At 39.3% G+C, this 121,896-nt stretch overlaps 4 protein-coding genes and 4 long non-coding RNA genes across 14 annotated transcripts in view; 6 read left to right on the plus strand and 2 right to left on the minus strand.

Moving 5' to 3' along the window:
• Nucleotides 1–3,514, plus strand: part of LOC129349338 (uncharacterized) — a 5,526-nt gene extending 2,012 nt beyond the window's left edge. Inside the window, exons 2-3 of the long non-coding RNA XR_008602320.1 lie at nucleotides 1,920–2,068; nucleotides 3,015–3,514. This is a non-coding gene — a long non-coding RNA (uncharacterized LOC129349338). The remainder of the gene's footprint in view (nucleotides 1–1,919; nucleotides 2,069–3,014) is intronic.
• Nucleotides 3,515–10,374: 6,860 nt separating this feature from the next.
• LOC129349248 (uncharacterized) lies at nucleotides 10,375–12,775 on the minus strand. Its single transcript, XR_008602172.1, has 2 exons — nucleotides 12,170–12,775; nucleotides 10,375–10,779 (listed from the first exon to the last, which is right to left on the minus strand). It is a non-coding gene; the product is annotated as an uncharacterized LOC129349248 (long non-coding RNA).
• Nucleotides 12,776–21,857: 9,082 nt separating this feature from the next.
• capn12 (calpain 12) lies at nucleotides 21,858–38,738 on the plus strand. Its single transcript, XM_055012277.1, has 23 exons — nucleotides 21,858–21,996; nucleotides 22,061–22,281; nucleotides 23,861–23,930; nucleotides 24,588–24,706; nucleotides 29,661–29,794; nucleotides 29,934–30,105; nucleotides 30,187–30,270; nucleotides 31,787–31,872; nucleotides 31,965–32,042; nucleotides 32,125–32,294; nucleotides 32,370–32,614; nucleotides 32,706–32,717; nucleotides 32,834–32,913; nucleotides 33,441–33,563; nucleotides 34,956–34,992; nucleotides 35,098–35,169; nucleotides 35,262–35,307; nucleotides 35,615–35,676; nucleotides 35,951–36,019; nucleotides 36,095–36,173; nucleotides 36,252–36,368; nucleotides 38,204–38,256; nucleotides 38,353–38,738. Exons 1-23 carry the CDS (start codon nucleotides 21,858–21,860, stop codon nucleotides 38,377–38,379), a joined length of 2,295 nt encoding a protein of 764 aa, XP_054868252.1. The 3' UTR covers nucleotides 38,380–38,738.
• Nucleotides 38,739–45,042: 6,304 nt separating this feature from the next.
• LOC129349313 (uncharacterized) lies at nucleotides 45,043–52,756 on the minus strand. 2 transcript variants are annotated; one of them, XR_008602282.1, is made up of 2 exons: nucleotides 52,095–52,756; nucleotides 45,043–45,661 (listed from the first exon to the last, which is right to left on the minus strand). It is a non-coding gene; the product is annotated as an uncharacterized LOC129349313 (long non-coding RNA). The 2 variants fall into 2 exon arrangements; XR_008602281.1 differs by lacking the exon at nucleotides 52,095–52,756 and adding an exon at nucleotides 50,452–51,623.
• Nucleotides 52,757–54,137: 1,381 nt separating this feature from the next.
• Nucleotides 54,138–63,417, plus strand: fosb (FBJ murine osteosarcoma viral oncogene homolog B). Of its 5 annotated transcripts, none has more exons than XM_023289356.3 (6): nucleotides 54,138–54,404; nucleotides 54,605–54,792; nucleotides 57,072–57,455; nucleotides 57,882–57,989; nucleotides 58,421–58,765; nucleotides 58,923–63,395. In XM_023289356.3, the coding sequence occupies exons 1-6, from the start codon at nucleotides 54,341–54,343 to the stop codon at nucleotides 58,986–58,988; spliced, it is 1,155 nt and encodes a 384-aa protein (XP_023145124.1). In that variant the 5' UTR covers nucleotides 54,138–54,340; the 3' UTR covers nucleotides 58,989–63,395. The 5 variants fall into 5 exon arrangements, with proteins under 5 accessions (XP_023145124.1, XP_023145125.1, XP_035812765.1 ...); XM_023289357.3 differs by having other exon boundaries at nucleotides 59,828–63,395; XM_035956872.2 differs by having other exon boundaries at nucleotides 54,554–54,792; nucleotides 58,421–63,417.
• Nucleotides 63,418–65,293: 1,876 nt separating this feature from the next.
• On the plus strand, nucleotides 65,294–74,570 carry c7h19orf47 (chromosome 7 C19orf47 homolog). 2 transcript variants are annotated; one of them, XM_055012547.1, is made up of 8 exons: nucleotides 65,294–65,347; nucleotides 67,311–67,398; nucleotides 67,527–67,641; nucleotides 68,123–68,204; nucleotides 70,699–70,824; nucleotides 70,945–71,019; nucleotides 72,439–72,512; nucleotides 72,595–74,570. In XM_055012547.1, the coding sequence occupies exons 1-8, from the start codon at nucleotides 65,329–65,331 to the stop codon at nucleotides 73,174–73,176; spliced, it is 1,161 nt and encodes a 386-aa protein (XP_054868522.1). In that variant the 5' UTR covers nucleotides 65,294–65,328; the 3' UTR covers nucleotides 73,177–74,570. The 2 variants fall into 2 exon arrangements, with proteins under 2 accessions (XP_054868522.1, XP_023145129.2); XM_023289361.3 differs by having other exon boundaries at nucleotides 65,296–65,347; nucleotides 70,945–71,094.
• A 1,971-nt stretch (nucleotides 74,571–76,541) lies between these two features.
• On the plus strand, nucleotides 76,542–113,419 carry ttc9b (tetratricopeptide repeat domain 9B). Its single transcript, XM_055012218.1, has 3 exons — nucleotides 76,542–77,281; nucleotides 107,138–107,320; nucleotides 108,716–113,419. The coding sequence occupies exons 1-3, from the start codon at nucleotides 76,813–76,815 to the stop codon at nucleotides 108,808–108,810; spliced, it is 747 nt and encodes a 248-aa protein (XP_054868193.1). The 5' UTR covers nucleotides 76,542–76,812; the 3' UTR covers nucleotides 108,811–113,419.
• Nucleotides 113,420–115,512: 2,093 nt separating this feature from the next.
• On the plus strand, nucleotides 115,513–121,486 carry LOC129349308 (uncharacterized). Its single transcript, XR_008602272.1, has 4 exons — nucleotides 115,513–116,344; nucleotides 117,232–117,332; nucleotides 118,939–119,062; nucleotides 119,500–121,486. It is a non-coding gene; the product is annotated as an uncharacterized LOC129349308 (long non-coding RNA).
• Nucleotides 121,487–121,896: the final 410 nt, after the last annotated feature.

The raw sequence follows: 121,896 nt of genomic DNA on the forward strand, positions 1-121,896 counted from the left end.
TGTAACATTTAGAAAACCTAAATGTGATTAAAACAGTAAGGTTAAGGTTCTGTGTTGTCAGTAGTCCTGAATATCTGCTGAGCAATTAAATGTTCATCAGTGATTCATCTTTAGTGTTAAACTTTTACTTTGCACCTATGTTTTTTAAAAATGTAGGTCGTTTTAAGGTAAGACATTAAAGGATGGTTTTCTTAGGTAAATGAATTTAAGGTTTAATTGACAAATCTTTCAGTCAATGTTGTGTTTCTTTCAATTTGAAATATCTCGAGTTAATTAATACAGCTCAGTCAGTTACATTTTATATTATTAAGAATTCTTATTCAGTTTAACACTAGATGACGTATCAGTTCATTGAGAATTTCAGAGCCATTTTTTTCTTTTCAATTATCTGAATTTAAAGTGATATTATTAAAATATAATTGCAATGAAACAGCAGCAACATAAGAAACGACCAAATATACAAAGGAAGTGCAGCTATTTTAATATTAAAAAAAAGATCAGTTAGAGCATGGTTAAAGTGCAGCTAAAGTTAAGTTAGCGAAACTACGTATAAGCAACGTTTCCTTTTACTTCCAGAAAAATAAAATCCTCATATTTGCTATTTATTAAAAAATCACTAAAAGCAACACTTCCACCAAGTTTGTTTTAGTTTGTTGGTATTTATCGGTGGAGCAGCAGCACATTTTCCACAGACAGTTATACTGTCTGTTGTCTTGTTTTAATCAGTTTTCAGTTCAGTAATTCAGTCCATCGGCTGATTGGACCAACAGACACTGAAGGACTCCGACAGCTGGTCGGTAATAAATGATAATTTACTGATTGGTGCCGGTTTAAATGAACTTTATGTTCAACCTCAGAGTCAGATATAATGTGAGCAGTGAACTCCAGGAGTTGGTGGAGTTTTATTGTGTGTGTTGACCAGAAGAAGAGAGTTAGCATCCAGTGAATATTAGCTTTAATGTGAATTAGCATTGCTAACCGAGCTAGCTGACCAGTCCTGATTAGCAGCTAAATGTAGCATCAAGCTAACGATGTTTGTGTTGTTTCCTGTCAACAGCTGAAGTGTGTTGTGTTCCTGTAATGTGGTTCATTAACTTCATAAAACTGTGGCTGGTTGACGTTAATTTAACGTTCAGGAAACTTAAATGTGATTAAAACAGTAACGTTAATGTTCTAGTTGTCAGTAATCAGCTTTAATTTAACACTAAAACAGACTCTGATAGTTTTAAATGACATCAGTTTCATTAATTTGTTGAAAATTGTCTCATTTGTTGTTGTGATGTTGCTGATTCATTAAAACCAGATGATCCGTGTTGAAGATACGTTTAGTTCTAGTATCAGAAGTACAAGAAGGAAAATGGAAGTTTAGTTCTGCTACGTCAAAGATTTCAGGAATAAAATAGCTAAATGAGTCTTTATGCCTCAAACTTTGTTTGACAATAATGAAATAATCACAGATAATAAAAATATAAATAGCAGAGAAAACTTGAGAGAATAATTTCCTGAAAAGTCTGTAAAGGAAAAGCAGCTTTTTATCCTGAAAGATCAGAATCAGCTGCAACATCTGCATCTGACAGCATCAAGTCAACCAGAAAGAAAAGAAAAAGAAAATGACTTCTTTCTGATCACATCTGTTCCGCTGCTCACAGGCTGCTGCTGCTCACATTCTTCACATTTATTGTCCACTTTTAAAAGTTCAGCAGACAGGTGCTCTGCTTTGGAGTGTGATGATGTCGTCAGTGATGTGGAGAGTGAAGTTCCCATTTCAGCCACAGCGTGCTTCAGAGTTGGACTTGATGTTTGAAATACTGACCGACAGCTCAGATTTAACTGTCTGTAGTTCCGTTTTGATGGATGTTAAACTTTCACTCAAAGCCTCCAGGAGCTGGGTCTTTAAAATAACCACCGTCTCATTACAGAGTGAAAGTAGCAGTTCCTCCTGAAGGTCAGAGATTGCAGCATCTGAGGGCCTCTTCAAAAGAAGACGTAGTTGATGAAGGCGTTCTGGAGCAGGACCAGAAAGACCACGACCAAGCAGCCTTGAGATCTTAGACAGCGTCTCCCTGAGGTGGGTGTCAACAGTGTTCATGGTCAGGTCTGTGGTAATCCTGTCAAAAAACAAAACAGAAAAAAATCTAGATTATAAATCAACATGTAACCAAAGCACTCTGTGTATAACGCCATAGTATAGTATGTAGTTCAGAAAATGTCAAAGTATAGTATACTTTTCAAGAATAACATAGTATGGCCTGTAGTTCATAGTATAGCATGTCGGCAAATAAAAACCCCATAGATTATTCTGTGGTTCAAAAAGCGCAAAATGATAGGATGTTGCCTAAAATGGTCATGAATGATGTGTGGTTCAAAAAATGTCATAGTGCAGTATATTGTCAAAATAGTATGTAATTCAAGAAAACATCAGAGTATAATATGTCATCTAAAAAATGCCAGAGAATAATATTTCATTGCACAAGTAAAAGTATAGTAATTTGTAAAACTGTTCAAATTCTTATATGCTGCTAAAAAAACAACAAAAAACTAAAACAAAAAAATAGTAATATGTCAATTAAAAATGCCTATAGTATAGCACGTCGTTCAACAAACGTCATAGTATAGCATGTCGCTCTAAAAACGTCATAGTATAGCCTTTAGTCCACAAAACGTTGTCATGTCCCGGCTGTCTGAAGTAGGTGAGGAGCAACACAAAAACAGTTCAAACACTGGTTTCCAGAGGGTTAGACGAGTATTTATTTGAAAGAGTGAATTTACAACAACACAACATGTGAGGGGGTTAAAAGCAAATGGGTGTTGGTAAAATAAAAACAAATAAACAGAACTAAAGTGAACTTCATGTTGACATTGATGGGCATTCCAACCAGGAGCAAAGTAAAAGATAATCAATACAAAAAAAACCTCTTCCTGTTCACCTCTTAAAACCCAAAAACACACCGCAGTAGCACCCTAAACTAAAAGTACCAATGGGTTTCCTGTTTTCCTTTCTAAACAATTCAAAGGTCCCTCTCTATCTCCCTACACATCCACCAACCACTGGAACACATCTCCAAAGTTCTACTGGGCCAGCTCAGCTTCCCCTCAGAAGAAGTGCTGCCACCTGCCAGATGAAGGAGCCTTTTGAGAGGCAGCTGGCATCGTGATTGGACTGTACTTTGGTCTGTTCCAATCCAGCTTCAGCTCCAGAGACGGCAGGCGGGACGAGTCAACGGAGGCCGGGTGGACGAAGGCATGCAGCTGAGTACAATCCAGAAAACAACAGAGGAGGAGTGCAGGGGTCCAGGGCCAAAACAGAGTAGCATCGTATGTCTCTTAGAAAACATCATAGTATAGCCTTTGCTATGAAAAAACGCTATCATATACATCGTGTATTGTACAAATAACAAGTCAAAGGAAAGAGACATACATTGTAGAATTGTAGTAATTGTGGGCTGACTGATTTACTGATTATCAGTATTTTATTTTTTACTGATTTATGGTAATAAATACATTTTAAAATGGTGCTACTTTGGCTCTGAACCTTTATCTACCTGTGGTCGCTCTGTCTTCTGGAGTGATTTGATAGGTTATACGTCACGAATAAAACTCCTTTAACTTAACATCTGTAAACAAAACAAAAACGTATCAGCAAAGTTTTCTGTTAGAGTTTGTGTTCTTGTAAGTTTAACTCCAAGATTTTAAATACTTTCATTTACTGCAAATGAATATCTACTCCAAATGTCTCACTAATAATCATTATCAGCCTTAAAAACCCACAAAACACCCCTCTATACTCGACCACACTTAGTACAGTCTGGTTCCCCCTTCTATAAATCTGCTTGGAATCTTCCACTTCCTGTTTGTCAAAGTGGCCTTCTACCTGGACAGGTTTTGTTGGAGCATATGCAACAAACATTTTGGGTAACTGCACTTTAATATGGATGGATGACACTGAATTAGAGTCTGTTTTAATGAGACTGAGTTAAGATGTGTAGCTCTGTCATTAAATAGGAAATTATTTCTCAGAATTCACAGAGAAAAGTTTGAAATGTTTGCTAGGTTAGCGTCCCACATGTTCTTTGGCTCAGCTAAAGCTAACTCTCTCCAACTTCTGGATCTCTTGAGTTGCTTGTTGTTAAAATATGTAGAGATTAAACTTCAGTGTCATTCATTGATGTTAAAGTGCAGTTTTTCAAATGTTTGTTGCACATGCTCCCGACCAAACCAGTCCAGGTGGAAGATGATGTGAAGAGAAAGCTCCAGAGGATGAATATCACACATTTACGTTGGAAATAAATGTCCTTTAATTAGACATTGTCATGCAAAAGTTGGATTTCCCTTCAATGATGTTCAAATCTTTGAGTGTTTTGTTGATGTTGGTTTCTAAATGTTTTCTGAAACTCGGCCCCAAAGATTAAAACCTTTTACAGCTCACAAGCTGCAACAATTCACACATTATCAACTATCTTTCTGACTAAACTAAGATAAAAAGCGAAAAACTGCCTGATTCCTGCATCATGAATGTAAATCTTTTTGGTTTTTATGACAGTAAACTGAATATATTTGGGTTTGACATTTTATAAACCAAAACAAGAAATGAATTACTGGAGAAAACAATCAACAGATTAATGGACAAAGAAAATGTGTTTTCCAACATATTACATACACATAAGATACATACAAATTTAATTCAATTTTATTTATATTATGCCAATTACAGGTCAAATTGTCTCAAGATGCTTTATTTTTATATCTTTTTGTCATATTTAAAATATGACAAAGTAAGAAATTTAAACTTCTTGACTAATCCAATTTATCATTTGGTTTTTAATAGACTAATCGACAACTAAAATAACTTTCTCCACTAAAACTAATAAACATGAGGTCAAATAGAAGGAAGAGTTTTAAATACTGCAGTCCCACGATGACAAGAATAAAGTTTGTCAACAAAAACTAAATCTGCTGGTGGATTCCATTAAAGTCCTAATAAATGATAATAAAGTGTGATACTAAAGGTTTGTGATGCTAAAAATGTCAAAGTAAAGATATGAAGTTGAACATCTGGATGGAGGTTGATAAAAGTTGACCTCCCTTCATTTCTCTGGAGCGACTCCATGGATTTTATGGATGGTGGTTAAAGACCTGCTCTTCTAGTCGTCTTCCTTCTAGTCGCTGTAAAAAGTCAGTCCATCCTGACCGACATCAACATCTCTTCATGACAACTTGTTCTGCCTCCGACCTCGTGGAAACTCCAGAAACTGGGGAAAACCCATCGAGACTCGAAGAACTCGTGGAGACTCGAAGAACTCGTCGGGCGGGGGAAGGTGTGGTGGTCAGTGGGGGGAGGTGGGGGAGTAGAGGGGGGAGGCCGCCACCCACCTCCCCGCCTACTCTCCGCCCTGACTCCACCCAGACTCCGCCTTGGCTCCGCCCATGTGGTCTCTTCAGCAACTACGATGCCAAAGGGACGACGAAATTATTTCTTTTCATCTGATCTGTAGCTCAGTGAGTTAAGGATTTGCCTATGGAGCTGCAGGTCGCTGGTTCAAGACCAGACACTTCTTAAGTTTTCTCAAAATTCTGACAAAGACAAAGAAAGAAAAAGGCCGGTGGTGGGTCTTGAACCTGCGACCTTCCGCTTGGTAGTCTTCTTCTTATCCTCCTGAGCTACTCGCTCAGATACTAATTCTTCTTTTTTTTGCGCATTTATCATCTATTTTTGGTCGTTTTCGAGTTTTTTTTTTTACTCGTGTCTCGACTCGACCGATTTTCTCAGGAGGTTGGACTTCAGCCTTTGTGCTGGAGGGTGGAACCCTCAGTTCCAAGACTTTCCAAAGCCTCCACACCTCCCGAGTCCTCAGGACCTGAGCATTCACACAGTCTGAGGGCTGAAATTTTCTAAGTCCCACAGTAGTTCTCTGTTAGTTTGAACCTTCAGACAGTCCAAGGACTGATATCTTCTAAGTTCCTGAGTAGTTCTCTGTTAGTTTGAACCTTTAGACAGTCTGAGGACTGAATTCTTCTAAGTCCCACAGTAGTTCTCTGTTGGTTTGAACCTTCAGACAGTCTGAGGACTGAAATCTTACAAGTTCTTGAGCAGTTCTCTGTTAGTTTGAACCTTCAGACAGTCTGAGGACTGAAGTTTTAAAAGTTTCTCAGTACTTCTCTGTTAGTTTGAATTTTGTGGTTAACAGAAGCCTTAAAACTTGTGACCATGAGTCTTGATTTCACATTTAGACCATCCAAGTTCTTCTCAGACCTTCACCTGTGGGTTCTTTAGAAATCCTCAACAAACTTTGATTCTCTTCACTGAACAGTAAAGTTTGTGGAGATCAGAAGGTAACATTAGTTTGATCGATGCCTTCAACTACTAGTAGATTTTATATGGAAAGCAGTTTTCTGAAATGAGTTCTTAGTAAATCTGTCCACAATCAAACCAAGAACATAGAAAGAGGAAATGTTTGAAGAAACAACTTGATGTTTTCATTTCAGACTAGAAAACGCTTTAAGACCTTTATCTGTTATTGCTCTTTTTGATCGTTTTATTGTCTCTTCTGTTTAATTTGATCTTCTATAGTCTAACTGGTGTCTTTTCAAATGTTTTGTCTTTAGTTTGATTCTTCTGAAACGTTTAGTTTTGCTCTTTTCTCACCTTTTATTCTTTTCTAATGTCTGATTTGATTTTGAAATGTTTTGTCTTTTTAATGTTTAATTGTTTTTTCAAATGTTTTATCAGCTTGTTTGAATATTTTTTTTCTTTCCCAATATTTAATTTTTCGATTAAATCTTGAAGGTTTTTCTTTTTAAATGTTTTACCACCTTTAAATGTTTTTCTTTTTAAATGCTTCATTGTATTTTCTGTTGAATTCCTATTTGAAGTTTTATTGTCTTTAAGATGTAATTTTCTACACTTAATTTTTTAATTAAATGTTTTGTCTTTTTAAAGGTTTAATACTCTAATTAAATGTTTTGTATTTTTTAAATGTTTAATATTCTTCTTGTTTAATTGTATTTTTTTCAATGTTTAATTATCAAAAATATTTTATCTGTAATTTTTAATATTTGTATTTAAAATTTTTTTATTTCATAATGACATGTATCTTGTTTATCTAATTCAATATTTTTTCTGTTTAATATAGTTACACATTAAATACAATTAAATGATATTAAACAGACAAAATATTGAATTAGATAATTAAACAAGATACATGTCATGATGAAATTAACCAAAATTTTTAAAATACAAATATTAAAAATTACAGATAAAATATTTTCGATAATTAAACATTTAAAAAAATACTTTTTCATAATAAAACTTTTTACAAGTTTTATTGTATTAAATGTTTTGTCCTTTGATTTGATTGCTTTTTGTTCTGTAATTTATTTCTTTAATCTTCTTTTTCTGTCAAGATTTTAACCCTAATCTTAAAAATGAAATAAATCCTTAAATCACAATGAAAATTATTCTGTTGTCACAATCATGAGTTAGTCAATTATTCAGTTTATCAATTCAGCTTTATTTGTTTAGCACCTTTCACACAGATGACAAAACTAAACAAGCAAAGAGAAAAAACTGATTAAAACTCAAAAACATTAAAAAAAAAAAAAAAGATTTAACATGGTAATAAAATGTGTTGTGTCCAGGGGATGGGGGGAGTTTATTGAAGTCTACTTGGGCTCACATGGGAAATCATTTAAAATATAAACTTGATATTCAGTCTAAGGAAACTGGAAACTGCAGAGTGACAGAAGAACCAACAATATCTCCTGTTTTCTCCTTTAATGAGTCGACTCTTCTTGTGCTTTCAGACCAAAGAACTACAGACTCTTCACAACCTGCTCAAACTCTTGGTACAGGACCTCACCACACGGGTCAAGAAGGTTTCCTTCTCATTTCTACTCTGAAGCTCACCTTCTCCTGCTCAAACTGCTGACAAATGTTTCTGCTGCTCTAAAGTCTGGTCTCCAGAACTTCCTAAAAACTCTCAAAGTCTCTTCTGCTGCAGGTTGCTTTGTAGAACTGTTCCAGAAAACCTCACTAAACCACATGGAGGGGCCTCAAGATAGTCGTCCAAATGAAACCGTACAAAAACCAAACTAGCACAACCCAAATGCTAAAGTCTCCTGCAGCCTACCAGAGAACCTCTGAGAACAGAGAATCAGGACAGGAACTCTTACCTTCTGGACAACCAACGTTGGTTCTTAAACAAGAATACAGAACGTGTCTGACCAATAACCTCTAAAGACTCACTACAGCCAAAATAAAGACAACTCAGCTGTACCAAATCCACTAATCACTGCACATGTTAGTACCATGTGCTAACTGTGGCTAAAGAACCACATTTACCAAGACAGCTATCCAGTACAAAGCCCTAAAACACACCAAGAAACACATTAAAGATGATTTTACTGCTGGAAGCTGCAAGCAAACGCCTAAAGAACAAACTAAAGCAATGGACCCAAACCCGGTTCAACGGTGAAGAGAAGCAGAGGAAATGTTTGTCTGCAGCTAAATAAAGCAGGAAGACGCTGAGCTGCTCAGGTGTTCCTGATAACACCAAGCAGCCACCTGGACAGCCAATAGGAACACAGCTTACTGGAAGTCCAGAGGGCTGGGTTAGTCAAGGAAATTTAGTTTAAAGTTGAAGCAGAAAGTTAACAAAGAAAGTTGAAAACCACCTTCTGATACCTGAAATCTCTGAGTTTTCACACAAAGAACACCTGAACATGTCAAACTGGTTCCATAGTAGAACCATCATTGTAAAAACGTCATAGTATGGTGTGTTGCTCAAAAAACATTATGACCCGGCTGTCTAGGGTCGCTGATGAGCAACACAAAAACAGGACAAATGCTGGTTTCCAAGGGGTTAGGAGGATATTTATTTGAAAGAGTAAGTTTACAACAACACATGTGAGCAGAAAAATCACAAAGTCTGTCTTTAGTTCAGCTGAAAATATTAGTTTTTGTCTTTTTTATTGACCAAACTTTTCAGGAAGTAGATGAAGAATAATTAAAGCTCTCATGTAGAAGTCCAACTTATTTTGGATCCTTGTGGAGAGTTTAATCTTAGAGTTTGTAAAGCTGTTGAGTTTTTAGAGTCACATGGATTATTTTGACATTTAATAACAGAGTCCTGAAATAAAATTACAGTTGTGGATTTCTGTTGTTTAGTCTGGACTGAACAAATAACAGCAGCATAAATCTCAAATGTCATTATGAGGAGTCTGGATTGAGGTTTCTCACTTGATAATGATCAAAATATGAAATTTAGGTTGGTTTAAAGGAATATTCCACCTTAAATCTTTGAATGTTGACCTAAAAGGTTGGTTTCAGGAAGTATTCCACCTACAAGGTCCTCACGCATCCACCTTAAAGGAACATTCCACCAAAAATCCTTGGACATGCACCTAAAATGTTGGTTTAACCCAGTATTCCATCCAAAATCCTCAAAGAGACCTGAGGGCTGGTTAAAAGGAATATTCCACCTAAAACCTCAAATATAGACCCGAAAGGGTGGTTTACAAAAAATCCTTCAATGTAGACCAAAAAATCTTGGTGTAAAGGAGTATTCCACCTTAAATGTAGACCTAAAGGATGTTTTGGAGTAATATTCTACTCTAAAATCTTCTAATGTAGACCTAAAAGGTTTATCTGATGGTATATTCTACCCAACATCCTGGAACATTTACCTAAAAGGTTGGTTTAATGGTATATTCCCACAAGAACCCTTGAACACTGGGCTTAATGGTATATTCCACCCAAAATACTTGTACATGTACCAAGAAGTCAGTGTAAAGGAAATGTAGACCTAAAAGGATTGTTTAAAGGAATATTTAAACGATTATTTTCATTATTTAATAATCTGTTACCAGTCAAAACCTTGACAAACTTATTTTCATCAGTTTTTTTTAGTGGAAGTCACAATAAAGGAGCTCTTGGTTTTTACCAGCGTTACTGAGTCCAAAGCTGCCGTTTCAACACAGAACATTCACATGCATCCACAAACCTCTCAGCACTCAAACACCCACAGACAGGTGGCCGGCTGGACCGAGGCTCGGCGGCGTCCTCAGACCCACGAGTCGGGGAGTCGCTGAACTTGTTGGTCCGGTTTGAAGGCCTCCATGTGGTCCAGTAGAAGTCCACGTAGTCGGTGTTGGCTTTGAACCGCAGCGACTGGCCGCCATCAGGTGGACCGGCTCGTCCTCGTAGGACTCCTCCTGTAGCCTTGAGGGAACCACAGGAACATTCAGTAGCTGTTGGAGTTCTTCCTGTCAGGTTTGTGGTAGAACGGCTCTGAAGTATCTTGTACTTGTCTTATCTGGAACAATCTAACAGCCTAAACTGTTAACAGCAGTGTAAAGAAGCAAACACACAGGCATAGATTAGGACTCAAACTAGATTTATTTTAAAAAACAAATCAACTTAGAGACATTTGTTCACACATGTGGCTGAATAGGAGGCCGTCCAATCAGATTTGAGGTCTTCACTCTGTAGGTTGTTTGTTTGGTAAGACTCTTGGACCTCCATCAGCTGACGTGGATGTTTGATCGTCTTCCTCTCTAGTGCCAGATGATTCATCCATGAATTCAGCAGCTACAGACTGAAATGAAGCTCATGCTGCAGTTATTGAATTCCTGTTCCAGATCAAATGTTCAGAGCTCACCTTGAATGCAGCCGTCTGCTGTCTGATAGTTTTTCTCATTGTAGTCTTCAATAAAGTCTTTTTCCTCATGTCAGGATGTGGTGAGACTCTTTCTCAGTCGCTGCAGACGTCCCTCATTGTGCATCTCCAGAGAAGAAACAGAAAAACTGGTCACTGCTTCAGCATCAAACACTCTCCAGCATTGAGAGTGTTTTAGGAATTCATTCATTGTGTTGTGAACTTTGAAGGAGCAGAAACTTTACAGCTGCCAAAGATATGAGCTCCAATTCTGGATGTTTTAGGAAATGAAGTTCATCAAATGAACACTTGAGTTTTGCTGATAACTCATTAAATTACTGAAGAAATCTAACATAAAAACCTGTAAACTCTCAGGCAGCTTTTGTTAAAGTTTGTCTATAATTCTACCATCATGTTCTGGAACCAGGACTCTGCAGAAGTTCCTTCAATCAGATACTTGTGTGTTTCTATTTAAGGCCTCAGGTTTGAACATACAGCAGAGGATTAGAAAGGAGTGATTTTAATATTTAAATCAGTCCAGTAAATGTTTGGAGTAAAAATGATTAAAATTCTGATTTAGATAGATTTGTGTCAAATAATATTGTAGAGCCTCACTTAAATATATCCAAATGAGTTCAGTGTATTTACATTTTATAAAATATTTGATTTCTTAATCTCAATACTGTAGGGTCTGACCCTAAATATTATAATAATGATGTAAAGTTAAATAAATACTATTGTAGTGCAGAGTCAAACTTTAATCAGCTAAATTTACATAATAAATATCACTGTACAATCTTAACCTGAAAATTTATATTATTGAGGTAAATTTCCATAAATCATGATATTCTAGAGTCTTAACTGGAATATTTCTAACATGAATCTTTTTGTATTGTGCTGATAAACAACAAGAACCTGACTTTCAGATAATATTTATTGTCTGTGATTGTGAGACTAAAATCCTCCACATTCTGGAACTTTCCACACAGCAGCTGTAGGAATAAATAAAAATAAAATCTTTTCATTTCCACATTATGCACATTTATTTATTCTTAATATCTCAGACTGAATGGTATCTGGCAGTAAAAACAAACTCATCTGCTGGACTGAATTTCCCAAAATGGAAACATGGACAGAATTTAACAATCATATATCCATGGCAACGCTGAAGTTTCTGCTTCTTACCAAAGTTCACAACACAAGTAAAGATTTTAATGTAAATGGCTGCTAGTATAATTAGATAATATAAACATACAGACGCTGGGTGTGCAGATGAGGAACGTGCAGCAGCCTCGCTCTGGGCATAGGCGCACGCGCACCACACGCACCATGCACACGCACACGCACACGCACACACACACACAGATTTACTTTCACTTTCTCACTTGCTTGTATGCCTGAGGCTGACGCTAAAACTTAAACGGCTAACTTTTACAGTTTGATGATCACACAGTAAAGACTTTTAAAGGCTAAATCAACATTGCATTTTCTCTCTTACCAAGAAACAAATCTCTTACCTGTTTTTTTTTTTTTTTTACCAAATAAGCAGGTGTGGAGCGAGGCTTGTTGTTGCCTGGCTCACTCGCTCCGCTCATGCTCCGCTCTCTGAGTGCCGGGGGTCCTTCTAAGGGAAAAGCGGTCGCGGCAGCTGCCCGCACGGGTGCCTGATCACAAATCGGCTTTTTATTTGTAAATATCGGCCGATGGCCGATATTGAAAAAAGTCCATATATCGGCCCAAAATATCGGCCGGCCGATATATCGGTCTACCTCTAAATATAATCTTTACTGAACCAGCCCTGGAATTAATAAAAACCTGTATATGGATATGATTTTCTCTGATGGGACCACTAAAACTGCATACAACAAAGTAAATCTCTTCTGCACTGCACACATACTACACTTTTGTATAACTCTGGATGTCAGAGTAAAGGCAGACAGATCCACCGATCAGCCACAACATTCTGACCACTGACAGCTGAAGAGAACAACATCCATCATCTTGTTCTAATGCAACGTTCTGCTGGGAAACCTTGACATTCATGTGGATGTTTGACATGTACCACCACCTAAACACTGCAGGACAAACAACCCCCTAGTCTCCATGGCAACAGCAGTCCTTGATGCCAGCTTCCTGCCACCCTCAGCAGGACAAATTAAACTGCTCAGGAGTGGTCTGAGGAACACGACAGAACTAAGCTGTTCACCTGGGTTCCACACTCCCCACATCCTGATCTGATGGAGCATCTGTGGGATGGTCCAGGATCAGCCTGGTCTAGGTAGGACCCACCCTGCAACCCACAGGATCCACAGAATTCACAGGACATCCCCAGAGGTTCTGATGAACCACTGGGTCAGAGGAGTTTTAGCAGCATAAAGGGACCAACACAGTATTAGTCAGGTGGTCAGAATGTTCTACTGTTATATTGTCATGCTGATTATATGATCAGTAAATGTTACCATCAATTATAATGTCCACATTGATCAGGAAAAAACAAAACAAAACAACTATCTGTTCATTCAGAAACTGTGGGGTTAAACCTAAAAACACAGATCTCAACAGCAGTTTGTTTCAAAGCAGAACACCAGCCAGATTTCACTGAAGAAGCTTTCAGAGCAACAATTAAATGACAGTTTTGTTCTCATTAAGTTCAGAGTCAGCCAAAATAATGTATACACATCAGGAAAAGAAAAACTTTTATAAATATTTCATTTGTATAAGTACTTCTATACATATAGATACCTCTTTCTAAGTTTGATCAAATCACGATAACTCTGTGTCCTGTTGTACGATGTTTTCCCAACAGATGGCGCTACCCTCATAAATGGAGCATCAACAAGTGACGTCTACAACACAACAGAAACGTCTGGAAGCCAGTGGCCACCACTTTGAGCGCCTCTTGTAATTGTAGAGGCCAAAGATAACTTTTATTAATCTTGTGATGTCTGAATAAATTTGGTATTGAAATATTTATGCAAGTTTTTCTTTTCCTGATGTGTGTAAACATTATTTTGGCTGACTCTGTATAATGGGTTTCTGACAGGTCACCAGTCAACATCTTTTTATAAAAATGACAAACATACCTGCATTCTACAGGAGTGATTTTCCTCATGTGCAGGTAAAGATGTGTGAGGAGCTTAGAGATGACAGGAGCAGGAGTCATCCTCACTAATTCAGCTTCCACCAAGAAACAGAAAGCCCACAAACAAACACACTGATAGACTCTCAAACGTTCAACCTCAAAGCCTCAAAATATCTGTTTAGGAAGTGTTGTGTTTCTAAATTCTGCTGAAAGCATTGGCAGACATTCTCTTACAAGGTTGTGTAAAAAGCAGCCTGTCCTCTGAGCTACTGAGAAATCTTCCTGAACAAAGTTTCTACGTGTAAATCGGCTCAACAAAAACTAAAACCTCAGTCAGAGATAACAGGTATCACAAATTATAAACAACTTTCTTTGTTAACTCAGACTTTCTGCTTCAACCTCACATAAAAAGGGGAGTTTAACTCATCAGGTGACTGAAAATGAACGGCTTGTGCAGTTCCAGATCCAAAAGTAGGATGTTTCAACTCATGTTTTACTACAAATACATGCAATAATAAATAAATACAATGGCTGGTTGTTAGTTTATTCACTATTAAAGTCACTTTATATACTGGATTGAACTTGAGCAGTGGAAGAGAGAAGGAATTTAATGAAATTATGGAGATTCAGAGAGGTAATGTTGCGCAGTGTTAATTCAAACCAGCTTAATGCTAAACTTCAGTGCAGCTGAACGGGTTTCAGTTCACCTTAAAGTAAAATAACTTTTTAAAAAGCTAAAATACACAGCAGGGAAATACAGGCTGAGAAGGTCTTTCTAATAATGACGGACAGCTGCAGCAGCAACTAACACAGGTGTTCAGCGGTAAGTTAGCCACCTGTGTTAATTAGCCCGCTAGCTAACTTAGCCGCTTAGCTAGCTAACGCGTCCGGACCAACTGCTCAAACACGACAAAACACAACTCTTCACAAGTTGCTGACTTAACGCACAACAAAATAACGCTGCTGGTTAGAAGTATTTATCTTCTTACCGTGTTTTACTCCAAAAACAAGGTCAACAGCAGCCAGAGATGCTACCAGACGTGCCGACCATAGATACATATAGCAGACTCGACCCGCTAGCAAGCTGTCTTCTGTATGTCTATGGTCTGACCAATCACTGCTCTCTGGCTCTCAGTCAGTCTGACCAATCACTGCTCTCTGGTTCCGCCCTCTGAGAATCTTGTTGTCGTTTGACTCCACACTTCCTGATGACCACTTCCGGTCTCAGAAAATGAAAAAATGGACCTTTTTTCGTTTCTGTCTCTTACTGATTTTATTTTTTTGTTATTCTAAATATAAAATGAAAATCAAAGCATTTTTAAAATTTCGTATATCCCTTTTTGATCATGAAAAGGAAAAACGCCTTGTATTTCAATTTTAATTTTTGTATTTTAAAACGAAAATCAAACCATACAAGAACTGGACAGCCAGGAACTGGAAGAAGATTCTGTGGTCAGATGAGTCCAGTTTCCAGCTTTATCTTCCTTCTGCTAATGTGAGGGGATGCAGAAGACCAGGTGAAGCATTATCTCCACCGTGTACAGTACCTACTGTCAAACATGGTGGAGGGAATATCATAGTTTGGGGATGCATGAGTGCTGGTGTTGGTCATCTCACTGTCTGTGATGACACATTGAACTCTGCTCAGTATTGTGCCATTCTCCAAACCCACATGCTCCCTTCTGCACATGCTCTGTTCCGTCGAGGTCAACTGGATGTTTCAACCAGATGATGCTCCTTGAACACATCCAGGGCCAGAAGAGCTTGGCTGCAGGAACTCAGTATCCAGGTCTTAGAGTAACCAGCTCAATCCCTGGACATGAGCCCCACTGAAAATCTGTGGTGGATTATCAAAAGGTCTGTTTCAAAGCGTAAACCAAAGAATTTAGAAGAATTAAACGCAGTAATTCATGAAGAATAGGACAAGATTAGCCCTCAACAGTGTGAAAGGCTGGTGGGGAACATGCCAGCCAGGATTAGAGCTCCACTGTGTGCTAATGGCAGGACTACTAAATATTAATTTGATGGTTTATTTATTTTTTGTTCAGTTTTGAACACTTTCTCTGATATTTGATGACTCTGATACTGACAAAGTCGAGAACTGACATATTGAAATTGTCAAGAATTTTTTGTTAGTTTTTCTTGTAAATAAATGGGAAAAAATCATTAGTATTTGTTTGTGTCTGTCTAGTGCAGCCACACCTTTTGAAATACAAAAAAGTTTTTTTTTCCACAGATATTTCATGATAATATTTGTGATTTTGTAAAATTTTAAGGGTGTCTGAAAACTTTTTTCCACCGCTGTGAAATGTAAATACTCAACTCACGTAGCAATACCTGGTGCTTCTGGAAAGAATTCAAACGTTCCTTTGTAAGGAATAATAATGTAGCTCATTGTAACATGAGAGAAAATTACTATAAGTTCAGTACTTAGGATTATAACAGGAAAGCTTATTGAGAATATTAAATTACAGGATATGATATGAAGGGAGTTCAGAAAAATGCAATCAAGTTAAATCCATAACAAAAAAAAATTTCATATTCGGAAAATAATTCCGTTTCAAAATTATTTTAAGCATAAATTACATAGAAACAACCAAAAACTCTCTAGTCTACATCTGCCTCAGTACCAACAAGACTTTTACAGTATACAACAGAAGTGGTTATATGACTGTGGAGCTTCACTCAAATGTCTAATCATGAAAAACTGCATCACTTTTAAGTTGACCAGTAGGATGTTTGCTCTTTTGTGAAATTAATAACTAAATTCTTAGATTTACTATATTAAAAATACAGTAGGAGCTCAGTGCAACTGATGTCAGTATGCTTTTCATTACTGAGATTCATATATTTTATGCTTTAGTGCTTCGTATGTCACATTTATTTTTGATGACTCAGTCTTCTCGGCATGGAAGATGCCAAATTTCTGGAAAGAGGTTCTGTTTTTCTTCAGAGAAAAAGTGTTTTAGCTGCTGTTTGCTGGAGGGGTTGTGTTGCTCTACATTTCTCTTTAAAATGTCTCAAAGGTGTTTTACTGGAATCAAGTCAGGCAACATACTTGGCCAGTTCCAAGGCCAGTTTTCTTTATTTCTTTTCTCAGAAGCCCCTGTGTTATTTACAGAATGTGTTGTAGATTGTTGTCATGCTGGAATGTTCCTCGACTGTCGAGCTTCTGCGGACAGGATTTTGGTGTGTCCACATGGTGACATCTATAAATGTCATCTTCACAACACCTTTGCACTCATAAACTTCATGTCATCACACTCCCACCTCTGTGCTTCACTGTGAGGACCATGCATTCACTGTGGTAGTCCTGAGCAGGCTCTTACTTAACATACTGGTCATCATCTGAGCCCAGCAAATTTATCTTGGTGTCATCTGATCAAAAAAAGTACTCTCAGTGTCAGTCATGCTTATTTGCATGCTCTTTAGAAAAACTTCCATCTTGTAGTTTTTTTTAGGATTTTCTTTCCTTAGAGGTCGATGTTATGCAATATTCTTCACACTGTCTAAGTGGAGCCAGAAACTCTGAGCTGTTCTTATTCATAAACACCTGTCTGTTTTCAGAGCTTGATTGTGAAAGCACCACGTTGACCGTGGCATCAATTTAGGATGACAGCGTCTTCAGTTTTGATTAGTGGTTTGATGACTCATTCTATACTTCCCGATTAGTGCCGCAACTGTGTTTCCACTGAATTGTGTCTCACAGTCAGATTTTTTTGATACTCTGCCAGTTCTTTTTAGTGTGAAGCCATGATGCGGACATGATGATAGACAGCATATTTCTTACTGAGGGGCTACAGAAATTTAACATAACACAGTGCATTGAGCAATACCTGGAAACAAATGCATTTTTGCAGTGCTACATATGACAGACTCTGCCAGGATTCACACACTGAAACTGGAAAAAAGAATGGAAATGGCTATGCACGACCCAGTCCCACAAACAGTATGGTAGTACAAAAGCACCATGACAAAGTCTTCTCTGAGGCTTAATGACCTCTGGCCAGCACATAAGTGACAAATCAAATTATGCTATACTAAGGCAGCGTTCTACTTCTCCAGTGGCGTATAAAATTAGTTCATGTCCACAACAAATGTAAACAAAGAATTGGGCTTGGCTTTTTTCTGATACCAATCAATTGAAGATTGCAGTAATTAGCACCATTCCCTACTTTAGGATTGTGTTTGGGACATCCCTTATCAGTCATCCTTTTGAAACAATGGGCATTCTACTGTGTTTAAGGGTTGGAGGGTTTTGATCACATATTTCTAGTATGCATGCATGTGGGCATTTCTTGTCGGCATCACTTCTTCAGACACTTGAGAAAGTTCTTGTGTTCACAGGTCATTTTATAGCAATGTTCATGTATTTAGGTGGACTTGGCATCACAAGCGTATGCAGTTTAGTTTAAGTGATCACAGGTTTTCTAATTTATGAGTCAGTGTATACACTTTTGTTGTATTGAGTTTCTACTTTGGAGCCTGAATTTTTAGAATAGTGTTTCCAACGATTTTTTTGATTTTTCATAAGAGCAAATATTTTCCTTGTCAGCTTAGAAATAATGCAGCTATTGAGATATGAACCATTAGATATTTAGCTGATATTGCATAGGGGCCTATTCACTTTTGTTGTATACAGTATGAAAAATATAACAAACAAAACATTCAAATGACAAAAAATAAGTTAGAAAATGTATTCTTCTGACACCTTGCAGTGGGTGAAAGTACCCAGACAGACTCAGGAAGATTGAAAGCACCTTTAAATAGAGATAAATTAGATTTTTAAACAGGAAAAACGTGCAGAAGCAGAAGCGATCTCCATGATTTGTTTTTCTTCATATATTGTTGGTCTCCTCTGGTGATTTCTTTCAGTCTGAGTGAGTGATAATGAGGCTTGCTTCTCCATCTTCTGACCCGTTCATCGTGGTGTGATGGTGCAGCAGAAGATGGGCCGGGACAAAGCAGGTTAACCAGCGGGGACACTGACAGGGTTGGGGGGCTGCTGGAGCCGAGGTCGTGGGATCAGAGCAGGTCAGGGAGGTGTGGGAGTGTCTGACCTTTGTCACCGAGGCTTCCTATAATCCCGTCCTCAAAGACCGTACGGCCATAATGGAGAGCCAATGAATGGAGTTAAATGGTGACCATTAGGTGGATCTGTGTCGCTATTCTTCTTGTTTGTTTAGTCCCGGTCAGTCTCACGTCTTCGGCCTAATCAGGCGTGTGATGGAGGGACGGCCTGGAGTGAGCACCGCAGGACAACAGCTCATTGGAGATATCCACCTTAAACTTACTGAATGACACAACACAAGAGGGAGGACAGAGGGAGGACAGAGGGGGAGGAGGGGGACGGTAATTGGAAGTCCACTTCAGATTATTGGAGTCCAGACTGCAGCTCACAAGTGGTCGACACAGAAAGAGGCGAAAGTAGCCCCTCTGAAAACTGTTTACAATTCACCATATTGGCACCACAGCAAAAAAACACGTTTGAATAGTCTATCTGAGCAGTAACCTTCAAGGAACCTTCAGGGAGCCTTCAGGGAACAAAGACCTAAAGGTTTCCTGACGACAGTAACCTGAAGTTTGCTCTTTGCTGGGTATTAAACTGGTTTCTTGGTCAAGACAGTGTCAACAACTGAAGGGATGGCAATTTTCTGTAAAAAAAAAAAAAAAAAAAAAACAAACAAAAAAAACAAAGACATTTTGGGAAGAAGGTGAGGTTATTTTGTCACAATTTATTTTTATTAGGTGTCATAAAAGGCAATGTATAAAACTGCAAAAGAACCAATAATGGAAAACAATGAATAAAAGGTCTTTTATAAGAATTCATGGTGTGTTTCTTTACTTGATGGATCAGGATGCTGCTTTATAACAAAACACTTTATAACAAACACACTTATAAAGTGTATATAAACTGCAACTAAAGGCATTATTATTGGTTAATAATACTTTATTGATCAGTCATAAGCGTTTAACTTTTGTGTTGTCAGGTTGCAAAACATATTTTTTGGGTGAGCAGTTACATGAATAACAAATCTCACTTTCTAATAAGCTTTAAACAATAAGGTTATGTATTTAATTACTTTAAGTTTTTTGAGTTTTCAAAAAGATCCATTATAAGAGACCCAAACGGCAACAGTCTGAGGAGGTAAACAACTAAAAACAACAAGTGATATCATTCTGAATGAGGAAAGGGATTCTTTACAACCTGGCAACCAAGATATATTCCCATTACTGATCAATTAAACATTTATAAATCATTTATAAACAATACAATAGCCTTTAATGACACCTTATATAGCCTTTATGTAAAGATGCCATATTGGGAAAATAGCATAATGTAAGAGTAAATACAAGATACAGGGCGTGAAATCAAAATATATGGTATACTATTTAGCAAATAAAAATTTTCCTGAAGTGTTTGTCAGTTTTTCCACAACGTATAAATGCCGTTAATTCTATTTTTGCTCAACAGACAGCTCATCCTTTATGATGTATAATGTGCGTGTTCATCAACATTTTCATGCGAGACAGTGAAAAGAGCCTTTGGAGATCTTAGTGAATAAATTAATAGTCAACACAATTCACAGAGAGCCTCCCACACAGTAGACGTAGTGATCAGTGGTCTGGTTTATGTGGAGTAGAGCACCACCTAGTGCTGGTTTCAGAGAACTGCAGAGGTCTCCTCTGAGCGCCCTTTACAGCAGAACGGCTGAGAACATCTGTAAATGTGTCTGTAAACACAGGTGGAGGAGGTATTAAGGCTAAATAAAATAATAATAATAAAAAAATCAAAAAACACTGTGAAAGCAAAAGTCCTGCATTCAAAATGTTTCTGAAGAAAAAAAACTAAATAGGCATCAAAATATATTTAAATTACCTAAAGTAAATGTACTCATTATGCAGAATCTCAGAATCAAATGTATTATTTGATTAAAAAGAAATATTGATTCATGTGATTTAATGTGCTTATCACTTTATTGTTGCATCTATAGCTGTTCTTAATTAATTATTATTGTTGGGTACCTTAGTCTCTACAGTGTTAAAAATTCACATCACTTTTAAACAGTAATCTTTTGAACAATTTACAGTTTTTTGTTTTGTTGTTTTACATATTTTGCCTGTTTTTGTAAATTACAGATAACTCATAAAACTGCAGAAAAAGTATAAATTTATTTGTAAAATTTTTTTAAAAGGCAAAAACTGTAAATATTGTCTACATAAAAACACTGTATTTTCACACATAATAATCTGTTGTTTTACAGTGTTTGACTGTAAAATTACACTGTTTTTACTGTATTTAAATCAGCAGAAGATATTGTTATTTTACAGATTTTCCCTGTTTTGTCAAATTACAGATAATATAAAAAACAGCTATAGAACAACGTTGAGTATAAAAAAGAGAAACAAACAAGTAAGGAGGAAAAAAATGGGGTAAAACTTTACACAATGTCCACATCAAAAATCTGTAGTGTTACAAAAAGTAATTAGTTCATCATGCCATTTTATTGTATTTATTATCATTATATTATATTATTTTGCTTTTTTTGGTTGTTTTTTCTCCTAGATTCTGTTTCCCATTAAATAATAACATAGCATGATTTTTTAGTTGGTTTATACTTCATTTTAATAATCTGAATATACAGTCACTAGTAGGTAAAGCTTCAAAACCAATATAGTGAGTACACTTTTTGCTTCCGGAATATAGTGGAGTAGAAGCAGGAACCTTCAGTAAACTTTCAGTAAAGTACATTAAACTGTACTTTAAAGCAGTGCTTGAGTATATGTACTGAGCTACATTCCACCACTGAGCAGCTGTTTTCATGATTTTCTGTTTCTCTTCTCTTCACATACCACCAGTGCACACATCACATGAATACATTTCTACAGCTACAGGCAGTAACAGGTATTTTCCTGCTAATTTGGTTGTACGGGGATTAAATGGTGACGCCCTTTAATGGGTTTGCAATTTCCTGATTTCCTGATAGTTTTCTTGGAGGTTTCCTGCAAAGAACTGAACTTTAAAGAGCAAAAACTGCAAACAGCTGAAGCACTGTGGACGGTGTTGTTAGCGCTGATGGAGGCAGGGTGCTGTGATTTAAGTCTCTGGATGTTTCTGGATGATGGTGATGAAGGACGGTAAATTAGGAGGATCAAAGACGCACTTGGCACCGTGTCATTACTCCGACTCCAGCTCATCAGGGCCCCCGGCGCTCTGCATACCTTCCCGGGCTGGGAGGCGCTCCGGCGGGCCTCGGTCTGGTGGGTGTGAGCTTTAAGCTGCATATAAGAAACGGCTGCTGACATTCTGCAATATTCAGTTGAGCCTTTATTTCCTCTGGCAGCATGGCGACCAACAAGGGGGCTTCTCTGGGCTCCATCGAGAACCCGATCAAGTTCCAGGACCAGGACTTCGGCGCTCTGCTGCAGGAGTGTCTCCAGTCCGGACTTCTGTTCTCTGATCCGACCTTCGTGGCTGAGCAGAAGTCCATTGGTCTGCCTGAAGATCCGGATCCCAAGAAGGCGATCGAATGGAAGAGACCCAAGGTGCGTAAATGTAAAGTGCCAGCTGTTATCCAGATGTTTCAGGCTGGTTTTTGTTATCAGGGAGGTTAAGTCATCTACATAATAACTAAACTATGAAATTATAACTAGTAACCATGTTTATTTCAAAGAAAAATAGTTTGCAGGAACATTTTCTTGCTTACTTTTGTCCTAATCTTAACAGAGGATTAAAAAAAATAAAGTTGTGTGATTTTTTTTTTGGCACTTTTTGTTTCTTCATATAAACTGTCAGGAGTGTAGCTGGAAGTGTAGACAGATGTTACAATGCTGAAACCAGGTGTGGCTCAGGTATGAGAAACTTACTGAAGCATCTACCTGAGAAGAAGAAGAAAGTAATACAAATAACACTGAAAATAATAACAATAACAACTGCAATTACCAAAATTGCCTGAAAAAGAAAGCTATTTCTGAGGGTGAAAGGCACATTTTACACCACATATTTTAAATTTTATATCAAAAAATGCTGTAATACGATGTCAAACTGGTATAAAAACCTGTTGGCTTGATTCTAAATATAGAAAATACTGTGAATCATAGGCACAATAGGGCTGGAAGTAATGTTTTTTATTATTATTATAGATTCTGTGAGATGTAACAGCTATTCCCACATCTCATATTAGCATATTCAGATGTTTTGTTTTGTCCAACCAACTGTTCAGACTCCTCAAAATATGAGTTTACTATCATAAAACACCAGAAATCCTCATATTGTGTAAGCTAGAACCAGTGAATTTTGGCAAATTTGTGCAACAAACTGACTTAAATAGTTGCTTAAAACGATCTAAATTGTTGCAGCGTGCTTTAATGTTGAATTAATAAACTAACTGTTGAATCTTTAAACACAGAAGTCTCAATCAACTGCCTCATAGGAAGGAAGATTACAGGAAAAACCAAAACCCCTGCTGACTTTTTCTTCAAACATTCCTGCATGATGTCGACATCCCACTGTTATAGCCTCATGCTGTTCTCCTCTTCTTCACAAATCTCACAAGACATATTTCAAACCTAGTATCATGAGCTGGTATATTATGTTGTCAGAATGTCTAAATAATTTACTGTTCAACTACATGAACAAAAGCAGACAAATGTGGACAAGTCAGGACTCGGAATATAAATATAAATACATCAATTACAGTGAAACATGTAGGTGCAACGGGGCTATGGGTATTTTTGCAAATGTCCAAAAGCATAGAAACAAATGCTCCTCAGTTTATATTAGATCTAAATGTCCTGTTTGTTCCAACAGAAAGTTCAGATTCACTAAAATATGAATTTATGACATAGGACAATCACAAATCCTCATATTAGAGAAGGTAGACCCAGTGAATCTGGAGGTTTGTTGATCCAAACAGGCCTCAATGGTTACTCAAAATCCTCTATATTGTTTCAGAATACATTCACGTTGAATTGATCATCGAAAACATTCAAATAGAAAATTACAGCAAAAACGGACTTTTTCTTAAAGCATTCTTGCATGATGTGAAGACGCCACACTCAGCAGTCATCCCGCTATTATAACCTCTAACGCTCATGTTGTTCTCTTCTGCTTACATTCCTGCAGGAAATCAGTGAGAAGGCTGTGTTTGTGGAAGGAACCACAGGGACCACTGATATCTGTCAGGGCCAACTAGGTGAGCACATCAGAGAAAATTTCAAATCTGCTTCTCTCCCCTCCATGCTGCTCATCTGTCCTCCACTGAGTGGTGAAACTGGGCTACATCATGCTCTTAAATTGCCATTGCATGACATCTTTTTTTTTAAACACAGTAAAATGACTTCAGAACTTGTCTGAAAGGGCCAGACTTCAAACGCTCAACTGGAGGGAAAGAGGAGTGACACTCTGTAGTCCCCAAACCCCAGATTTACCGGGAGTCTTGACCCCACCAGCCCCTCTTTATTACCCCACAGACTGCTAGAATGTATATTGTTTGGTCTGTTTCCTATTTGTGGTTGAACTATGACTGTTTCCTGTGCAACAGTAAACTCCATCCCCTCTGGGATTTCTGGATTGAGGGTTTGTGTCACCAGTTGCGTGCAAATATGTCACTGGCACTGATCAGCACCTTGTTTCCATGTCTGAGCTTTGTGGTTTTTTAAACTGCATCCCAGGATGTGCTTTTAATGATTTACACAACAGTTACTGCAGCATCCTCAGAGAAACAACACAAAGCAGATGTTGGAGGAATGTGGTTTATGTGTATTTGTGTGTGTGAGAGAGAAACCTTTAATCCATAATCAATCATCTTTATTCCTCCACACCAGCTTCATGTGTGTCTTTTCTTTGCCAGGTAACTGTTGGCTGCTTGCGGCTCTGTCCTGTCTGACCATGCACCCTAAACTCTTTGTGAAGGTGGTGCCGCCCAACCAGAGTCTGACTGAACCATATGCAGGGATCTTCCATTTTATGGTAAGTATACAGTATTTTTCATTATTATATGTAAGTATAGAGTACCTCTGCACTCTTGCCAAAAAATAAAAAATGGTTATTATGATGTTTATTCTCATCTCTCGCACTAACTTTTCCTGGAAACGTTGATCGATATCCTTCAAAAAGCAAATATTTATGATGCCTGCATCAACGTTTTAACCATTTATCAAAACAACAATACATACGTATTTCATTTTGGCAGTGTAGCTCTATTTATTTGATGCTCCAGAGCAAATCTGAACAAGTTTGAGATGCACGGTCTTCTACCAGAGCCTAAATGATACACTTGAAAAACACATATACATATATGTGGGACTGAGGGTCTGAGGAAAAGTCCTCAGTGGCTGCAGGTTCAAAGGTGGGTAATTAATGGAAATATTTAGAAATTATTTTAAGTTCTGTAAATATTTGTGATGTTTTGTGAATCCAACCACCAGGCACCTCCTTGTTTTAGTTAATTGAGTGATTTTTTTTTTTACATGTTGCAAATAATCAGTCTTTTTAAACACAGCAACTACATTAACCAGAATGCAACATGACCACAGACAGTTTTTTAAGCTGCGATACACTGCAGTGACAAAAAAGTTCAGCCACATATTACAATGAATATGAAAAAAGTGCTACAACTAATAATATGTGAAATAGGGAAGATATGGTAATGATACATTTATGTTACAATTACATACATTAATAGTTACCTCAAACCTCCAATCCCCTCAAGAATTCATCCTTATATGTGTTAAAATTTATATTATTTATGTATCATTTCCTCTCTAATTCTTTCGCTGAACTCTCTCAATATTACCATAACTGAGGGCAGGTCACACAATCATCTGAGTTAAAGAACATTAACAATTAGAGAAATGTCAATTGTACTCAATTAAAAGCTAAAGTACAAGCTAAATAAACATTTTATATTCATTTTAGAAACATGGTGCAGTGATTACACACAATTCAGAGCTAGATTCAGGCATCCATGAGCCAACTCCCTTTTTTCTAACTCCATGTCCCCAGATTTTAAAAAATTTATCTCTATGCTTGTTGTCTTCATCCCCAAATCATCTGAGGACATTTATCAGACGTCACCCAGCTCTTTTTAGAAACACAAAGGTCTGTTGAAATGTGGAAATGATCTTTTTTTACTCAGATCTCATACAGCAAACCTGGGGTGGGGTAGTGTCTGAGGTATAAAGTATACAGTGTATACAGGGGGCGAGATCATGGTGATGCTTGAGTGAATTTTTCCCTTTGAGCACTCAGGTAAGTTAATCTGTTGATACTTCTTGAGAAAGGTCGTGGTAGATATCATTTGACATTAACTTTTCATGCCTGCCTGAAGCTCTGTGTACAGACATTAGACCTACACTTACATGAAGATTTACATCCCTGAATCGCACTTGTACCTGAGTGTACGAAAGAAATTCACATTTTTTTCTGATTTGGCTCTAGATTTCTTCACTTTTATGTCTGCTCATTTAGCTGCTGTGCCACAACTCTGGTATTTAATAAAAGCAAACAGAGCAGAGATCAGACAGACATCAGCTCATCCTGAGTCGACAAACAATAAAACCTCATTAGAAGCCTTGATCCTAATCTAAAGATTTCATCATTCACTGGCTCCAATCTGCTCTGATCAATAAGACATAATGTTCTTTGACATATTGTTATTGTAAAAGAAAACACAGACTAATCAGTGATTACTTTGCCCTGGAGCTTTGGACCTATAGAGACTGTTTTTGTGTCTCAGTGAGATATCAGTGTCACGTCCACTCATTTAGCTGCTGTTTTTTTTTAGCTCTGATGTTTGATGAAGGCAGCTGGATCAAACAGGTATCAACTCATCCTGGAGTCATCACTGCATGGTGGTCTCACAAGACAGAAGAGACAAACACGATCACCTCATTAGAAGCGTTGATCCTTATCTAGACAGTTCATTATTCACTGACTTCAACCAGCTCAGATCAATAAAATATTATCCTCTTAGAGATATTAATCTTGCAGAGGAAAGCAAAGACTTGTCAGTGATTATGTTGCCTTGAAGCTTTGGACCTTTAGAGGCTGTTTATGTGTCTCGGTGAGATATCAATGAGATATCTACTTTTCTAGCTGCTGTTTTTTTTAGTTCTGATGTTTGATGAAGGCATCAAACAGGTATCAACTCACCCTAGAGTCATCACTACATGGTGGTCTCTCAAAAAAGAAGAGACAAATCTTCATCACCTAATTAGAGTCGATCCTAATCTAGAGAGTTCATCATTTACTTGCTCTAACCAGCTTGGATCGATATAATATCATGTGTTAATCTCATGAAATAACAAAGCAAAACAAAGACCAGTCTGTGATTATTTTACCTCGGAGCTTTGGACTATTAGAGACTGTTAGGGAGAATATGTGGCGTGACTGAACAAGCAGGACGGAAGGACTGGAAACTCATTTTGCCCTGTCAGGGTGATTGGAGAGCCGTCCAGACATGCAGGCAGCTAGTGACTACCTCTGGGACAACACACACACACACACACACACACACACACACACATGGACCAGTGCAGGCCTGCTCTCATCTGCTGTTGTGTGCATACAGTTAGTAATATGGCACACGCCCCAAGTCATGACCATTATGTTTCATTTTCCACATCTGGACAGCTGCTTCACTCTGTTTTTTACTCTCTCTAAACATTTCTGTTTTGCTGATGCTCTTTTTGCTCCGATGTGCTTCAATATGTCACATGTGATTATGTGATATTGCATGGTTAATTAGGCGCAGTTTGTTTGCAGGCAATTTAAAGTGTCTTCCATAATTTACAGCATAAAAAGGCGTCAAGGCAAGTTAGGAAAGAAACAAGAGGGAATATAAAAACGCACACGTAAACAGGAGTTTGACAGAAAAATTAAAAAGCCGAAATTATCCTAGCATCTAACAAACCCTAGGGTGCAGTTACAGTTCATGAGGCCCTGATTTAATTTTACTTAAGATATGTGACAAGTGCTTTAGAGCTGAAACAATTAGTTCTCTGACAGCAAAATGTAGTTACAAATATTGTAATAACCCAATTAAAATTGCTAAACATTTTGTAGTGAACACAAAATCTCTTATACACATTCTTCTCATTTTTAAAAATAGAATTTAAAGACAAAGGCAGCAATCCATTTATCAATAGTCACTAATAAAAGTAATTTTTAGTCGTAGACTTGAAGTATGTGATGTGGTATTGTTGTCCATTCCCTTTCAATTCTATTACTGTGCTGTTATATCTCATCTAGAAGAATAATCTGTGCCAGGTTCCAAGCAGTCACAGATACAGATTGTTGAGATTTGATCAATTATTCCAGCCTCAGTACCACAGCACCTTACCTACCTGTCTAACATAAAACGTACAAAACAAGCAACGTTCAAACTTGGCTCCTTTTAATAATACATGAGCTCCCCTGAAAACATCATTTATGAAATTCAGGACGGAAGTCTCTAAAGTATTGATATTTTCGTCATGTGTTTCTATTTTTCTGTATCTTCATCATCATCATGGATCATGTGTAATCCGTGTGTTGCATATTATTGATGTATGATTCATGCACGAGGCTGGTTCATCACTATGTTGCTTTAATAAGGACGCTCACTGTTCTTTCCATCAACACGTCACCGTGCAACATCATAAACGTCACTGAGAGATTAGTCAAAAACAGACTTGTTGTTTGATACCAGCTGCTTTGAAACTTTACAGAAAGACAACCCGAACTCACCTTAGTATCGACAACAGGCAGCAGCAGCTAATTTTCACAGGTTCTCAGGGGTTTTTATAAATGCTGTATGGTAAATAATTCCTCTCCTGGCCACCAGATATAATTAATTTTCACTTCAGGTCTTTCCTACGATGTCTCGCTAAACTTTAAACGGCACTGAAATCATTTTACTGGTGAGAGGAAATCAAAAAGTGACTTTGAGGCATGTTGATGTATTATTTTGACAGGACAAAATAAGAGTTTTTTCACTGAGAATATGCACATGCAGACTTTTTGAACTGTTTACATGAGAGGCGTGTGGAGGGTTAGTTAGGTTGAACAAGATGTTCCTTTTCAATATTTTACGTTTAGTTTTGCAGTAACAAAATTATACACTGTTAAATTACTCTGAATGTACTATTTGCACTTAACATACTTAAATGAACAAATCCAAATTTGATCACTTAAGAAAACCTGTAGTATACATCTAATATGGATATTAAAAATATATAAATTTAAGAGAGAAAGAGAGAAGGACGTTGTTGAGGTGGTGTTTTAACCCGGTTTAACTGTCGACCCCTAAAACCTCCTACAGATTTAAAGATGTTACTTCCCCAACCAAAAGCAACACAGAATGCCTGGTATACATTATATTCCTTTATATTTACAATTAATCTCTCTTCCTTTGCACAAATAAAGACATTTCCACTATAAACTGACACAGTAACAGCATGAATTGGTGCCAAAGTTCGCCAGAATGTAGAAAATTACGTGTTTAACTTTCAACAATTTCTCCAAACACAGGAAAAAGCTCCCCTCTTAACACCAAACAGCAGGAAGACAAAGTCTGCAGCTAGCAGATGAACATAGTGAAGCATTTAGCAGCTAAAGAGGCCAACATTTCTCTCAGGAGACAGAACCAGCAAGAAACACTGGACTTGAATTCATCAGGTGGCCGGAAACACAACTAGGGATAAAAGCTAATGTCGCCTGGTTTGCTCACAGATGATCTGCTTGAATGGCCGTGTTGCATTCATAGCATTTATAGTTTCTTTCTGCTGACCATAAATGGCCACAAAAGCTGCTGTTGCAGGTTTTAAGAGAGACATTGGAGCCACGAAGTTCAGGTTCACTCCTCCTCGTTATGTTTCCCTCCTGACTCATCTCATCCCTCCTCTTTTCTCACCCTCCTCTGTCTCTCTCTCCCTCTGAGCAGTTCTGGCAGTATGGTGAGTGGGTGGAGGTGGTTGTGGATGACAGGCTGCCAGTACGCGAAGGCCGTCTGCTCTTCAGCTACTCTCACACTCGCAATGAGTTTTGGAGCGCCCTGGTGGAGAAGGCCTATGCCAAGTCAGTTGCCACTACCAGCATATGCTTCTGGGTTGTAATGTCTGAGATCACCCACTCTTTTCCTGTGTGTGTGTGATTGTCGCTGTAGTGATCTGACAAAACTGCACAGCCACCAGATATAAATTTGTCTCATGTGCAGGTTGGTTGGATCCTATGGGAGCCTGAAGGGGGGAAACATCTCAGAAGGGATGGAGGATTTCACTGGAGGCATTGCGTACTCGCTGAACGTCTCATCTCGGACCCCTCGAGTCCTGTGGAGGTGTCTGACGGCTGCTCTGTCCAGAGGAAGCCTGCTCAGCTGCTTCATCGAGGTACCTGCAGTAGAAACCTCGAGATGGTCACAGGTGGATGTTGATGTGTTTCCTCTTGAGCTTGTGTCTTTGTCTTGACAGGCCAGCAGCTACCGTGATATTAGTAAAGTGACAGGAGACGGGCTGATAAAGGGCCACGCTTACGCCATCACTGACACCGACAAGGCTGGTACCACTCAGAGACGACACTGTAGACTGAACCACTGACGTTATTTATTGCTGTCATCATCATCAATATGCTGTTTTGATGTGTTTGCTTCTCTTTTACTATAGCTTCGCTGTTTTAGTTTCTGCAATGATCAGTTTCTCACCAGACAACTGAGATCTAAAGCCAGTTTCACGTCATCCCACCTTATTTTAAGGAAACTAATCTAATCCTATTTTAGCTTTATTTGTATTTAATCTAAAAATGTATTATTTATTATAATTCCATTTAAACCCTCGTGTTGTAGTGCGGGTCAAAATTGACCCGGTTTAAAGTTTAAAATGTGGAAAAAAAATATTTTCACAGTGAAACTTCTGATGTCCACATTTTCAACATTTTGGGGAAAACTTTGAACATTTGTTGTTAAAAATGTTTCTTAAGAACGTTCACAAAAAAAATCAACTAAAATCCAGTGAATTTCGCTGGATTTTGGTTGATTTTTATATGAATGTTCTTAAAGAAAATATTAGATGTTTTACTGATATATATGGAATCACTTTAGATATTTTTAGGATTTTTTGGAAGATTTTTACTCCTTTTTTTGAAAATATTTACAAGAATTTTCTTGCCAAATTTGGGGGATTTTTTAAAAATAAAACTTTTAAGGGAAACTTTTAAGGAATTATTGAAATTTTCTTCCTGAAGGTTTTGCAAATTTTCTGAAATTCGGGGAATTTTTTTGCTAAATTTTAGAATTTTTTTCAGACAAGGAAACAATATTTTTTGGTGCCCGTAAATGAAGACAACAGGAGGGTTAAACTAAAAAAAATTGTATTTTATCTCTATATTGTTTTAACTTCTAATCTAATCTAATGTCTCCATATGTCATGTCATCAATTAATCACATATAAGTTTAATCTTATATGTGTTTGAATCTACTATAGTATCACTGAATTTAACATAATCTTAAATTGTTTCATTATTCTCTAATGTAATATAATGTAATGTAGTCTATTCTAATCTAATGTAATCTAATCTAATACAATGTCAGCCTCATCTCGTCTCATTTAATCTTAATATAATATATTTTAATCCAATATAGTGTCACTGAAATGTAACTTAATCTCAAAACATCTTATTTATTCTCCAATCTGATCTAAATATATCTATAAATCTAAATATTCTCATATTCCATTCACCGTTCAGTCACTGACAAAACACACTCTATTAGCTGCCATTCTGACGCATGTCATCAAAGATCTTCCTCAAGTTTGCTGATTTGTCAATATGAAGTGTAGATTTCAAAATTTTATTTTTGGTGCATTTTAAAGACTTTTCATTGAAGCTGTGACTGAAACTTTTCACTTCACCCTAAAAACAGCAGGTCTGCTTTCAAAGACATCTTCAGAATGAACCTTAGTCTAACTTTATGACATATTATCTCTCAGTATAATTAAAATGTGACATTACTGAGAACATTTTCTCTTCAAATAAGATTTTACAGCTGTTTTAGTGTCTTCTCTGTTTACATTTTAGGTGAAGAAAGCATCAGAGGAGATTTTGCTGCTGAGGCTGAGGAACCCCTGGGGTTTTGTTGAATATAAGGGACCCTGGAGTGACAAGTGAGTCCGATTCCTGTTTGTGCATGTTGTAGTCGAGAGACTAGAGAACGTCTACATACTGATGCTAAGTTTTTGTTTGTGACTGACTGCAGGGGTAAAGAGTGGGGGGAGGTGGACCAATCAGAGAAGGACAGGATCGAGCTGAAAAAAAAAGAAGATGGAGAGTTCTGGTATGAAGGAAATACGAAAACTGACACATTTGAGTAACCTCACAGTAATAAGAGCTCTGATGTACGTTGTCGTCTCTTTTAGGATCAGCGCCAATGACTTCAGCAGCCTCTTTGACATCGTGGAGCTCTGCAGTGTGAATCCTGACATTCACGAGGCGGAAAACACACCTGCTGCATCTACCTGGAACATCAGCGAACATGAGGGATCTTGGGTATCAGGCAGCTCCGCCGGTGGAAGCCGCAGATACAGAAGTATGTTTGTGACTTTTTATTTGTATCCATTCAAGCTCTTCTCTGTTGTCAAACTCTCTGCTGCTCTTTCCTCAGAATCGTTCTGGACAAATCCCCAGTTCGAGTTGGTCCTCAAAGAGGTGGACCAGGACAAGGAAGAGGATGAAGACGATGACGAGGAGGAGGATGACGATGAGGAGATGACCCCAGAGGAGAAGAAGCGAGCAGAGAAACAGAAGAAGAAAGCCAAGCAGTGCACCGTACTGGTGGAGGTTCTGCAGAAAAACCGCAGGCAGAGGGATAAGATTCACTTCCTCTACATCGCTTTCCACGTCTACAAGGTGAGAAAGGAGCTTGATATTTATTCAGTGTTTGTATCTCAGCACCTTTTGTTCTGTTTCTTAATCAACCCACGTCTTCTTCTCTTTCCAGGTTCCTCCTGAGGTGAGAATTTAACAACTATCAACTATCTAACATTATCCGCTTCTATCAATATCAGAACAATCTTATCATCTCTGAAGCCATTACAAATGTAGGAATTTTAATGTTTCCCCATACAGCTGAAGGGCGTTTGTCTGGACCGCAGCTTCTTTGTAAAAAATCGCCCCGTGGGTCGATCTGGGAAATACAAGGCTCAGAGGTAAAAGATGAACATGAGAAGAAATGTTTGCTTTCTTGTTTAAACCCCCAAAGTTCGGAGCTTATGTGTTTACTTGGTCCCTTAAGAGGCTGAACAGCAGATTGAAAACTTCCCCTTTACTGGGTTAACTGCACGCTTCTTCTCAATATTTCTGCCTCTAAGGAACTGATTTATATCCACACAAAATCAAGTTTTAGCCAAACAGTCCCACCAAATGCAAATCATGCTGCTACTTCAAACTATCTGAAGTCAGTTTGATGCAAAACTCACCTAAATCACTTACATCTGTTTCTGAGAAAGTTTATTTATCTGGAGAGAGTAAATATTTAAATTAAATCAAAAAAAGATCAAATAAATGATCTATCTGCATACAGAGGCAAAGCATAAAATATATTAAACAACAGTTATTGAACACATGAACATTAAAATCTATGCATTATATATAAAGCATGCCCGTGGACCAAGTGTTTTAGTTGCATTGCTGATAGCTTGTTGGTTGTAATCAATAAATATAACTTTGCCTACAGAGGTATATGGAGGAAACTACATCTGGACCCCGGTAACTACATCATCGTGGCGTCCTCCTATCGACCCAACCAACGTGGAGAGTTCTTTGTCCGCATTTTCTCCAAGACTGGAAACACCCTGGGGTAAGGTGGAAGAAATGCACCTTTAACATCTTAAAAGACCCCAAAACATGGGACAAAAATCCAAAAAATTCATCTTAACTTTACCATAATACATCCAACCTTATGTCAGAAGGAAGAAGAAACAGCTAGGGTGTCTCATCGTTTCATCTCTCGTCATCAGTCTTTAATTAAATCATGAACCCACATCATTTCCTGAACACTGCACACCTGAATCATCTGCAGTCACACTCAGCTGCACAGTCATAATCACTCACACTGCCCTGCACCTCTGCTCCCGCTGAGACTGTGTTCCCTGTGCTGTACTAATACGTAACTTTAAAAAAAAAAAAAAAATCAATTAACACAGACAATAAAATCATTTGGCACCTGTAAGGAACCAACAGTCCTCATTTTCCAGTGGGAAGAAAAAAGTTTGTTAATGCAAAGATCTGATATTGTGATTTTTGTTTTGTTTTTTCTACTTCTTTAGTGTGTTATAGCTTTTTTGTGAATGTAAAAGGTCTGCTAACTTATAAAGTACAAAGTCCAAGTCAAAAGGAATTATTTTCTCCCACATGAAACTCCTGCCTGGAGGCTAGTTTGTGCCCTCAAACAATTAAACACAGTCTGCCATTTTTTTGGAGCAACTAGAGCAGCTTATGCAAGGACCACATCCCCACACTCAGAGATGTGACAGTATGTACCCAGCCCTGCCTAACTTTACCAGCTGATCAGTCATTTGCTATCACTGAACTGGGCTTTTCTGCCCCTAGGTCTTATTCAGACAGGAGCTAAAACAGAGAGTTTCAGACAGAAGTGCTGCGGTTCTTTATGATATTAGAAAAATAATACATTCTTTGAGCATTAAACCATTTAATCATATTCTAGTTAAATCCAGGAAATAGAATTATTAATCCGTACATGTGGACAATATGGGCTCTTTAAAATAAATTATGAAGTATCTGTACTTATTATTCTCTGACTCGACATAGTGTCAGAGGCAAATAATTCATTTTTATTCCAAAACATGTCAGCTATGATGTCTTGTGAAAAACTCTGAATAATGGTAAAGCTGTGACTTGTCTTGTTGCACAAGTCACATTTTTGTTTGCACAAAGCAATATTTAGTGGACATACTAGCACATTTAACAACTTTCATTGCCTTTGGTGGCTCCATAACTTACCATGTGCATCTTAAATCATTTTTTAGCACATTTTTCTCGTAATACTTTCTCTCAAGCAGAAATTTGACTGCATAATGTTAATTGTAACAGTATTTTCACATCATAGTGCAGTGTTGTTTCTTCTTAAGTAGCATCTGAACACTTGTTTTTTTCGTCAGCATGTAAGTATTACTCCAAGTATTATTTTAGCAAGCAACACTGACAGTCTGGTGATGTCTGTGTGTTCTAGGAGTTCTGACTTCACCTGTTCTTCTGGTTTCCTTCCAGTGAGTTCACTCATTTTGTATATTTCCATCAAAACACCATCAGACAGCAGCTGGTCAAAAAGCTTTAAGATGTTAACATTTCTTTGCCATGTTTGTGTCTGTGAGGTTATGGCGGCTCCCATCACCCCAGAGGATCACGTGAGAGTTCAGAAGGCCTTCGATGAGGAGACTGGTCCAGTAAGAATCACTGCACTCATTCACTTTAACTCACCTAATAAAAAGTGTTTTGGGCCTTTTCAGTGAACTGATTTCTTCTGCATTGCTCGCAGGATGATCGGCTGAACGCCAAAGAGATCATGAAGCTCCTCAACTCAGGTGAGAGTATCAACTTTGTCACATATCTTCGCTACAAAAGCTGTCAGGTTGACCTGCAGCAACCAGTAATGGCCACTAGGTGGGAGCAAAGCAGCAACATGCTGCCTCATGTGTTGGAACAGTGGAGCATCAGAGGTCACCAGTCTAGACAGAGGCTCATAGCTGCAGTCACATGAAGCAAATTGAACTTGTTTAGTAATAAAAGTGACGACATTTGTCCTCAACTTCACCTTTCTTCAGCTAAATCAAATTTAAACCCTTATTTTCTTTCCCTGCACCAATCTGTGCCTTTGTTTCCTAATCACAGTTCTCGTCAAAGATTACCATCTGCCACTGGAGACGTGCAGACAGCTCATCTTTGCAGAGGATGTATCCTTTTGTCCTCATTATATTTGGTTCAGTTCAATCCTTGTGTGACATTTTTCTTAACGGTACAACTGCTGCTGCTGCTGCTAAAAAAGCGTGATTGACCTCTGCTAGCTTCACACTTCCTCAGGGCAGACGCTTGCTGACGAAGGGGTTTGAACTCGGCTCCTCCGGTTGAGTCATCTTGCCTTCCCCGCTGTCCACTTTCACTCTGCTTCCTCATAACTTAATCTCTCTGTCTTCTGTCCTGGTGAGATGTCCTTAACTCTGCCCACAGACCAAAGGGCGCTCCACTGTCGGTCGTGAACAAGCTGAAAGCCTGCTGTCGGCCCTGCGCAATCTGCAGGTACAGCAGCTCAGAGTGGTTGTGTTAAAGACATAGAAACGAGCTGTCGCATCATGTCGCTGCTTTCTTTTTCAGTCCGTCTTTTTCCAGTTCGATGAGGATTCTGCCGGAACCATGAGCCCCTTTGAACTCAGCACTGCGCTGCAAGCTGTTGGTATGAATGCACAAACGCACACAGATGGCGGCTGCTGTTTGGCTTCACACCTTCATTCACCCCTCTTCTGTTTCCCAGGAATGCAGTGCGATTACAAGGTAGTTCAGCTGCTGTCTGAGAGATTTGCCTCTGGAGAGTTTCACATGCCCTTCCACAGCTTTGTGTCCTGTGTCGCCCGGCTGCGCAAGCTTTTTGGTAGCACACAAACACACACACCATAAACATGTCAATCAGGGTATGTTACTGTAAGTTGTAATTACATCCACCCCCTATTTTGGTTATTATAATTTCAGTCCTCTACACCTTTGCAGCTACGCCACACATCCTCAAACACACAAAAAAAGAATGACTAAGAAAGTGGAGCTATTATTGTTGAGAAAATGTACTGCAAAGTGAGAAAACACAATGAAATGGTGACAGGCCAATGGTCAAGCTGCTAGGGTGCATACCATAAAGTGGAAAATGTGTGGCCTAAGCAAAGGAACCCTGGCTGGAGACCACCTGCTGCGCATCAACCTCTTGCTTTGTCTCTTTAATTTCCTGTCCTTTCCTTTCCCTTAAAATATTGCCAAAAACAAATCTTAAAAAAGAGACACATGATGATTACAAATATGTAAACACACTACAGACAGAAAAGCACGGTTAAAAGTTTGGACGAGTTTTCTCAACAAAAAAAAAAAGAAATTCTTAGAGACAACTTCTGAAACATCTACTACATTTGTATGAAAATGGTCTAAAGTTAAAAATCAGATTACTATTGTTATGGTTTGCAGGGAAAAAAGGTTACATTTAACCAAACTGTGCATAAAAGGTGTGTGAGCTGTTCAACTGGTGACAAATTGTCAACCATTAAGTTAATCCACTCCCTCATCAGGTGAGGCTTTAAAGGACAATGGCCAGTGGCTAGAAAAGACCATCCTAAAATGCATCTTCATTTAAATGGTGCAAAGCCCCAGACAAGACAAGAGACAGATGAGAACAGACAGTTTTAGGTCCATAGCCAGACACTTAAATGCCCGTGTTGTGTAAGAAATCGTTGCAGAAGCATGGTAGGTCCAACAATCCGCCACATGATGCTCTGGACGAATGTGTCCAAAAATCGTGTTCCCCAGAATGTCCACCAACTTCACCCAACTTGCCCAGGAAGAGTGAGACAACATCCCATAAAGCAGCATGGACAGCCTCATTAGCCTTAATGCAGATATGTGACTTGTCATTTCTGATCTCAGTATTATTTCCAGTGTAGTGCGTATTTGGTTGTTACATAATGTCCATTCTGCTGCAGAGATGCTGTGTATTTGAACAGCAAATACTTATTCCTCTATGGTTTGAAGAATAGCTAGAATTTAATAACATATTACATGCTGGATTTTTATTTTCATTCTATAAAAACAGACAAAACTACCAGCTACGACTGTGAAATGCTGCTTATATACTGTAATAGTAATATTAATGTCACATCAAAAGATTATTCTGAAACTATATATTGCCTCTATTTATTTGAACTTTATACAGTACACTCGGTGCAAAGTAAACATGTGTCTCTATAGTACCTCCTTTTTCTACTAATTTCTATACTGATTTATCTGCCTGTTTAGCTGAACATCTACATTTAAAATTTCAGTACATTTTTCTGATAATACACTTTTACTTTTGCTTGAATTGAACTCAATGCTGGACTTTTTTTCTAAATTGAGTATTACTTTGTTGAGTACGTCTTAAACCTCTAAATCCAGGAAACTGTTCTAAAAAAAAAAAAAGTAGTTTTCAGCTTGTTCTTGTAAAACAGTGCATCTGTTCCTCATTATATGATTATGGTATGCCAACTAGTATGCCACTGACCTTGACATTCTGCTTTTAAAGGATCTACGTGCGCACTGTTTGTTCACATAACAAGCTTCATGCGTATTTAGACTGTCACTAAATAATCTCAGGAGACTTGCCAGGATTTTTGTTTTGAAAATACAGAAGCCTACAGAAGCCTATTCAAAGATCCTGTTTGCATTCATCTCCTCCGCTCTTCTCCTCAGCTCTGTATGAATCAGAGACCAGTCAAGAGGTGAAAGACAGAGGGATCAATTCTGTGAGTATCGGCTAAATGTGCTCTGCTGCTTGGACCTGAACAGGTTTTTGACCTTCTGCTCTGTTCTCCCTCTGATCTCCTGTTGTTCCTCCACAGTGGCTGCTTCAGTTTGTGACCGTTTGAAGACGCTTCATGAGGAACGTCTCAGCATGAACTCAAATGATTCACAAAATACAGACATTGTTTAACTGTATTAGTTTAAAACTGCTCTTCCTTCATGTGCCATTGTTTTAGTCTAACCTCATACCACCGTTTTTCTTCTATCCTTTAATTGCTATAAAATACTATTATATTACTTCATACTGTAACAGAATCAGTTTCATAATTGCAGAGTGTAGCGGTGTCTTTATTACTTTTGTCTTTTCAAAGCATTACTCTGTTAACGAGAAACCTAAATGTAACCCCCTTTTTAATTCAGTTATGCTCTCAAGCTGCTCTTTAATGATGCTGTAATGATTAAAAAACGAGTTTGGGGTGAGAAAGTGTGTTTCTAAAAACTCAACTTGTACGAAATGGCACGCATAACTGCAATTACACAAGTGAAGTATAAATCACTGTAACCTCAACAGTTTACTCATCCGTGCACACATGAGCATGCCCTGGGAAATATCTGTGCACACACATGCGCTCGCTGACACACAAAAACACACATTTGGAGTGAGTGCTGCCTGCCCCACTGAGGGTGTGAGGAGATGTCTCAGCTACACGCACCATCTCTATTCTTATCGCACTGACGCCACGTACAGCGTCAACACACACTCGCCCCCTCCTCCACTACATTCCCTCACTCCCTCCCTCCATCCATCCATCCCTCACTCTTTCTCCCCCCTCCTGTTCTCTCTAGTAACTGTCTGAGTCTCACAATCTGCATCCTCCTCCTCCTCCCCGTTACATGCTGGCTGCCGTCTCCCTCCCGAACACACACAGGTGCTCGCATGCACACAAACACACACACACACACACACACATCCGCAAGCGAGCAAATGTCCTTTCTACACATGCAGCTATTAATAGCACCTTTGCTCACACACCACTTCCTGTTCATCGTTAGGTGAGTACACACAGGTTGCCCTCGGCAACCGTCCATCTACATTGTGATGGAGAGAGGAGGAGACAAAAGAAAAGGTAGAGGAGAGAGAGAGACAGCAAGGACCGTGGAGAGTGATTCTTATCGTTCCACTTCTTCACATTTACCTGCCTCATCATTTCATTTTTATTTCTCCAAATCTTGTGCTTCCTCTAATTTATGCGTCTGAGGCCTGGAGAAGGCTTGTAAAAGGAGCCATCTTTTGGCCTCACAGGACTCAGACAGATGTGCTCACTCTTCTAATGTCTGCTTCTGTTTTGGAAAAGTCTAAATTAAGAGTCTACAGCAATGAAAGAGCACAAATGAAACAGAAGACATTCTAGATGAGCAACTGAATGGCAAAATGGGTTGTCACTAAAATCCAAAATGACCTGCACAGCACGAATACTTTCCAAGTATGGTTTTAAAAATACTTCTTGGGCTCAGGGAAAGATTCCTTCTGTTAAACGAAACAAAGAAACACACATCACAGGTTCCAGGATCACAAAAATGTCATAATAGGGCTTAATTTTCCTCTTGCAAATGTTCTGGATGTGCTGATATATACATATATACTCTGTGAAGCTGCCTTTAGGCATCCATCCATCCATTATCTATACGCTGCTTAACCTCAGCATGTTTTTGGACTGTCGGAGGAAGCCGGAATACCTGGAGAAAACCCACGCATGCTCAGAGAGAACATGTAAACTCCATGCAGAAAGATCCCTGGCCGGGATGCAAACCAAGGATCTTCAAACAACCTTTAGGCATAGTGGTGCTAAATGCAATTGTCAACATGCTAACATGCTCACAAAGACAATGTGACGTGCTTGATGTTTAGCAGGTACTGTATGTTTACCTTGTTCACCATTTTAGCTTAGCACGCTAGCATGTGAACACTTGCTGATTAATAGTGAACATAAGGAATAGCTGATGCTGATGTTAAGCTTTAAACAGCCCACTAAAACTTCTGTAATTTACCCTGTAAGTTTCATCTTAACTCAACAAATGTCAACCTCAATGTGGCACTAGAGCAGTGGCGCTCAACTTATGACACCCGGTTCTGTTACTGTTAATTCTGATTTCCTCCATCTCCTTTCAGCACTCCTGCAGTCTCTTTTTAATCGATTAATTTTATCATTTTTGCTCCACGGGGGTATAGGTTCTCTTTTGATTGTTTTAGTTAAAAGTGGAGCTAGTGAGTCCAGCGTTGACTACAGTGTACTGTTAAAATTATCAACAATAAAATCACAGGGTACAGGTAAAATTTCAGCAGGAGTGCTCTGTAAAATCTCAACAAAATTTGCAGCCACTTCAGAAGTTAGGTAGCGTTTCCTCACTGTTCTCACTGGGCCTCCTGCTGGTTAAAACTGGTGATGTTAAAAAACACACGGTAATGCTCAGACACAGCCAGGTCAACAACAGAGGACACACCAATGGACAGGCCTTGGGTTAGAACCAGGTCCAGGGTGTGTCCTCTGTTGTCAGTCGGCTGTGTGACATGTTCCCATTCAATATTGTCCCCTGGCTGTTAGTCATGGTTCATTTAAAAATAAAGAATTTCAACGAAAGATGATTCACTGGCCTTTTAATGTTCATTCATTTCATCTGATGAACATTATTATTTGTTAACTGGCTTCTGGCCTGCAATTTTGCAAAAGTGATCCTCAGGGCAAAGCACTTTGAGTATTCCTGCAAGAGAATCAACAAAATCACTCTGACCCATCCTCTGGGCATCGTGAATGTTTGTACCAAGTTTCATAATATATTTTAGTAGTTGAGTCATTTTACTCACAACTACAAATGTCAACTTCATAGTGTTGTAAGAAGAAAAGTAACAAGATCGTCAGAGTCATTAGGATTCATCCTCTGAGGACCACGAATGTTGTAAAATACTACTTTATGGAGTGGTGGCCTGACCCACACTGCCACAGCTAAGCTAAAATAATTCAATACAATCCATTTCAATACATTCAAAGTGTCCACACTGAAATGAACGAGTTAAACGAAGATAACCTGTGTATCTGCACATATTAATATTGATAAACATCGTAAAATGGACGACTATAAAAGACAGATATTCAAATAAGGTCATTTTAAGAAGTAATTATGCCATGAGAGTCTGGTATATCCTGAAAACTTTATGTCCGTGTGAGTGAAAAATAGTCTTTGCAGTCTTCTGTCCAGCTTAGGAAAGAAAATATCCCTTTCTAGCATTTTATTTTAACCTACCAATTTAGCATTTATCAGCAAATTTTACACATTAACAAATTCTTTATTATCCTCTACAATTATGTACATTTCCAAGTATTTACTAAAGTAAAATACTAATATGTGTTTTACTACCCAGTCAATCGTGTTTGCAGCAGCATTGAGTTTACAGTCAACATTTTTACTGCTTATAAATCCTAAATGTGCAGATAATTCCCAAATCCTTTCTATAATTTGGAAGTATTTGCAGTTGGTTTGACAGATATTATGACTGATATCTGTAACAGTCTTCATAAATATTGCAGTACAACAGCACTAACTTCCTGAGAGCAGCAGTGTCTCACTCAGCCACCTTCAGATCAAAATAAAGAGAAGCAGTTTGCGGCTGATCTACCAGGATAAAACTGTAAATCTTATCCTCCCTCCCTCACACAGGGCATCCGTATCCTCTCTGTTGATTCTTCTTCTCTCGACAGCAGCTGTACTCTTCCTTCCACCTGCTCTCCTCCCTCCCCTCGTCCTCCCCTCCTCATCCTCCTCTCTCCCCCCCAGCTGTCCTGTGGGATGTGATGATGCTCTGACAGGCTTGGCGTCTGTTCTTGGAGGTGCTGGTATTTTTGTGCCACAGCGGCGGAGGCTGGCACAGGAATAGTGTCGAAGTTGTAGTGTATAGTGTGGGGGTGGGATCTGAGAAGGGGTTGGGATGGTTTGAGAACTGAGATTTTTAAGCCATTGTATAGACAGGAGGGAGACCAGGGAGGATTGCGTAAGTTGGCTCCCTGACTGCAAATTTAGCCTGGGCTCGCTCACGCATAAATTTGATGAGCAGTGCTATCTCAGTCGTCAGAGCCGTGGTATTTTAAGAAGTGAGTGTGTGTTGGCATGGGACGACGTAGGGTGTATTTATTTACAAGTCGTGAAGAGTGATGGGTGATAATTTGAGACGCAAAGAGCAGCATTTGCATCGACAATACGCACCTCTCCTCCTCACGCTGCTCTCTGTTCCTCATCCTGCCTGTTGTTGCTGTTTATTTATGGCAGATTGTTACAGACAGTGGTGCCCAGGTGTTTCACAGCCACTGACAGTGATGTAACATCTCACTGAACCTTCTTTGTTCATGGCAGCTTTGCTCCTTGTTCAAACTTGACACAAGTAAACTTGAGGCCATTAGACAGGAGCAAGAGATCTTTCAGGCTAAGTTTTAAGGGTTTTAAGCCCTTCTTTTTTCCACTCTGGTTCTTTTGTTTAGTCTATTTGCATGTGTAGGTGTTTGTTTGGAGAGTGTTTATACAGTACAGACATCTCCTTTTTCTCAAATTTAAATTCTGCGGCTCACTGTGTTCATAGAAATCCTCTTTATGTGAGGTAACAGGAGGACAAGGAGTGCTGTTGCAGAAAAGAGCTCACAGCAGGAAATTGAGAAACTGGTATCCAGTTGTTTAATAAGGTCAACATCTGTACAAATATCACCACAGTATAGCAGAAAGCAGCGGCTCTGTTCAGTAACAGGTTAACCTACCACTAAAATGTAATGACAAGGACGATTAAAAGCAAAATCAAATCAGAGTATTTCGGGGAATGATTTTGCTTTTGTTGAAATAACATCAACTTGTACATCTTCTCACGCCAGTGTTGTTATATCTGCATGCTTAATTGTTCTTAGGAAAACACTGCTTTAGTGGAAATTCACCTGCATGCACTTGGCTCCTGGCTATGTGATCAGTAGCTGTTTATAGAAATTTACGAACCTCAGTTTCAGCTACATCGCCTCCCACTGGTAACCCATAATCTCTTTTATAGGAGGCCAAAGTCGGGAGATTTCTGGAGAGTGCAAGACCAAGCGGCTGATTGATTCATTTTCAACCACTTTCTCCACTAGACTTGTGAAATCTAATACAATCCAATACAACAGTTCTGCCATGAATTCTACTTTTATAAAGCTTCTGCATTTACATGTATGTTTTTGGGATGGACAAAATATTGCAAACACTTTTAAACATCTAGTTTACCACCGCTATGACTTCAATAATAAACATTATAATTTTTGACAATGCCATCAAAAATTTAAAATGTAGACGTACTGTTAAAGCAGAATTTATTGCAGAGCCTGTTATAGTGGGTTGCATTAGATTTCATAGATGTATCTATTAAGGTAGCCAGTTACTGTACATTTTTGATTCTCTGACGACTGTGGATTTTGTTATGTAGGTTGGCTTAGTTATAAGATGATACAGAGCAGGGTAAATAGGTAGTATACACAAGGGTAAAACGCAACCTCTCCATCACTGTATGCATCTATTCAATTTGTCATTAATAAAAACTAGCGAAAAATAATAATAATAACATAATATTTAGCAGATTTGCGGTTAAACCAGGCTGGTCAGTGTAGATCTTACAGTCAGTTTTATACTAATTTGTGCACGTTGAACCAACATTGCATTAAACTCCACTGTGACTTAATACTCTGTAACAGAACAGGCAAAATACTGCTTTAAAAATGTACATCAAACATCATGTCTTTTTGGATATTTTGTTCACTCTTATGCTCTTTCTCACAGCGGTGTTTGGTCTTTTCAGCCTCTCTGACAGTTTCCAGCATGAAGATCACAGCCAGCGCTCTGGATTGAGCTCAGCAGTCACTTTAAACACATCAGTTTTCTTACAGCAAAACCTCTCAGACAGGAATGCTGTTGGAAACCTCAGCTGACTGTTGAAAAGACACTTTTGCACACATTTTGCAGCGAGCAGTGTTTATTTTGATCAGTGGAGTGCTTGGATGTGACGTGATAGGGGAAAAATGTAAACTGACTTTAAGGCATCCTCATTTATAGGTGTTTGATTGCACAAGATCACGCATGCAAAAAAATTCAGCTTAGTTAAAAAAAAAGAACCCACACAAAACAGCGCACATTGTTACGCTTGTATAATTATGTGATAACAGTGTATCTGATGCTAAAAGAAGAGGGAAGAATGTGCAACCCTAAACGCCAAGCTGCTTTCGTCAGCTGTTTATACCTGCGTTACTAAAATGCCCCGCAGCAAAAACACATTCGAGATTCTATTCATGACTCAAATACCATGTCACCAGTGTGTGTAATGCTCAGCTTGTTTGTATAATCATTGTACGCAAACGTGATTCTGAGCGCCTCACGAATTTACACAGTTTACATAAAAATAGTTGGCCGGTTGCACAGCTATGTCCAGAACAGGCCACATATGTCCACTGACTGGAGACCAAATATTCAGTATGTTGTTGTGCTTGGTGTGATTTTCAGTGAAAAAAAAACAAAAAGAAAAAGAAAAAAATGCTGATTGTGGCTTTTACAGTGAAAATATTCTCATTGATTTTGAAGTAGCCCTGGATGTTTGACTACAGATGGTGATATTAAGGGTCAAAAAGGGTTAAATGTTCATGTGTACATTTTAAATTAAGAGTTTGAATCATAGACTGTATAATAAAGAAACTATACAGTCTGTTGTTCGAATATGAACTTGCACAGTTTATGTAAAAAAAAAAAATGTAAAAAGCTGGCCGGTTGCACAGCTATGTCCACAAAAATCCTCATGTCCACTGATCTAAGATGAAATGGTCTATATGTTGTTGTGCTTGGTGTGATTTTCTGTGGAAAGAAATGCTGATTGTAGCTTTTTGGACACATAAAATTGTCAGTGATTTTGAAGAAAACCTGGATGCTGAATATAGACGGTGACAATACGAGTAAAAAAGGGCTAAATGTCCATGTATACATTTGTAATTAAGAATATGAATTTGAAGTTTTGAGGAAAAAGAAACAAATCCTAAGATAGATAGATAGATAGATAGATAGATAGATAGATAGATAGATAGATAGATAGATAGATAGATAGATAGATAGATAGATAGATAGATAGATAGATAGATAGATAGATAGATAGATAGATAGATAGATAGATAGATAGATCACCTGTTTGTCCTCAGATGACCTCTCTGCTGTGGTTAGTTTGGACAACATGCCATGACAGAAAAATGGGATTAAAGCGCAGCACAGCTGGTTGTCGAAGGAACGTGGCAGCCAAGTGAGTAAATCTGTTCGTGGGAAGGTGACATCAAAGGTTGCCAGCAACTGTGCGTTCAACTGGTGAGACTCCTGAAAATTGCAGAGCAGAGGGGTGAGTTAGGGGGACGCAGGGAGGGAGGGGATACAGTGAAGAGCGTGAGAGCAACAAGGAGAGGGTGAGGAACAGAGGGTGAGCAGTGTGTGGGCAGGGAAGGCCGGCGAGGTGAGGGTGATGACGGGGACACATGCAGGTTTGTGTCCTCCTGACGTGTGCAGTTTACACAGTCCTCTCTGCTGCCCCCATATCTTTTCTGTCTCACTTCACTGGATCCGACCCTCTATCATTCCCTCTTCCTCACCCACTCACTCCCTTTATTCCTACCTCTTACTGGTCCCTGAAAAAAAAAATAGGGCAGTCCTTATGTAAGGAATAGAGAAGAAGTGGGGAGGGGTGGAGGGCGACGGTGAGCAAGAGGGAAAAAAGGCTGAAACAAAGCTTCTAGATACAACCAAGCAAACACACAGAGAGAATGAGTAGGGGGAATAATGAGGGTGGCATCCGTGCTCCTTCTGCAGGTAGAGGACGTATTCAGATCTACATAAACACTGGCAGCAAGAGAAGACTGTGGAAAACCGAAGTCTTGGTTTCAAAATGATCAGTTAAAGAAAAGTTCTAAATCTAAACTCTAAATTACCACTCCACACAAATTCACTGTACTTTGTAAGCTTTTTATACCACACAGGTTTTGTGTGTCATGTGGGTTTACTAATGCTATAATTACTCTGCAGATTTTACATACAACACATTTGTTTCAGTATGTTCAACTCAAGGCTTTTACAAAGAAATGAGGCATAACTGTCCTAATACAATCTGCACATGAAACCCCAAGTTAGCCACTACAGCTGCCATGTGATGTTTTTGGACAGAACATACTTTAACATGTAAAAGAAGGTATATGCAATCAAACGAATGATAACTGATTAATTTAGCTGCCTCAGTTTTAGTGTTGTGGCATTGCGCTGCATGCTGGCTCTCTGTCACACAGTCATGGCTTACTGGGATACGTGAATACAACAGAGCCATCTGTAATGCTGGTATTAACGCCTGTGCTGACGAGTTAAAGAGTGTGCTGTGAGAAAGAAAGGCGACTAATATGCTTAAAACAGGAAATGTAGGAAGTTTTATGAATAAATGCTTAAAATTAAAACCCTAGTCAGTGCTTCAGCGCTGTGCCTAACGACGTACAGTGCTGAGGCACATACTGAGTTACTGTCCACCTCTGATCTCATCCTCATTCTCTCTCACCCTCTTGCTCTTGTCCCTCCCTCTCTCTGGCACTTTGCCTCTCTGACTGGCAGCGAGCCTGTTGAAAGTAGGCTAGGATTGACGCGCTGCTTGTGTCTGAGTCACAGAGAGCTGTGGAATACTGAAACCCACTGATTGCATTTAACTTTAGGCATCCGACTCCCATGCAGTGCATGATACAATAGAGCCATCCACTCTTCGTTCTGCACCTCAATGCTGACGTTTATGGCTGCACTTACAGCAGAAAACACATAAAAAAAGAAAGCCAATTGTTCTGACACTGTGAAGAATTGTGGCGATGGTTATTTAGAGATACACAGAAAAAGTAATGATCGCACCCACTACATATTATGGCAACACTGATATGAGATGGTCCCTCTTGTGTCTCACACCAATAGGTTGAGAATGATACTAAATAGATAGAACAATGAGGGGCAAAAAATGTAGCATATGATCCTGATTTACGGTACAATAACCTCTCCCTCTCACACAAAGCTGTCAGGCATCTTTTTAATTTGTGCTTCATCATCAAGTACTGTCAAGGGCCTATTTAAAGGAGGTCAGTTATGCCATGGTCAACCAAAGCCTTATTTAACACGGAGATAAACATAAATAACAGGCCTCTGATTCTGGGTAAAGATAACATGACGTGAGAAAAATTTTGCCTCAAAAGAGCCCGCAGCCGAGGCTATGACGCATGCACAGTTGAATGTTTTACCTTCTCCACATATCACTCTAAATTATTGCCGTGCGTGTGTGCTGTGTGGGTTCGTGTAAACACACAAGCTTGTTACTTAACAGGAGAGCCACAAGGATTACACCATATAAACACATGTACATTAACATAAACAGGACAAAAGGAGATATGTGCTGAAGACGGGAACGAGAAAAACTGGAAAGTCACAAGTGTAAATAATGTAACCGGCTCTTCACACTCACTGATGCTAAAGAGGTCATGGGAACGTTCCCACTGAGTCAACATGAGTCTTGTGTTCTAAACTGTCCATTGTGGGATCCTGCGGGATCATGAGGTCCCAAGGTGGTTGTTTTGTTGCATCTAGTGCTTGTATATCTAACTGTATCTGACTGTAACTTCAGCAGTAGGTAACACAAACTTCTACCAGTAAATGTGAGCTAAAACAAAAGCACACACAATTCAGACACAACCAGATTTGGTTTGAACAACACGAGAGCAAGAGAGAGTCAGGAGAAGGTGGAGGTTAACATCGCGGCGGTCTGCTTGTTATTTGGCTCTCACGAAAAAAGGACAGCCACTTCTCACCTCGCTTCCTGTCCTGTGGTACAACTGCAAAACACAGAGTCAACTGTAGGGCAGGTAATTTAAGGAAGTGCACTCTGGCCCTGATGACAGGGAGAGAACAGTACAATTCCAAAGAGCAGCTTTTCATTTAGAGCTCATAAAATGAAGAGGATCGAGGTTAGATGCAGTGCGTAGTATTCTTTCATACTATCACAGAATAAGTACACTGGCTATATTGTGAAAATTAATGTTTTACAGTTTTTTGCTGTATTTTTTTGATTTTACAGGTTTTCTCTGTTTTGTTAATTTACAGAAAAAAACTAATGATATTCTAAATAAATTATCATTTTTACAAATGGTAATTAGTTCTTTTATGATAATTAATTGGAAGATGACATTAATCTCTAGTGTATTTAAAACAGCAAAAATGTCATTATTTTGCAGATATCTGTCATCATTTGAAAGGAAACCTTAATCATATTAGGGATCAGAAAACGGGAAACCATTTTTCGGTTATTTTTTATGTTATGTTTACAGATTTTCCCTATTTTGTAAAAATTCGGATGATATCTATTAAAAAACAGAGACAAAAGTACGATTTTACATATGGACTGTAAAAAGACAGACCATATCAAAAACAAGTATGTTTACAAGTACTAACTTGTTCTTTTACAGTGTGCGGTGAGAAAATCACACAGTTTAACTGTATCTAAATCAATTAAAAATATAATTGTCTTGCAGATATTTGCCTTTACTTTCAACATTTTTAAAAGTTACAGTATTCCACTGCTTTTTAAACACATTTTTTTCTGGTAGTGTCCGGCTTTCCTTGTTTTTTATGTTTATTTTTTGGACAGTGTAGTATGCAAACCAAAAACAGTGGAAGGTACAAAATGACATGAACACTACAACACCATGAAATCCAATGCAACAACAAAGCCTGTGATCTCAAAAACTGCCATACGTTGCCATGTACTATGTTGGCACAGCTAAAAAGAAGAATGAATTATCATAATCCCCTCAATGTTAGTATTTATTGCTGGCATTAGCATCTGTGTTTGACTTTACTTAGCTCTGATTCCCTTAAATCCTTTCTATCCAGACTCATGTAATATATGTAGTGAAAACTTTGAAGTGTGTAATTTCACTGAGAAGCAAAAAAAAAAGAGTTAAATCCTTGTATGTTTGGCGAATAAAACTAATTCTGATAGAACACAAAATTGTTGCCATGACAGTAGACAATGCTTCACATATTAATGTTGCTATAGGGGGGAGGCTACAAATTCAAAAGATTCTATTCGTACAAAAGAATAGGAGAAGATCTATACAATCAGTGCAGTTTTAAGATTAGTGCCAACAATTCAATAATTACGCAAACGTGTAAAATAATGGCATGAATAGCATGAAAAGTGATTTTGCAGAACATTATGGCATCACAGTGACGTTTACTTTTGACCTTTTGGGCACAAAATGTCATCACTTCATCATTTTATCCTATCAGACATTTGAAATTATGAAATTTTGTCATAATTAAATCAAATCAATCATATTTATGTAGCATGTTTTCAAACGAGAATTGCTCTACATGTAAGTTGGACAAGAACAAGAATATGTGCAAAAAAGCAAATCAGAAAACTTGATAAAAACTTGCAAAATAAATTTGCAAAATGAAATAAAATAAAATGAAATAAAGACTATGATAGCAAGACAGAATATGCTTATTTCCATTTCTAAAATAAAATACTAAAATATTAAAACCACTAGGGGCAACCAGTTAGCATGTGAATTCTTGAGTTACAGCCAAAACTGTGTTTTTCGAGGTCATGGTGGCTTTAGAACACCAAATTCTAAGCAATTCATGCTTAAATCCAAGCAAATATTCATGCAAATTTTGAAGGGATTCCCTCAAGGCATAGTAGAGATATCACATTCACATTAACGGTCAACCTGAAAACATAATTTGGCAGTCTAATACAATCCAAATTCTAAAAACGGACAAAAGACAGACGCATGGTGCTTTGCAGAAATAAAAGACGGTGTCTCAAGTTCAAAAGTCTGTGGGTTGTAATAAGTGAAATATTATGAAATGCCATTGTCCACATTTTTAATTTCACCTCAGCTATTTCAGTTAATTCAGTATACACAAGCCATGTTTACATAGCTGCACAGGAAGGCCCTAAACTTTGCCAAGACAGAATTAGTGGATTTAGACGAGAATAGACGTATTATTAGACGGCTACAGAAGCAGACGTGAACCCCCACCTGACAGATCATGTCACAGTAAGCTTCAGAGAGTTTTAGCCAAAGTCTGACCTGAAAGACAAGTCATGCATATCTTCTTCATAAACAATCCTCGTCTCGGTCTCGTTTTTGTTTGCTCTGAGTGGCTGGAAGAGTGCAGAGCGAAGGCAGCAAAGACCGAAGGAAACTGTTGAGTGGCTGAGAGAAAAACTTTGGGATGAGGGCAGGAGACATTTTGGTTGGCTGCAGAGGAGGACTGATCAAATTTCTCTCTGTGAGGTGGGGAAAGCCTGTGAGAGTTATGCAATGTTGTTGGGACATGGAGCCAGAATGGGTGTAAACAACACCGCTCTCAAGTGGGATAGGCCTAATCGTTGCCTGGTAACAAATATTTTGGGCCAGACCATGCAAACACGGCCCGCCTTCCAAAAGGAAACAGGGGCTGGTCTCATGAGCAGAGTGCAAGTTAGTGGCTTCCCGAAAATACGCTAAGAGACAGGGGCAAGCAAAACACAGCACATCAGGGGCATCAGACAACACTGCTTCAATTTTTTTTAAACCGGGCTCGGCTGAAATCTAGACCACCACAAGTTGTAAACAAACAAACTCTGGCTGGACCAAATAGTTTGGAGAGAAGGACTGCAAGTTTGTTCTACATATAGAGACTTATGAAAAAAACTTTAACATGATATAAAACTGTTTTACATGATTAAACCTATTAATGTGGCACAAATTAATCTTAGAAGCTTTCAAATATAAACTGCAACCCAGACACTAGACTGTTGCTACTCTTTAAATGTTTTAATTATAATCTATATGTACCTTGAAAGAACTATTGGTGCCGAGTGGATTATCCTCAATTCACTTCTGCTTTATTCTTCAGAAGGTGGCATGAAAGGGTAATTACAGGCCACCTGTTTCCCCAAGATATCAGCCGCTTTGTCTAACTCTGAATTACTGCATTAAATGAAGATTGTGTGAAAACAGGGGTCTGTTTATCCTGTATTTCGCTTCTGTCCTACACATTTACAACACAGCGGTGTAGTTTACGGAGCGTATTAGCACTTCACAAGCTAAGACGCGGACACGGAACAAATATAAGCTTAGTAAACGCTAACTTTTCCCTAGAATGGGTAAAATTATCAGCCGCTAGTGGTTAAAAGTGGGTTAAAACACCAGCAACAGTCGCCGTAAGCTGCCATTCTTCCCTTGTGTAACCTACTTCTTCTTCTCTGCACAGGAAGAATCCGGAAGCCATATTGTGTATCTGCTGTCTGTCACTCAGCGCCGGTTGCCAAGGAAACCGGTTGCTAAGCGCCATAACAAAAAAGACCAAATTTATACGTCCTTGCGTCAGAGGCAACGGCGTATCCATGGCGACGGAACGCTACACACACATGCAGCAAACTCGTGGACAGCACATGGTGAATGGCGCTTGTTTTAGCACAAATACCTTCTTTTGACGTGGTAACGCTGGCTGTTGTTGTTGTTATTATTAGCATTGAGAGGGAAACATATCCCATATTTGTTTGTTTGTGTTATTTAACGGCATACGTGCTGAAATACAGGTATTAGTTTGAAAACATCGCCGTGATTTCGTGTTCTTACAGCGTCAAATCTCGCTATTGTCATTTCCTCTGCTTATTTTTCCCTGTGAATGTGGGCAGTCCGCCTGCGTTATCGCCTCAATAATTCCCCCATCATGAACAACTTACATCGACGGAGTTAGTCATCTCGGGGTTCAGCAGCACGGCACCGGTAACGGCAGCCCGGATGGGACACAGCGTCCTCCGTGGATCCTCGTCTCTGACGTGGTTGCAGCGCTGACTAATAACTTGTTATCCCCAACTCTTCCCTTTTTTCTGCTCACGCCTTTTCACACATCGGCTGTGGCTGTAGCCCTTTCTCAGCAGCATGCCCGCCCCGTGACATTGTTTGACATCACAGCCAAAAAAACGTAGGCCCTTGTATTTTAGGTTCATGATTTGCCACCCAAGTCCTCCCGCATGAAGCCTGTGGAGCAGAGCATCCCCCCCTCCAGCTCCAGCTCCAGCCAACCTCCCACCTGCCACATTCCCACTGGTGTCCGCATGTAGGCTATAATAATGAATCACTTTCTGCTCGTCCGGGTGATGTTTGTAATGACAGGCGCCGATTTCCGTCACTGCTGCCCACTGTCCATGTCAGAATTACACTGCTGTTTACCAATTAATGTTTTTTTTTGGAGGGGTGTGAATGAGGCTACTGTCGAGGCACAGTGCGTTCTCCTGCCTACACTCAAATCCATAACAGATTACTGTGTATACATTGTGAGGGTGTTGCTCGACTCGCAGTAAATCCATTATTTGGCATCGCACCTGACTTCAGGTTTTAGGGAGTGTCCAGGCGCACATGAAAAGGAGGCTTTCCTCTTCTTAGACGTTAAGCCCTCGAGCTCAGAGGAGTCCCGAGGGCGTGTCCTGAGAAACTTTTCAGCAGGATTTCCCTTGCTTGCTGACGGGATTCCGTCTCGACGTAACAAAGACCTTGGTGTTGCATAAATAGGACATTGTGTATCCTCCAGTGTTTTTCACGTTGCAATCTATATGGCATTTTGAATAAACACTGTAAATCATTTAAAATGAATCCAGCTTGAAAATGTAATACGTCTGAAAGATGTGAGTTAACTGCACTTTAGTTGATTCATTAAAGTCACCTTATGAGCTGTGAAAGTGTAAAACTAGCTGAGTTCAGTTCTTCTTCATTCAACACCAAGAAGTTACCGTCTAAGCTGTTGAAGCCACTTTATATCAGTCTGTATAAAGACAACCTGTACACTGCCAGTGGTTACAGTGGTCATAAATGTTCAGCCTGTGGGTGTGGAGACTACATTCAGTAACTAATTAACCTTTGTCGTGCTTAGATCGGTTTAGATTCTTATGCAAACAAACAATCTCACGTCAATTTAACATCTATTAAATATCAACTTTCCATGGTGTCTGTTTTCTAAAACTACCAATTCTGGGGAGTTTTAGTGCCTATGCTAGTCTTGTTTCTTGTGAATTTAATTTAATGAGTTGAGACAACTCCCATCTGTTCATTCATTCAACTCATCATTTCAAATCAAAATAGCTGAAGCTGTAAAAATGCATGTTTTAATTTGTAAAGTAGTCTGAAAATGTAATAAAAATTGACATTTTAAGTTTAAATAACTATTAAATAGCAAAATTCATACATTTACATTCAATAAACTAGAAAACGAGTGAATTTTAATTAATTCCTTTATGGTGTTTTATAGTGGCGTGTTTTCCACGTTATATGACATTTTGACTATAGGATATCTTTTATTAGCCTCACCTAAAAACATAATAGAGTATCTAAAATTATGATTAAGCATATGTCCTTGATTTCTAGAAATGCTCAACCTACATATCTTATAGGAACGAGAGGCTATAATGTCTTATCTGCCATGACCCAATGTTCCAATCTAGACAACCGCAGTCCTAAATAGATACTTTCCATATTTATCACACCGAAGTTTCTTAAAATTTCCTCTCCAAAATTGTCAGACGGTGAGAAATATCTCGTGCCTGCGATATTATACAAAAAAAGTCTATTATTATCCGTCGGCGAGGTAAGCTTCTGGTCCATTTCAGTGGGAGAGGGAATCCCTCAACGTCACCAAGGATACCAAACACAACAGCAAAGCACAAATATGGGCATGTACGTCAGCGGAACTCCGAGGCGGGACTTAGACGCTAGAATGCCTTGGTTATACTCGAGGAGGATGGATTCATTCATAAGACAAGATCTGCTACTGTGCACCGTAAGACAACGAACTCCCGTGAACGGACTTTATGGATGTATAATCGCACGTTTGACCGGGAGATCACTCCGAGGATTTAACGCTAAACGGGAGGACTTCTTCACAACTGGGACACTTTCCCCCCGTAAACGCGGGGAACTGGATTAAAGCTTCTTCATGCAACTTTTTTGGAAAGACACCAGGAGCATCTCACCAGGGAATAACAAAAAGCTCATCAAGGGTAAGACAGCACTGACCTTATGTGGCTGATGTGCAGTAAAGATGCGTTTAGGAGCAGGTCAGAAACATCTGGCCGCTGCTGCCGGTCAGAGATTGTCCCGCTTTCCTCGGCGTAGCCTGCCTGTAACTCCAGTCATTCTCTCCCAACAGTACCTCTCCTTTAGTAACCTTCTTGTGTGTGCCGCTGTCCCGCCGCTGCAGGTGACACCGCGCTCTCACCGGTAACTGCAGGTGTCGCGTTCCCTCTCGATCCCTGCGGGGAGATGTACCAAGGGTTCCCCGGCGACCCCGACAGCGGATCCCGTGGAAGCTCGTCTCCATCCATTGAGTCCCAGTACCTTTCCTCCGTGGACTCCTTCGGGAGCCCGCCGACCACCAGTGCTCCACAGGTAAGTCTGAGATAAAAACAGATAAAATAATGCATGCAGGCGATGTTAGATCCGGGATCTGCCAGTGATGTTACAGCTGTCATACATGCAACAGGTCTGACCGTACACAGCTGGAAGTGTGCTTACATTAAGTGAACGGAACATGTGCTTTTGCTTTTTAAAAACAATGTAAATTTACATTGTGTAGTCCTGGTATATTTTGTAGATCCTCATACAGAAATGTGTTTTTTAATACCGATTTTTCTAACACTAGCATTAGTAAATATAAAACATGTTTTGTATGCGGTTGCTGTGACCTCAAAGCATATGTACAGGGCATGCCGGGTTATGTCACGGCAAACAGGAAAATAATGATAGTGCCACTTTATAATGTACTAAATTAGCAGTTTTGTAGTCAGATCCTGTCACATCTGCACAGAGAAAAATAGCGAAAAACGTTGTAAATGCAGTGCAGCAGGCTTGTATTTGATTTTTACTGGAGCCTGATGACACGTAAACTCGGTTCGGTGTCAGACATCAACAGTGTGGCGGGCTTTCGGCGTGAATGTGCCGGTGCTCCGGTGCTACCGGTGGCCCGGCTTCGCAGCACGCCGCGCGGCGGATGACAAACGGCTGGAAGTCTCCTACGTCAGTGCCGAGGCCCCGCCCCCTCCCCGCTGCTCGCTTCTTCCACGCGCTCCGCTCTCCTCTCATAGGCCTCGCCGTGACGTAAATGCCTGTTCTATTTTGGAGCGCTACGTCGCGTTGCCAAGGGGAACACCGGGGGTGTGACGGGGGAGGAGGAAGGAGGAGGGGGGAGGCGCTCAGCGAGGGAGGTGATTGGTCGCTTTCAGAGCCGAATGTCCCAATGTCTTAACACGCTTTAAAATGAATATTAACGGCAGGCGATACTCCTCCTCGGGTCTAAAATAAACCCAAAAAAGAAGACAAGCGACAGATTTGAGTTTTCCATGTCTGCCCATGGCCCTATTTAAACTACTGACACAGAAAACGAAGCTGTGACACAGCAACAAATGCAGATTTAAAACCACCAAATTGTTTTTTTTTTTACCTCTTTGCTATTACACCTATAGATGTAATGTTTTCAGCACTATTTTCCACTTGTTTAGCCAAGTCAAGCCACCGTGATTTAAATCGGCTTCACAAACTACCCTGGCAAGGTTAAATATTAGATACTTTACTGATCCTCTGCATGAAATTAACATACAACATGAAACATTTATGGCACAGAAGTACTGAAGACTTGGAGCTGGGTAATAAAATGTTATATTTAATATACTGAATGTGCACTATAGCAAATTTGCAGTGTACAAAGATCTGGGAAAATCTATGATGTAAAAAAAAACAAAAAAAAAAACAGTGTACCAAAAACTTCTTGCATATCCAAAATGTCAATGCAACATAAAATGAACATGTCTATATAAAGACCCTACAGTGCATGAGTTTCCTTGAGTAATTTACATATTAAGGATTAAAACCCTACAGAAGATTACATCAAACATAACTGTGCCTGACAGCATAAAGTATTAAGGCTCAGACCCTAACACATCAATAAGGAGATAAACTTGTCTAATATAGAACTAAAAACAATTTCCCAGATTCCCTATGAGCAAGTTTATTGTTTAGTGTTAATTATTATTATTGGTAAGTTATCAAGTCTAATCTACTTATTTCAGAACTTTTTGTGACCTAGATGACACTTTACTTGAATTAAAATGAATTCTTATAGCTGAACTGTTATGTACATCAAATGAAAAAGTCTAACAATATTTTTCTTAGTTTAAAAAATATTAATGTATCTGTTGCATCATGTGATGTATCTGTAGAATTTCTAGCATTTTTAGAACAGAACTTTATGTAACGAGTGAAATCAATGGACCCTCGATGACACCCCTTGGTTACAGAGGTAAAGCTTACCCTACTGTAGCTGAAATAATCGCCATAATGAAGTATATTAGACAAATAATCCTTAGAGGTTCAGTAGAAAGCAGCTGGATTTAACTTTTTGGTTCTTTAGATGTTTCAGAGGTGTCCTCGGTTCAGCTCAAACACAGAAGCCTCTTGATCAGATCTTTAAGAACCAACAAGGGAAGATCAGTGGTTTTTTACTGAAGCTCTTAAGATTTTAATGGAAGATGAGAATCATCATCAAACATATATTAAACATGACAAAGCACTGATCCTAGCTTGTTTGTTCCTGTATTTCTGCATCTGTCTAAATTTGTCTACAACGGCTTTGCATGCTCTGTAAAACTTAACTGTTCATATCTCTGGCTCAGGAGTGTGCGTCAGCAGGCGCTGGCTTGAGCATTGTGGGCAGCGGGCCAGGGACCAGTGCTGGAGGTGAGATGCCCGGTTCATTCGTGCCCACCGTCACCGCCATAACCACCAGCCAGGACCTGCAGTGGATGGTACAGCCGACCCTCATCTCCTCCCAGGCCTCTGGACAGAGTGGCTCCACTGGCACCACGACCATGACCCAGCCGGTGTCACTGGTTGACCCATATGACATGCCAGGCCCCAGTTATTCTTCTGGGTCTGGGTTCACTCCTTCGAGTTCAGAAACTCCAGGGCCTGCACCAGGCCCCATCCGCCAGTCCAGAACCCGCAGCCGCCGTACACGAGACGAGTCTGTGAGTGACGATGGAGATGTTGGTGTGTTAGTAAGTTTGTGTGCTTGAACGGTATGCTTGTTGACCCTCGGATGTTACACATGCAGTGTAGGTATATTGTGTACATGGGAGCTAAAAGAGCAAACACGGGGTTTAGTAAAGGGAACTCCCTGTCTACTGTAGGACCTTCTCATACGCACAGAACCACATAACAAGGAAAGGCCATACCTGTGTAGGAGGACAGCACCAACAACTGACAGTACATTTATCCACTGTGACGCAACTGAGGCTTATTTAATGTAATTTAAAGAATTTATTTCCGACTGATAAAACATACTGCCAAATTTGCCCTTAAGTCAACCATAGCCCAACTGCCCTGTCCAGTGTGTCCATCACTGCTGCTTGGAGAAAATGACTACATTTTCAAGAACAAACACAAAACTTTTATCCTAATCCATTTCTGTTCACTCATCATAGCTAACACCTGAAGAGGAGGAAAAGAGGCGTGTTCGTCGAGAGAGAAACAAGCTGGCTGCTGCCAAATGCAGAAACCGCAGACGGGAACTCACAGACAGACTGCAGTCGGTGAGCTTGGTCCCGTTTTAGCTGCCAGAATGAATGATGATCACAATTACATACTTTATGTTACCTCCCATAGCATTGTGGAGTTAATAAATGTCTGCATGTGTGTGTAAGAGAGACGATTATGGTGATGGGGTGTTTAGCTGTGGTGAGGATGATTATAGTACTCGAGAGAGACTACTGTAGCTATGGTATTTATGGCCTAATTAAGGAGCTCTTCTATAAGGCACCTTACATATCAAAGTGCAGAGGAGGAGGCATTTCTGCTGGGATGGATACATCCACCTCCACAAACACTGAAAGTAGAAGTTTGGTATAGCTAACACTCCTATCCTCTCTCTTTCTGCTGCACACCTTCCTCCCTCTTCTATCCATTTCACCCACCTCTCTGTCCCCTTCCCCATGTTTCTTTCATTCTCTGTACCTGCCCACAGGAGACGGACATTCTGGAGGAGGAAAAGGCAGAGCTGGAGGCCGAGATCTCAGAGCTGCAGAAGGAGAAAGAGCGCCTGGAGTTTGTCCTGGTGGCCCACCAGCCAAACTGTAAGATCCCCTACCAGGACCAGCCTCAGCAGGCCTCAGGGCAGCTCCCTCCAGTGCAGGCCCAGCTCCCTCCCCAGACCTTACAACCTCCTGTCTCCATTGTGGGCTTGACTGTGAAGGAAGACTCTTTCTATCTGCCTCCTGCCTACACAGCCCACCCGGCCTCCACACAGTCCCAGCCTCCGGTTCAGCAGCAGCAAGTCCAGCCGCAGCCTCAGCCCGGATTAATGCAGGAGGTAGAGTTTTCTAGTTCTTTCTATGGCTCAAGTGAGCCAGCACCTGGTGGGCCATGCCTTATGGCCAGCGACAGTGGTGGTGGTGTTAACCATGACGATGTGGCCATTGGCAGCTACAACACCTCATACACATCTTCATTTGTGTTCACCTACCCAGAGGGAGCCTGCGGGGTCAGTGCCAACCAGCGGAACAGCAGTAGCGAGCAGTCATCTGATTCCCTGAACTCGCCTTCTCTGCTGGCGCTCTGACTGACCGACAGATACACGCCTTCACATATTAACACGCACACACATTATGCTCGCTGGAAGTAGAGCGTCAGACATGTACATGCACAGAGCCAATCAGTCTCACAGATTGAGATGAAAACCACCAATCGTCTGTATCTGATTGGGTTAAAGTTTACACATTAAGAAATGCATTCCAATTAAGAGCCATACAAATAGTTGCACATTAGATCTAACCTTTAACACAGAGCCTAAACATGAATCAATTCTTGTTTTGTATTTAACCACAATATTTGTAACTGGACACGTTAAGCGTTTAAAAGCCAAGTCCATGTTGCCAATCCTAAGTGCTCTGAATTAACAGATTAATTCACAATGAATTCTCACATTGTCATACTCTCATTGAGTAATACACAACACGCTCACTCCAACTAGCACAAGTGCCCCCACCTAGTTCCCTCTGTCGGTTGCCCCTCTTCCAGTGCTCTTGCTCTCATCCTTTTCCATCCTTCTCCCTTTTTCCTCTCGCTGATTGTATTTGTGCAAATCTGAACTAGGGACAAAGGACACGTTGTTCAGGGTCTTTTCTTGTGGGAGACAGACAGCTGTTGTCTCCTTCACCTCTAACTCTTCATCCGCTCGGCTTCCCTGTGCTTCTTCATTTGCTGCTTGGACTTGGCAAGTTGGGGATCTGAGTATCACCGCCTCCACTAAAACTTGTGCTTTCTTCTCTCGTTTTTTAAATTCTTCTGCCGTCTGCCTACCTGCCATGCGACCCATCTCTACCCATCTCTGTTTTCTCCTCTTCTGTCTCTATGTTTGTCCTTCTCTCTGAAGTCCTCGACCCCTGAGAGCCCGAAGACCCCCGAGAGCCCTTGGGACCTTGAGTGAAAGCCAGCCCAACTAACATGCCCCTTTGCACCCTGTCACACAAGGACATGGACGCATCACACGCAAACAGAAGAACCTTTACTTGGAGCGCACTGCTCAAATTCTTACAGTGAACAGCAGCTACATACGTTCAACACGCACATAGACGCAAAATCGATGAACACAAAATGCAAGATGGATGCCACTGTCTTCTGCTGAGCCATTTTTCATGTTGTTCACACAGTGAAGATTAGACATCTGTTGTGAGGCTGGTTAAAAGTGAGGATGGAGAGAATTAGCAGGAATTGAAGAAGGAATCGCAATGAACCAGGACAGACGCTGAGAGAGTCGGGATAAAGGATGACTCCCATCGTAACCATCGACTTTTGCAACAAAAAGTTGAAAAAAAAGGAAGAGCCAAATGTTAAAAACAAAGCAAAGAAAAAAAACTTATGCTCTTGCCAACTGTGTGGAAGGGTGACCTCAGTAAAAACACCTCCACACCAGAGAGCCTCATCACCCTCGGCCTACATGCGTACATTCACACCATCGCTTTCAAGTGTCTGAACTGAAGATACAGACATTTTGTTGCAGAGCACCAGCTCTGAGTCTTGCTCAGAATCAATCAGATGTGAACCGATGCCTTTATTCAGAGGAGAGACGTTTTTTTGTAGTGATTTAGACAACCTCTAAACATTTGGGCTCAGCGGTCTCTGTACCTCCCTTGTTCTCTCAGCGGAGAGGAAGTGGGGGTGCGTTTATTGTGAGTGCGTCCACTCTGAGGCACCTGGCCCGTTTCTTTCTTTCTTTATTGAGGTTAATGAGGCGAGTGAGCACAAAGCAAGACCTGCGAAACAAAAGGGGAGGTCATGTGGGCTGATGTTGTAAGTGAGCGTCCTTTCTTCGCCTGTGAATTTGTAAAATTTGTTTTCCCTGTATGTTTGGATGAAAACCGTTATATATTTTAATGTTTATGTTTGTTTGTGTGTTTCATTGTTTTGCATTGACCTCTGCTTTCTCTTGTACTGTTGCCGTTTCTTGTTTTTCTTTTTTGTTTTGTTTTAATCGGGAGATTTCCACATAACTGTTACTATTATTATTGCTTTGTAGCTATTGTTTCATTATTTTATTGTATTTTCATTTGGCAACTTCAGAGGCATGTTGTGCACTACAAAAAAATCTAATTATAAGTCTATATACATACATATATACAGGTAACATGTATATATAAGTGTATGTACCATGATTGTAAAGTATGAATGTCTGCAGATCTAAATGGGATATTTTTGTCAATGAAGAACAAGATAAAAAGTTAAAATGAATATTTTTCTAAAGGAACAACAAAAAAAAAACTATAATAAATTTAAAGTACTGCCCTGTCCTTTAACATGAAGCACGATGTCACTGCCTCTGTCAATGTGTATTTATGTTTTATAAACAATATAAGGCACTATCCAAGTTACATTAAATGTATGTTTATAATGATGATGTTTAGAAGGTTGTGGTAACACCTTTGTTTTGTTTGTTTTTTTCTCTGTGAGGTCTGTCCCAAAGCTACTGACACCTTTATGCCACTTATCCTTAAAACTAGTGTGATTGAATGTCCAGTATAACCTGTCCAGTACCATTCAATAACATTGATATTTACAGAAATATGTGTTTGAAGGATAACCACAGTTTTAGCCTTGATTGATTGAATTTATCATGTTATGGTGGTGAATCCATTCATGTATTCAAGGAAATATGTTGTCTAACTGACATTAAAAAAAAATCTTGTGATTGTATTTGCTGGATAAGAAGCTTTATTTTCAACAAATAAACATGTTTAATCAAAACGATGGCTAGATTAATGGCATAAATGTTTGTTCAAACGTGGCTCTTGGTGGTCAGAAAATGGGCAGACCTCATTTTTTTAAAATGTTGAATTTAAAAGGACTGTGTTTGTACAGATGTTGGAGATGCCTTTTGATTTCTCTCCAAATGCAAATGTGATGAGAATATGTTCTGGTGTCAGAATAAGCATAAAACATATTCAATAGTTCTCATGTATATAGGTTTTTGTGGTGCTACTTATATTACAATGATGAGGCAGTTTCACGTTGAATGGTCGAAGGTTACACATTGCCACTGCTGAGGCTCCAGACGAATGAAAACACTGCTGGTCTCATCAGGGTGTTTTATTCTATATGGAAGCCAATAACAGTAAATTTCCAGCAGCTGAAGCTCTGAGAGCTCAGTAATCACTCTGTGTTTTCACCGTGGTTTAATATCAATCCCCTGCTACATCTGTAAGTGTGATAAACAGATCTCAAAGGGCCCTTGTACTGTACCTGCACTCCACACTTACGCCCCTGATCACCACACAACACATTTCTCTCATCTAATTTCTTTGCTTTGGATTTAAATGAAATTGTAGAGTTTGCTTTATATATTTGTAAGGATACAATCACAAATGGGTTGCTAGGTGGAAAAGGTGACACAGAAGGTAAAGATGAAATACTCAGATACTAGTTATAAGACAGAGAATCTGCCTGCACCTACCTGTACTGTACAACAGCTATGATAGCGTAAACTGAACAAGAGCTTTCTTATTTTTCTATAATGAGGTGAATGTTGTTATGTATTTCTATTTTTCCACAATTCCCACATGCACTCTGATTTCATATTGTCCCTGCTATGAAATGCAATACTTATTATCCTCTTGGATGAACATAATGTAGCAAACCATGCAGTGATCAAACTGACTGCTACTATATGTCAAGTGTGATGATGTATTGCTTTAATTATCAACTTTTGTTACAGTATTAAACGTTATCCTTAATATTTGAAGTAACTTTTGATTTTGAGACAATCTTCATGAAGAAATGTATCTAAAAAAATAGATCTTATTTCATTTACTGAAGATGCATAGAAACTAGTAAGGCTCCTCCATTTCAGAAGGTCTTTTTTTTGGTTACAGTCCATTTCTTTCATCAACGTTTCATAATTTTTGACTCCTGTGTCTTTTTATGGGAGCAATGATCACCATTTTGCAACATTTGAAACACATGAGATACATGATAGATAGACAGACATGAACACTTACACAAATGAAAGGCCCAAAGAAATTAAATGAAAGATGTCATTTAGGGCACATGGATAGTTACATACTTTGCTAATGAAGGTGCTCTGATGTGAAATTCTCTATTTTTCAGTGAAAATAAGTTAATGTGACTGATTTGTTTTCTGCATATCAGTATAAAGTACTGTTTACTTATTTTTATAATTTCATACTCATTTGTTTCTAATCTTGAAGAGGACCAAAGTGTATGACATATCTACCATGTTGCTTTTGCAGTCCCTGCTCTCTGTTCTGTGTCCATATTTCAGCTTCTGGCCCTTTTTGCTGACCTATAAAGTTTACATGATCAAGGTTTTTCCTCACTTCCTAGACTGCAAAAGCTGGGTGAGCTGTCTCCTTTACTGATGGTTTGACCAATGCCATTTATTTCCAATTTGTGAAGAATTACATAAATAAACAGCATATTATAAGGTACATGCCTCTCGCTTTTAAATGAGTTGCTGACCTCTGCTCAAGTGTACTGAAAAGTGTTTCTGTATGTATATTTCTTTGAACTGCAATTATTGTACAAGTTATTTTCATTACTTTTGATGTGATGATTATTTCATGCGTTCCACAAATGTTTGAAAAAATGAAAATACCCATCAAAATTCTCCAGAGATCAAAGCAGCAATATCAAATATCTTGCTATGTTTTTGACTCTCCAAGCAATTTGTCAGTCAAATAAAACAGAGAAGTTAGTTAGAATCATACTGTATATGGCTTTTAAAAAAAAGTTGAATCATTTAAAGCTGTTCATGTTTTTTCAGTCAGATATGAAACTCAGTGTTTAATATGCCATGGTTTACTGTTTGACTGTTGCTTTGGATGCTGTTAAAAGCCCCGCACACCAAAATTTGGGCAAAGCAGAGCTAGAAAGAAAACAACACAGCAAGATATTTACAAACTAACAATATGCAAGAGAGAAATTTGACAAAAAGTAAAGGATGTGAGTTGTATAATAAATAAATTATAAAAAGATGCACATTTACAAAAAAGCTTGTTTTACATGTTTCCAGTGGCGTTGAGGTTTTTATAATATAGTACGATGTAAAGGTGGTCGTTGTGTTTACGTCCATGATTTAGTTTCACTTCCCTGTTTTGATTGAGTCTGCCAGCCATAGATATGAATAATCTATATATATGCTGCCAGCTACTTCAGCTCTCACCTGAAGCAAGCAGCTGTTTTTAGCATCAAGCTAACGGTAACAGGCAAAAACACAGAGGCATTTAGCAGCTAACTAGCCAGACCCACGAAACCGTAAATGCAGAGTGGACACTGGACTTACGTTCCGCAGGTGGTCAGAAACACGACCGAACATGGATACAGATGGAAATTTAAGTTGTAATAACTTTGAAATCCGCGGGTGCTGGAGAGAGTGAAGCGACGCTGAACTTAACTTCCGGTTCGTAGCATCTGATTCGGCAGGTTAAGGAAAAAGTTGCGGAAATTGTTGTTTTTTCCACATTTGAATGATGTGAAATCACGTTAGACACTCTGGGTAACCTCAACCCCGTCTGAAACCTACTGTCAAATGTGTGAAACTTTTATTCTGCATTTGTTCAATTTAAAAGAAGTGAGAATTCAGTTATTTGTCTGCATTCACGTCACATTAGACAAGGTCCAGATGTAAAACAACTAAATATAAAATGGGTCAAGTCTGGATTAGACGCCATGTAAAAAAAAAAATGTAGTCAACTATACAGAGTATTTGTAAAAATGCAAACTAAAGGAAAAACAGAAATATTATTTTTGCCTTTTTCCGCATCTGGACCACGAGACCAAGTCCAGATCTAAAAGCACAGGAAGATTGTCCCGTCTATATCAGGTGCTTTTAGACCTAGAATAGATTTAATGTGATCCAGATATTTTTTTTGAAGGCGCATCTCTTGACCCCATAGAAGGTTTTAGAAATCGCATACTGCGTTCTCAATAATCTTTAGCCCAAACATCAATCTAGTCCAAGTCAATTCTAGTACAGTATAATAAAGATTTTCCCAAATGTGACACAGCAAGGATTTACCTTTACGTCATAAAATGTCTGAAATGAATAAATAAATGTTATTTTTTGTTTTGTTTTGTTTAAAAAGACGAAACTTTGTTTAAGAAGCGCCTTGATTAAATTTCCTTCATTTTTCCCCCCTTAATTTCCGAATCAGAAGCTGAATTCATCATTTTTGTGTTCAGGTAGTTTTTTTGCTAGTCAGCGGTCTGCGTCGCTCTCTAGCGGCCGCAAATATAATTGTTTGGAGGTTTTTATTTATTTATTAATTTATTCGTTTTGCGTGCGTCTGCCGGACGTTGCGTCACGGGAGACGTCGTGACTTTTCCGGATGCGGCTGACGTCACCACACGTTTGTTGTAAACATGGCGTCCGTGACAACAGGTGAGAGCCGAAAGGCCCGGCTGGGCTACGGGAACCCTCGGCAATATTTCAAACATTTTGTCAGTTTTGCTTTAGCTACGACCACTGCCTCAATTTTATATTCTGTGTTGAATTTTTCCAGCCGTTTGCGTGGATAGCGGGAGCCTCAGTGGGCTGATAGCGCCTTTTAACTCACGGCTGAGACTGCCGCCAAGACAATGCTAACACAAAATGCTAACACTGACGGCTATGTTTTAGCTGCTTTTAGTGTGCCATTTCATCTTATGTGCTCAGAGCAGAAAAACAAACACAGTCGTTGGTTTTGTTTATGGCGTCAATGGGTTAAATTGGCGACGCTAGCGTTTGCCAGCTAGCATCGAATCTATATCAGATTTGAATCTCAGATTTCCACAGCATCTATCAGGTTATTATTTATGGCTCTGACTCGTTTATGTGTTAAATGGCAGTTTATCCGTTGTGTGAATCTCTGAGTTCAACAGAGCCATTGTTCTGGCAGCTGTTCTGGCAGCTCCCTTCACCCTGTATCTGTTACTGCAGCCACAAGACGGTTCATAATTGTTGTTATAAATATCCTCCAGCTGGCCGTGGTCAGCATGTGTTAGTCCTCACCATGCTGCTGTCTCCTCAGCTTTATGTCTCCCATTGGGGCTGTGTGTCAGGGCCTTCACCCACTGTAGTCTGTTATATAACTATCATCAACTGTGTAACTGAATATTGTTCACTTTTAAGATACAAAATGAAAGTTAATATTCTGACAAGTTCAGATAGAAGTGTTGAGTAGTAAATCAGAGCAAGTTAATTTATATCGAACATTTAAAACAACCTGATTCGACCAGAGTATTGCACACGTTAGCAACTTCAGCTTTTATTGCCATTCAGCAATGTACGTAGTCCACAGTTAAACGAAATGACGTTTCTCACATCCATTCACAGTGCAGAAATGAGGGTAATACTATAAAAAGTTAAGAATAAATATACGGTAAAAATAAATATAAGATAATTTCAAAAGACTAAACTAGATTAAGGGCTGCACAGTGGCGTAGTGGTTAGCACTTTCGCCTTGCAGCAAGAAGATCCCTGGTTCGCGTCCCGGCTTTCCCGGGATCTTTCTGCATGGAGTTTGCATGTTCTCCCTGTGCATGCGTGGGTTTTCTCCGGGTACTCTGGCTTCCTCCCACAGTCCAAAAATATGCTGAGGTTAATTGATTATTCTAAATTGCCCGTAGGTGTGAATGTGAGAGTGCTTGTTTGTATGTGGCCCTGCGACAGACTGGCGATCTGTCTAGGGTGTCCCCTGCCTTCGCCCGAGTCAGCTGGGATAGGCTCCAGCCCCCCCCGCGACCCTAGTGAGGATTAAGCGGTGTATAGATAATGGATGGATGGATGGATAAACTAGATTAAAACAAAACAAAACAAAAGCACAAGCATACATCAGACACAATCATACTGGCTACTGGGGTAATAATGAGTGAGATTAATGTGACTGCAGTTTTGGGTATGGAGGTGATGGGTGCAGGTCTATGAGTGCTGTAGCTGCAGGGTGTTCAACAGTCTGACTGTGGGAAGAAGCTGCTGCAGAACCTTGATGTGTGGGTTCTGATGCTACGCAGTCTCTTTCCTGATGGAAGGGCAACAAACAGGGCATGTGAGGGGTGGGAGGGGTCCTTCCTGATGGAGGTGGCCCTGCGTATGCTGCGTTCTTGGTAGACAATCAGGCCACAACAAGAATATGTGCAAAATGCACATCGACTGAAGACTCAAAACATGGGTTTATGGATCGTGATGGCCTTTGAGCACGTGACAAATAAAAACTCTTGAATCTCGAATCTTTTTCTGAAACTATAGACTAAACCACAAATAATCACCAAGTAAAGTAGTCATTAGTAGTGGCAGTATTTCCCATATTTTTTCAGTTTAATTGAAATTGTATTTCATTGAGTCTCTTTCATTTCTTTTTTTGAAGCCACCTCAGAGTGGATTCAGTTTTTTAAGGATGCAGGGATCCCAGCTGGCCTCGCTGTCACTTACGCAGTTTCCTTCGTGGATAATAGGTAACTTAAAACCTCTATTTCATAGGCCCAGTTTTGTACACTTATACATCATAAACACAGCTGCACTGTGATCATGTGTATTATGTCATCTCCCTCACATTTTGTTCTTGTTGTTTATGCCACTGTAGAATTCAGAAGAACATGCTGATGGACCTCAGTAAAGACATCATGATGGATCTCGGCATTACAGTCATTGGCGACATCATTGCCATTCTTAAACATGCCAAGCAGGTCTACAGGCAGGTGAGGCCAGTTATGTAATGTTTAAATTACAAATGAATCACTGTTAAGATTTTAATTTGAGCAAACAACAACATAAAGGTGTGCATATTTTAAATAGCTCTATCTCGCTGCGTGTACAATTTAGGATGGCTTACACTTCAAATTCCAGGTGTGGCTGTATTACAGGAGGTGGAGTGTATAATTACTGGATCAAAAACTATCCACAGCAGCCAATACAACAAATGTCCTCTTAAATAATTTGACACTTCTACAAGAATACTTGTGTCTCAACTGAAAGAATTCTTAGTTGTTCAGAATTCCAAGAGGGTCTTCCAGCAAATCAGCTAATTTAAAAAATAATGTGACTTAGATTCTATTGTTCCCAGTGAATTCAGCTACAGACAAAACTGTTTTAAATTTACTGTCGCCTTGGAAATGACCCTACTGTTTACTACAAATTTCACTTAACTCTTATTATTTGTTCCGATCGTCCCGTCTTCAGGACATGTGCAAAATGGCAACAGAAGCCATCTCCTCAGGACAGACCAGTGTTCAAGCTGAGCTCAGAAGAACTGCCAATACTCGTAAGTTACAATGCTTTCCTGGATAAAACATGCTATGGGCCATGATTAAAATAGTGTTTGCCTTTTATTTGGATTTAAAGTTTGGGATCACAGACACTGTTCAGTCTGGAGCAGAATTTTCTGAAGTAAAATGCTGTTTAAAGTATTTTTTCAAAACTTTTTACTTTTCCTTGATTTTTTTGTTTTTGTCTGTCCTTAAGTCACCCAATCAGCTAAATGGCTTTACTTGAGTGACACCACAGTGCGACCCTTTAATCAGCCCAGCCAGAAGCAATATGAATCACAAGTTGTATCATCATGTGATATGTCTGCGCTGATTATGCAGGCGAAACTGAACCACACTTGGCACCTGCCATGATTCAGAATTGCTGAAAGTGGATGCGGTTGTTGTTTGCGTGAAGATAATTTTCTGAATGGGCGACTTAATCATAATAAAAGTTGTTTTATTTGACTTGTGGAATCAAAAGCTTTACATAGACACAGAAACAGATTTATGTTTGCGGGTTCAAACTTGGGGATGGGTACACTAAAGTGACCTTTTTATCAATTTGTCTGGTCATATTGCTGTTACTTATGACTATTTTTTGTTGGTGCATATAATGATTAGATATACTGAACTTAAGCATTCTGACTCCCCAAGAAAACATTTGTACAGAAATCCTGCAGAATATTGTGCACATCAGGTGCTTGGTTATTAATATGAAATAAAATTATTAATTCAGTTTGAATACTGCATGGCATGAAAAAGGTCACAGAAAGCAGAGCAAAAAAATTGCAGAAATGATTGATGTCATAGCTTATGATGGTTTAGACTCCTGCTGTCTGTTCTCTCCAGATTTTACTTAAATACATAGTCTAACAGAGGCCAAAGCTGTACGCAATAAGACTTATGCTAGATACTTTTGTCATTGTACTGTCAGGGTGAATGGCATATCAGACGGTTATTGCTACCAGATAAGTAAATCAGCCTAAACTTATCTATTTATTTTTTTTTTACAAAGATGTTCTAGACTTGTCTCATGTTAGAGTAGTCTCAAATTTTCTCATTGATTAGTGTATTTCGTGTTCTCAATCTGCTTTCCAAATGACTTAAACTAGCGTTTCCCAACAAAATGTCGTGTCAAGCGTTTGCAGTGGTTTCTCTCTTACTTTAGTTTTTTTTTTTCAATCAATCAATCAATCAAAATTTATTTATAGAGCACTTTACAACACTCAAGGTGACCAAAGTGCTTTCTTGTAAAGATACATCTTCTTATATCTTTTTTGGTTTGCTCTTAATGTTTTTAATGCTTCTGCTGAGGGTGGTGTTGTTTTCATTGTCACACTGTTATATCAGGATTTCTGCAGGGCATTAAAAAGCATTAACAGTCATTAAATTGATTTTGCAAAAATTACGGCCTTAAATGGCATTAAAAATCATTAAATTTGATTCTCAGTGGCATTAACAATTCTTTCTGCAGTTTTCAAGAAAATATCTGACAATAATAATATATAATTATAGACTGAGATTCATCAGATATGTGCATCTGCATAAACATGCCGAAGCATTGTGATAATTGTTCCGGCCGGTTGGAGCTGCATGTTTGTAAAGTGGCCGGCAGGCTGGACCAGGTGGAGAACTGAGAAATGGGGAAATGCAAATTTCAGCAAAAATGGCTAGAAAACGTGGGTTTCAGTAGAATGACAGCAGCCCGTGGGTGGTCAGGGGTGGTTTCCAGTTTCAGAAATAGTGAAATGTAGGGACAGTTTTCATATAAAAATCATCTTTTACAAATAAAACAAACCTGTGTAATTTGTTGAGTTCACGGTCGTGGCATTAAAATTTTTACAGTATAGCATTAAAATGGCATTAAAAAGCATTAAATTTGACTGGCTGATTTCTGCAGAAACCCTGTATATTCTAAAATCAGCCAGTAAAATATCTTTACAAGTGGTACATTTTTGTACCACCAATTAAGCAATTAGTTGTCAGCTATCTATTGCTATGTGATCTCAAAATCAATTTATCAGTTTAAATGGTTTAGAACCCTGTGATTCCAGCTTCTTGCATTTAAATATTTTCTGATTTCTTTACTCCTCAATGACATTAAGCAGAATATCTTTGGGCTGTAGGAAAAAAGGACATTCGAGGATGTCAGCTTGGCCTTTAGGAAAGGATGATCACCATTTTTCACCAGAAGAATTGTAAAATAATAACTGAACAGTTTCAAGCTGTGCCACCTTCAGCAATCTTAATTTGTCAAGAATTTATTGAAAAGTAGTCATTCTTATGACTGGGAGGAACTAAACACCTTTGTGCAACAGATGAATTTAGACAATCTAAAGATCTGATTTGTAGTCGAAGTCTATCTTTGAGAAACGAACCACAGAACAGACCCCAAAGACCTGTGAAGTCCAGTTGTCCTCGTTCTTGTGTTTTGTATAAAACATAAAAGCTTTTCTAATAGACAGGCTAAATCACAGCTTCTTAAGAATGTTTCTATCTTTTTCCCAGCTGCCACTCGCATGATTGCCAATGCTTTGAGCCATGAATCCCCGCCAGCCACTCCAGCTCGTCGACCCGACAATCGCCTCTCTGTTACAGTGTCCAACATGCAGGGAAACAAGAGTAACAAAGCAGGTATATTGCAAGGAAGGTCTCTTTTACCCCATCAGTCCTCTATTTCCTGTTCCTCTGGAGCCACATACTCCAACTGTTCACCTCTGTTTAATCCTCGTGTACCTACCACTGTGTTATCAGTTGTAAGTCAACCAGCTGACGAGGGGAACGGTTTGCCAGCAGTGAAGCGCCGGCGAGTGACAGCTGAGATGGAAGGCAAGTACATCATCAACATGCCAAAGGGCACCACGCCTCGTACACGCCGAATCCTGGCCCAGCAGGCCAAGAAAGGTAGGCCTGACCCAGTGGCCTCGCCAGCAGCTCGTCCTACTAACGCAGTTAATCACAGCAACTAGTCACAACTAAAAGTTTTCATTAACTTCCCTCTCAGTAAATCTGAAAACGGTGATTCGATGCTGATAAACTACACCTGCTTGACCATCACCCTCTGTGCTTTTGTAATTCAGTCCTTTGTCCTTACTAATACTTTCACTGCACCAACAATCATTCTCTCTGTCAGGCTGTGCTTGTTTTCAGTCAGATGTCAAAATCTTTCCTCTCTGGCATTTGCAACTGGGTCCTGTCTCTTTGCAAGACATTTTCTCTTATTTTATGAAGGAAAGTGTAACATTTAACCCGTTTACTGTCTCCTTATCACGTTGAACAATCAAAACTTTAAGCTCGTTGTCTCCAAACAAGAAATTAAAAATGGTTCTGCTAAGCATAAAACATTTATATTGATTACAAGGCTCTCCAATCAGATGTTTTAAATCAAAAGCACTTTTTTTTTTCGACATAGTATGTGTATAAACATTTAAAACAACAAAATGCAGATGTGTTATGTGTCCCGCTTTACCTCTTGTTAGTACACGCTTGTTTAAAAAGCTCTTATTTTCTGGTCAAAATTTTAGCAGCTGGTTTATTTGATGCTCAGTGGAGAGGTGGAGAACTTAATCACTCCCTGTGGGAAATAACAGCTAAGTTTTACATGAATCAAACATCAAAGATGCATATCAAATATTCATTAACTGCACTCTGAACTTGCATTTACAACTAGAACAATGCTTAACTCTGGTTATACACAATAGTGTGGCCGGGTAATATTTTTACATGCAAGTTAAGAAGAAATTACACATTTGACAATAAGTTAAAATCTTGTGAAATCGCACAATAGTAGTAATAGTATGACTTTTAATAAGAATGGCAAAAAACTGTTAAAACAAAATCACAGGAATTGACATTTAAATAGACTACATTATAGTGTTATTTCTTACATTTCTCTGCTGCATTTGTGTTTATCAATCACAAAGAAATGTTTTTTTACGACCTTTAGCAGTTCTATAATGCTATTATTGATTCATGTCATATATTTTTGATCACTGAGAGGTTTATATTCAGTACTTAAGTCAGACTTTTATCAAGACTTATGCTAGTTAAACGGGCATATTATGCTAGTCAAAGACAAACAGGAACGTATAGAAAATTAGCAAAAGTGAACCAACTATTGCCTTAACAATCTGCACAAGCACAGTGATGATAGGATTTTCTTCACCTTCCATCATCTTGTATGAGGAGGATCATGTGGAGTTTTATGTCACATCACACTAATATTCTGTTGCTCCTCTCCTTTAAAAGGTTTAAAACGCACCTCTGTGTTTGCAAGACTTGGAGCTGAATCGAAAGCAGACACCACAACAAGCAATACAAAGGTAAATCCTGTCAGTTTGTCTTAATAGCTCAGTTTGTATAATAAAGATTAGTTCTGAGTTCATAATGCTCATGTTTTGGCAGCCTACCGGTGTGTTCAGTCGCCTCGACACAGGGGACGCAGGTGAAGACAGACCGAGGCCAGGAAATATGACTGGAAACATGGATGTAGATGACGAGGACGACAGTGATGGAGAAGGCTCTGTCCTGCAGTACGCTGGCGTCCTCAAGAGGCCTCCTCCATCCCAGAAGAAAGAACCGACGACAAAAGCAGCCCCGACCACCCTGCGGCGCCTGGGAGGCAAATTCAAACTGCCTCCCTCTGATACTCCCACTTCTTCCTCTTCTTCCCCGAATGGCCTTCCCCCTGCCAAGATTAGTGTTCTTCAGAGACTGGGCAAGCTCCCTGCCACAAACGCTGCCGTGTCGCCTGCACCGGCCGACACGCAGGACAACAGAGTGACCAGCACCAGACCCAGAGCACCGGAGAGGTCGACTGTAGCAAACGCCAAGGTCAGCAGCAGCACTGTGGCCCTGGTAGCATCAGCATCAGCAGCAGCAGCAGCAGCAGGAGGAGGAGGAGGAGGAGGAGGAGAGTCTGTAGGGGCTCAGATGGACGTTAAGGCCATCAGTGTTTTTAAGAGACTGGGCAGTAAGAGAACCTAACACACTCCCCAAAATTAATAAGACTCTCTCAAAACATTCTTTAAAGAATTTGTATTGCTACCTTTTTGCATTTATCTTGCTAAATGCAGGACTGCAGATTATTATTATTATTGTTATTAAAATGAGTTGTTTTTTTGTTTTGTTTTTTTTAGCCTCGATGTATGGACACTTTAAATACGGCTTTGGAGTTGCTAAAACCTGATGACGCTGCCATTGAAACATCACCTTCGTCTCGTGTCCAAGCTTTTAATTTGACGACTCGTGTGTATTATGTTGCTCTACCAGAAAGCGTTTTATCGTGTCTCCATCATATCTGCCATTTATCGTGCTTTAGGAATATGTATTTTACAATATTTGTGAGCTTAAGGCATGAGCATGACGTCAACCAAACTGCCACGTTGGCAGTTTTGATTTTACCCCGTAACTCCACATATAAGAATGCTGCTGCCTAAACTACCCGTTTTTAGATTTCTCCTGAGTGAATACACTTGAGCTGTAGAAAGTGTTGCTTCTACATGATGAATTGTGTGATTATTTGTTTATATTTGCCTGAATGTTAAATATTTCCCAAAAACTTTTAAGCAAAATGTACAGATTTTTTTTCCCCACAAGTTAAACACACAGGACAGCAGTCAGACACAGGACTAGCCATTAAGTAATAGTAAAGTCTGTCTATTCTTGTTACTTTCACCTGAAAATTACCTCCTGTTTCTTGTTTGGAAAGTAGGAAATCTGTAAAAGTGTTGCTGAAAGGCTCCTGAGCATTGTTGCTGGACTTGAGCAAAAAAGAATTCTAAATGGTTACACAGAACAACCTCGTCGAACACTTGAATCTAGAAAAAAGCACCACAACTCCTCCTCTTCTTCTGCGCTTTGTAGAAGTTCACACCTCTGAGCTTAAGTCAACTTTTCTACCATAGTACTGAACATTTTCTACAACCACCTACTTGAAAGCCGGATCAGTAGAATATTGTTTATTTTGAAATGCAATGTATAGATTTGTTAGAGTTGATTTCACACAGCACAGAACCTGTTCTGCTGCATATTTTTCTATGTGGGCATTCTTGTATCATGTATCCAAGTAAGGAAACTCAGAGATGCCATCAGGCCTGGTGTCAGGGGGCCACTACTGTAGCTCCAGTAGGTAATTCACCCCACCCAGTGTGGGTCATTCACACCTGTGTACTATTTTGGTCTGTCAGACTTCACACCAGAACTTTGTTACACTGTAAATATTTTAAAATGTTTAAAATCACATTAAGGAATTTTTATCAAGACACAAAGTAGAACCAAACTCACCGTTAACTGTCATGTTTTTTTTAAAGATATTGAGGGGATAAAAATCTGAATTTGAACAAACTGTGCTTGGAAAATAATTAAATGAGAAAAAGGGGTCCAAAGGTCTTAACTGCTCTTTTTTTCTCTCTACAAAGGTGACATTACAATGCATGCTACTGCCACACACTGTACTTTGCAGTTCTTTTAAGTATCAACATGACAGCAAAGTCAATAATTCTATTCCCCAGACAACAGTGAGTAGTTCATTTATCACTAAACCTGTTAAATGGCCACTCTATTCATGATGCTGCTGCTGCTGCATAATCTTAGTTGAACTGTGGTTCAGTGATATGGTAATGATGTTTGAAGATGCTGCTACTTACTCTGATACATCTAAACTGTTGTAGCCACACTAGTGCACTTTTCAATTACAGTAAAGTTTGCATCCTATTAAATTAGGATAACTGTTATTTGTTTGAAATGAGGAATAAAAACAAAGTCTGTATGAAACTTTTGACCCAGTAACCACCTGGTTTTATATGTAGCATTAGTCATAATATTTCAGCACAGTACCCTGCACACTTCAATGCATGTATCAGTGACTATATTGGCCTCTGTGTTTAACAAAATCATTCAGAAAAATCTTTACAGTGTGAAATTTTCTAAATGTAATAGCATACCCAAAATAGTGCCTTCCATATATATTAGTCAGTTTGGATTTTTGAACAACAATTTATGGAAAATGTCTCTAACTTAATAGAATTATTGTTATTAATGCATAATGCTTAATGTTAATAATAGTTTTTTTATATATATATATATATATATATATATATATATATATATATATATATATATATATATATATATATATATATATAAAAAATAAAAACTTAAAATATTTATTTAAAATGTTCTTATTTAAAATAAGAAAACGATAATTAAAAAATAAAACATGTATTTTTGAAACAGTGGGTTTTCCAAGGTTCATGACTTCATTTGCATAATACCTTTGCTAATAATAATGATAACATAATATTATTCATATACCGGTAGTATTAATATTATTAATAGTAATCCTTTAAACAACTTGAACTGTTTTTGTACTAATGATAAAAAAACTTAGTATAGCAGCTCTTTACTACTATTAATATAGTTGTTGTTACTGTTAGTATTATTATAAATTTTTATCAGTTTGCAGATGGAAGACTAAATGACAGTTCACCCTGATCCATCACAGGCCTCTCATCCATGAAGCAGCTAACAGATACAGATGTAAAACAAAACAATTTTCAGAGCTCTGTCACTGAAGTTATATGCTCCTGGACTGAGTAACTCTAATATGAGGCAGCTCAGTCTCTGCTGCCTGTTACACAGATTAATCGCACATCAGAGATGCTAGATAGCTAATAAATCTACCCTAAATGAACCCCAGAAAAGCTCATAAAGGGGATGACGTGGCTGCAGGTGGGCTTCAGGTGAACCACACATCCCATCACAATGAGTGTAACTGCCAGTGTGTCCCCATGAGGTCGCTGTCTCCCTCCTTCCTGTCCTCCTCTGGTCCTGCAGCCTCCTGCTGTCTGTCTCCTTCTCCTTGAAAATCTTATCAGCTGAAGTCATCAGGCTCCGCTTTGGCTGTAATGATGTTTACGGAGGGGCTCTGGGTAAAGTAAAAGCTGAATTAACCTGATCCGCCTGTTTTTCTCTGTGACAACTGTCCAGCCCCAAACAACAGAAGTGACGTCATCTTCAACCTCCCATAAAGATATTCAAGAATATTTTGAGATTGAAAAAAAAATCTAATAAAAATCTTATAAAGAGGGGTTAATGTCAGGGCGTAACCTTTACTTATTAGTCCAATAAATATGCAAATGAGCTCTTATTTATTGACAGATATCATTTTCTGATTTGTTATACTTATTGATTTAAAGTACAGCATGTTGTTGACAAAAAAAATCGATCGTTTTTGTGGCTTTTTTGCACGTTTTTTCGCTTTTTTCCGCTTTTTTTTGCCGTGTAAAATCTGGACTGCAGCAACGCCTCACGACTCTTCTTTTTTTTTTACCCACAATGCCACGCGGCAGGGGTTGTCGTGTGTGCGCTGTCTGTGGTGCTGAAGCTGCGCGTGCCTCTGAGGCTGCTACCATAGAGATCCACCCGAGCATCCTTCACAACCAGGAACCTGTTTTTCTCCAGGATGTTCCTATGAGTCTTTTTAAATTAGTTTTAACTGCAGCGATTCTTTAAACTAATCTACTCAGAGACGCCGTTTTTCTTGGCTGTTTTTCTTCTTTTTTTCCCCGAGGCTCTCTCCGCCTGCCCCGCCGTCTCTGCCGCTCCATTCCCGCATCCTTTATGCACAGCACGCTGCTCCGGTCCTCCCCTACAAAACACACCTTCGTGCCCGAGCACCATGGCCCGCTCCAGCCGCTTTCACTGAGAGACATGGAAGCCAAGCAACACCAGATAAAGAGCCTGAAAAGCTACCCGGAGACCGGCGGCCGAAGCCTGGCGGCGGCCGCCGGAGGAGACGGAGGAAGCGGCGGAGGGTATCGAGCCGGCTCCGCTGAAATGGAGATGGAGACGAAGATCCAGAAAGCCATCGACTTCAAGGCGGAGGGTCACCGATGCTACAAGGAGAAGAAATTTCGGGAAGCGATAGGCAAGTACCACCGGGCGCTGCTGCAGCTCAAAGGGGTGCATGTTGTCGACGGGACGACGGGCTCCGAGGTCAACCTGCTGAGTCAAGCCGCGGCCAAGCTGACCGAGGAGCAGCGGAGAGCCGTGGAGAGCACCGAGATCGAGTGCTACGACAGCCTGACAGGTGAGCGGTTCTCCCAGCACAACACAAAAAGACCTCAGCAGCCTTCAGGTACTGCTGACACCGTGGTTCGTTCCACTTCACCGGGTTCACACGTCCAGCAGCCTGTAGTCCTTCCTGCAGGTGCTGAGCTGCTCCAGGTGAAAGAAAAACTGCAGGAGACCACAAATGCATGATAATATGCGCTGATTTACTGGGGGGTTTCTACGTTGTTTGACCACAAGTGTGCATTATTTAACTCAGGGTAACCATTTATTGTCCATTACAGACAAATGTCACCATGTAAATTAGCACATTTTTATCGCTGCCATGCCAATTCCAGACTTTTATTCAACCTTCCTTTCCTGATTCATTGCCCTTTTTTTTTTTTTTTTTTTTTTTTGTAGATGTGGACCACTATTGTGTACGTGTGAGGGAAAAAGGCCATATATAAATACAATCAGGGTCATGAGCTTCATGTTTTAGGGCTTGTAGGCATGTTTTCATTGATGTAAGTTCACCTCATTGTTGTCCTCTGCGTCTCACAGGAGGTGTGAGGAGAGGAGTGATGTAAGGCTGCTGGAGAGCTTTACATCACTGTAGTGTTTGGTACATTTTGTGACTTGTGCTATTATAAAGCAAAGGTCAAGTGACTTGAAACAAGACTATTAAACTAATTAACCTAGAGCTGCAATTAGTGATTCATTATTACTGATTATTTACTCAATTTACCATTTAATTCTTAAAATGTCGCAAAAACTGAACAATGACTGTAATATCTTTCATAAGCCCAAGTTGACATCTTAAGATGCTTTGCTTTGTCCGACCAGAACCCAAAGACATTCAGCTTTAACTGATCTGAAGCTGCAAATTGAGAACTAGTAGATTGTTGGTTTTGTTGGTAGAAAAATGGCTCGAACAGTTGATCAATTACCAGTTAAGAGTTGCCAGTTCAGTTGATTAATCAAGATCAAGAAGAGTGGAAGTGTTAAAACCACAACAATGGCTTAAAAAACACAAATCTAGCCACTCAAAGTAGGTTTAGAAGTAAAAAGTCTTTATTTCAGTGGGCTAACGATGTTAACTCATTAATCATTTTATCGACTAATAGTTTCATCTCAGTTCTAAACTTCACTCTATGAAAAACATAGAACATTTTGCCTAGTTATGTGTATTGAAAGGAAATAATCTTACATATTGTAGTAATTTTGGTTGTATAATCATGCAGAAACATCACAAAAACAAATAATACAGAGTATGTTGTAAAATATTCTATAACCATGGTTCTCTTATGACCATTTCTACAGCTTTGGACCATATTTTACATCCTGCTATGGCCAAGTGGACACTAAGTCCTAAATATGGTGCATGTTTCAACCTTAAAATACCATGACACAGTGTTACTGAAACAAGGTCTTCTCTGGGGTTTTCTTTCTCTGTGTTACAACGTGCAATGATAGAGTTGGAGGAAGATCATCAATCAATCAATTATCTATCAGCCCCTGTCCTTCACATCGGAGTGCCTGGTTAATTAAGACAACAGCATAGTGAATTACAATAAACACAGTATGTGTCAATATCCTGGCAAGCTTTGATGTTCAGAAAAAAAACCTGTGTGCAGTGTGAGCGACAGACGCTGATAAATACTGACATCCAGAGGGGATTGATGATGATGGTGATTAATGGTGCACACGGGCACTGCATCCGTTATATCACATCACTTTTAGGGCTTCCTAACCTTTGTGAATGTGCCGGTTTTTGGGCCACAGCGGCGTTAAGCGTCGGAGATGTTGTGTCTGTCCAGTCAGTCAGCCTGCTGAGATGCACTGAAGGTCGCTGGCTCTGCGCAGCGTTCAGGGCCTGTCTGGAGCCCAAAGGAAAGGCCAGTGTGGCGTGAAGGAAAGAAAGATGGGGAAGAGAATGAGAGGCGAGAAGGGGGAGGAAAACGGGAGAGTGAGACAAGGGAGGCAAATTAGAATGAGAGGTGGAAGAGGGAGGTTTGGTGTGAAATGACAGAAGGAGAGAACGGAAGCAATTTAGAGCAGAATAAGGAGAAAACCAGGCACTGAGAGGAAAAGCAGAGAGCAGCAGAACAGAAAAGGGGGGAAGGGGAGGAGAGGACTGCTAGCACGCTACAGGGGGCCATATTTACCATGGCAACCATCGCCGGGCCTTTTCCTTGCTGTTGTATTAATACTGCTCCGGCCCTCCTCTCGCTGCTGCTTCACACAGCACAGTACACATGCGCATTCACACACTTTTACACACAAAGAAACCCTTCAACCCGACTGTGTTTACATCAGCTGCAGCCTCAAATTTCTGCTTCAGCCATCTCTGATTTGTCTAATATTTTTCATGGATATTAAGATGTTTGTGGTATTTTAGCGTGATGTATCAAATAGTTTTCTAGGTTTCAGTACATTTTTGAAACTCCACAACTATATTGGACTTAGATTAAACTTTCTACTCGTGCTTTTGTTGCACAACTTTTCATATCTGCTCAATCAGTTATTAGTTCAACAAAAATACTTTTTTGTCCACATTTGTGACCAAATATTTCAATAATTATTCCGTATGTTTTGTTTTATATTATTATGACATACACCAACATGCAGTTCAGAAACTATCACTAGCTAACTTCTGCATTATCAATGTTTTTCTTAATGTGTGCTCAAAGACTGGACTTTTCATGACATCTTTTTTTTTCATATTTCAACTCACCCTTATTCAGAGACTTTTTGATCTGCTTGTCCAGAATGGCAGATTCTAAATGAATAGTACAGTGAGAAATAACAGAGAAACTTTCAGGCTTTTATCGTTAACCCTCATGTCGTCCTGTGGGTCAAAATTGACCCGTTTCAAAGTTTGAAAATGTGGGATAAAAATATATTTTCACAGTGAAACTTCTGATGTCCACATTCTCAACATTTTTGGGAAATCTTTGAACATTTTTTGGTAGAAAAAAGAAATGTTAAAAAAATGTTTCTTAAGAACATTCACAAAAAATCAACCAAAATCCAGCAAAATTCGTTGGATTTTGGTTGATTTTTTTGTGAATGTTCTTAAAGAAAATATTAGAAGTTTTACTGATACATATGGAATCACTTTAGATATTTTTAGGATTTTTTTGGGAAGATTTTTACTAATTTTTTGAAAATATTTACAAGAATTTTCTTGCCAAATTTGGGGGGATTTTTTTTTTTTAATTAAACTTTCAACAGAAATTTTTAAGGAATTATTGGAATTTTCTTCCTGAAGGTTTTGCAAATTTTCTGAAATTTGAGAAATTTTTTGGCAGAATTTTTGGATTTTTTCAAGGGAGCAATATCTTTTGGTGCTCGTAAATGAAGACAACAGGAAGGTTAATAGTACCTGAGATATTGAAATCCAAACTTAGCCTCTTATTACAATTTGCAATAAAATGTGCTGAGTGCGGGTCAGTTGGCAAATAAAATAAAATAAATCTCAGAAAGTATTTGATATATCAGGCTAAAATTCCGCAGATAGCATTTTAAATATCCATTGTTTACGATTTTAAAAAAAATTTCAAGCAAATCAGAGATGATCAAGCTGAAGGCCCCTAATGATTTGAGATGGAATAACTCTTTACAATCTATAATATACTGAATATTTAATTCAGTAGGGAGTAAAGTATCATTGTCATTTATTAAATATGCATCAATAAAAAACGTCGTTATTTTTCTGTAGATGCATTTACACAATTATTCAAAATTTCAGACAGTAAATGTCAAAGTTCAGCACAAAGCGAACAGCCACAGTAATATGTGCTTTACTCTGAGAGGAAAGTATTCTAAAAACATACACTCATAATGACAGAAAATGTTTTCTCCACATCATCACATCATTTTTCCTTCTGTAATTTTACTGTAAATCAACACAAACCTCATCTTACTGTCATGTTGCAGTTTGACCTTGTGACTATCATGCTGCATTAACAAATCCAATGAAAACTTCCCTCCCTGCCTGTCTCACCTACAGGTTCCCACTGCACCTTTAAAAGTGTTCACAAACATAGAGTTCCATATTTAAACTAGACAAAATACTGCATCTATTTGTGACTATTTCCAGCTATAGATTACAACAGACTTTATATGTTTCACCATTTGGAAGGTGAGTCTGGGAGGGTCTCTATAGTTCCAGTTTTTATGGTAATAAAGGAACATATCTTCGAATGCAACAGCGTGACTCAGTGATGTGTTTTTCAGTAGTTTGTTTTTTTTTTTTTTACTGCAATGAGTGGCACACAGGTAGAAGATGTATTAGTCTTTGGTGTTGATGGAGTCATTTTATTGTTTGCTTTATCTGCTTCAATAAAGGGCTGCACAGTGGCGTAGTGGTTAGCACTTTCGCCTTGCAGCAAGAAGGTCCCTGGTTCGCGTCCCGGCTTTCCCGGGATCTTTCTGCATGGAGTTTGCATGTTCTCCCTGTGCATGCGTGGGTTTTCTCCGGGTACTCCGGCTTCCTCCCACAGTCCAAAAATATGCTGAGGTTAATTGATTACTCTAAATTGCCCGTAGGTGTGAATGTGAGAGTGATTGTTTGTCTTTGTATGTAGCCCTGTGACAGACTGGTGACCTGTCTAGGGTGTCCCCTGCCTTCACCTGAGTCAGCTGGGATAGACTCCAGCCCCCCCATGACCCTAGTGAGGATTAAGCGGTGTATAGATAATGGATGGATGGATGGATGGATGCTTCAATAAAGCAAAAAAGACACAATGCTCACACTGAGACATCTTAGTTCACAGTTCATGAGCTCAAGTGAATGAAACATATAAAACTTTTCTAAAATCTTAAGCTCTTTTGAAATGTACAGGGAATTTTTTCAAAACAAAAGTATTTGCTTTTACACGATTCAAACACTTGAGTCACTGTGATGCTTAAGCTTTGCTATGTGATTCTGAATGCTTCAGTGAATAAACATGACTTTTATTTCACAAGTATCATCTCAGAGATCAAGATCCTGACATCAGCAGATACAAATATCATAATGTACTGTACATGTAATATAGCACCATAAAACCCCCAAAAAACAAACACTACAGACGTGAGAATAGAGCTTAAAAAGCCACAGACTGACTTCACAGACCTCCTCTCAATCTAAATGACATTATTGTTACTCCATCTACCACTTTCCTCAGGTTCAGGCTCTCAGGAAATGTGATTAACCAGGTAATTTAATACTCAAAGTACTGACTTGAACAGGTCACTATAAGGTTATTGTGGTTGGAACGTTGACCTAAACATAGTCAGTGATGTTTTGGTGAAGCAACATGGAGATTAATTCTGAAATGAAAATCTTTTATTACTAGAATCATGAACTCGCGGAGGGAAGTCAGGTGTGTGTTGTGCAGCTCCACCTGATCACCCAGAGTTCTGCTGGACAAACCGCGGTCGCCGTGGTTATGAGCGAGGAGCTGCCGCTTGATTGGCCAGCTGTCTTTGGCTCTGACGTATGGCAGGAGAGCAACAAGCGAGCAGAACCAGTCACACGTGTGAGAGTGACTGCGTGTCAGCGGCTGTGTGCGAGTGCATCTATGCAAGTGTTTGTGTGTGTTTGTTTGTTTGTCTCTGCATTCACAGGCCTGAGGTCCAGCAGCTGGCTGAGGGGATGTGGAGTGTGTGTGTGTGTGTGTGTGTGTGTGTGTGTGTGTGTGTGTGTGTGTGTGTGTGTGTGGGTGTGTGTGTGTGTGTGTGTGTGTGTGTGGGTGTGTGTGTGTGTGTGTGTGTGTGTGTGAGTGTAGAAAGAGGGAGTTGCTCTCAGCGCTGCTTGTCCTGCCATTCTTACCAAACCCACTGCTGACATTGCTGATTTTGTTAAAGTGTATTGTGAGCGTGTTTTCTCATCCCCTTGACTTTGCGGCTTTCCCTGTTGTTTCTGTGTGTTATGTTAGTCCACTACTTTCATTTGACAGCCTGAGTTACTGCAGTTGTTGCTTTGAATTTAGATGCCGCTTACAGTGAAATATGATGCATGATTTTTTAAATTTATTTTTTGCCATTTCAACTTTATTAGGAAGTAGAGACATAGAGGAAACGTTGGGAAAGATAGCAGAAAGATGACATGCAGTGAGATTTCACTGGCTGAGGAATCGAGCCAGAGACTCAGTGCTGACAGCATTTGCACCGATGTAATACATGATCTAACAGCTTGGCTCTGGGTCATTCCAAATATGATGCAATATTATCAGAGGATATGGTTTCTTTCATGGCCGATTCCGGCACCGATTGTTAGTAATTACAAAGATACACGTTTGCAGTTAAAAAAAAAAAAAAAAGGCAGTCTTGGTGACAAAATTTAGAATTACTTCATAACACTTTGTTGAATTGCCTTTTTCTATCTGTTTTACATAAGTTTAATTAAAGTAGAGCTCTTCTCCACTTGTTCTTCACTGTTGATAGACTTTTATTTCGTATTGGATCATGCTGATACCTTCCTCGAGACCACACAGTGGTGACTACAGATAGAGACAATCAGGAATCAGTTTATAAAAATAAGATCACTGATTTTTGGAAATATACTAAGTTTTAGATCAGTTGGACCATCGGATCATCGGTTGACCCCTAATTTTTATGAATTAAACGACCCTACTGTTTAATTGATAAGACAAAACAGTCAAAATTTGCTCCTCCACAACAAGCAACTACAGTAAAATGCTACTTAGTCATTAAACAGCAATAATATGATCATTACAGTGGCCAATTTCTGTCTAAGTGCTGTTATATTTGATTAGAGCTGAAAATATAAGTCTGTAGATCTATTTGTCGATTAGTCTCTCTTAGGCAGGCCACTCTGTACAACATAATGGTCTGACTGCACCTCATTATCATTCTGCTATAGAGGAAAAAAGACCTGATTTGTATGTCTTTAAACCAATTACAGTCATCTTGGGTGGAGCTAAGCGAAGCAGGCAGCTTTGGTGTGCGTTCAAAATAGCGAATTGTTTTGGTGGATTTTTGGGCTGGACTGTGAATGGATCCAAAGCTCTATCAAAATGTGAAAATTTCAGCGTGGTAGGTTGCTGCCCAAAGGTTGTTGTTTCCTGTAATGTGGCGCATTTTTGAAACTTTAACACACAGATAACAGAAGAGAAGGACAAAGCCACATAAAATGAGCAGTCATTGGCTGGTTTATACCCGGAGTTTACATCCAGTGAGTCAGGGCTATTTGGTTAAATTATCAGCAACTATTTCTTAAGTCTTTGCTTAACCAATAATATCGAACTTTCTCTGGTTTTAACACCTAAATAGTGAGGAGTTCCTGCTTTCTTGTTTGCCATATGATAGTAAATAAAAAAAAATCATTAGTTTAAGTCCTACTACATACTTACGTAGTTCTACTTGTTATTTTTTAAATGAAGCATTTCTACTTCTACTTTAATGTATTTTCACTAAATTAGAAGATACTACCGACTACTATTCTGCTTCTTCCGCCTTGTAAGTGACCTTCTTAAACACTGATCAGCAGTGACTCCAACTGAGATACAAAACACAAGCTGAGAAGATGAAAGTGGAGACAAGAGACAACAAAAGCAGTGAAAAGAGACGAAATGCATTTTTAAACAAATCAAATGTTGACAGAAAGGATTGTTATAGAGACAAAATCTGAGTTTTTAACATCGTACCGAGACGTGAGTGTGGTTTAGGAGCAACAAGCATCAGCGCCAACAGTAACATCACCTGATTCTGTCACACAGAATGACGACGGATGATGAATGTTCCATTTGCTGGCCTTGTTAAGGAGACCCTGAGTCTGTGCATCCCTGCAGGGCCGTATCTAAACGGGTTACACCACCACCACCACCACCACCACCACCGTCTGTGTCTGTCGCAGTTCACAGTGGTGCAACATGTTGGTCAGAGGCAGACTGCCTGCCAGCCCGCCTCAGCCATCCATCCATCCATCCATCCATCCATCCATCCATCCATCCATCCATCCATCCATCCATCCATCCATCCATCCATCCACCCACCACAAACACAGTGTGCGGCACACACACAAACAGCAAATATGACTGCAGTTTGTTTGCTCTTTTTCCTGATATCGATCACGAAGAGGTGCTTTCGGCAGCAGGAATAGCAGTTTCCTAAAAGAGACCGACTTCTACCAGGCAGTTTCAGAAGCTGTAGTGCTTTTAAATCGGTTCAAACGTACATTACAGAGTCACAGAGAATAAAACCGGGAGCGGGATGGTGTGATCCTGTTGTGAGAGCGATCAGTCTGACTTTTCATTAACTCCTGCTCGCTCTGATCTCTGCCTGGAAACTGCCTTTGTTCCTCCTGACTGGCTCAATGTGTGAATGAGTCATAAGTCACAGCCTCGGGAGAGACGCAGCAGGAGGGGACGACTCAGATTGTTTGTTTCGTAACACCAGCCACCCTTTTACAGGATTCAGCTGCTGCAGCTCACAGTTGCTCTGCTCGCCACAATGATGATCCAGCCATTTTCACCCACTCATCACATGGAAAAATAAAAAGTTACAGTGATGAAGGCAAAAACACAAGCAGTTTACTCAGCATTCAGAACAAGCAAGAAAAATTATCGTTCGTATCTACATGCTGGAGAAGTTAAGACATTAGCTGACAGGTTATGAGCAGCACTTGAGCGAACTTTTTTGCTTGTAGTTTATATCATCTCACACTGCCTCGACTGTTTATCTAAAATAAACTGCACTTTCAGCTATAATTTCCTGTGTAGAAGGAAATGGAATATGTTAAATATAGCCACAAGCTCTCATTAGCCGGATGCAGGTACAAACTGGCAGCGAGGTTGATGAAAAGTCTTTCAAAGCTGATATTAGCTTCTGATTTTGCAGCAAAACAGATTTTAATGTGACTCATGATAGTAACATGAATATCTTTATCATTGGTCAATGTGTATTTTCAGGACCAAATGATTTAATGTTTATTGGAGAAAATATTTAGCTTATCTATCACAGATGAAAACACAACCTGGTCTCTTCCTGGACAAAAAAGTCTTATTTTTTTTTTGGGAACATGTTGTTTCCAGATCTATTTCCACCAGCATAAAAGCAGCAACTTGAAATTAAAGGAGAGAAGTGAACACATTTGTAGCGACGATAACCTTTTGGATGTGTCGTGTCGTCCCCGAGGACAGAAGTGACTGTTCCTCCTGGAGGCTACAAGATCTAAACAATGTTCTTGTCAGCTGGAGACTAATCGGAGTTATGTTTAGCAGCAATAATAGTTCAAGATCAGGTCATGTTATGTAGTGCAATAGTGGTGTAATAGACTGTAGATAATATTTGTCCCATACGGATTCTCATCCACAGTTTGGCACACATGTTAAGGGCAGGTTAATTACTAAATTTCATAGTGTGAAATACAGAATACTGCTGCTGTGTGGGCAGTTGAAAAGTGCAGTCTTCTGCCACTGTCACAATTCTATAGAAAAGGGATTTAAATCCACACTAAAAATTCATTTTCCGTGCTCCACATCTCCACCAAGTTCAATCAAATTCAGCCTGGTAGTTTTTGCGTAATTCTGCTTTCAGACACAGATGGAATGGAAAACATATTTCTGACTTTGCAAGAAGATTCACTAAATTTTGATGCAGAGTTGCAATGACAAGATACAAAGCAGTTGTTTCTCATGTTTATTTAATTTTTATTTAACCAGATAAAAGACCCATTGAGATCGAGACCTCTTTCACAGGGGTGACAGATAATAAATAATAACAAACATTAAAATACTATATACAAGCAATTAGATACATAAAGTGCAGGAGTTATTTTTATACTAACAATTTAATAACACTGTAGGGCACTGTACGAAGGCTTTCCTTTGTCGATTTATTAAGATAGAGCGGAAGGCTTCCAATGAAACAAAATCGGACAATTTCAGTTCAGATTGGAGGGGAGAGGGGGCAGAGGAACTGAAAGCTTTTGTTCCTGTTTCAATTCAAACATGAGGAGCAGAGAGATGTAAAATGTCATTTGATCGTAGGGCATAACGGCTTCCAGTTCTCTGAAGAAAAGTGCATAAATAAGTAGGACCCAAGCCAAGACGAGCCTAATAAACCAGAGTCATCCAGTGTGCATATCGCCTTACATTGAAGGAAGGCATGCCAGCTTTAGTGTAAAATTCACAGTGGTGGGTGAGGCGGCTACAACCAGTGATAAACCTCAGAGCTCAGTGGTAGACCAGAGTCAAGGACTGTAGGCAGCTGGTTGAAGCACACATATACACATCACCATAAATCAAGTATAGGCAAAAAAGTAGCTGACATCAGAAGCTTCCGAGCTCTGATGCAGAAACATGACTTATTTCTATAGTAGAAACCGAGCTTCACCTTTAATTTAGAGATCAGATTATATGAGCCTGCCCCATATGAATAGGAAGGTTAAAAGCATTTAAAAGTTACAGTCATGGTAGTGTTTAAGTTTTTTTCCTGACCCAAAAAAATCATCCAATCTTTGACTGACAAGTTGTGATTTGATCAGAACTGCTTTGAGTTTTGTGATGTTACACCTCTACAGTGCATCAAATAAAACTCTTGCTGTAATTGATCTTCTTGACCACTTGATTGTAGCAGAAGAGACTGTTAGCATTATCGCCTTTTAAGCTGGTATTCTGACATGTAAGCTAACTGTAGGAGCAGATTTGAAATTGCTCTGTAATTATATTGGTGTCAATGGGTTTCACTCGTAATTAATTAATTGTCCACTTTACCTAGATGAGGTAGGAACCTTTGTGGCTAGGTAGGGTTTCCAGCCGGAAGGGGACAAATCAGTTTTTGAGCGCTAAACGCCGAACGCGGAATGCTGCAAGCCGAACGGCAACTTATGAATGGGAATTTGTGCACTTTGGAGTTTTTTGGGAAACCAATAAAGACACTGTGTTCAAGGCAAGTTAAAACGAGTTGGACTTTCATTCGTTAGTTCGGTTATTAAGCGCGTCAATTCCGTTTTTATGGTTCCCGGTTGGAGGCTCTAAGTGGTTTAAAGCATTGACTTAGCCCCTTTAACACAAGTCAAAAACTGATTTGAAAAGTTCAACAACGGCTGCTAGGACTTTTTTGTCGCGTTTTGCTGGTGAGGACGGGAGGACAAGGGAGGCTTGGAGGAGACACCTGAGCTGAGCATCACCTGTTTACCTGCGTTCCTGGACGCAGATGGGGGGGAGAAGAGGAGAGACGCCGGGGAGGACGCGGAGGAGCTTCACGGTAGCGGTTTTGAATGATCAGTCTTCTGAAATAGGTATGTGTAGCGCTACCATTTATAATGATGGCCATCTAAAAATAGTGTGTACACGTTATGATGTAATCCCAATGCATTGGTTGCTGAAGTGGAAAAACATTTTGACTGTGTATTAAGTGAACTGTCGGACTTAAATGGAGGATTGAACGCTGGGTGACGTCAGTGTTTTACCTGTAGCCGGTAACCTGGACTCTGAGGCCGGCTGTAGTGATACACTGACCAGCAAACAGGTGCTTAAACTGACTGCTAAAAGACTTGCTGACAAAATAGACCGACTGCAATGTGGTAGAAAAACTAAGCTAAACAAAGCAACCGCTTTAAGAAAAACGATAAAAGATTTAATGCAAAGTGGTAAAACTGATGAGGTACGACAATCTCTGAATGAGTTTTATGAACTATGTGGTGAAATAAAGTGTATGCATGATTCTTTAATGGGGTTGTTACCACCAGAATAAAAAGAAAGACATGAAACATGGATGAAGGCTAAAATGATGTTTAATGATGAATTTGTTTACAGTGTTGGAGAGTGGGTAAAATCAACTGAAAATGGCTTAGCCCCTTTAACACTAACTGTTTACTTTCATCAGACATGAAGCGACATTAGCATTCATTTGGATGCCTGGTGAATATAAATCCAATTATCTCTGTCTTTTTGCTCCTTTTTTTGTCTCCACCACCTCCTGAGAGAAATGTCTAGCAAATTCTTTATGTGTAAAATGTTCTGCTGTTTGGTGCTGAGCTAATATTTTTTTTGCCGAAAACAGCTGCTGAGACTGAACCAATCAATAAAGTTGTAAAGCCGAAGCAAACAGCTAGAAGATGTTCAAAGCAGCATTTCTGTTTCTTCCAAACCAGTTTAGCAGCAACAGCTATTTGTGAATCTGTGTGTCCCAGCATGTGTCCTGTGTTCAGCCTCGGGGACATCTCACTAAGGCCATCAATGAACTTTTGAACCGTGACATGCAATTACAGGCAGTATACTAAATGTAATGAGCCTTTAATGAGCCTGTTGGTGACATCAACATCTGTTCCTGCTGGACCGAAAATAAAAACCCTGGCCTCTTTATCGTACACTCTAAAAAGTTATCCAAGTGTCATATTCCCACCACTTGGTAAGTAATGCTGAAAGACAAAAAATAGAATTTGCTGATTAACTTCTTGAGTTGTTTTTAAGTTTTGATGAGTTTGGTGGACGTATCAATGTTGGTAATTGTGTCAACTTATTATTTTGAGTATTTTTAGCTCAAATTTCAGCATTAACTGATTTAAAACTAGATTCAAGTTGAGTTAACTTAGGAAATTTGGTTGATAATTAAATTTTTCTTCATCTTGAGGTCAAGATTTCAAGTCTCCTCCTCTACTTGCTGAGCAATGGAGCGAGTTAATATTTTTAAATTTGACCACATAGAAACATGTGATAAGAATTATGGTAATTAAGTGCAAGAATTCCTTTCAAATATTGTGAAAATACTAGCTATGACAACTTAACTTCTTATCAATCAGCCTAAAAAGTTATGTTCATGCTCCCAATGATTAAGCGAACCACACCTAACATTTTTAATAGTGGAGGAAAAATTAATTCCCCAAGCTCATTATAGCTTGTTGGCTGAACATAATTTCATTAAAAGTTTTTGTAACTCAAAAAGATTCATGCAAAATGTTTTTTTGTTGAGCCGTAGCTTTATTTTTTAGAGTTTACAGTCAGTAGACAAAAGGGTGTTGCTCTGCTTCCTCAACACATCGCAGCCTCTAAGCTGACTCTTGCCTCAGATGGGGGGATGCTGGGGCTGCATTCAAATAGCGTCAGTGATGTGTAACACCACAGACAGACTGATTTTACCAGTCCACGGCCAGAGAGCAGTCAATGCCTGATTACAAAAGCAGAATAAATAAAAAAATCTCCTCCCTTTCATCTCCTGCCAGCTCAGTCACCAGGGGATGTGGTGGAGTGCATGAGATAAAGGCAGAAGAACAGAGCGAGGAGGGAAGGAGATGAGGAGAAGAAATGTAAGATAGGGGGGTAAAGATGGGGGAGAAGGCAGACTGGTATAAGCAGCCGGGAGTGGACTTGAAAGGGAATAAATGCAATGTGATGCTACTGTAGGAGGATGGAGGAGGAAGAGGAGAGGTGCCATGTGAGGGTTAGAAGGGGGATGGGGGAGGTTTGCTTGGTGTTTTTCCTCTCTCTGTGAATGTTGGTCTGCCATTGGAGGGGAGGCCAGAGTCGGATGGAGAGGATGTCGAGTGCCAGAGCTGCAGATGGTCGGCATTGCTGTCAGGACTACGACTGGCACTCCCTCTACTGTACCAAACCTCTGAATTACCTGCAGCTCAGAGATAGAGAGATTTGGAGGATGAGGAAGGGTGAGTCAGCAGAAGCGGGATGGTGAGGCTGAATCGGGGGAGAAACTGGACAAAACTGTTAAATATGATGGGATTATAAGACAGAGGATGGACAGTAAAGGAGAGTGACAAGAAGGGAAGGAGAGGAGGGAAATGTTCCCCTCTATGACCTCTAAATAGAGATGGGAGGGTTTTCAGCGCTGCATTTGTTGGTGTTTTTTTTCCCTTCTTTGCACTGAGGAATCCAGTTCAGACCGATCTGATTTATATCACAGGCCTGACAGGCCTAGATGAATCCTGTCACAAGAGTAAATAAGATTCAGTCATTTGTCAGGGAGAAAAGGAAAAGTGGGGGCAGGCAGGAGGAGATGGACAGTAAGACAGACCAGAAGAGGCCAAAGTTTTTACTTTTATTCTCTTTTTTTTTTGCCTTAATAGCATTTACATTGAAGTTCTCTCGTGTTTAAAGTGCTGTTGTATGTTTCAGTCTTCCACAGAATGAAGTGAGAACAAAAAAAAGGGAACAATATGAATGGACAATAAGCCAATAACAAAACAGAGAAACAAAAACAGAGATGTAAGTGAAAAACCAAAAAAACTGCGGCAGGACTTTGAGCTAAATGATAATTCCAACTGAAAATGTTCACGGTGCTAAAATGCTGATGTTTAACAGGCTTAAAGTTTACAGTCTTCACCGTCTTAGTTGATTGTGTTACAGTGTTGATCATTAGCACTAAAGTTGATACAAAGTGCACTAAAAACCTCTTATGTCCCACGTTTGAATAAGATTCAATGAAATAAGTAGAGCTCTGTATTAGATATACTATGTGAATTTACCTCAGGGGTTTATTATATGGCCATATGGGACCATATGTTTGTGATGTGTGTTGTGTGCACTGCTCTCGGTTCTTGAAATGTGATCTTCTCTGACGTGGACTGACAGTTGTGTGAAATAATGAATAAATTGAACATGTCTGTCAAAGCTTTTTTTAGTCCGTGGTTGAAAGTTGTAGCGTCAGCTGAGAGAAAACCTTTCCTGACACCCTCAGAGAGAGAGAGAGGCAGAGAGAGAAATGCAGAATATTCATCCTCTGTAAGCCATCAGTAATGAGAATTTGCTGAAGCTGTTTGTGCATATCTAACACCCTGTGCTCCAGTGGACAGTGCAGAGTAAACCAATTCGCTGTTTATATTTAACCGCAGAGCTCTGTGCTGGTCGCTATCTGAGCTCTCCTTACTCGGCCTGCTCCGGCCTGACACTGAATACTTTATTACATGCACTGCCAGGGGTTGACATTGAAAACTTGTCCTTGTTAAAGCTTGTTTGTGACGTTGGTGAAATGTAAAGGCAGCGTTTAGCCTGTTTTGCTGATCCAGCACTGAGGGCCGTCCTCAGTGGAAGTTTACCAGATTTGATTCCCACCAGATTTTGAAAATAGAGGAAGATTAAACAAAATTTTCACTAAAATGTGAAATTCAAACCTGCTAGAATAAAAAAAATAAATAAAAAATTCAATCTTATCAGTAGATCAAATGATCATTATGTGTATAAAATGGTTTTCTTGTAGTGAAACTCTGAAGTTCCCCTCAGTTTTAAGGAGCTTTAAGCCTCATTTTTATTTCTCAGGTTGCAAGCGATCAGGCATTCACTGTGTAATCCTTCATTTTTTTTCAATTAAGCACTCAGCTCATTAGTATTCCTCTAACTTTTTGTCTTTAATGTTATTCTGGTGTGGAAAAATCAGAAATGATGCTTTGCTTTATTTTTCTGTTTTTATCTAATGACAAACTTGAGGCTACTATGTGATAACTAAGGATTTTTTTAAAATCATTTGTGGGTGAAATGTAATTTCCAGTTTCATTTTACTGTGATATTGTTGTCTGACTGTTATAATGCCTGAACACAGACACAATGATACAGACATTCTGGTCTATTTGGCTTATTGTCAGGAACATGATGGAGCTGCAGCTGGTTACAGGTTTAGTTCAAAGCAGCATTTTCTTTTTTACTGAAGGACTTCGATGAGAGCAGCTCTGCAGATGAAGTTTTACTTGAGGCTGCTGATGATAAAAAGGATTTGGTATTATTCATGAATCAGACTATTTTAAAGCAGAACTGGAACATGAAAATGACAAAGTTGTTAAGATGTAATGTGCTCTGAATGGCACAGCCATGAAAACAGTCCAATTATCATCCCAGAAGGATATTAGCACTGATTTGGGAATCTCATATTGTAGCTTCAAGTGCTTCAAGGTGCTTGTATATATGTTTAATTTCAATTTATCTAGACCTCCCATAATGCCTCGTTTATCCATCCATGTTCAACAGCCTAGCAGGGGAAAGTTGTGCAATAACCACAGTCATGTGCTGTGCTGACTAATTTGTGTCACGTAGGTGTCAATCCATAAGTTACAGTGTGCTATGAGTAAAGAATTATTATTAATAATAATAGTACCTCGACTTATATAACACATTTCATAATAAGTTACAAAGCACTTTACATGCAGTATTTCAGTTCAATAAGATGTAATCAGATGAGACATAAACATGAAATATGATCAAATAAAATGTAAATACAGCAGCAGACCTTTTGTATGAACAACACAGTGCTTATTTGAGGGTTATAGTATCTCCGAGTACACAAGTAAAGTTTAAATCCAAATGAAAATTACAGCTGTGGAACGAAAAAAAACATTAAAAAAAAAAAAATTATGTTCTTTTCATCCACTTCTGGTATATAAATATTATTAGCAGCTGGACCCCTCAAGATAAACAGTGGAGCCAATAACAGTAAAACAACCTGTGTGTAACTGCAGTATTTCTGTTTACTTCATAGAAATGTGACGTTTTCTCCATTTTTGTCTTTTCCGTGACCAGTTTCAGTCACGTGCTGCCCTTGTGCCATGAGTAAGACTTTTACCACTGTGATTTGTCACATTTTGTTTTGATCGATACGTGAGGTTTCCCTAAATTTTTAACCAACTGAATGGAAATGCACTTGATGTTTGTAGCCATGTTGTTTTAATTAAATCTTGCAGGTCTTGTCAGTTCAGTTTGCAGTAGAAAAAGCTCTGAAAACCTACTTTTCACTTGCTTTTTTTTTGTTGCTTGGCACTGGATGGTACAAACTGTTTGGCCTAAGTCCTGATCCATATTCCTGCTGGATGATCTCCACACTGTGTTTTTTGCAGACTCGGTCCTATGAAGGCTTCTAAACACATCTTGGCTGCCAACACGTGGCTGCTTCGTTTTTAGAAATGATGGAAGTGCAGCCTTAGCCATTAATTTACTACAGGTACTTAGTGAAAAAGCTTTACTACCTCGCAGATTAAACCTGACTCCATAAGATTCGGAGCCAACCCATTTGGCACTTTCCACTGTTGACCTTTCCATCTCTCTCATCCGTCTTGTAGCCACTATAATGCACAGAGGATGTTTCTCACAGCTCCTGTGCATAGATTGTCTAAACAACAGTGGAAAAATACAGGGAGTGCATGAGGGTGAGCAAACACAGAGTTGATCTTACTAAACAATGTTTGACTTAAGAGTGTTTGGTCAGAGTTAATAGAAGCACTGTGTTTGACAGTAGATCTGCTGAGCTAAAGACAAGAGTCTGCCCAGTGTCACAGATGACATCACCAGCCAGATAATGGCCTGGCTCCAGGCCACAACAAAATTATATCCCCGTCAGGGAGTTCAACTACAAATAAAACCTCAATAAAAGTCTCTTTTATGCTGTATTAAACTGCACTTATCTACTGTTTGGAAGCCTGTTTTTACTCATGGTAGTAAAAGCAATATAGAAAGTCCCAGTTCCTCATTTGGCCCGTGGACAATCGAGGATAAAATATGTATCGGCTGAAATGAGCCAAATAAAATCATAGCAATGGGAACTACTCTTTATTTTCTCTAAAGGCATCAAGAAACCTCACAAAGACCCACAGCTCACATTAGAGAGAAGAAGAGAGATCGGGAAATTGCCATGTGCAGCGGAAAGCGCTAAATGATTTCATCTCGGTGAAGTCATGGAGAAGATAGCTTCCTCACTTTTATAAATATTTAAGTAGATGAGCATTAATCCTGAGTCAGCGACTATTTTAGGCATGCAGAACAATGTAAGAGGGTGCAAACTGACAAAGTAAGGTGGAAGTCAGGCGCTGCTGGGGCATTTGTGATGCATGAGTTAGGGTTTGAGGACAAGGCTGTGTGGTGTAAGTGTTAGAAGTAGACATCTGCTCTCATCTGCTCAAGGTTGAAAACTCCTCTGTCTGAAGGAATATCAGAGCTTGAACAATAAACAGTGAGTGGAGTGGATTTTCGTGGCTTCCATGGTTTTAAAAAGCTTCTCTCTGCACTTTGCACTCTGTGAGATCTAACAGAATAATCTGGTTACTTGATTTCCCTTCACTCCCAGGATCAAGGCCCGTGGTGGGTAATCCATGCAAAAACGTTTGATGAACCAGCAGTTTCCAGGCATGACAGTCTGTGTCAGTGTTGTGAGGGAACTGAGGGGTTTCTAGACGGGGGACATAACAAATGCTGTGGGTTTAATAGAAACCTAAGGATGAATGAGAGTTACTAAACAAATATTGGTGTTTTGACAGTAAGTGTGACTACTCTGGTCTGACATAATGAAGTCCACGCATCATTCTGATGTCTTTTAACATTAATTTTTCTCCTCAGTCAGCCGACACTGTGGCAACTATGAAACTAAAGGACATGCAAACAGTTCAAATATACACAAAGTTTCACAAAAAGTGTCTCTAATTAGGCAGGTTCCAAAAATAAGTCTTTGAAGCTACTTTTCTGTTGTTAGATGGGTCCAATATGCAGCTTACAACAACAGTATATTAAAACCATCCATACAGAGCACTTTAACAAATAACGGCAACAATTTTCACACAAATAAATTTAAAAGTCACAATTACCATGTGTGCCTCTCAGACCGTGCAGAATAGTTGTTTTTTTAGGACATAGCGTTTCAATGTTGGCGTATCCCTTCGCAGCCATATTGCATGACCCACAATCCCATCAATTTTTACCCTCGTGTCGTCCTTTGCTGTCACTTACTTAGATCAGATTGTTGACAATTAAAATTACATGCATATAGCAGTGAATTCTCCTTCACTAGTTTTTTTTAAGTTTCCAACTGAAATACATCCTCTATTTTAGACAATAATGGGTAAGAGATGATTGTGAGAATGTTGAAACACAACAAGTCTCAGGACAACTCAACCAAATTTGATGCAACACAGATGAAGCACAGCAAATGTTCTGTTTTAGTGATAGTGATATCAGCACGCTCTGCAGCCTTCAAAAAATGGCACCAAGTTTTGTTTTGATATCACATATGTTTACTCCTGGTACAGGGAAGTTGAATTAGTTGTATCAACTGCAGTCCGGTGTACAGCACTAATCTGTACGTGTTAATTTTGGAATTTATTTACATGAAACACTTTGTAGGCTCTTTTCAGTCGACACTTTAGCAGCTCTTTTCACCAAGTGGGAGACATCAGGAGCTTCTGATAGCGACAGAAAAACTACTGGGGAGATGACGTGAACATCACTTGCTCATAATTACAGTCTGAAAAAAGACACAGTCGCAGCACAAGCCAAGTTGCTATTGAACACATATTTATGAGAGTGGTATCGATCCTCTCGTTTTAACTTTTGGCAAGAAAGCGAGTAAGTGGAAACCTCAAAAATGCTGAACTAATCCTTTAATCCAATAAAAATTCAGTGAAGAAGAGCAAACTACACTCATGGAGGTATGTGATGGATATTTCTGTCCAAATCAAATCTCTTCTCCTCCAAAATCTACATAAATTCTCCCCTTTTACTTATTTTTAAGGACGGTCACAGCACTGTGGAAGCCTTCGACACACACATTCAAGCGGGAGCCATAAGATTGAGCAGTTCTGAGGGTGTTTTTGACACCATATGGAGCTGCATTAGTCTCCCCGCCACAGTGACACACAATCAAAGAGATCATCTGCTCCGCTTGTTTAAGTAAAATGTTATTTGATGACAAGATGAGCTTTTAGCGTCTCAGCGTAATAATAAATCACAGCAGTCATTATGTACATTTCCTCCGAGGGGAAAAGAGCCTGTTTTATATTCCATGTGTCACAGTTTGAGTGATACAAGAGAGACACAGAAGTTAAAACACCCACCGTCTGCTGCACTGTGGGAGTGGCAGTTTTTTCTAGACTGTGTTCAGAAAGAGATAAGAGATGATCATATTAGGCTTTATTGATCCCAGGAGACATTTAGCATCACAGCTGGACAAGCAGACCAGAGAGGCAGATAAGAACAGAATAGAGAAGTGTGGGGTAAAAACTGTGAAATATGAGATTCAGAGAGAGACAAAGGTACAGAATAGATTCTATAGGCAAGGAAAGGGGCAAAAAGGCAGATAATAGGGGGAAAAAGTAGAAAAACTAGATATATTTACCAGTAAATTCTCCTTTCATGGCTGGCAGGGAATGTTCCCACAACACTGACTAAAATTACCTACAAATTATAATTACTTTTTAGAGAACGTGTTTAACTAAATGTTTTATCCCATTAAAACAAAGGAGGAACAATCCTGAACCATCATTCAAAAAATGTTTTCCAGATGTTATCGAGGCTGCAGATGATTTTTATAAAATGTTCCTGTAACATATGTGGCTGCAGTGTTCTGAGGATGTTGTCGAGGAACACATTTAAAACATTAAAACATTCTCACAAATGATAACAAAGAAGGATTGTTCTTAACCCTGGTGTCGTCCTGCGGGTCAAAATTGACCCGTTTTAAAGTTAGAAAATGTGGAAAAAAATATGTATTTTCACAGTGAAACTTCTGATGTCCACATTTTCAACATTTTTGGGAAATCTTTGAACATTTTTTTGGTGGAAAAACGCTGGATTTTGGTTGATTTTTATCTGAATGTTCTTAAAGAAAATATTAGAAGTATTACTGATATATATGGAATCACTTTAGATATTTTTAGGATTTTTTTTTGAAGATTTTTACTCATTCTTTGAAAATATTTACAAGAATTTTCTTGCCAAGTTTGGGGGATTTTTTAAAAATAAAACTTTTAAGGGAAACTTTTAAGGAATTATTGGAATTTTCTTCCTGAAGGTTTTGCAAATTTTCATAAATTTGGGGATTCTTTTGCAGAATTTTTGGATTTTTTTCAGACAAGGAAACGATATTTTTTGGCGCCTGTAAATGAGGACAACAGGAGGGTTAAACCAGCATTCAAAAAATGTTCTCCAGATGTTCGTGAGGCCTGAAAAGATATTTTATACAGAATGTTTTGTAATGTGATATAATTAAGGTGTAACGTTTTTCATGTTTGGTTCAGGGAACACATTGATCCTCTATCACATCCACAAAGATTACAAAGGATGGATGTTTTCAATGCAGCATTCAAAAAGCGTTTTCAAGATGTTATCCAGACCTCAGATGAGAGAATGTTGTTCCTGTAATGTGATATATTAAAGTTGAAACATTTTGCCTTTCTGTTGAGGAGGCACATTATTGAACGTCTATCTATTAAACATTTCCACAGTAATAACAAAGGAAGGAAGTTTTCAATGCAAAATTCCTTAAACATTTTCAAGATGTTACCCCAACCTCATATGACAGAACGCTCATTGTTCCTGTGATGTGATACGTTAACAAAGGTGGAACATTATGGCTGCAATGTTCTGCAGTGCAAAAACTCAAAATCTTACCATGTCTATTTGTCTTATTTTTAGTCAAAATGTCTCATCCTACTTGATTTAAGATAAATTCACTTAACAAGTGACATTTCAGCAGATGGAGGGACTTGTTTTAAGATGATGCATCTTGAATATCTTGTTAAGTCAAACAATCTTGAAATTATCTTGTTTTGAGTTGTACTTTACAAGAAAACTCAATAAATTTAATCCGTCCCAAATTAGGAGGTTACATGAAAGCAAAAATTTATTTTTGAGTGGAAAACTGCTATTTTTTTTTTAACATGTCTGGCTTATTTAAAGACACCTAAGCTTGACAGTCCTGTTAAAATATAGCTTAAAATAAGTTTTCCCAGCTAATTTTGAGATCTCAATATTTTAAATATCAGATCTTATTTCAAGAAATCTTACCAAGCCATTTTTCACTTGTTCTATTGGCAGATTTTTTTCACTTACTTCAAGGTAAAAGTTCCTTGAAACAAGTTTTTTTTTTTCTTGTTTTGAGAGGGGCATTTTTTCTAGCATGAGGACGTTTTGGAGATGTTGTTGCAGGTGCTGTCTGTTGAAGTCACAGTAAATGCTCTGTAATGTCAGTGGAGACGAGCTGTTGTGATAAAGCGAGTTAGGAGCTGCAGCCGTGTCCCTCTCAATAACAGCAAAAGGCATTTGCAAAATCGCTCTGGGTGGAGCTATTCTTAGAGGGCCTGGAGAGGCCGGCCACGCTGTCCGAGAGCCGTGACGTCAGCGTGCGGGAGCCCAGTTTGCTCCAAAATGTGAGGCAGTTTCGTGGTGGTGACTATGCACGCTTCATTAGAATCAATCTGTTGCAGCAGCGTGTAGTTTGTAAAGGAGAGGCAGGAGTGGAAGGTGAGAGGAGGGCACATGTAGGAAGACATGGAGGAGGGTCAAAGATGGAGGCCGTTGCGGAGCTATCTGAGGAAATGAGGAGTGTGTGTGTGAGTGATGGGTCTCTCCATCTGCCGTTATCTTCCTGCAGAACTAATTACTAGGTGATGGACAGCAGACTAATCACCAGGGCCACCAGTGGCTCTAAATTAGCCGGATCGTGGTGTCACGCCTGGTGTGATGGAGAGGAGGCGAGAGAGAGATGTAGGGAGGGAAACTGGTCCGGAGGGAAAAAGGCGGTGATGTAGAGACGGAAAAGGCAGCAGGGTTCAGGCAAATTGCAAATGAGAGCAGAAAAATAGGAAAGTGATGGAGAAAGAGGCACTTTTACACTCACTCTGTCTGCTTCGTCATACATTTATCTCCCTCCTCTTGTCCTCTTGTACCTCTCAAACAGAAATCCTACCATTGTTTTCCCTCAGCTGCTTCTTGACGTCGGTGCCGTCTCTATCTCTGTCCTCCCTCGCCCCCTGTCTCTCATGTCTTATTTCAGCTCCCTGTCTTTTTTATCTCTCTCTCTCTTTTATTCCTCCCAGGCTTTGGCGCTCTGTCTGCTAAATGAAAGCGTGTCTCCATGCAGGCTCTGTTTTTTTTTTTTTTTAAAGACATGATGCTTCAGGCAAACCAGCGGGGTTCCTGAGCATGTGTCAACCACTCCCACTCAGCACACCTCCACATCAACATTCAAGCAGTGGAACACATGCATACAGTCACATGGAGACAGGGGGATGCATGAACACACACTTTCACACTCTCGCACTCGACAGCTGCTTTGCACCTGTTGCGTTTTCTCCGGTTTGGATATTTAAATGCATCATCGAATGCATTTTTTCTCGTCCATTTTTTTTCCAATTTCCTGTGTTTTGTCTACTTGTGCCCCTCTTCAAATGTGGCAGTGAGATTTCTCAGAAAGAGAGCGATATTACAGTGACACTGAAGCGTTGCAGCCTCAGCCCGTTCTTTTGTCCCTGTCCTCACATGACGCTTCTCATTTAGACAAGTCTGTGTGCCTGGTCTGCACCACTTGCTTCCTTTGTGCGATCTCATTATTCATCCTCTCTTGTTACAGATGTGCTCATAAAAATGCTGCTTTTTTTTTTTTTTTTTTTTACTAACACTCAAATCAGCAAACCAAGTCTGTTGATGTTAAGTAGCATTACCTTTTACAAAGAGCTCAAAGTTCAGGGTGAGACACTGTCTTAATTCTAGTCTTTTTGGCTCTTAGTTAATAATTTAGTATGGAAAATGTGCCATTTCAATACCTAGAGATATCCAGTTTACCATATGACAAAGAAAAACAGCAAATCCTCACTTTTAAAATGCTTGAAGCAGGGATTGTTTTGATTTTTGCTTGAAAATGTTTAAATAAAATAGCAATTGCAAATTAATTTTCAGTTGTTTGACTAATTGATAATTGCTTCATGTCTGCTTGCGACCCCCTTTAATCAGTTGTATGTGTCTACAGGTGGGTTATTTGCACCATCAGACAGTGATTCAGTGATAACCTTTATATACAGAATGCTGCAGTATCTGTGCATGGCTGCTGCTGTGTGGTTAAAAATAGATAAAGATCACAGTTACCACATGAGCAATGGCTACCTGGTTAAACATCATTCTATGGTTAATAAAAAGGCAAACTTTAATTTTAAGTCTGTGAGAGATGCTAGATTTATGCTAATTATCACATTTGTATGATCATTTTTGCCAAAAATTCCACAATGTGTGATGATTTCATCATTTTGGATCATTTAGTAGTTGTCATCATTCCAGACTTTCCCATTACAGAACAGTGAAATATAGATCCTAAGCCTGTTTTATGTATCTCCTTTCACATAACGACTTGTTATGACAATAAAAGTGATAAAAGATGTTCTTCAGTGTCTGAGCCAACTTGTTAACTACAGTACTCGATTATAAGAATTAAAAACAACATCTCTGACACTATGCACTCTGGATTTTGAACGTATGCTAGTCTCATTGCTGTTATTTGGTTTGTATTCTGTGGCAATGCTGGTTGGTCATCAGTTGTTGGTGAATGAATTCACTGAAAACAAATGCAGAACACAGAGAGGAGGGAATCCAGAGATGACAGGCTGTTGCTGGTGAATGATGGTGGCGGTGCCTGAAGGCTGGTGACTCTGAACGTTACGTGTGACTTTTGTGGCATTTTTTGGAGATGGAGGTGGCGTTAGCTGCTCACATGAGCTGCTGACAGAATCTTTGCGAGACGAGTGAGCTGGAGAGTTGGACAGACGTCTACCTGAAGGTATAACACGAAGAAGCAGATGCAACTAAGACATTTGGCTGATGATACAACCATGACAGCAGGTAGAAAAATCTGGTGTAGAATGAAGTGATGAGTGGAGGGTTTAAGTATTGCAGCAGGTGTTCAGTGAATGAGTCTCAGGTGAGTCAGCTAATTTACATATTTTCATAATATCTAGTATGTCAGAAAAAGATTTAATATGTCCCAATATATAATATTTTAAATGTGGAACTACATTTCATTGTTTTTCTGCAGTATGTAAGCCAACATGCTTTTCTTACCCACAATCGTCTGCACAGTCATATCACAATAAACAAATTTCAGCTCACAGACAGATGAAAGCTCATTTTGCACACAGACTGGAATGGAAAACAGAGAGTTTTGAGCAAATTATTCTAACAAAGTAATATATCCCAGTTGGATCCATACAGCTTGAAACAATGTGTACTTAGTAAGGGCAGTAGTAGTACAAACTGAGAGCAAAAGTTGTGATTTTCTGGCCAAAGAGAGACAAACATGAGACCAAAAAGTAGACAGAAAACTGGGACTAAACTAATCGTACCATGACACAAACACCAGTTTCATACATGAACACCAGCTGTGCTACATGCCCCTTCACCACCCTGACATCCACAGCTGTACAGTCCTTAAAACACACAACCTTTAGCAGAAATGCACAGTCAATCAATGTGGACATAACAGGACTTTCATCCAGGAGACAAAACTACCTGGTTAAGCTAAAATATGACTCTTTCACAACAACACATCTCCTCCATTTTCCTCCTTTCCTTTCCGGTCTGTGAGGATATTGTATTTTTGAGAGACAGGGCTTGAAAATGAATTAATTCCAAGGGATCCTGAGCTGTACTTGTGACCACTTTCGACCAAATTATTGTATAATTTTCCTTTCGAGCCCTTAAGAAGTACAACTAACCGGTAATTTACATGACAAAAAGCAAAGAGGAGTAAATCCTTTGTTGCACACTTTAGTTCTCTCTGCTTCCCTCCCTTGTTAAATGCTTCCCGACTCATTTCATGTATTTGTGGCAGCCGCTGTCTGATCTCTGCTATCGTGCACGACACAAACAGTCAGCGATGGGGACACCTTGGCTCCAGAGACTTGGCCCGGCTGTGTTTATCAGGCCTCTGTCTGTCTGTCTGTCTGTCTGTCTGTCTGTCTGTCTGTCTGTCTGTCTGTCTGTCTGTCTGTCTGTCTGTCTGTCTGTCTGTCTGTCTGTCTGTCCACCCTGCTCCGATGATCCCGTCATTATCGCACTCTTAATGCATCTCACCACACTCTACATTTCCTCTGGCATGCCATCCATCTGCCTAATGGGCCAGGAGGGTGCGGCCAGCCAGTCATCGCTTGTGCACACTGCTTTTGTGTGCGTGCATTCAGTGTATTTACACAGTGTCTTTTTGGAAGTTGTCATTTCACATCATCTGCTTGTGAGTCTGAGTTGGTTGTGTCATGATACCCAACCCTGGCTTTCACCCACGTTTGTAGTCACCTTTGTTATTGTGTGTTATTTGCAGCTACTGCGTGCATTGTAGGTGTGTGTGTGTGTGTGTGTGTGTGTGTGTGTGTGTTTGTTAGTGTGTCGGTGAACTCTCTAACTGCGTCAGCCATTAAGCCATTATGGACTGTAACTGAATCCTCTGAAAGCTCCACTCCCGTCCACCGCTGCAGGGCGATGATGGATGTCTGTGTGGAGGGATGAGAGTAGTCATGTTGCTGGGCGGTTGTAAAAACAAATAGAGGAAAGGTGTGCATGGGGAGGTAGAGGGCATCTGAGGTGAATTCCTGCTGTAGCCGGCTGAGCAGACTTATGAGCGCAGAAGACGGGAAGCAGCGTCGACCTTGATGCTCTACTCTGGGCTGAGTCATGAGCCTCACTGAAAATAAGAGGGTTGTTAGGGTCGCTTTTGTTCCTTTTACTATCAACGTGTGTGTGTGAGTGAGTGAGTGAGTGACCATGACAGGATCCATGCATTTTATAGAGCGTATATAGTAATTTTCATACAGAAAACACACCTTAAAGGGTTTAACAGAAGAAAAAAAAGCAAACATTTTAAAACAATTGTGGAGAGAATATGCAAGTAGAATCCAGATGTGTTATTTTCCAGCTGTTCCTACAGTATACATGGGTCATCTTAGTCTTGGCATGATTTTGCACAATACGATGCCACCGTCTTTTGGTAACAGACGTTCATCAAAAGATATTTTTGAATGTTGCTGTGTAAAAAAAAATCTCTGAACCTCAAGCAGTTCCTGGATGTGTTTTCCTCCTGTTGCATAAATCATAAAAATGATAGAACAAAAGATGAATTTATTGGAAGGAATTAATATGTACAACATTTTCCAATTTTCCAATGACACCTTTATATATTCTAGATATTCAACTATTTCCATTTTTTATTAGCTTCTGTACGTATGTCGCCTTGTAAACACAGACTTCATTTTGCATGAAAAGTTCCTGAGTGTTGAGTTTTTAGGTTTTTTTACGGAATGTGGTTTGAGAAAATGATTTATTTTTGGTGATTTTTTTATCTGAGACATGTAGAATATGGCGGTTTTGATGACAGAACTGTACGCCACACATAATTAGTTCAAGGAATGAAAGTTAAAAATCTGACAAGCCTTTCTGTTCTTTCTCTGTTTCTGGCTCTCACAGACGGTTTAATTTTGGGGATTTTTTTAAAAAGATAACATGCCTATTCTGCGTTTACATGGAACCTAGTCATTCGTATGCATGGATGTATGACAATGCTTGTCCCAAGGGTCAGATGATCTACCTGCTGATGTGTTTTGATTCCTTATCCAAGTTTCTGAGACAAGGATTATTATAACCAGGATACTTGTGCAACACTGGGAAACTTTTGGCATCTTTAATGTTGTGGTTTTCTTATTATTACAAGCCAAAATGTCTGCTGTAGCAAAAAAAAGAAAAAAACTGCAGTAGTGCAAGAAGATATTCAGACATTTTACTTATAGTAAAAATATATTTTAAAAAATCAATTGTAAGCAAAGACCCTGCATGAAAGCCTTATTTACGTAAAACTACATATATTAGGGACAAATTGTAGTTGTCACATTGTTAAAGTTCTGACACACAAATCTGTTTTCAATTGTTGGACTTTTTCTCTAATCTTTGATTTTTGGTGGGATGTTGGATCATTTGATCATCGACTGATCTTTGAAGATTAAAGGAAATAATCATGACTAGTTGGAGCTGACATGCATCTGAAATGTGAACCGGCTACAACCTGCTTTTCATCAAAAAAAAAAACTATGAAAACAGCTGGTTTAATCTTTAACGGTGTGTTATATGTTTTTAAAAAATGTTACCTTGTATAAAATCTTTATGTTAAAAGTAGCTAAAGCTATCAGATAAATAGAGTAGTTACTACAATGTTTAGTAGTTTTAAATGGGAATACTCAATTAAAAGTATCTAAAAATTGTACTTAAGTACAGTTTTTGAGCAAATGTACTTTCCACCACAGAGATGTGCCATATTATTAAAATGTAATTCTGTATAAACCATAGATTTAGGAAGAACAAAAGGGAGGACATCTCTTGAGAAGATTAAAGGGGATTATAATGATAGTAATGTGATGTTATGGATAATAATAAAGAGCATTTAAAACATTAAAATACATTCCCTGATGCAGCTTTCTAAAGAGGATAGAGGTAGCGTTAAAGATGGCTTAATTAAAACGTTTATTTTAATTGCATGTGCGGGAGTAAAGTTCAAGTCTGCAGCTGTGTTGTTAGGCAACACAAAAAGTACACACAACATCCTGCCTGAATTACATCTGTGAGACGCACACAACTTCAGCCACTAAATGCTAAAAACATATCGATTGCTATTGAATGTGTTCATTCCTTGATGTCTCTGATGAATTATTTAGTGTTTTGGAGTTGAGTTGTTGACAGGCAAGGCCAGAGAGTGTGTATATGTGTCCATTAGTCCTTCTCATTTGATAAAAACACTCTGACCATTTCTCACTCTGTATCGGCTTTTTTGTCAGTATTTTTGTGAGGTTTAGGGGGAGATGGTGGGTAAAGAGCCACTAGCTACTTTTAACACACTGCCACCTTCTCCTCACCCCCTAATCTCCCACTGGTCTCACCGTTTCTCCTCTACTTCAACCCCACAACCTCCCACACATACATGCCTCCTCCTCCTCCTCCTCCTCCTCCTCCTCCTCCTCCTCCTCCTCCTCCTCCTCCTCCTCCTCCTCCTCCTCCCTTCATCCCTGCCTCTCCTCTCTCCGTCTCTCACTCCTGACTCACCCACTGCCTCCCAGCTAACTGCTCCTGACTCATGCTATTCACAGAGCTGTCTGTGTGTCAAGGACAGACTGGGAGGAAGGAGGAAGGATGAAAAAGGAGCTGGATCAGGGAGGTATGACTGTGGGAAGGAGGGGAAATTATTTCTGATACATCACCAGATAGATGAAGTCACAGGCAGGAGGAGTGATGGGAGTTAAAACGGGATGCGAGTGGTTGTGATCACCAGAGGAATAGTGTTTGAGTGATCAGATATCTGAGCCATCAGCAGGCGTTTAAAAGCTTTAGTGGACTAAAAGCTGTCTGTGTGTGTGTCTGTGTGTGTGTGTGTGTGTGTGTGCGTGTGTGTGTGTGTGTGTGTGTGTGTGTGTGTGTGCGTGTGCGTGTGCGTGTGCGTGTGCGTGTGCGTGTGCGTGTGCGTGTGTGTGTGTCTTTACAAATGAAGTTACTCTGACCTTAGCTGATCTTGTGGCTGCTGAGAAACGCCGCAGCGATCTATAGGATGTGATGACTAGAATGAAATACAAGTCTGATTCTTGAGGGCTCGGTGCTCCACTTTATGTCTGTTGAAGTTTAGCTCGTTTGATCTCGACAGTATCAAGAAGTATCGCTGTTTCTCTGTATGGTCCTCGTGTCCTTCTGCTTGTCTTCTCTCCTGCTGCCCTCGTAAGCCATCTGATAAGTCGAAGGCATAAGACTGAAACATCCTCACAGCATTTTTTCACCCTCATATTCTTCTAATTTGCATGCGGAGTTCAACAGCAGCATACAGAGACGCTGCTCTCCTGCCCCGAGGCTCAAACTGCTTGCACGACTTTTTGTGTTTTCTCTACACTGTGAGACATTAGTGCTGGCTATTTATAGTCCGCTCACTGCCACCCTGAGGAAGCACTGTGGAGGCTAAATTTCACTGTGGCTCTATTAAAAGACACAGAGTGAGATGTCAGCAAAACTATCCCCGTCTTTGTTTTTCACTCCTGGGACGTGCAGCTCGTTTAAACTCCACTAAATGAGACTCGAGGTGTTTGTGCAAACAGAATGAGGCAAAAGTTGTAAATGACCGGGATGTTATCTTCAGTCATCTTCAAACCACTAACCTGCTCGTCTTCTTTCTGCAGCGTGTCTGTTGCAGTCTGAGCTGGTAAACTACGAGAGAGTGAAGGAGTACTGTCTGAAGGTGCTGAGCCATCAGAGAGACCACTTCAAGGCCATGTACCGGGCCGGCATCGCCTTCTATCACCTGGGTGACTACGAATGTGCCCTACGCTACCTGCGTGACGCCAAGAACCGCGAACCCACAGGTGACAATGCGTATTATTGTAGCTGTTAGTGGATTTTCAGAGCAAAGGCTTAATGCCCAGATTCAAAAACCACAACATACAGTGCCTGGAGACAATTTGGTAATTAGACATACTGTAATAGTAGATGCACAATTAACGTGGGAAGTAAGTGCTTTGAGCAACATGGGAGGAGTTCATATTCTACAGTGATGGATATTTTATCACCTGACTCGTTTTAACTCCTTATTTTTGCATTTTCAAAGTGTCAAGTTTGATTTACTGCAACTGAAACTCATTTGTGACATCTGCAGAAACAACGGATGAACAGGATCTTTGAGCTGCATGTGTAATACATGTATCGTGCATTATCCCTCCTGCTAAATAAACTATAAAAGACTTTTTTAAATGTGAAGTTGGAATAAAATATACACGTTTAAGCAGGATTTTGAAAGTTTAATCTAAACAATAACATGTTAAAGCTAAAGTAAGAAAAGTAACACGCTTTAGAAACAGTTTTAGCTTGTGCTCCTTTGGTTTCAAGAGTCAACAAGCTCGGCCGTTTAGACGAACAAAAATGGAGCAACGGCAGCAACTGCAAGCTCAGTTTTTAATATCAGAGAGTAGCTTTGTGTTTACATGTTGGTAATTTCCTCCGTGTGTTTTAATTGATGAGGGCTGCAGATCTTCATGGGATTAGCAGGTGACTCCCACTTTAACCCTCTGAACTCTGAGTATTTTAATTGCTCCTGTCAGTTTTACTGACTGTAGGCTCATTTTTCACTGCAATATAAAATATGAGATGAGCACAACCATGGCAGGACATAAAGAGAACTTAAAATGACTTCTGTACGGTATAGCACAGTTCTAATGAAAAGAAAAGAAAAGAAATGAACTTGTTTGATTATTTATTTTGCAAAAAATAAAAAAAAAAAACTGCAAAGCTTCATCTTAAGCTTAGATTTAGTTAGTTTCCCCGACAGAGCAGCACATCACAGATGAGTAGTTCAAGGACCACCAGGAGGTTGAAAATGTTTCTACAAAGATAAATTATGTAATTTGGGCAATTTTTTTTGAAGATAACATGTCTTTCAAATCTGCCAGCAGTTTTTAGATCTGAAAAGGTTGAAGCATTGACGTTTACCCTTGTGCCTTTACATTTTCCCCACCATTTAAATATTCTTTTTGCTTTGAAATAGACTTTGTAAGGTCACAGTCTGTCTCATGGGTGGTTCAAAGCTTTAAACTCAATTTGATATTTAATGGACAAAAAGAAAAGAGTCCGAGACTCGTTTGCAATCTTTATTTTTCAGAAAGAATCCTAAAATTACCCTGATTAACAAATATGATTGGACTGATTGAAGTAAAGTGACTCTTTTCTTTATTTCCATCTTTCTTTCATTTCTCTCTGCATCTCAGACACCAACGTGCTGCGATACATCCAGCTGACAGAGATGAAGATGAGTAAGAGTGGACAGCGGGAGCGAGAGAGCGGCAAAGAGACCCAGGGCTAACCTTCCACCTTTTCACCATCCCGACTCCTCCCACATTTGACCCCTTCGAGCTGTCCTCCAGTGACCCTCCCTCTCTTCACCTCCTCTAATCCCCTATTGACTCCTGACAGCAGCACAGACAGAAGAAACCCAATCGCCCGCCTGTGATGAACAAAAACGGGACACATATCAAGCGCTGTCTGCAACCCACCCTCCTCTTTTTCCTCCTCTTTGCTCCTCTTTTCCCCCCATTTCTCCCTCAGGTGCTGTGGTTCCTCTCCCTAGGCGCCGTCAGCAAGCAAACATGAAAAAAAACAAAACAAAAGAAAAATCCATAAAAAACAAGGAGGATGCTGTATTATACTCATATGAAACCGTCATTGTGGTGGAATGAAAAAGGAGCTTCAAAACATACATATGAATATTGGACATTTGCGTGATTTAGTAAATGTTTTAAACGCATAAAATGCATTTTTGTTTCTGCTCTCTCTTTTTCTCTCTGCCTTCTCTCTCTCGTTCTTATTTCGTACTCTTGAGGAGAATATGGGGGTTGGGAAGCTCGACCACACCGGGAGGAGGGCTGGGGGTGTGTGTTGCTGTGTGCAGTCAGTTTAAAGCTTAATTAGAGGATAGCAAGGGTTGTGTGTGTGTGCGCGACACATCAAGACTACAGCCCAATTTGATTGTACATCCAAACCCAACAGGGCTCACTCAGGCCCCTTGGCCCAGACTATGGGGCTGACTAGCACCAGAAACCTTTCATCTAGAAGAGAAAAAAACCTGCCTCTGTGCTTAGTCTACCACTGTCTCACTTTGCTTTCCTGGATGCCATGTATCTCAGTTTCTAGACTGTTTTTTCAATTCAAGGGCTAATTCAAGTGTTTGTAATCCGTCATTAGGGTTTTTAATTTGCTGTCATACTCAGTAGTAATCGGCCGTTAATCGCATCTGCGTGTGCAGCAAAGAGACACAATTTTTTCCAGCGGTTCTTGCTGTAATCAGGTGCGCTGTTGTGGAAACTGGCATGTCTCGAATCCGTTGCCCCTCCTGAGTCGTGTTAATGTTATTGAGACTGTCGAGGCCCCTCCCTCCTATCTACACCTTCTGTCCTCCCGTTAATGATGTCAGAAGATAGCCAGTGAGGTCGGAGTTCCATCAACCGCCGTTGGCTCGGTGGAGAGCCGCTCTAAAGTTTTCTGGCGAGAAAAAACACTTTGACAAATCCAAAACGGAGGTCCAACCTTTTATCGCTAATGCTGAAGCTTCCCAGACGTCGATACGACACTGAGGAGACTCTGGGCAGCGTTAGTGCAGGGAAAACAATCACACACATCTGTCCTGACAGTCCAAAACCACCATCTTGGAGCACTCAGCTTTAGTGCACTTCGACATGAGCGAGCCATTTGAGATTTCTCCTGCTTACGGTTTATTGACAGATAAAAACATCTCTGAATATTGTTCCCAGCTGCGTGGACAGAAAACACTCAACATTAGCATTAGACGCTACTGACGATATGGTTTGTGGATATCCATTACTAGCTGCCAAACGCTGCCGCTGCTTCTCTTGTGACTTGTGGAGCTGAATCATTGATAATGCAAACATTGCTTTTCTAATAGCTTTACCACAGGCGTAACTTTGCCTTCCCTGTTCTGCAGAAGGTTGGATTGATAATTTGTGAAAGCATGACCTGAATTTCCCTTGTCTCTGGTGCCATGAAACCCAGTTTCCTCTTTCTCGTGTGCAAGCCCACCTCCTGCATGAAATGTGCGGCTCCAGAGAGTAACTTCAGATGTTTGGGATAGGGATCATATCTGCTCTATTGCTTTCTGTCATGGCATGCTGCCACTAAACTGTTTGCTCATACCTCTGTTTTATCCATTCTGCCCTTTATAAACACAGAAGGTGGTGACAGACTGTGATCACAGCAGTAGAATAGGTATCAAATAATTCTTGAATTAAAAAGGGGGTCTTTAATAATTTAGAGTCACCTTCTGGCTTGGCCGAGGTGACGGATTCTTCCACTGCTTAAGAAATTCAAAAAGACGTGGAGGAGGAAATCAAATCAAAGAAAGATGCTGGGAAAAGATCCCCCCCCTCCTCTCCCTGTTTATTTCATTGACCTGCTATGAGGTAAATGGGGACGTAAGTGTGTCAATGGGACTCTGGAGAGACGGCACCATGCATTAAAGGGACCGGCATGATACAGAGAGACTCCAGTGGAGGGAGAAGTAGGTCGGCCCAGTAAAGCAGCTGTGGCAGATAAGTTTAGAGCTAATTTATCATTATACACTAAATTACCAAACATATGTGGACACAGGAGTGCACACCCATAGTTGAATCTGGTGATAATCTGCTGCCATGACAGGATTTCCACAAGATTCAGGAACCTGGATGATGGAATATGATCACCATTCAGCCACAAGATCGTTATTGATGTTCGGCAATAAGGCGGCGTGTCGGATGTGGTGGATGTTTCTATGTAGGCAAGTCAAGTTGTTCCACATTAAACCAGGAAAAATATTTCTGTATGTCATATTGCAAGCTGTAGTATTAGGATTATAATAGGGTGTTTGACCAAAATCACGAAAAAACTGATCAAAAGTACACAATATTACAGTAAGTGGTTTGTAGAGTGCAGGTTAGAAGTACTAAATAAATAAAAAAAGCCAATCACACAACCAGCTTAGTGGCTTTTCAAAATAAAAACACCTTGAATCAAATAAAAATGACCATCAAAAAATGCTTTTATTGTGAAAGGATTAAATATTTCCAGTTTTCCATTAGGTTGTTTATTTTATTTTTTTTACATTATTCATATTTCTGTTATAATAACTGGTTTGTCTGTTTATTATTAGACACTGAAGGTCTTGAATGAATGAATGGATGAATGGTTTATTTCAGTTACAATATTACAGTACATTAATTTCATTTTGTGCATTTAAATAACAGAATTATTATACGTTCTTACAGTAAACATTTTTTTCCTTTTTCCTTCCGCTCCCTTTTCTTCCTTCTCTCTTCCTTTTATCCCTTCTCCTTTCCTCTCTTCTCTTCCTTTTCCTTCCCCCTTTCCCTCTCTTTTCCCTTTTTTTCTTTCCTCCTTTCTTCTCGTTTCCCTTTCTTTTTCCTTTTCTTCTCTTCCCCTCCTCACAAAAAAAAAAAAAAATTTTACAAGCTCTGTAACCAAAAAAGGAATAGGCTGAAACTGAGGCTTATTTTGCCTATCCTGTACAAAAAATAAAATAACCCAGCATATCAGTAATACAAGAAATAAAGGACAAAAAGAAAAAAAAAAACAAGATTTTACTCAAAATTAATTGTTCTTAATCATTTCACATATAATGTTTTCATGCAAGGGTGTCCACATACTTTTGGCAATATAGTGCCGAGAATAATTGGCATCTCAGTGATATCTGTAATTCTTATGAATTGTGTTAAAGTAAAGACCTTTCTGATTGGATGCAAATTCAGTGAACATGAACCAGAAGACTGAGTCAGTTAGGGTGAAAACATCGTCTGCAGAAGCCCTCCTCACTCTTGATGTGCGTCTCTACTCTGTGTTTTCTTTCCATGACTCCTTGTTTCCCTAAAGGAGGTAAAGCAACACAACAACGAGGAGCGGCACCTGCAGGCTCGGTCTCCATGGCTGCCTGGGCTGTCTCCTCACCCACGGGCCCCTCGAGGATAGGTCTCCCTCCCGATGGTCGTCTCTCCATGGTGCCAGTCTGCCACCTTGTTTTTGTCTCGCTGTGCTACGTCGTTCGAGCTCGACGTGTGCTACGACCGTCTAGGGATAACTAGCTGCACATAGAACAGGTTTGTTTCTGGCCAGTGAGTCGTCTTGATTAAGGACTCCGAGGCTGTTATTGTGATCCGACAACATGCTGTGTGTGCGTATAGAGACAGAGACACCGGATCTCTGCATCAGTGTAGCTTTGAAAACACTAAAAGCACAACAAAAAACATAGAGACGGAAAAGTTAAAAACTACTGGCTGTGTTCATTTATTTTTGCTCTTTTTACTTTGATGTCATTTGAGGTAAATGTTTGTCAAATGTCAAAGTAGTTTTTGTGAATATATGATACAAATGTACAAAAAAAATAAGAAAAATGGAAAGTTTTATGGTTGTGAAAAGCTTTACTTTATTGAATTACTTTATCAAAGCAAGAGATAGAAAAGAGAATTTTACTATAGCGGTTCCACGGAGCTGCTTCGTGACTGTGTCTGTATTTGTTGGTATTTCTGTTGATGTCCCTTTTCGTCGAGGGATCCAGAGAGCGTGCAATGCCCTTCGACCCCTCCATCCAACCGACCATTCGCCAGACTCGTCTGTCTCTGTACAGTAAGACGATTGGTAAACACAGGAATGGATGAGAACTCTGAGGAACTCGTGGTGGAGCCACAGGCCTCCATCCTGTTTGTTTCTGTGCTGACATGAAGGACATGAAGGTGGGGACGGCAAGGCTAAGACCGTGTTTTTGTCTCGCCTCGCTCCCAAGAGGCCTTTTTTCCATTCAACATCCAGACATCCGACTAGCCTCCATCACTGGTTTTACTGAACTGCTAGCCCGGGAATGCACTATTGATTGGTAAATGAAGATTCTGAATAAAGTTTCAAACAAAGTGAAACGCTGCTGTTGTTGTTTGGTGACGACTTGCACTCAGCGAGTCTGCAACAAGGAAAAGCCAGTGCAGTTACAGAAGAAGGGAGTTTACAATAGTGAAGAAAAAGATTCATGCTCTGCACTGACCTGGGCTGCCAGCGATTCATCTCAAATATAAAACTGAAGATCTCACATCATATAAAAATCAGTAAATTCTCAAATTAAAGTCCATTAAATCAATCAGTTGCTGTAATTTTAAACTCCAGATCAACTTTCCAGAACTGAGTCAGCAAAGTATCAAGTTGCCCAAAATTACTCAAGTCCATGACAAAAAATGTATTCAAAGTGAAGAATGTAGATAAGTCACCAAGATTTGACAAAGATAATTGTCCATCCAGCTGTGTTGTGACGGTGCAGTGCTTTGCTGGTAAGCACTCTTTTAAAGGGACGGCCCATTATTTTCACTTATTTATTGGAGAATGACCTCTATTGTTCTGAAGCCACTTCCTGAGGTCCTATAGATTAGTTGGAATGATTTTCAAACTTCATTCTTGATGGAGGTTGCCTTTCAAGTTCCTTTTAGTAGCTGATATTTCACAATCCTCAGGATATATCCACTGACTAGGGTCCATGTATATTTTGGCAACTAGATTTTCCGTTCTGAAACGGGTATTGAAAAACAAAAAAGTGGTTATTTGGTTTTCGTTTTAGAATACAAAAAATAAAATTGAAATACAAGGTGTTTTTCCTTTTCATGATCAAAAAGGGAAAGACAAAATTTTAAAAATGCTTTGATTTTCATTTTATATTTAGAACAACAAAAAAATAAAATCAGTAAGAAACAGAAACGAAAAAGGTCAGTTTTTTCATTTTCTGAGACCGGAAGTGGTCATCAGCAAGTGTGGAGCCAAACGACAGCAAGATTCTCAGAGGGCGGAGCCAGAGAGCAGTGATTGGTCAGACTGACTGAGAGCCAGAGAGCAGTGATTGGTCAGACCATAGACATACAGAAGACAGCTCGCTAGCGGATCTAGTCTGCTATATGTATCTATGGTCGGCACGTCTGGTAGCATCTCTGGCTGCTGTTGACCTTTTTTTTTTGGAGTAAAACACGGTAAGAAGATAAATACTTCTAACCGGTAGCGTTGTTTTGTTGTACGTTAAGTCAGCGACTTGTGAAGAGTTGTGTTTTGTCGTGTTTGAGCAGTTGGTCCGGACGCGTTAGCTAGCGGGCTAATTACCACAGGTGGCTAACTTACCGCTGAACACCTGTTAGTTGCTGCCGCAGCTGTCCTCATTATTAGAATGAAATTCTCAACCTGTGTTTCTCTGCTGTGTATTTCAGCTTTTTAAAAAGTTATTTTACTTTAAGGTGAACTGAAACCCGTTCAGCTGCACTGAAGTTTAGCATTAAGCTGGTTTGAATTAACACTGCGCATTACCTCTCTGAATCTCCGTAATTTCATTAAATTCCTTCTCTCTTCCACTGCTCAAGTTCAGTCCAGTATATAAAGTGACATTGATAGTGAATAAAATAACAACCAGCCATTGTATTTATTTATTATTGCATGTATTTGTAGTAAAACATGAGTTGAAACATCCTACTTTTGGATCTAGAACTGCACAAGCCGTTCATTTTCAGTCACCTGATGAGTTAAACTCCCCTTTTTATGTGAGGTTGAAGCAGAAAGTCTGAGTTAACAAAGAAAGCTGTTTATAAATTGCGATACCTGTTATCTCTGACTGAGGCTTTAGTTTTTGTTGAGCCGATTTACTCATAGAAACTTTGTTCAGGAAGATTTCTCAGTAGCTCAGAGGACAGGCTGCTTTTTACACAACCTTGTAAGAGAATGTCTGCCAATGCTTTCAGCAGAATTTAGAAACACAACACTTCCTAAACAGATATTTTGAGGCTGTGAGGTTGAACGTTTGAGAGTATATCAGTGTGTTTGTTTGTGGTCTTTCTGTTTCTAGGTGGAAGCTGAATTAGTGAGGATGACTCCTGCTCCTGTCATCTCTAAGCTCCTCACACATCTTTACCTGCACATGAGGAAAATCACTCCTGTAGAATGCAGGTATGTTTGTCATTATTATAAAAAGATGTTGCCTGGTGACCTGTCAGAAACCCATTATACAGAGTCAGCCAAAATAATGTTTACACACATCAGGAAAAGAAAAACTTGCCTAAATATCTCAATACCAAATTTATTCAGACATCACTAGATTAATAAAAGTTATCTTTGGCCTCTACAATTACAAGAGGTGCTCAAAGTGGTGGCCACTGGCTTCCAGACATTTGTGTTGTAGACGTCACTTGTTGATGCTCCATTCATGAGGGTAATGCCATCTGTTGGAAAAACATCGTACAACAGGACACAGAGTTATCGTGATTTGATCAAACTTCAAAAGAGGTATCTATATGTATAGAAGTACTTATACATATGAAATATTTATAAAAGTTTTTCTTTTCCTGATGTGTGTACATTATTTTGGCTGACTCTGACTCTGTGAACTTAATGAGAACAAAACTGTCATTTAATTGTTGCTCTGAAAGCTTCTTTAGTGAAAACTGGCTGGTGTTCTGCTTTGAAACAAACTGCTGTTGAGGTCTGTGTTTTTAGGTTTAACCCCACAGTTTCTGAATGAACTGATAGTTGTTTTGTTTTTTCCTGATCAATGTGGACGTTATAATTGATGGTAACATTTACTGATGATATAATCAGCATGACAATATAACAGTAGAACATTCTGACCACCTGACTAATACTGTGTTGGTCCCTTTATGCTGCTAAAACTCCTCTGACCCAGTGGTTCATCAGAACCTCTGGGGATGTCCTGTGGATCCTGTGGATCCTGTGGGTTGCAGGGTGGGTCCTACCTAGACCAGGCTGATCCTGGACCATCCCACAGATGCTCCATCAGATGTGGATGTGGGGAGTGTGGAACCCAGGTGAACAGCTTAGCTCTGTCGTGTTCCTCAGACCACTCCTGAGCAGTTTTAGTTTGTCCTGCTGAGGGTGGCAGCTGGCATCAAGGACTACTGTTGCCATGGAGACTAGGGGGTTGTTTCTCCTGCAGTGTTTAGGTGGTGGTACATGTCAAACATCCACATGAACATCAAGGTTTCCCAGCAGAATGTTGCATTAGAACAAGATGATGGATGTTGTTCTCTTCAGCTGTCAGTGGTCAGAATGTTGTGGCTGATCGGTGGATCTGTCTGCCTTTACTCTGACATCCAGAGTTATACAAAAGTGTAGTATGTGTGCAGTGCAGAAGAGATTTACTTTATTGTATGCAGTTTTAGTGGTCCCATCAGAGAAAATCATATCCATATACAGATTTTTATTAATTCCAGGGCTGGTTCAGTAAAGATTATAATGATAACTACATCAGATAATTCTTTGTCGCAGTTTGAATTTTGCAGACTGAGAGATGGTTGAGTAGGTTTGCAGTTCTTGTTTTAGCAAAATATGTTATAATAGAAGATCTTTATTGTCATTGTCCATGAAATTATCTGCAAACCAGCAAAGTGCATCAGTCTGAGGTATCTCAAAATAAAGAAGTAAAGAAAAATGCTTCTAAAGCCAATAATAAACAGAATATTTTGAGGGAATATTCTAAAAAGGAAAGAAACGCTCCATTCTCACTCCTCTCAGGATAAACTGTCATTAAAATTGACTTTAAATTTAGCTTCAACACGAGATAAAAACATTTACTTTCATTACTGATGTTGTAAAGTTTTAATAAAGTTCATGCTACTTTTATAAAATGATGAAAGTGAATAAATTGTATTTCTGTGATCTGTGTTTGATTTCTGTCTTTTCTCCTGTCATCCAGATGTTCAGAGGGAGATGATGCCACATCTGGTCCAGCTGATGGAAGGTCTTGAAGTTCTCTGACTGGCCTCGACTGAAGATGGTCGTCTCACTGGATTTAAGGTTCAGATGCTCAGTAACAAACTCCACCAATGAGCCAACAGGGAAGCTTTAGGTTTATTAAATGTTGCTATGAAGGTTTCGCTGTTTTTCTTTGTGAATGCAATGAGCTCCAACTGAAAGTTGAATTAGAACTTAGAAGTAAATCCTTCCATCTGAAATGATTTAGTTGCATTAATAACCTCATAACATTCTAATTTTTATTCCAGTCTTGGTTGGAAATAGAATCTCTGTATTGATTCAGGTAAAAACTGAACTTCATAGCATGTTGGAGCAGAACAACCAGATGAAAACTGTGATGGTGTTGGATTGTCAGACTGTAATTTTGCAGCTCAAAGCAGCTTTTCTAGCTCAGTTCATTCTGACATTCAGCTATGAATCAACACAGCAGATGGTGATCCATGCTGTGGAAGTCTCACATCTCCTGATTTAATGGAGCTGCTTTGCACTTTTTACACTGTTTATTCACCAACACTTTATTTAATAAAAGTCCCATCTAGTTTTTATGAGGAATGTGATGTTTTAATTTCTCTGTGAATAACTGCAGTCTAATGCAACAGCTGGAGTTGTAACATCTGTCCTGATATTGATCATGAAGTATTGATCAGAATACTTATGGTCAGCAGTCATCCCTGAAGTTTTACATTAAAATCTTTACTTGTGTTGTGAACTTTGGTAAGAAGCAGAAACTTTAGCGTTGCCATGGATACATGAGTGTTAAATTCTGTCCATGTTTCCATTTTGGGAAATGCAGTCCAGTTCCAGAATGTGGAGGAATTTAGTCTCACAATCACAGACAACAAATATTATCTGAAAGTCAGGTTATTGTTGTTTATCAGCACAATACAAAAAGATTAATGTTAGAAATATTCCAGTTAAGACTCTAGAATATCATGATTTATGTAAATTTACCTCAATAATATGAATGTTCAGGTTAAGATTGTGCAGTGATATTTATTATGCAAGTTTAGCTGATTAAAGTTTATGACTCTGCACTAAAATATTATTTAAATTGACATCATTATTATAATATTTAGGGTCAGACCTTACAGTATTGAGATTAAGAAATCAAATCTTCTATAAAATGTAAATACACTGAACTCATTTGGATATATTTAAGTGAGGCTCTACAATATTATTTGACACAAATCTATCTAAATCAAAATTTTACTAATTTTTACTCCAAACATTTACTGGACTGATTTAAATATTAAAATCACTCCTTTCTTGTCCTCTGCTGTACGTTCAAACCTGAGGCCTTAAATAGAAACACACAAGTATCTGATTGAAGGAACTTCTGCAGAGTCCTGGTTCCAGAACATGATGGTAGAATTATAGACAAACTTTAACAAAAGCTGCCTGAGAGTTTACAGGTTTTTATGTTAGATTTCTTCAGTAATTTAATGAGTTATCAGCAAAACTCAAGTGTTCATTTGATGAACTTCATTTCCTAAAACATCCAGAATTGGAGCTCATATCTTTGGCAGCTCTAAAGTTTCTGCTCCTTCAAAGTTCACAACACAATGAATGAATTCCTAAAACACTCTCAATGCTGGAGAGTGTTTGTGATGCTGAAGCAGTGATTCATTTTTCTGTTTCTTCTCTGGAGATGCACAATGAGGGACATCTGCAGAGACTGAGAAAGAGTCTCACCACATCCTGACATGAGGAAAAAGACTTTATTGAAGACTACAATGAGAAAAACTATCAGACAGCAGACGGCTGCATTCAAGGTGAGCTCTGAACATTTGATCTGGAACAGGAATTCAATCACGGCAGCCTGAGCTTCATTTCAGTCTGTAGCTGCTGAATTCATGGATGAATCATCTGGCACTAGAGAGGAAGACTATCAAACATCCATGTCAGCTGATGGAGGTCCAAGAGTCTCACCAAACAAACAACCTACAGAGTGAAGACCTCCAATCTGATTGGACGGCCTCCTATTCAGCCACATGTGAACAAATGCCTCTAAGCTGATTTGTTTTCTAAAATAAATCTAGTTTGAGTCCTAATCTATGCCTGAGTGTTTGCTTCTTTGCACCGCTGTTAACAGTTTAGGCTGTTAGATTGTTCCAGATAAGACAAGTACAAGATTCTTCAGAGCCATTCTACCACAAACCTGACAGGAAGAACTCCAACAGCTACTGAATGTTCCTGTGGTTCCTTCAAGGCTACAGGAGGAGCCCTACGAGGACGAGCCGGTCCACCTGATGGTGGCCAGTCGCTGCGGTTCAAAGCCAACACCGACTACGTGGACTTCTACTGGACCACATGGAGGCCTTCAAACCGGACCAACAAGTTCAGCGACTCCCCGACTCGTGGGTCTGAGGATACCGAGTCCACCCTTTAGGGTCTATATTTGAGGTTTTAGGTGGAATATTCCTTGTGAGAAACCTCAATCCAGACTCCTCATAATGACATTTGAGATTCATGCTGCTGTTATTTGTTTAGTCCAGACTAAACAACAGAAATCCACAACTGTAATTTTATTTCAGGACTCAGTTATTAAATATCAAAACAATCTATGTGACTCTAAAACCTCAACAGCTTTACAAACTCTAAGATTAAACTCTCCACAAGGATACAAAATAAGTTGGACTTCTACATGAGAGCTTTAATTATTCTTCATCTACTTCCTGAAAAGTTTGGTTAATAAAAAAGACAAAAACTAATATTTTCAGCTGAACTAAAGACAGACTTTGTGATTTTTCTGCTCACGTTGTGTTGTTGTAAACTTCCTCTTTCAAATAAATATCCTCCTAACCCCCTGGAAACCAGCGTTTGTCCTGTTTTTGTGTTGCTCATCAGCTACCCTAGACAGCTGGGTCATAATGTTTTTTCAGCAACACACCATACTATGACGTTTTTACAATAAGGGTTCTACTATGAAACCAGTTTGACATGTTCAGGTGTTCTTTGTGTGAAAACTCAGAGATTTCAGGTATCAGAAGGTGGTTTTCAACTTCCTTTAACTTTCTGCTTCAACTTTAACCTAAATTTCCTTGACTAACCCAGCCCTCTGGACTTCCAGTAAGCTGTGCTCCTATTGGCTGTCCAGGTGGCTGCTTGGTGTTATCAGGAACACCTGAGCAGCTCAGTGTCTTCCTGCTTTATTTAGCTGCAGACAAACATTTCCTCTGCTTCTCTTCACCGTTGAACCGGGTTTGGTTCCGTTGCTTTAGTTAGTTCTTTAGGCGTTGGCTTGCAGCTTCCAGCAGTAAAATCATCTTTAATGTGTTTCTTGGTGTGTTTTAGGGCTTTGTACTGGATAGTTGTCTTGGTAAATGTGGTTCTTTAGCCACAGTTAGCACATGGTGCTAATGTGTGCAGTGATTAGTGGATTTGTTGCAGCTGAGTTGTGTCTTTATCTTGGCTGTAGTGAGTCTTCAGAGGTTTTTGGTCAGACACATTCTGTATTCTTGTTTGAGAACCAACGTTGGTTGTCCAGAAGGTAAGAGTTCCTGTCCTGATTCTCTGTTCTCAGAGGTTCTCTGGTAGGCTGCAGGAGACTTTAGTATTTGGGTTGTGTTAGTTTGGTTTTTGTACGGTTTCATTTGGACGACTATCTTGAGGCCCCTCCATGTGGTTTAGTGAGGTTTTCTGGAACAGTTCTACAAAGCAACCTGCAGCAGAAGAGACTTTGAGAGTTTTTAGAAAGTTCTGGAGACCAGACTTTAGAGCAGCAGAAACATTTGTCAGCAGTTTGAGCAGGAGAAGGTGAGCTTCAGAGTAGAAATGAGAAGGAAACCTTCTTGACCCGTGTGGTGAGGTCCTGTACCAAGAGTTTGAGCAGGTTGTGAAGAGTCTGTAGTTCTTTGGTCTGAAAGCACAAGAAGAGTCGACTCATTAAAGGAGAAAACAGGAGATATTGTTGGTTCTTCTGTCGCTCTGCAGTTTCCAGTTTCCTTAGACTGAATATCCAGTTTATATTTTAAATGATTTCCCATGTGAGCCCAAGAAGACTTCAATAAACTCCCTCCATCCCCTGGACACAACAAATTTTATTACCATGTTAAATCTTTTTTTTTTTTTTTTTTTTTTTAATGTTTTTGAGTTTTAATCATAGTTTTTTCTCTTTGCTTGTTTAGTTTTGTCATCTGTGTGAAAGGTGCGAAACAAATAAAGCTGAATTGATAAACTGAATAACTGACTAACTCATGATTGTGACAACAGAATAGTTTTCATTGTGATTTAAGGATTTATTTCATTTTTAAGATTAGGGTTAAAATCTTGACAGAAAAAGATTAAAGAAATAAACTACATAACAAAAAGCAATTAAATCAAAGGACAAAACATTTAATACAATAAAACTTGTAAAAAGTTTTATTATTAAAAAGTATTTTTTAAATGTTTAATTATTGAAAATATTTTATCTGTAATTTTTAATATTTGTATTTTAAAAATTTTGGTTAATTTCATAATGACATGTATCTTCTTTAATTATCTAATTCAAAATTTTGTCTGTTTAATATAATTTAATTGTATTTAGTGTGTAACTATATTAAACAGAAAAAATATTGAATTAGATAAACAAGATACATGTCATTATGAAATTAAACAAAATTTT

Source organism: Amphiprion ocellaris, chromosome 7, assembly GCF_022539595.1.
Source record: "Amphiprion ocellaris isolate individual 3 ecotype Okinawa chromosome 7, ASM2253959v1, whole genome shotgun sequence".
NCBI classification, from domain to species: Eukaryota; Metazoa; Chordata; class Actinopteri; family Pomacentridae; genus Amphiprion; species Amphiprion ocellaris.

Excerpts from the sequence above, each read along its gene's own strand:
- capn12 (XM_055012277.1), top strand. The coding sequence starts at position 21,858 with ATGGTGATGAAGGACGGTAAATTAGGAGGATCAAAGACGCACTTGGCA. Across the intron at positions 32,295-32,369 it reads TGGAAGCCGCAGATACAGAA|AATCGTTCTGGACAAATCCC; the intron begins GTATGTTTGTGA and ends CTCTTTCCTCAG. Across the intron at positions 36,369-38,203 it reads CCGGCTGCGCAAGCTTTTTG|CTCTGTATGAATCAGAGACC; the intron begins GTAGCACACAAA and ends TCTTCTCCTCAG.
- ttc9b (XM_055012218.1), top strand. The coding sequence starts at position 76,813 with ATGCACAGCACGCTGCTCCGGTCCTCCCCTACAAAACACACCTTCGTG. Across the intron at positions 77,282-107,137 it reads GTGCTACGACAGCCTGACAG|CGTGTCTGTTGCAGTCTGAG; the intron begins GTGAGCGGTTCT and ends TTCTTTCTGCAG. Across the intron at positions 107,321-108,715 it reads CAAGAACCGCGAACCCACAG|ACACCAACGTGCTGCGATAC; the intron begins GTGACAATGCGT and ends TCTGCATCTCAG.
- fosb (XM_023289354.3), top strand. The coding sequence starts at position 54,341 with ATGCAACTTTTTTGGAAAGACACCAGGAGCATCTCACCAGGGAATAAC. Across the intron at positions 54,405-54,604 it reads TAACAAAAAGCTCATCAAGG|GTGACACCGCGCTCTCACCG; the intron begins GTAAGACAGCAC and ends CCGCCGCTGCAG. Across the intron at positions 57,456-57,881 it reads ATGGAGATGTTGGTGTGTTA|CTAACACCTGAAGAGGAGGA; the intron begins GTAAGTTTGTGT and ends CACTCATCATAG.
- c7h19orf47 (XM_023289361.3), top strand. Across the intron at positions 68,205-70,698 it reads CAGAAGAACTGCCAATACTC|CTGCCACTCGCATGATTGCC; the intron begins GTAAGTTACAAT and ends TCTTTTTCCCAG. Across the intron at positions 71,095-72,438 it reads GGCCCAGCAGGCCAAGAAAG|GTTTAAAACGCACCTCTGTG; the intron begins GTAGGCCTGACC and ends CTCCTTTAAAAG.